This window comes from Carcharhinus amblyrhynchos, chromosome 35 (assembly GCF_965287045.1).
Source record: "Carcharhinus amblyrhynchos chromosome 35, sCarAmb.v2.hapA, whole genome shotgun sequence".
Classification (NCBI taxonomy): domain Eukaryota; kingdom Metazoa; phylum Chordata; class Chondrichthyes; order Carcharhiniformes; family Carcharhinidae; genus Carcharhinus; species Carcharhinus amblyrhynchos.
Window position 1 is genome coordinate 1,489,329 of NC_137358.1, and position 144,179 is coordinate 1,633,507.

General features: G+C 47.2%; 3 protein-coding genes across 3 annotated transcripts; 1 reads left to right on the forward strand and 2 right to left on the reverse strand.

The window, feature by feature from the left end:
- Window positions 1-35,329: 35,329 nt before the first annotated feature.
- Window positions 35,330-103,872, reverse strand: LOC145361506 (uncharacterized). The gene is made up of 14 exons (XM_080217318.1): window positions 103,773-103,872; window positions 103,640-103,683; window positions 103,481-103,546; window positions 103,262-103,328; window positions 98,416-99,326; window positions 91,830-92,010; window positions 83,813-84,061; window positions 83,243-83,317; window positions 81,947-82,186; window positions 68,114-68,887; window positions 40,249-40,477; window positions 38,150-38,394; window positions 36,752-36,931; window positions 35,330-35,703 (listed from the first exon to the last, which is right to left on the reverse strand). Exons 1-14 carry the CDS (start codon window positions 103,839-103,841, stop codon window positions 35,470-35,472), a joined length of 3,564 nt encoding a protein of 1,187 aa, XP_080073444.1. The 5' UTR covers window positions 103,842-103,872; the 3' UTR covers window positions 35,330-35,469.
- tlr21 (toll-like receptor 21) lies at window positions 81,298-84,385 on the forward strand. Its single transcript, XM_080217616.1, has one exon. It carries the CDS (start codon window positions 81,317-81,319, stop codon window positions 84,158-84,160), a length of 2,844 nt encoding a protein of 947 aa, XP_080073742.1. The 5' UTR covers window positions 81,298-81,316; the 3' UTR covers window positions 84,161-84,385.
- Window positions 103,873-116,746: 12,874 nt separating the features above from the next.
- cbx7b (chromobox homolog 7b) lies at window positions 116,747-134,582 on the reverse strand. The gene is made up of 6 exons (XM_080217541.1): window positions 134,472-134,582; window positions 126,771-126,814; window positions 123,447-123,512; window positions 120,796-120,862; window positions 119,003-119,345; window positions 116,747-117,579 (listed from the first exon to the last, which is right to left on the reverse strand). Exons 1-6 carry the CDS (start codon window positions 134,538-134,540, stop codon window positions 117,410-117,412), a joined length of 759 nt encoding a protein of 252 aa, XP_080073667.1. The 5' UTR covers window positions 134,541-134,582; the 3' UTR covers window positions 116,747-117,409.
- Window positions 134,583-144,179: the final 9,597 nt, after the last annotated feature.

Below are 144,179 nucleotides of genomic sequence, written 5' to 3' on the forward strand. Positions count from 1 at the left end.
GATATAGAACCTTCCAGAACCCCAGCCTAACCTACTCACTTGCAGGAAATGTGGTAGCCAATTTGTGCACAGCAAGATCCCATTAACTCCGCCTCCGCCCCCGCCCCCTCCAAAATCGCCTCTTGCAATGATATCCATTGAAGGATATGGGAGGCACAGACAAGTTAGATAGTCAGAGGCCTCTTCCACCCCCAGGGTGGGAAGGTCAACCACACCAGGGAAGTGCCGTGGATGTAGTTTATATGGACTTTAGTGAGGCAGTTGATAAGGTCCCACGATGTGGAGATAGAAACATAGAACATACAATGCAGAAAGGGGCCATTGGACTCATCGAGTCTGCACCGACCACAATCCCACCCACTGCCTACCCCCATATCCCTACATATATACCCGCTAATCCCTCTAACTTATGTATCTCAGGACACTAAGGAGCAATTTTAGCATAGCCAATCAACCTAACTTGCACATCTTTGGATGCCGGCGTTCGAGTAAAGTTTATTTATTAGTCACAAGTAAGGCTTACATTAACACTGTAATGAAGTTACTGTGAAGTTTCCCTGAACTGGGATGGGCACAGTTAGAGGTCTCTCAACACCAGCTTGAAGTCCAACAAGTTTATTTGATGGCATGAGCTTTCGGAGTGCTGTGCCCACAAGGCAGACCAGCTTTGAGAAAGGGTCAACTGGACTTGAAATGTCAGCTCTTTTCTCGCCTTACAGATGCTGCCAGATCTGCTGAGATTTTCCAGCATTTTCTCTCTTTGAGTACAAGAGGACACAGGTTCAAGATAAGAAGGGGAAAAGTTTAAGAACAAAGAAAAGTACATCACAGGATCAGGCCCTTTGACTCTTCAAGCCCGTGTCATTCATGATGCCCAACTAAACTAAAGAAAAGCCTTCTGCCCTTACTTGGTCTGTAACCCTCTATTCCCTCCCTATTCAGGTACCCATACAGATGCCTTTTAAATGTTGTTTATGTGCCTGCTTCCTCTACCTCCTCTGGCAGTGCGTTCCAGGCACCTCTCACTCTGCGTGAAAAACTTCTCCTGCACATCTCCCTGAAACTTTCCCCCTTTCACCTTGAACCTGTGCCCCCTTCTAATTGACATTTCCATCTTTGGAAAAGCCTCTGACAGTCCACCCTCTCCATGCCTCTCGTTTTGTAGACCTCTGTCAAGTCTCCCCACTGTCTTTCCAGTGAAAACAATCCAAGTTTAATCAACCTCTCCTCATAACCAATGCCCCCGAGACCAGGCAACATCCTGTTGAACCTCCTTTGTGCTTTCCAAAGCTTTTACGTCATTCCGGTAGTGTGGTGACCAGAACTGCACGCAATATCCAAATGCAGCCTAACCAAGGTTTTATATAGCTGCAACATGATTTCCCAAATCTTCTACCCAGCTGATGAAGGCAAGCATGCCATATGCCTTCCTAATCTCCTTGGCCATCTGTTGCCACTTTTAAGGACCTGTGAACTTGCACATCCAGATTTCTTTGTCTGTTAATGTTCCTAAGCGTTCTGCCATTTACAGTATAATTCACATCTAAATTTGATCCTCCAAAATGCATCACCTCACATTTGTCCATATTAAACTCCACTGCTGTTCCTCTGCCCAAGTCTCCAATCTATTTATATCCTGTTGTATTGTCTGATATCCCCGGCACTATCAACAACTCCACCAATCTTTGTGTTATCCACAAACTTACTGTTTAGGCTATCCACATTTTTCTCCAGATCATTTATCTATACTACAGACAACAGAGGGCCCAGCACTGATCCATGCAGAACACCATTAGCTACAGATCTCCGTTCTGAAAAATACCCTTCCATCCCTACTCCCTGTCTTCTATAACCAAGATATGGAGATGCGGGCATTGGACTGGGGTAAGCACAGTACCATGCCTAGGAACATCCCTTTCCTGCAGCGTATCAGGTACACAACATTGACTGAGCTGCAAGAGTATGTACCACCAGTTACGGGTACATACTGTTACAACTCAGCCAATGTTGTCTACCTGATACACTGCAGGAAAAGATGTCCCATGGCGTGGTACATTGGGGAGACCATGCAGACAACATGACGATGGATGAGTGAACACTGCTCGACAATCATCAGGCAAGAGTGTTCTCTTCCTGATGGGGAACACTTCAGCAGTCATGGGCATTCAGCCTGTGATCTTCAGGTAAGCGTTCTCCAAGGCAGCCTTCACGACAAAGTAGAATAACTGAGCAGAAACTGATAGCCATGTTCCACGCACATGAGGATGGCTTCAGCCGGGATCTTGGGTTCACGTCACACTATTTGACTTGCTTGGGCTTGCAAAATCTCATTAATTGTCCTTGCTGGAGACAATACCCTTCTCTTTAACCTGTGTTTAACCCTCTCTCCATTCACATTGTCTTTAAAACTTGATTACCTGTAAAGACTCACATTCCAACCATTATTTTGTAAATTGAGCGTGTGTCTTTATGTGCCCTGTTTGTGACTAGAACTCCCACTCACCTGATGAAGGAGCAGCGGTCTGAAAGCTTGTGGCTTCTGCTACCAAATAAACCTGTTGGACTTGAACCTGGTGTTGTGAGACTTCTACTGTTCCATTAGCAAGCCAGTTCTGTATCCATCTAGCCAGCCTAAAACCCATGTAATTTTTGTTTCTGTACCAGTCTGCCTTGTGGGACCTTGTCAATCGCCTTATGGACAGGGTGGATTGTCAGAGGCTTTTCTAAGGGTGGAAATGTCAATTAGAAGGGGGCACAGGTTCAAGGTGGAAGGGGGAATGTTTCAGGGAGATGTGCAGGGGAAGTTTTTCACGCAGGGTGAGAAGTGCCTGGAAATCGCTGCCAGAGGAGATGGTGGAAGCAGGCACATAAACAACATTTAAAAGGCATCCGTATGGGTACCTGAACAGGGAGGGAATAGAGAGATACAGACCAAGTAAGGGCAGAAGGTTTTTCTTTAGTTGGACATCATAAGCGGCACAGGCTTGGAGAGTCAAAGGGCCTGATCCTGTGATGTACTTTGCTTTGTTCTTAAATTTTTCCCCCTCTCATCTTGAGCCTGTGCCCTCTTGTCTCAAAGAGAGAAAATGCTGGAAAATCTCAGCAGATCTGTCCATACAAACTACATCCACAGCCCATCACTTATCAATTATCTTTGTCACCTTTCAAAAAATTCAAATCAAGGTGGTAGACGTGACCTTCCCTGTACAAAACCATACTGTCTGTCAGTAACTAGTCCGTTTTCTTCTAAATGTGCATATATCCTGTCCCCAGTATCTTCACTGATGTCAGATTCACCAGCCGATAACTTCCTGGATTATCCCTGCTTTCTTTCTTGAACAAGGGAACAACACACCTGTGGTCAAAGAAGGGGTGACGTTCAGGGGAATGTTTTCACCTAGAGGATGGTGGGTGCCTGGAACACACAGCCAGGAAGCAGGCACATTAGCAGCATTTAAAGTGTATCTTTAAAGGGAGGTGAACAGAGATAAAACAGCTCATCAGCACAGATTTGGTGGGCCGAAGGGCTTTTTCTGGGCTATATTGTACTTTGTTAAATGTTTTCTCCATAACACTTGGAAAATGCATCCCTACTCTTCAGTCCAGTGTTCATGGAAACCTTTACAATATGTTTAGCGTTTGGCTGAAAAACAGCATTCTCTCAGTACTGACCCTCTGACAGTGCGGCACTCCCTCAGTACTGACCCTCTGACAATGTGGCACTCCCTCAGTACTGACTCTCTGACAGTGCGGCACTCCCTCAGTACTGACTGTCTGACAGTGCAGCACTCCTTGGCAGTGTGAGTGTCAGCCTAGATCCTCTGCTCAAGGGGAGGGAGAAGATGTATCTTGCAATGTCTCAAGGGCACTAAGAACAAACATTTCCAACCTGCAGTGATGTTCAGACAAGGCTCATCAGTGAATGAGAGATGGCAGATTTACTGGGCCTTGTGAGTCAGGTTGCCAAGTTTGAGGAGTGACTTGGGCCCTCTGCGCTATAGTGTGTGCACCCAGTCTAGTAGATGTGAATGCTTTTTAATCAGCCCTGAATTTTCTTCACTAAATAAGAAGATTGCCGGTTATTTCATCGTGTTTAACTGACTGAGCCAAACACAGCATACTTGATCTCTGCCCTCCCAATCTCTCCCAGTCCCATAACCTTATTAGATATCTGCCCATCTCTAACTTTGGGCCTTGTCAATCATAAGTGCTTCACCAGTGGTGGCCTTACCTTCAGATTCCCAGGCCTCACGCTCCCTAAACATCTTCGCCTCACTTTCCTCTTTTAGACCACTCCTTAAAACCTATCACTTTGACCAAGGCTTTTGCTCATCTGATCTGATGTTAGCTATAGAATCCTTACAGTGCAGAAGGAGGCCATGCGGCCCATCTAGTCCTCACTGACAACAGTCCCACCCAGGCCCCATCCCCATAACCCCACATAATCCCCCTGACACTAAGGGGCAATCCCACCCACACCTATTCCCCACAACCCCAAGTATTTACCCTGCTAATCCCCCTAACCTACACATCTTGGGACATTAAGGGTTAATTTAGCATGGCTAATCCACCAAAACTGCCCATCTTTGGACTGTGAGACGAAACCGGAGCACCCAGAGGAAACCCATGCAGACATAGGGAGAATGCGCAGACTCCACACAAACAATCTCAACAACAACCAATGTTTATATTGTGCTCTGAACACAATGAAATTCCCAGAGCACAACACGGGACGGGGACATTGTAAAACAAGAGTCTGACCATAAGGCAATATGTGGTTCAGGGTAGGGCGGCACAATGGCACAAGCCTGGACTTGAACTGGGGTCCCTGGCACTGGGAGGCAGCAATGCTAGCCACTGCGCCATTGTGCCGCCCCACCCTGAACCACATATTGCCTTATGGTCAGACTCTGTTTTATAATGTTCCTGTCCCGTGTTGTGCTCTGGGACATTTCATTGCGTTCAGAGCACAATATAAACATTGGTTGTTGTTGAGGTTGATTCACCCTGACAGGAGCAGAGGCAATTCCCACCGGAAGTTTGAATGTGCGGACAGAGGGCGAAAGAAGGTTTGAGTTTGATTATGATATCCCTGCAGTTGAAAAGCTTGCTGATTGTCAAAAGTTCACAATAAATGACTTTCCAACTGCTTTTGGCAACAAGCAGGGGAGCAACTGGCCCTGTCAAGCCATGCTAAGAGTCAGCACCCTCAGGAGTGGAAAATGGGTGGAAACTGCCAAGAATATTCAGTGGAAAGCTCAGTCAAATCTAGTAGTATATAAAGTCAACCTTTAACCAGAGCTCTGTCAGCAGTGGCTCATCAATAATGTGTGTGTACTCTGCAGCTGTGATGGCCTCAATGCAGGACTAGGGGGTGGAAAACCTCTCTTGCATCAGGAGGAGTCATTAACACAGAAAATAATGTTCCCATCATTAGCCAACAATCTCAGTGGGAGGCAGGGCAGAGGGGCTGGCCATCTCATTGCCTCACCACAGGCAAGGTGGAATAATTGGAGGTGCGTCATCTCAGCCTGTGTTCAGACACTACTTAACAGAATGAGGTGTTAATGATTAAAGGATTTGATCAGTTAGGTACAGAGAAACTGTTCCCTCGCTGAGCCAATCCAGATCAAAGGGGTACAATAATAAAACTTGATCATTCAAGAGTGATGTCAGGAATCACGTCTTCACACAAGGGTGGCGGTATTGATGACGTCCGCCTAATAATGGAGTTATCAATCAACCATAACTGAACAGCAAAAATGGGTTAAAGGGACCAAGTAGCCTATTTGTATTCTAATTTTTTTAGATGGCAAAACTAACCAAGAGAGAGTGCCTTAATAGAACAATTCCCTTTCCCCTTAAATTGGAACTGGGACAGTGCATGGGGAGATCATAGAAAGGGTAGGACAAAAAATAATTAAACTATGTTACGTCACAAGATAGAAATAAATAAAAAAACTTTAATTTCTGCAGCACTTTTCACAATCTCAGGACATCCCAAGGCAGCCTTACAACCAATGAAATATTCCTTATAAGTGTTATCATTATTGTAATGCTGGAAACGCAGCCTGTAATTTACCCCACAAACTTGGCCATATTTTTGAACTTTGGTGTTGGTTGAGGGATAAATGTGGGCCAGTGGACTGTAGGTAAAACTCTCCCAATTGTTTTCAAAATAGGCTGAGATTAAGAAGGTCCTTCAGACTATCTAATTTCATTTTCCCAAAGTACTATTTTTTTGTATTCCATGGGATGTGGGCATTACTGGCTGGTCCAGCTTGAATACCCTTGAACTGAGAGACTTCCGAGGCCATTTCAAAGCCAACCGCACTTCTATGATTGTGGAGACTCAAGTAGGTTAGATTTCCTTCCCTAAAGAGCATTAGTGGGTTGATGGCTTTTTACAACAATACAAGAATCACGGTCATCATGAGACTTTTAATTGCAGATTTTTTTATTGAATTTCACCATCTGCCATGGTCTCCCAGTGTCTGTGTGGGTTTCCTCTGGGTGCTCCGGTTTCCTCCCACAGTCTGAAAGATGTGCTGGTTAGTGCATTGACCCGAACAGGCACCAGAGTGTGGCGACTAGGGGAATTTCACAGTAACTTTATTGCAGTGTTAATGTAAGCCTTACTTGTGACTAATAAATAAACTTTACCTTACTTTGCAGGGTTTCTGGATTACTAGTCCGGTGGCAATACTGCTGCACAACCACTTATTCTCTGCTCACTATTTTTTAAAAAATCTCGATTTAAAGTTCTCGTCCTTGTTTTTAAATCTCTCAATCTCTCCTAGCTCCTCCCCAGCCCTGTGACCTTCAGAAATCTTTGTGCTCCTGCATTCAGATCTCTTGAACATAGCCTATGTTAATTCTTCCACATTAGTAGCTATGCAAACAGCTGCCTAGTCTCTAAGCTCTGAAATTCCCTCCCTAAACCATCACTTCCTTTTCTCTTCCTTCTCCTTCATGATGCTCCTAAAACCTCCCTCCTCAGCTAAGCTTTTGGACATCTGCCCTAATACCTCCTTATTCGTGTCAACGTTTTAATAATATTACTATGAAGCACCATGGGACGTTTCACTATGTTAAAGGTGTTAGATAAATGAAAGCTGTTGTTGCTTTAACAGTGCACTTGGGAGAGGAAATTGAAGTTTAACACCTCACTCAATGTCTGGTCAGAGTATGGCAAACAGACAGAGAGTGCAAGCACAAACCAGCCGCAGTTCCAATTAAGCAAAGCAGCACAGATACTGAAAATCTGAAATGGAAACAGAAAATGCTGGAAACACTCAGCAAATCGGGCAGCATCGGTAAAACAAGAAGGAATTCTGTTTTTCACCCGACAATTAATCAGAATTGCCCTAAACCTGAGTCACAGAAGATCAAACTGATGTTTCTTGAAACAGTTGAGTCAAAAGTATTTTTTTTTGTTTATCTACATTAGCAAGATGGAGGCTTTTTGTCCCTTTGAGCATGTGCCAACTCTCTGTAAGATGGGCGGCACAGTGCTTAGCACTGCTGCTTCACAGCTCCAGAGATCTGGCTTCGATTCCCCGCTTGGGTCACTGTCTGTGTGGAGTTTGTGTCTGCGTGGGTTTCCTCTGGATGCTCCGTTTTCCTCCCACAATCCAAAGATGTGTGGGTTGGGCTGATTGGCCAAGCGAGAAATTGCCCCTTAGAGTCCTGAGATGCATAGGTTAGCGGGATTAGCGGATAAATATGTAGGGATATTGGGGTAGGGCCTGCGTGGGATTGTGGTCTGTGCAGACTCGATGGGCTGAATGTTCTCCTTCTGCACTGTAGGGTTGCTATGATTCTAAGAGCCATTATTGTGCCTTCAGTTAATTTGAAGGTTAGCAAAACATGATGCCTCCATTATGTGAGAGGGTGTGTTGGCTGAAATCTCCGTCACACAGAATTGTTTTGTTGCAGAGTGAGTTAGAAGTGATTTGATGTGATTTTGGTTTGATTTATTATTGTTACATGTATTAGTATACAGCGAAAAGCATTGTTTCTTGCACGCTACAGAGACAAAGCATACTGTTCATAGAGAAGGAAGGGAGGGAGTGCAGAATGTAGTGTTACAGTCATAGCTAGGGTGTAGAAAAAGATCAACTTGATGCAAGGTAGGTTCATTCAAAAGTCTGACAGCAGCAGGGTAGAAGCTGTTTTTGAGTTGGTTGGTACGTGACCTCAGACTTTTGTATTTTTTTCCCGAAGAAAGAAGGTGGAAGAGAGAATGTCCAGGGTGCGTGGGGTTCTTGATTATGCTGGCTGCTTTGCTGAGGCAGTGGGAAGTGTGGACAGAGTCAATGGATGGGAGGCTGGTTTGCGTGATGGATTGGGCTACATTCATGACCTTTTGTAGTTTCTTTCAGTCAAGTGCAGGCACGTTAGGGAAGTGATACGAACCAAGTAATGGAACAATAGTGAGACAATTAGAAGAGCATTAAACAGAGGATGGCAGATTTACCAAGGAGTACCCAGTAGATTCTCTAGTATCTCGGGAAATCTGCACAGTTAGAGGACCACGGCAAAGTGAGAGACCGAAAGGAAACCTACAGCAACAAAGGGAAACCACATGCACTAATATCAGTCCAAAGCATACACACACTACAGGAAAATGTGCATCATCACTCACCAATCAATAACCAAGATAATAAAACACTCACAAACCATCAAAAATGCTTCATCCCACCACTTCACCAACCAGTGCTCAGAAAGGTTAAAGATTACGTACACACACACCACGAACGTGTATTGAGATGGCCAACATGTCTCTTGCTCTTATTTACTGACCATTAATGAACATAAGCGCATCTGGAATCAAGTCTGTTTAGCAACTAATGTGTGACGCAGCACTGAGCTAATGGATTAGCACTTGTGTGTTAAAATAGCGCAGAAGGCAACTTGTTGGCAGCAGTTAGTGTTGGATCATGGTTTAAGTATGACAGCTGCAGGACCAGATGCTGCACTCTGCCAATGACCTGATTGAGAGGGGAGGAGGGGGTTCAGCTTCAGCCCCAGCATCTGCACCAACCTCACAAAGCAATCTGAAAGGAAACAGTTAAAAATCTAGCAGAGTGAGATTAATATTTTACTTTCAGAGATGAGGTTTTTTTTGTTGTAAATCTGCCTGCAGAAGGTAGGATGGAGACATAAATTTTTAATAGTGTGCCATAAAGTCTAATGTGACACGACATGTTTAAGATGCAGGCAGAAAGCAGTGTTTAGGGCTTTCTCCTCTTGCAGAGTGTGAAAAGGCAACTTCCTGAGTGACCTGGTGAAACCAAGAGGGAAAGAAGTCTTAGCTCCATCTGAGTTTTCCTTTTATTCTTTCATGGAATGTGGGTGTTACTGGCAAACCTGCATTTTGCCCTCCCCTAAATGCCCTTGCAATTGAGTGGCTTTCTAGGTCGTTACAGAGGGTAATTGAGAGTCATAGGAACAGAGGAATTCAGAGCAGAAGAAGGCAATTCAGCCCTTCGAGCCTGTTGGTCTCAAATCCACCTCCCCACCTCTTCCCCTTGTCCTTTTAGCCTTTTTTTTATTCAAAATATATCTGTCTCCTTCTTGAAACCATTCAATGATTCATCCTCCCCTGCACTATGGGGCAGCGAGTTCCACAAATTCACTGCCCTCTGTGAGAAGTAGTTCCTCCTCAGCTCAGTTTTAAATCTACCACCTCTCAACCTATGCCTGTGACCTCTTGTTCAAGATTGCCCCATAAGGGGAAATGTTTGGTCTACATTTACTTTATCAATCTCTTTTAGTATTTTATATCCCTCGATCAGATCCCCCCTCATCCTTCTAAACTCCAGCGAGTAAAAGCCCAAACTGCTTAATCTCCCCTCATATGTTAGTCACATTGTTGTGGGTCTGGAGTCACCTTTAGACCAGACCAGGTAAGAACGGCAGATTTCCTTCCCTGGAAGAACCTGGGTTTTTATGAAAATCACTGAGGGTTTCATGGTCATTTTTACTGAGAAAAACTTTCAATTCCAGACTAACTCTGGGTGAGGACTGCAGCATTCTGACCTATGAAGCTCCTTTGGTCCAATAGATCACTGACAGGTGAGGAATCAGACAGTCTGCTGCAGGACAGCCAGTGGAACCATGCACACATTTTCTGGGATTTCCGATGAATGTATCACTTTATATCTCCCAATCCAAAATGTATTGATGATTACAAAATAGTCAGAATTGGGACACAACACAACAAAAGCTTGCCTTTATATAGCATCTAATGCTACAGCATCTCCATAGCAGTTGAGGATAGGACCATAGAACATTACAGCTCAGAAACAGGCCTTTTAGCCCGTCTTGGCTGTGCCAAACCATTTTTCTGCCTAGTCCCACTGACCTGCACCTGGACCGTATCCCTCCACACCCCTCTCATCCATGTACCTGTCCAAGTTTTTCTTAAATGTTAAAAGTGAGCCCGCATTTACCACTTCATCTGGCAGCTCATTCCACACTCCCACCACTCTGTGTGAAGAAGCCCCCCTTAATATTCTCTTTAAACTTTTCCCCCTTCACCCTTAACCCATGTCCTCTAGTTCTTTTCTCCCCTAGCCTCAATGGAAAAAGCCTGCTTGCATTCACTTTATCTATACCCATCATAATTTTATACACCTCTATCAAATCTCCCCTCTTTCTTCTACGCTCCAGGGAATAAAGTCCTAACCTATTCAACCTTTCTCTGTAACTCAGTTTCTCAACATCCTTGTAAACCTTCTCTGCACTCTTTCAACCTTATTAGTATCCTTCCTGTAATTGCGTGACCAAAACAGCACACAATACTCTAAATCTGGCCTCACCAATGTCTTATACAGCCTCTGATCACATTCCAACTCTTATACTCAGTACTTTGATTTATAAAGGCCAATGTACCAAAAGCACTCTTTACGACCCTATCTACCTGTGACACCACTTTTAGGGAATTATATATCTGTATTCCCAGATCCCCCTGTTTTACTGCACTCTTCAGTGTCCTACCATTTACCTTGTATGTTCTACCTTGGTTTGTCTTCCAAAGTGCAATACCTTACACTTGTCTGCATTAAACTCCTTCTGCCATTTTTCTAGCTGGTCCAAATCCCTCTGCAGGCTTTGAAAACTTTCCTCACTTTCCACTACACCTCCAATCTTTGTATCATCAGCAAATTTGCTGATCCAATTTACCACAGTATCATCCAGATCATTGATATAAATGACAAACAACAATGGAACCAGTACTGATCCCTGTGGCACACCATTAGTCACAGGCCTCCGCTCAGAGAAGCAATCCTCTACTACCACTCTCTGGCTTCTTCCATTGAGCCAATGTCTAATCCAATTTACTACCTCTCCATGTATACCTAGTGACTGAACCTTCCTAACTAACCCCCCATGCAGGACCTTATCAAAGGCCTTACTGAAGTCCACGTAGACAACGTCCACTGCCTTCCCTTCATCCACTTTCCTGGTAACCTCTTCAAAAAACTCTAATAGATTGGTTAAACATGACCTACCATGCACAAAGCCATGTTGACTCTCCCTAATAAGTCCCTATCTATCCAAATATTTGTAGATCCTCTCTCTTAGTACTCCTTGCAATAATTTACCTACTACTGATGTCAAACTTACCGGCCTATAATTTACCAGATTACTTTTTGAGCATTTTTTAAACAACGGAATAACATGAGCTATCCTCCAATCATCCAGCACCTCACCCGTGGATATCGATATTTTAAATATATCTGCCAGGGCCCCTGCAATTTCAACTAGTCTCCTTCAAGGTCCAGTGGAATACCTTGTCCAGTCCTGGGATTTATCTACTCTGATTTGCCTCAAGACAGCAAGCACCTCCTCCCCTTTAACCTGTGTAGGTTCCATGACCCCCCTACTTGTTTGCCATATTTCCATAGACTCCATGCCAGTTCCCTTAGTAAATACAGATGCAAAAAACCCATTTAACATCTATCTCCCCCATTTCTTTTGGTTCCATACATAGCCAACCACTCTGATCTTCAAGAGGACCAATTTTATCCCTTACTATCCTTTTGCTCTTAATATACCTGTAGAAGCTCTTAGGATTATCCTTCACCTGGACTGCCAAAGCAACCTCATGTCTTCTTTTAGCCCTGCCTTCTCAACCTTGCCCCTTGCCTGAGGTGTGGTGATCCTCAGGTTAAATCAGCACCAATCAGCTCCCCCGCCCCTCCCCCCCTTCAAAGGGAGAGCAGCCTATGGTCATCTGGGACTATGGCGACTTTATTTACAGCATCCCAGAAAGTTTCACAGGAGCATTATCAAACAAAATTTGACGTCCAGCCACAGAGAATCATAGAAAAGAATCATAGAAATCATAATGAATCATAGAGGTTTACAGCAGGGAAACAGGCCCTTTGGCCCAATTTGTCAATGCTATCCCTGTTTTTAACCACTAAGCTGGTCCCAATTGCTTGCATTTGGCCCATATCCCTCTATCCCCATCTTACCCATATAACTGTCTAAAGTCTTTTTAAAAGACAAAATTGTACCCGTCTCTACTACTGCCTTGGCAGCTCATTCCAGACACTCAACACCCTATGTGTGGAAAAATTGTCTTTCTGGAGCCTTTTGTATCTCTCCCCTCATACCTTAAACCTATGCCCTCTAGTTTCAGACTCCTCTACCTTTGGGAAAAGATGTTGACTATTGAGTTGATCTGTGCCCCTCATTATTTTATAGACCTCTTTAAGATCACCCCACAGCCTCCTACATTCCAGAGAAAAAAGTCTCAGTCTATCAAGCCTCTCCTTATAACTGAAATCATCAACTCCTGGTAGCATCCTAATAGATCTTTTCTGCACTCTTTCTAGTTTAATAATATCCTTTCTATAATAGGGTGATGAGAACTGTACACAGTATTCCAAATGTGGCCTTACCAATGTCTTGTGCAGCTTCAACATAATTTCAACACAATGAGATATTAGGATAGAAACTTAATGAAAGAGGGAAGCTGAAAGTAACATCTTGGAGGACGGAGAGGTGGAAAGGGTTAGGGAGAGGGAATATGTGATCGTTGATTCAAATTGGGAGATGCGCAAAAGACCAGAACACAATGAACCCCTGCCAGAATCACTTAAATGAGCATAGAGCTTGCAGATGCATAAACTAACACAATTTTATACAGCAACATCTATAAAAACACACCTAACACCATTACAAGGTTAACCAGTGAGCACATAAAGTACTTAGATATAAATTATTAATCAGTATCTAATTACCATAGGCACAAATGTTAAATTATTTCAGCATCTCAGCATTAGCTAGGCTTTGCCTTTGTAACAGTGAGCCGGAGACATATTCATTGAGCAAGACTATTGCATCATTTTGCAAGGTTGAGTTTGCAGTTTATCTCGTCAGCTGCCCATACCCTAATTCACATCATGTTCTGTTCATCCAGCGCCCAAAGCCCTCCTTTACCTTGCGGCTTGCTAGCTCTGTATTCTGCAGGTAGCTGATGTCTCTGCATCTGTGCCACCTTTGTCCCACCGTTGGTGGTTGTGCCTTCAGCTGCCTTGACCCTGTGCTGTGGAATTGGCTCCCCAAACTTTCTCCCACTCTCTATAGATAAAGCAAATTACTGCGGATGCAGGAACCTGAAACAATAACAGAAAATGCTGGAAAATCTCAGCGGGTCTGACAGTATCCATGGAGAGAGAATAGAGCTAACTTGAAACTTAGTTGATTGATTCAGTCGTTTGATTCATTCTTGTGTCATTCTATGAGGCAAACACAAGTCAGGGACAGTGGTGATCAGGTTTTAACTGGTTTGATGTTTGATATCAAACTCTCTTTCTCCCAATACCTTTTTCAAAATGAAAAGAATGCCATCATTCTGATATTGAGAGAGTGTTAAAATCTTTGTTCGCTGATGATCTTTGTCTACTCCGCCACCACAGCTCATAAATTAGTTTGGAAGCTGATATTTGGGAATCTGGAACTCACTGCCTGAAAGGATGGTAGAGGCAGGAACCCTCACAACATTTAAGAAGGCATACATGTGTGCCTTGTATCATAGCGCATAAGGCTACAAACCAAGTGCTGGAAAATGGGATTAGAATAGATAGGTGTTTGATGGTCAGCATAGCCAGGCTGAAGGGCCTTTTTCTGTGCTGTAAAACGCTACAGGTGGGATTTTATGGCCTCGCTTGTTCCAAAACTGCCAAAATCCCACCCAAGGTCAACGGACCTTCCCACTGTCCAGCCCTCGCCCCCTCTGCTTCCCATGGCAGGCGGTTCGGTAAAATTCCAGTTTATGCCTCTTTCCTAATGAATGCTTTCTTTGCCTCAGCTTTCCCAGAATTCCTGTACTACTCCACGTTTTCTAGAATTCTGGGTGGGAATGTTGGAATGGGAGGAGGCCATTCTGCCCCTTCAGCCTGATCTCCTGCTCAGACAGACTATGGCTGACCTACGTCTTAAATCACATCTACCAATTTGATTCCATAACCCTCACATCCTTAACCTAATAAAGCCTAGCCATCTCAGTTTTAATCGTGGTGTGATGACCAAGGGCCACTTGTCCAACAGATAATGAATGGATATCCATAAATAGGAATAGACAAGGACCCGTCGGCCCGGTATATCATCCCACCCCCTTTGTATCTCCCACCGTAACACACACACCCCAGTCCTGCTTTCTCCACTTTTCTTTAACCAAGAACTCATCCATTTCCCTGAAGAGTTTCTGGAATTGATTAGGTGGTTGTGTTCATCATGATGAATAATTACTCCAATCTCAGTACTGCCTTTAAATCGATTCCTGTGCATTGGACAAATGAGTGTTAAACCTATGTTCTTTTTAACTGCTGTGCATTACCTCTCCATCAAGAGCAAGGACCATATCGATCGGTGTATCTAGATAATGAAATAACATGAATATGCATGAGGTAGAGAGGGGGCTTTTAATTGCATGAAACCTCAGCTGCAAAGTTCAGTTCCTAGATGAAATTGGATAATATGTCAAGTCAACTACAAATTAAAACCAAATTCGCACTAAGGGAGTCTTGCTAATGAGGAATACTTTCACTGCAACATCTTTACATTTTGTTTCATTGCTTAATTGAATATTTTTAAACCAGGAATAAATTTGTTACTCTTTCCAGCTCAGGTCTCCATATTAGAACAACAGTATTAAGGCACGGAAAAAGGGTCAAGGTTTTATAAGGATGGTGTCAGAACTGACACAATCTAAAGACACAATAAGCTGGGGTTGTTTTTCTAGAAAAGAGAAGACTGAAGCATCGACCTGATAGAAGTCTCTAAACTTATGCGAGGTGGGGTGTGGGCAGTCCCCTGCCCCCAATCCTTTGCATGTCAGTGTGCACTCACCTCTTTCCCCACCCCCCCACATACAAGGGAAACACCCCTCCCCCAATGGATGAGGGTTACCCCCCCCAGTAATGTCCAGTTCATGCATGGTGCCCCCCACCCCTTTAGAGCCGGGGGCAATTCCCAGCCTTGGCCCTCAACCCCTGGGACCTTCTGGCACCCACAGCTTTTCAATGATTTGCGCCAGTGTGACATCACACCAACAAGGTGGGGGGATCCATCGTGGCAGATGCTACAGTGTAAAGCCACTTAATTTGATTTAAGTTAATTAAAATCCATGGAAATCAGGTTTACACACTTTCTGGACCTGAATCTGATCATGTATCTGTTATTGCCCTCTTGCGACATTTTGTGGTCACAACAGGATTTGAATCCGTGGCAAATGGGCCTAGTCAGCCGTGTGGAGAGGCAGCCCCTCAAGCTATGTGCCTCTGGTAACAGACCAGTGACCTGGCCCAGGGAAGACTGGCTATGCAAACAGACAAAAGTCAGCCTTAGTGCACCACTAGATGCGGGAAGAGGAGCTGATTTCATATGGTAGACCCGGAGGCTGGAATCTTAACCACCACTCACCACTGTCCACCAAACTCTCTGACTTGTCTGCAAGTAAGATCAGGCCCGGAAAGATATTTCCCATTTGTGTGGGCAAGACCAGGACTAGTGGCCATCAATATAAGATAGTCTCTAATAAATCCAATAGAGGATTCAGAGGAAACTTCTTTACCCAAAAAATGTGGAACTTGTTACCACATAAAGGTAGAGATGCACTGAAGGGAAAGTAGATAAACTCATGAAGGAGAATGAAGTAGAAGCTATTGATAGGGTGAGAGGAGGAGGAGTGGGAGAAGGCTAAACATTGCATGGACCTGAATGTTTCCCTGTTTTGTACTTGGTGTTATTGGGAATATTGGCTTGAAGAGGTGACTCAGCCATCCGTTTGTGCACGTCACTGACCAAGGCTGTCACTTCAGCTGTGAGAACTCTCAGTTCCTCTCACACTCACAGCTGCACAAATATTAGTCAGTCCTCACGGTTACATCATCAACCATTTGGATTTAACTAAATTGAGAGGCAACAGAAAAAATAAAGCACCTGTCTTGAAACAAAGGAACAGAACACCTCCCTCCCTGGAACAAGAGAAGGTACAGGCCCCGCTCAACACAGCTGACAATGTCTGGGAGAATTGGGAGATGTTAGTGATGAACATTTTTATGCTCAAGATTATGAAGGGTTTTGATAAAGTCAATGAGTAGAATTTGTTTCCACTGATAGCAGAGTCAGTTCCCAGAGGACACAGATTGAAAAGAACTTGCAAAAAAACCAGAGATGAAGAGAAATTGTCTTTTACACAGCGAGTAGCTGGGATCCGGAATGTTCTGCCTGAAGGAGCAGTGGGACCTTTTAAAGGGGAATTGGATAAATAGTTGAAAAGGAAATATTTGAAGGGCTACAGGGAAAGTGCAAGGAGAGCGAGTGGAACCAATCTGATAGTTCTTTCAAAGAACCAGCACAGGCATGATGGACTGAATGGTCTCCTTCTATGCTTCAGGATTTCCTAATTCTAATAAGGAACAGAGCGAAATGGGAGCGGGGGGTGTGGGTGGTGTGGGAATGGGAGGATGGGAAGAGAAGGGGAATGACCACATTGATAAGTAGAGGAAAATGGTGATAGTTTGATGAGGTGGCAAATAGTTACTAGAAGTGATATTAAGAGTGATGGTGCAAGAAGGAGAGGATTGGGCAAGCTGTTTGTTCCTTTGTCAGGATAACAATAATTGTGATGTGTCCAACAGTGTTTAGGTTAGATGGATTGGCCGTGCTAAATTGCCCCTTAGTGTCCAAAGATGTGTAGGTTAGGTGGATTGGCCATGCTAAATGCACCAGGTTATGGGGAGAATGCAGTGGGCTGGCCATGGATAAAATACGCTTTCAGAGAGTCGGTGCAGACTTGATGAGCTAAATGAACATTCTTCTGCACTGTAGTGTTTCTAGGGGATTGAGAAAATAGACCCAAAGCGTCCTGTGTATTGGGTTTTTTTTCAATTAGTATATAAACCCAGATAAAGGGCCAAGATCCACAGAACCAGAACCGAAGCAAGGAGAGAAAACTGGGTCAAAAATAGCTGGAAAAACTCGGCAAGTCAGGCTGTATCTGTGGAGAAAGAGAAGGAGATTACTCTGACATATGTATCTAACAATGACACTTCAGAATGTTTAACAATGTCTTGTATCACTGATTGCAAATGAGAATGATTGTCTTTGAAAGCAAGAGATGAAGTTCTCCAAAAGTTTTTGCTGGGACTAACAAACTGGGTCCCCCATGGCCCTGCTCTCCCCATCACCAATACACCAGTGGGATTTCATATGTGTAACCTTGCTGTGTCAGGATATTTGGCCAACAGTGCTCAATTGGAAATATCCACTGTAGCTTAGTCAGTCAGTAGGATGTTCATCTCAGCTGAGAGTCAGAAAGCAATTGGAGTCCCTATTTGGGAGTCAAGTACATAATCTTATCTGCCAATTTAGTGCAACGACAACTTGTATTCATATTGTACATTTAACATGTTAAGTGTTCCAAGGTGCTTCACAGGAACTAATCATTTGACACTGAACTGCATAAATTGAACCAGTTAACCAAAAGCTTGGTCAAAGAAGTAGGTTTTGAAGAGTGTCTCAAAGGAGGAGACAGAGAGACAGACACTTCAGGGAGGAAATTCCAGAGCTTAGGGCCCAGGCAGCTGCAGTTACATTCACCAATGGGGGAGTGATGGTAATTGTTAGATACAGAAGAGACCAGAACTGAAAGAGCACAGAGATCTCGGAGGGAGAGGAAGGGGTGAGGACGTGAACGGATTTGAAAATAAGGATGTGAATTTTAAGACTGGGGTGATGCTGGAACAGGTGCAATTGTAGGTCAGTGAGCACGGGGATGATAGAGTGGGACTTGGTAAAAGAAATGCTGGATTATCAATTTGAATAAGGAGTACAGATCAGGTCCCTTTGAACTACACTTTAAAGATATATTGTAAAAAGTAGACAGCTGTATCCTGGCCAGCCTTTCTTCTCCGAGCAGCAGCACAAAAAACACATGAACTAATCAGTTATCACATTGCTGTCTGTGGATCTTCCTGTGTGAAAATTAACCATTTTACAATGTTATGTTATGACAATCTTAGCACTACAAAAGCAATCCTTTGTGCAGAGTTGTGCCCGAGAAGAGTTATTTATGTGAGTGCAATTTGCATGTGAACCCTTGTGTCACATGAGTGAATAAAAGTTGGAGTGTTTTTGATATTTTACTCAGATCAGATGTTGAGTAAAATAAATACTAGTCGCTTTCTTTTTTAAAAAAACTTATAAGGAAACCTGTCTCTGCATGTCTTTTATAGCCACAGAATGTAAGCAATCGAACATTTACTGCATTGGAAAGCACATGCACATCCCTTTAAAAAATCCTTTTGTAGTCAACCTAAAAACAGGAAAAGAGAAAAGCTGTTGTGTCCCACCTCACCGGACCATAACAATAAACTGAGAATTTGCACGGAAATGGGAAACACTTCAAGCCGCAATATATTTGTACATGCTGTGTTAAAGTTTCACAATAAATGAACAATTATTTGATGTGAATGAAGGCAGGTGCATCGATCCAGGACTCTTAAACACTAAAGAGGTCAATTGACTCATCACATGATCCCCTCTCACCAACCGACCAGTTACCCGCATATGGTCATAGCTTGTTGATTCCAGGTCCAAAGTTTACATGGTTGGATTGTGACTGGATGGTTTCCTTTCTTAGCAGGAGGAGTTCATTGTCTGAAGTGTTTATGTCCAATGCTTGGTCCTCACATCGGCAATTGTCTGGATGCGTTGTTAATGAGTTAGGAGATGGCTCCAAGATGATTGCTCTGATAGGATTTTTTGGATATATTGAATCCAGTTTAATGGTTTTAGAATTTGTGAGATGCAATCGTGCTAATGTCCTGTCATCTCAGAAGCTATTGTTTTAAATTGCTGGAATGGCGTTTCGGCCTTTTAAAACTCAACCAGTAGTTTTCAGCCCAATAAATTAATTTTCAATATAAAGCAATAACATTATGCTGACCAGAAGTTGACAGGACTCCCCATCTCCAACAAAATATGGCATTAAATATGTTAAGAGATTGAATGGAGTGTGGCAGTGCCTCAGTTATCTTCCCACACCTTGCTGAAAAACATGTCTGTTCCCACAAGTACCCCATGCATAATTCACAGCAAGACCGGCATTTATTAGCCATCCCTAATTGTCCTCAGAATATAGCCATCCTGAATTGCTTTGGTTCAATACAACCCCGTGATTTTAATGGTCACTTCAGAGAGTAGTTCAGAGTCCATGCTACTAGCGTGGGACTGGAGTCATGCACATATAGGAATAGATAAGGTGAGGACAGGAGATTTCATGTTTACAAACCTTTTGGGTTTTTACAACAGTCCAACAGCTTTATGCTAAGTTTTCTGCTCTTAGCTTATTATTTGCAGATTTTAAAATCAATTCAAAATCACAAATTGATGTGGGATAATTTGACCTCACAGTCTCTGGATTTCTAGTCCTGTAACATAACCAGCGCAATGTATGGAATCCACTATCAGGAAAGCTCCATGCTGTACTCCTAAGTACAATCATGGGATCTTTGGCATTGATAAACTCAACAGGCAAATGAGACCTCGGTCATTTAAGGAACTGCATCTCCCGGAATGTTGCCCTCCACTAAGTACCATATTCAGCAACTAGACATTCAGCTCCCACGGTAGAGCTTGATTCACCAACGTAAAGAGCCAGTCACACATCTATGAGCTTTATAACAAGCTGTTTCCCCTTGGTGGCTCATTATTGATGCAATCTAACAGTGACTCACATTTGCAAGTTGTAGATGAGAGACTTGCAACAGTGAATAGCATTTACAAGTGGACTTATTTGGATTCAGTTGCACTGTGACAAGCATGACATTGCTGTCACGTCAGAATTAAAGAGCTTGTCTTTTGTGCTCATGCACATGAGGGATGTAAGTGGTAAAGAATGGAACATGGTGAAACTGTGGCTGAATGTCCCATCAAAAACTCCCCAGGACAGCTACAGCATGGGGTTAGATATAGAGTAAAGCTCCCTCTACACTGTCCCCATCAAACACATGTCTGCACACGTGAGGCCTCAACTGGATCTTGGGTTCATGTCACACTATTTGTAACCCCCATGACTTGTCTAGGCTTGCAAGATCCCACTTATTGTCCTGTCTGGAGACATTACACATCTCTTTAATCTGTGCTTAATGTAATCTCCACTCATATTGTCTGCACCTTTAAGACTTGATTAGCTGCAAAGACTCGCATTCTAATCGGTATTCTGTAAACTGAGTGTGTGCCTTTATATGTCCTATTTGTGATCAGAACTCCCCACTCACCTGACGAAGGAGCAGCGCTCTGAAAGCTAGTGGCGTTTGCTACCAAATAAACCTGTTGGACTTCAACCTGGTGTTGGGAGACTTCATACTGTGTTTACCCCATCAAACACTCCCAGGACAGGAACAGCACAGGGTTAGATACAGAGTAAAGCTCCCTTTACACTGTCCCCATCAAACACTCCCAGGGTAGGTACAGCACAGGTTTAAATACAGAGTAAAGCTCCCTTTACACTGTCCACATCAAACACTCCCAGGACAGGTACAGCACGGGGTTAGATACAGAGTAAATCTCCCTCTACATTGTCCTCAACGAACACTCCCAGGACAGGTACAGCACGGGGTTAGATACAGAGTAAAGCTCCCTCTACATTGTCCCCCATCAAACACTTCCAGGACAAGTACAACATGGGCTTAGATACAGAGTAAAGCTCCATCTACACTGTCCCCCATCAAACACTCCCTGGACAGGTACAGCACGGGGTTAGACACAGAGTAAAGCTCCGTCTACACTGTCTCCATCCAGCACTCCCCAGGGAAGATACGTAGTAAAGCTTTACATTATCCCAACATTGTGTTATGACCCTGGCCTGTAAAGAGTACCCCTTTGCTACACCAGTTTGATATTTCCCACTTACACCAGCTGCCCCATGACCTGTGCGTGAGACTGGGAATTATTACCAAAGGTCCACTGGGACACGGAATCCACACTGCTGTTCTGACACATGGCATTGGGTACAGCAGCTGGGATTCTCGGAGAGTAAGACAGGATAAACATTGGGAGAATGTTTCCACTCATGGGAGAGTGTAAGACTGGAGGAGTCATTGAATAAGGGGTTGCTTATTTAAGACAGGTTTGACGAAGAATTTCTCTCAAGGAGTGATGAATAGTTGGAATTGTTTACCCCAGGAAGCTGGGAGGCTGAGTCCTTAAACATTTCCGAGGCTGAGATCCATAGGTTTTTAATCAGTTGGGGCATTAAGGGTTACAGAGATGTGGCAGGCAAATGGATTTAGTGAGCATTAGATCAGCCATGATCTTATTAAATGACAAAACAGGTTCAAAGGGCTGAATGGTCTACTCCTCTTCCTATTTCTTATGGTCTTGGGAATTTATGGAAGGAACATGCGATGGAGGAATAGAGGGGCTGATGGATAATTTGAAGTTTCCTGCATCGACCATCAGAGGCGGAAATATGAAACATTCTAGTCACTGTGTGGGAGGAACACTAGGAACAGACTGTGTAAATGTCAGCGATCATAGAATCATAGAAACCCTGTAGTAGAGAAAGAGGCCCATCAGGTTTGCACCAACTACAATCCCACCCAGCCCTGTCCCCCATATCCCTACATATTTATCCACTAATCCCTCTAACCTAATCATCTCAGGACACTAAGGGCAATTTTTACCATAGCCAATCAACTTAACCCGCACATCTTTGGACTGTGGGAAAAACCCGGAGGAAGCCCACGCAAACACAAGGAGAATGTGCAGACTCCACGCAGACAGCAATGGGCCAGTGTAATTTCCCACTGTGAGCTGAATATTCGTAGCCAGCATCTGCCTCATGCGTCACTGCCCGTGAAGTCAACTCGCTACCCACCTCAGCAGCTCTATTTGCACAGTGCAAAATCCTCAGTCATCCAGCATTTATTTTCATCCTTCAATCAAATTATTGTAGAATTCAGAACCAGGACACTTTGAATTTCCCGTGCAAGTGGCCTGGTGTCAGACTGCTCAGTTAAAAGTTGTTTGATCATCTCTAATATTGCTCTTCTCTCTACTTTAGCTTTATGGTTGTGCTGCAGATTCTGCACTTTATGTGATTGCCAGTTCTGTGAGATGTGTTCCCAGGGCAGTAGTTACAAAGAGGGGCAGTTAAATTCTTGCAAGAACAAGATTGACGTGGTCCTGTTATTCTGTAAGCTCCATAGCAACCATTGCAGCCTGCTTGTTTTTCGACCAGAGATCCTGATAATCAGTGTGGTGCCTGATGGGATTCTGAATCATACGCACAAGAGATTCCAGGTTTGGCAGGGCAGTACAGTGGTTAACACTGTTGCCTCACAGCGCCAGGAACCTGGGTTTGATTCCTGGCTCACCAGCCCCTTCTCAAGGGCAGTTAGGGATGGGCAATAAATACTGGCTTAGCCAGTGAAGCGCATGTCCCAAGAATGAAAAAAAAAGACAAACTGGCCTGTAGTCCCCTGCTTTCAGCCTCCCTCCTTTCTTGAATAGGGGAGTCACTCTTTTTCCAATCTGATGGGACCTTTCAAAAGACTCCAAAATCTGCTAATCTTAATGTCTTCACCTTATACAATGTCCCCTGATTTTAAATTGATTGAAATATCATAAATGATGTATTTAACAGGAAACTAGTAAGAGGTAGCTAAAAAAAACCCCACAGGAAGCTGACTGTGGATGATTGACCAAAGAACCAGAGGCAACATGAGGAAGTATTTTTTTCGTGTGATCTGAAACATATTGTCTGGAAAAGCAATGGAGGCAAATTCAATAGGAGCTTTAAATATTTCAATGGGAAAGTTTGCAGGGGCATGCGGAAAGAGCAGGGGAGTTAGACTAATTGCAGGCTGGTTGGGCCAAAGACACCCTATTGTTTTGTATCGCTCTCTGATAAGCATTTAAGGAAGAAAGGAGCAGATGGATACATTGATCGGGTCAGATGACCTGGGGTGAAAGGAGGCTGATGTGGAGTATAAGTGGGCCGAATGGACTGCTTCCACAGTGTTGGGCCGAATGGACTGCTTCCACGGTGTTGGGCCGAATGGACTGCTTCCACGGTGTTGGGCCGAATGGACTGCTTCCACGGTGTTGGGCCGAATGGACTGCTTCCACGGTGTTGGGCCGAATGGACTGCTTCCACGGTGTTGGGCCGAATGGACTGCTTCCACGGTGTTGGGCCGAATGGACTGCTTCCACGGTGTTGGGCCGAATGGACTGCTTCCACGGTGTTGGGCCGAATGGACTGCTTCCACGGTGTTGGGCTGATGTAATTCAATGTAATGAAATCAAACAGCTGCTTTACGATCAGACATGAACTTCAGAGAGCCCCGTTCTAGCCTCTGACCTTAGTTCTGTCTCCCATGACAAACCCTTTTCCTTTACCATGTTCTCCTGTGTAGCTACTCCTGGGCATAGTCAGTCGGCATCACCCAGATTCAACAGCGAAGGGCAAGGGCGAATAGGAAGTTCATCAATGCAATTTTACTTGTGGATGTTCAGATCCGACGACACAAAGGGAAGGCACACTGGGTTAGCGTTGCTGCCTCACAGCGCCCGGGACCTGAGTTCGATTCCCAGCTTTTAAAGTTTATTTATTAGTCACAAGTAGGCTGACATTCACACTACAATGAAATTACTGTGAAAATCCCCTTGTAGTGACTGTGTGGAGTTTTCACATTCTCTCTGTGTCTGTGGGTTTCTTGCTATGTGGATTTCTTCCTGTTTCCTCCCACAGTCCAAAAGGTGTGCTGGTTAGGGTGCATCGACCGTGCTAAATTCTCCCTCAGTGTACTTGAACAGGCACTGGAGTGTGGCAACTAGGGGATTTTCACGGTAACTTCATTGCAATGTTAATGTACAAAGAATAAAGAAAAGTACAGCGCAGGAACAGGCTCTTCAGCCCTCCAAGCCTACACCAACCATGCTGCCCAAATGAACTAAAACCCCCTACCCTTCCGGGAACCATATCTTTCTATTCCCATCCTATTCATGTAGGATACTACCGTATCTGCTTCCACTACCTTCCCCAGACACTTCCTCCTCCAGGTGCCCACTACTCTTTGCATAAAAAATCTGCCTCGTACATCTCCTTTAAACCTTGCCCCTCACACCTTAAACCTATGTCCCCTAGTAATTTCCAGCTTGGGAAAAAGCTTCTGACAATCCATGCCTCTCATAATCTTGTAGACTTCTATCAGGTCACCCCTCAACCTCCGTCATTCCAGTGAGAACAAACCAAGCTTCTCCAACCTCTCCTCATAGCTAATGCCCTCCATAACAGGCAGCAAGCTGATAAATCTTTTCTGTACCCTCTCCAAAGCCTCCACATTCTTCTGGTAGTGTGATGACCAGAATTGAACACGATATTCCAAGTGCGGCCTAACTAAGGTCGTATAAAGCTGCAACATGACTTGCCAATTTTTAAACTCAGTGTCCCGGCCAATGACAGCAAGCATGCCATATGCCTTTTTGACTACCTTCTCCACCTGCATTGCCACTTTCAGTGACCTGTGTACCTGTACACCCAGATCCCTTTGCCTATCAGTACTGTTAAGGGTTCTGCCATTTACTGTTATATCTCCTATCTGTATTAGACCTTCCAAAATGCATTAGAACATAAGAACATAATAACATTACCTCACATTTGTAAGACTACTTGTGAAACTAATGAAAAAAGTTTAAACTTAAAACAGAACATTACATCCAGGTCATAGTCAGATGGCCCTATGTATGTTACAGACACTGAGGGTGAGCTGTGTAGATGCATTATGTAATTAGGAAGAGTTTATGGATAGTACTGGAAAGCCAGATGTATTAAATTGGGCACCAGGAATGTGGTGTGATAGTGTGTGTTTCATTGAAAGTAGAATTCAGAGATAGAGAACTGGCCAGAGACCAGTGACAATTCAACCACTTGATGGCATCCAGTGATAACCAATCGTTAGCAATGGAAATGGGTCAGAAAGCATTCCTTCCAATTAATAGATGTATAAAATGACAAACATGCGAAATGGAAATTGCTTAAAAATTACAGAGCAAGAAAATGTGTCCAAAAATATAGGAGGAATTATTAATTACCATCCTGTTCTTACTCAAGCTGCATCATGTGTTGCTACAATAAATGAGGGAAAATTGACACAGTTTTCTCTACAGCAAATGTTAAACATCCCAAAGGAATCCAAATGGAGTCACTAGTCTGAGGATTATGTATTCAAGTTAATAAAATCTGCTGCTAAGTGGCTCTTAGATTATTGAAGTGAGAAATGGAAACTTCTTCACTGCCACGTGTTACTGAGTGTACATGACTTCCTTTGCTCAATAACGTACCCATACATCAGATTATATTTCAACAGTTGTATCATGGCTGTAACTGTCAGTTCATAAACAGCACAAACATCCCACACGCTCCAGACCATGACTGTAGCACCATCACCAGTTGATGAGAGAGGATGTGATTGGGAAGGCGCAGTGCTGGGTGGACGGAATGCTGCTGAGGAACCCTTTCTTTCTGTATGTATCACAGCTTGGTATGGCTCCTGCTCTGCCCAAGACCACAAGAAACTACAAAGGGTCATGAATGAAGCCCACCCATCCCACAATCCAGTCTCATATCCATTGACTGTATCTACACTTTGTGCTGCATTGGAAAAGTAGCCCACATAATTAAGGACCTCGCACACCTTGAACATTCTTCCTTCCACCTTCTTCTGTTGGGAAAAATATATAAAAGACTGAGGTCATGTACTAACCTACTCAAGCACAGCTTCTTCCCTGCTGCCGTCAGACTTTTGAATGGAAGAGAGAATGTCCGAGGTGTGTGGGGTCCTTAATCATGCTGGCTGCTTTGCTGAGGCAGCGGAAAGTGTAGTCTTGGTGTTAGGGCCCTGAACCAGAGTCCAAAGGTACAAAAATCTGAGGTCACGTACCAGCCGACTCAAAAACAGCTTCTTCCCTACTGCTGTCAGACTTTCGAATGGACCTACCTTGCATTAAGTTGATCTTTCTCTACACCCTAGCTATGACTGTAACACTACATTCTGCACTGTCTCCTTCTCTATGAACAGTATGCTTTTTCTGTGTAGCGCACAAGAAACAATACTTTTCTTGCTAAGAGAAAAGTATTAATACATGTACTTTTACCAATGTACATGTAATTACATGCACATTAAAATGCATATAATTGTACTAATACATGTGACAATAATAAATCAAATCAGACGTCAGGAATGACTCCCCTACTCTGCTTCAAAACAATGTGATCTTCTATGTGAGGAGCAGGCAGAGCCTCTGTTTATCAATGCTGAATGTTCAGCACTCACTCAGCAATACAACTGCCTTTAGCTTGGAATCTGAGGTAAAGGGCAGGATTTCCAGACTTCGCTTGCCCTGAAACTGGAAAATCCCACCCAAGGTCGACGGACCTTTCCATGGTCTGCCCCTCGGCCCGCTTCAATTCCCATGGTGGGCAGGATGGGAAAATTCATCCCACAGTCTCTGGAATAGGACTTGAACTTTGAGGTGAACAAACTGCCTCTGAACTTTTGGACTTAATTCTTTCTCTGCCTTATACCAAAGGCAGAGACAGCACTGAAGATGCAGTCTGATCAGGTATTGACTTCCTTTGGGATGTGGTGTAGGAGAAGCCAAGAATCAAGAATACTAAAGAAAAGTGGTTAGCACTTTTGGTGAGGAATTTTGCTGGTTCAGAATGTAGACATGATTGATTTTAATTCCAATTGAGGGAACTGGAAGCTACAAATCCCACAAGTGTACTGCCAATATCACTGTCTGTACGGCAGAGAATTTCAATAAAGGACCATAAAAAATCAGATTAGTGCTTCTTTGACAGCACTCCCAAACCCTTGACCTGCAGCACCTTGCCGGACAAAGGCAACAGGCATATGGGAACACTATCACCTGCAAGTTCCCCTCAACTCATACAACACCCGACTGGAATGAAAGCAAACTACAGTGGATGTTGGAATCTGCAGGGTGGCGCAATGGTTAGCAGTGCTACCTCACAGTGCCAGGAACCCGAGTTTGATTCTGGCCTTGGGTGACTGTGTGGAAGTTGACCTGCTGATCAAAGTCTCCATTGGGTGGGATCAGTGTTGGTTTAGCATAGGAGATGTTTTGTCCTTTCTGGTCTTGGGACTAACAGCCCGTGCTTTAAAAAGGGTCCCTATTCCCAAAACCAGGATATTCCCTGGAGAAAACGTGGATTAAAAATGATGCTCCTTCTGTCGCTGCCGTCGGAGATCTTCTGTCTACCCAGAGGCTAAGACGCTCACACAAATATTTTCTCTTGTTGTCTTCTTGCCATCTGTGAGCACCCCTCCAGCCTAGACTATGTGCCACACCAAATAAAGCTTGCTATCGCTAAAACAGAAAACCTATATACATCCAAATGCGACCATACATTCCACTTGTCACATCATAACTGTGGGAAAAATTTATCTGTCTTGTACACACAGAAAAGAACCTCAAAAAGGGAAACTATTGAAACGTGCAAGTTCTGGGGTTTTATATCGTTTGCAAAAATAACCTACAAGTTCTTGTTTTTACACCATCTGCAAAGCAGCTCCCCCCTCCTGACCCAAAGCCTTAATATTCTGGTTTTCTCTCTGTGAGAGCAATTCATTGGCGATGGAGGATTTCTCGTGTTTCTCGCAGGCATTAAAAAACAAGTAACATCCGACGATAAAATGTACCACCAGCAGAAGGTACCATCCATGTGGGATCTCTACATTCAAACCCAAATCTCACCACAGAGGGAACATTATATCCTTTATTTCTCCCTCAGTTTCCCCGGTGCATTGCTCCAAAGTGTAAAAATATATTTGGGACACCTCCACTTGCTTTAGGAGTTTAGTAAGATGTTCAGGCAAAAGTGCAATCTCGTACCAGAATGTGGTGAGGTAACTCTGTAGGTTATCTACATAGTTATTAATATCCAGGTGAACTGTGACCTCGATAATGTGGACAGTTCTCACCTGTACCATCTGAACCTATTTAAAACAGAAGGACCGCTCGGTTCCTGCAGAGGGGGTGTCGTTGTGAACCCTAAACTGGTCAACACCAGTCGTCCGTCACGCAGTACACCCCACTGCCAGATTATGCTATCTGAGCATTACCTCCATGGTGCAACTCACTGGACTCAGTGTCTCCAGTCTTACACCCACACCCAGGCCCACCTAAGTGCTCAGCCACTGGGATCTACTCACCTAGAAGCCCTTCCGATCACTGCTGATCATGGCGTGCTCCCACTTAACCATGTACAGTGGGAGTGCATGATGACGCATCTAATACCCCACCTCAGATGGCTCCGATGTTCTCCACACAGTCCACTGGCATGGTCTTTTGGACCATGCTCAGTACCAGCATCTGCAGCACTCTTTCCATTTATACACGGTTAGACTGACCATAATCCACTGGGACTGGGTAGGGCTCTCGTTATGCCCATGAAGATCATGGGAGAACATCAATAGGTCTACTTGTGAGCTTCATGGAGCTGCCTTATTGAAAATGCAGAGGGTCACCCAATGGAAAGCGGTCAATGGGGATTTTTTAAGTCTATTGCTTTACCCGGACCAGAGTTGTAAGTTCCAAGGTGAAGATGACCTGACTGTAAGTCACGAGAGTGGCCTTTGCCTTTGGTGCACAATAAAGGGTGTTGGTGAAGGGAAATCAGCATGCGGCCGAATTACTACATTGCAACGAAGAGAAGAATTCTTTCCTTCCTCCATCTTTCCCTCAGGAGACTTCTGAACATCAAGAATTTCTCCTATCAGAAAAAAACCATGATGCCTCTTTTCGGGAAACTTGAGCTGTATGACACCAGTGGGTCCAATACACTGAGTGCATGCGTTACAGCATTGTTAACAGCATGCGGGGTCCTGACTTTCAGAGTGATAAGAGGTCTGACCTATCAAGATGTCCCTGACTCAAAAACATCTAATAAACTGACCTGATTTTAAAAATCCACTATGACCCAAAGCTCTCGGTAATTCTCTAGCGATATTGCTTCAATATCTGGGAGAACTCCTGGGAAACCTGTCACTGAGTTCTGGGCTCGGTTGTGAAAGCTAACTGAACTCTGCAAATTTGGATAGCCATTTGATGAAATGTTGCGGGACAGATTGGTATGTGATGACCTAACCATCCAAAATAAGTTGTTGGTAGAACCCAATTTGGACATAAATTAAACCCATTGAGATAGCCTTGTCACTTGAGAATGCAGAGAAAGGGGCTGCAGAGCTGCATAAGACATAGGAGCAGAATTAGGCCACTCGGCCCATCGAGTCTTCTCCGCCATTCAAACATGGCTGATATTTTTCTCATCCCCATTCTCCTGCCTTTTCCCCATAACCCCTGATCCCCTTGTTAATGAAGAACCTATCTATCTCTGACTTAAAGACACCCAATGACCTGATCTCCACAACCTTCTGCAGCAAAGAGTTCCACAGATTCACCACTCTGTGGCCGAAGAAATTCCTCCTCATCTCTGTTTTAAAGGTGCGTCCCTTTACCCTACGGTTGTGCCGTCTGGTTGTAGTTTTTCCTATTAATGGAAACATCCTCTCCACATCTACTCTATCCAGGCCTTGCAGTATCCTGTAAGTTTCAATAAGATCCCCTCCTCATCCTTCTAAACTCCAACGAGTACAGACCCAGAGTCTTCAACCATTCCTCATATGACAACTCTTCATTTCAGGGATCATTCTTGTGAACCTCATCTGGACCCTTTCCAAGGCCAGCACATCCTTCCTTAGATATGAGACCCAAAACTGCTCACAATACTCCAAATGGGGTCTGACCAGAGCCTTATACATCTCAGAAGTACAGTCCTGGTCTTGTATTCTAACCCTCTCGAGGGGTCAGGTAGCAATGTCTTCTAACTAGGGGGATAGACCTTGTGTAATCAGTCCTCAGTGGAGAATGCTTGTGCCAATCAGGCATTAAAGGTCCCCATTTGATAGAGGAAACTTAATGTCACCATTAGACAGTCAAGGAATGGCAGCACCGACACTAAGAGTATTAAAGAACGTACTCCAGAGAGGTGTAGTTGCTAGTGGATGCATTGCTGCAAACAGTGTCAAAGAAGCACTTAGACTGCCTCAGTGTCAGGGAGTCCCTGCTCAAACCCCTCCTGCCATTGACCATGGAGAAAATGACGGCCAGTGTCAACTCAAAGCTGACTCCACATTGGCCACTGCAGATAGCCTCCTTCTCCTGTATCTTGGCTAAAGCAGTGAGCCTCAAGGCTAAAGCAAAATCTAAGGAATAACCTGCTTAGATAACCCTGTGACTGTCCGAAAAGGTCCCCTATTCAGTTTACACCACCTGACTCAGCCCCGCCTTCAATGGACCTCCACCCGAGTACCAAGTGCCAAAAAGGACACCCTCCCAGCAGGGTGCTGGGAGAGACATGGATCTAAATGGGGAGGGGATGTTATGATTACCATGAAAGCCACAGGGAATCATCAATAGATTTTCCCTATGGATGTTGTGGCGTACGGGTTGCCTTATTGAGCTAGTGGAGGCTTGCCCAGTGGGAAGCAGCCAGCATGGGTTTTCAAGCCTGTAGCTTTATCCGGACTGAAGTTGTAGGTCCCGGGGTCAAGGCATTTTAAAAATTAATTTGTGAGACATGGGTGTCGCTGGCTGGCCAGCATTTATTGCCCATCCCTAGTTGCCCTTGGAGGGCAGTTGAGAGTCAACCACATTGCTGTGGCTCTGGAGTCACATGTAGGCCAGACCGGGTAAGGACAGCAGATTTTCTTCCCTGAAGGGACATTAGTGAACCAGATGGGTTTTTCTGACAGTCGACAGTGGTTTCATGGTCATCAGTAGATTCTTAATTCCAGATTTAATTTTATTGAATTGAAATTCCACCATCTGCCGTGGCGGGAATCGAACCCGGGTCCCCAGAACATTAGCTGAGTTTCTGGATTAAAGTTTATTTATTAGAGTTACAGGCAGGCTGACATTAACACTTCAATGAAGTTACTGTGAAAATCCCCTTAATAGTCTAATTAGTAGTCTAGTGATAATAGTCTAGGCCATCGCCTCCCCACTATTTGACTGTAAGCTGTGAGAATGGCCTCTTCCTCTGGTACACAATGAAGCAAGTTGGTGACAGGGAACTTGCGTTGGTTGCATTATGACAGCAAGAATTCACTTGGAGGATGTTTGTTGAATGCTGTAGAAGAGGGATGTCTGGATTTGCGAATAAACAAGACAAGACGGCCATTGTGTCTTTAGCTTGTTTAATGGTTCAGGATGTCAATATTAAAACACTACAAATGGCCTCTCTGTATTAAAAGATATGAACAAGTTATCATTTAAAAAGGCATTGACAGATCAACAATGTTCAGCATCTGGACACTGAGAAACACGAATAACTGAATCACTCACATTCCAAGCAGGACACAGTGTGCTGGTGTGAGTACCTTCACAATTACCAGCAGATTAACACATGCTGACAAGACACATTCACTGTTACTGTACTCGAGAGAAAATTTCTAGAAACTCACACGTTGTATCATCATTCACAAGCATCAGCCTACAAACTACTGCCAGTGAGATTAGCAAAATACAGCCGCTTCAACCCATCCCATCTCAACGAGTTATCGGGGCCTCTTTAACTGGGGGAAAAGATATCATTCAGGGCTTGCCATCTCTCCAGGATTGCCCCGGAGTCTTCAGGAAGGCAGATTAATCTCTAGGACATGTCGTGGGAGCAACCCTCCTCCGGAGAAAAATCAGAGACAGAGAAAAACGTTAGCAAATAAAAACAGAAAATATTGAGAAAGCATACAGCAGGTCTCGCAGCATTGTGGAGAGAGAAACAGAGTTAACATTTTGAGTCTATTTGATTCTTCTTCAGAGTTGTGGAGAGGGAGAAATATGATGGATAATATACTGCAGAAGAAGGGCTGGAGCATATGCCACTACCAGCACCTAGTTTAGTCTCTCACATTGCCATTAATTCTCTGTTTTGTGCCCTCCGTGCCCTTGTTGCTATCTCTCCAACTCCTACCTATTACTGATCTTCTACCCTGCCCCAGCCCCTCCTATACAATCCATCATATTTCTCCCTCTCCTGGGCTCTGAAGAAGTCATACGGAATGTTAGCTGTTTCTCTGTCCACAGATGGTGCCAGACCTGCTGAGTTTTTCCAGCATTTTCTGTTTTTATTCCAGATTTTCAGCATTCATTTTTAATTAATTTGCAATGTTAACAAGATTGGGAAATGGCTCTTCTGAAAGACTATCGTTGGATTGGTTATTAAACATTCTGAAGATGGAAGAAATGAAAGGCTGTTCGACCAAGTGGGTGGGAGATCATCCAGGGAACCAGCCAATCAGAGTTGGTGGCCTTACTCATTGAGAGCATCAATGTCGGGCTTGTATCTATGATGGTTAGGCTGTTTTTAATGGTCAGGTTTGTTGTATGGCGACATAACAGTTACAGTGCAAAAGGAGGCCATTTGACCATCAGTTTGCAGCGGCTCTCCAAACGAGCATCATGATTTAGTACTTTTCCCCTGTACCCTTGCACACTGTTTCTATTTAAGTAATCACCTAATGCCCCCGTGAATGCCTCAATCGAACCTGCCTCCAGACAGTGCAATCCAGACGTGAAAATTGTTTTCTCATTTCCTTTTATTTTTTGCAAACCTTTCGATCTGTACCCTCTCGTTCTTGGTCTTTTTTATGAGCAGGAACAGTTTCTCTCTATCTACTCTGCCCTGCCCCCCTCAACATTTCTATCAAATCTACTCTTAGTGTTCTCCTCTCCAACAGAACAGTCCCAACCTCTCCAATCTATCCTCATAACTGAAGTTTCTCATCCCTGGAACCATTCTTGTAAACCTTTTCTGCACTCTGTCTAATGTCCTTCCTCTAGTGTGGTGCCCAGAACTGTGCACACTATTCCAGCTGAGGTCTAACTAATGCCTTGTACAAGCTCAGCACAACCTCCTTGCTCTTGTACTCTATGCCTCTATTAATAAAGTCCAGAATACTATATGTTTTATTAACTGCTCTCTCCATCTGTCCTGCCACCTTCAATGATCTATGCATATAAACACCGCTGCTTCTCTGCTCCTGCACTCCTTATATTGTCTCTCCGCGTTCTTCATACAAAAATACATCACCTCACACTTTTTACGCAGTGACAAATTGCAGTGTACAGCATGATTGTACATTAATAGCTCAGTGTGAATGGCGTAGCCTAAAATGTGTGTCTAATGTTAATCGGCTGTCATTAATACTGGCTGGGGTTCTGCTTGCTGATGCCAGTTAACAGGACAGTGTTTAACATAGTCTCCCCAGCTGTGATGTCTCCTCCGCCAGTTAATGCTTCCGATCGTCCTCACTGGGATCGAGCCTCTGGGACACTGGGCAGAGAGAGATAACCTCTGCCAATCCCACGTCAGTTCAAACCAAACACGACAGCAATATTTGCAGCTGTTAAGACTTTGGCGACAATTGTGATATCAGCAAAAAAATAAAGGCCACAAGAAGAGAAGCCAGTGAAAAATTGCAGTGATAACGACCACTCCATCCGGCCCTCTATGTACCTAACTGACTGCAGTCCTCTATCCACAAGAGAAAATGCTGGAAAATTTCAGCAGGTCTGGCAGCATCTGTAAGGAGAGAAAAGAGCTGACGTTTTGAGTCCAGGTCTGGACTTGAAACCTCAGCTCTTTTCTCTCCTTACAGATGCTGCCAGACCTGCTGAAATTTTCCAGCATTTTCTCTTTTGGTTTCAGATTCCAGCATCTGCAGTAATTTGCTTTTATCTATCCGCTGGGATAAATGACTGACTGCAGTCCTCTGTCCACTCTGGGGTGTGTACTGATTGTTCTGGAGAGCTGTCATCTTGCCCTACACACCCAGTTTATTGGCTCCAGTTGGAGTGTTGGGTCGTTAATGTTCCACAGTGTCGGCCATTTAACATCAAAATTTTAAATTTATCTTTTAAAAAGTCACTGAAGTCTCCTGAAACACAGAGAGACAAAGTGAAATGCACACAGATGAGAATTGGTATCTTAGTGATTTATCTTTTTACTTTGGCCCACGGGGGAACTTTTCTGTTCCTGCACTGGTCAGGAATAGGGGTCAGAGAACCTGGGCTCACTCATTGAATTGAGGGTTATTTGGTAAATTGAAGGGGGAAGAAAAGAATCAACAAGATTTCCAGGACCTATCAGACAACCAAGGATCCGATTTGGGAATCCCTACTGAGTGGGAATATCATGGGTGTAAGAACAGAAAGCCTGTGGAATCACAAATCATTCTCTGTTGAAGAAAAAAGTGAGAGATTTCGCCTTGCTCTGTCACTCAATGGCACTGGAAATGAAAGATTTCCTAAATACAAAATAAAAATCAGGAAACTATCAGAGAAGAGTTGGGAGAATGAGACCTTCGCAAGGATAACCAGAGGAGGTCTCACACCTGCCCCAGCCACCCAGCCCATTGATCCACACCAGGACTGGGTGGGCTGCTGTAATTACTGGAATGGTATACGATGTGGTACTGGTGCCTACAGGGGCTCACTCTCTGGTCAAACATTCCAGGCATTCAGCCTCCACTGGGAGCAGCTCTGGGGAAATCTGCAGTGAGGATATTGAGGGCAGGTTTGTCTTTTGGGTTGGGTGAGATTTTCTCTCAGGAAATGGGCCGAATGGGGTTGATTCCTGTTCACAGAACTGGTGTTGGGACTGAGCTGGTGAATGAAGCCACTCAGAGGTCAATTCATTTCCCATCCCCACCCACCCCTCCTCCCTTCCTCCCTCACCAGTTTACTGGGTGTTCTGTTCCCCTGTAGGTACCTGTGCCCCTTTGGAGAAATGTGAAGGTTGCGGAAGCTTTGGTTCATGTCTGGCTCATTGAGGCACAGACCAGGGACCAAAGATTAATTCTCCCCTGAGTCTTTACTTTCGCTGCATCTCTGGAAAGGCCACTTGGTAGCCCCGCCATACAGATCAATGCTGCTGCCCTCCCAGGAGATGACGTTGCCCAAAGTGCTGGAGGAACAGTTGGCGATGCTTTGGATCTCAGCCGCACTCAGAATCCGGTCCCAGATGTTGAATTCTGCCAGCTCCCCGACAAAGGCTTGTGTAGCATCATACCTGCCCCCAGCCACATCCTGCACAATGGACAAAATAGACTCATGTCAATATCTCAGCCAGTTTGATGTAGAACTTAAAAACAGCACTTGGGAAACCCAGAGACCTCTGAAGACAGAGCAAAGGCTGAAAATAGCTTTAACCCTTCAGGGAGACCTCAGTTTGGTCACCTCAGGAGTTGGTTGAAGCCGTGAAACGAATTGTGTCCATCACATTAGGAACCAGCGCAGGCCATTCAGCCCCTTAAGCCAGTTCTATCAATCAACTAAATCAACAGTTCAAAATATTTTACTTTTGTAAGGCATATAGTCTCACAGCAGGGAAAGGATGGAGAAGGGACGGGACAGTTGGGGGAGAGAGAGCGCGAGAGAGAGAGGGAGGGAAGAGGGAGAGGAGAAGGGGGAGATGGAGAGAAGGAGGAAGGGGAGAGGAGAGAAAGGTGAGATGGAGAGAAGGGAAGAGGGGTAGAAGGGGTTAAGGGAGAGAAAGGGTAAGGGAAGGGGGTAGGGAGAGAACAGGATAGGAGAGAAAGAGGGGAAGATGGGGAGAAGGGGGAGATAAAGAAAAGGAGGAGGAGGAGAGAAGGTTAAAATGGAGAGGAGTAAAAAAGAGGGAGTGAAGGAGAGGTATAATTAAATTGGCTGTTATGAAGTAAACTCTTATACAGACGACTGAGTTGAAGCTTTCTATGTAAAATGAAGGTGGTTCTGCATTCAGATGATTAAGATGTCTTTTTCTAATAGTAAATCTTGACTGGGAGCTAATGGTGACTGGAATAAGACACCAATTGATGCTAAACAGACTGGATGGCATTGCACAACTAACTAATATCTCAGTACAAGATATTCACAATTAGAGTTTGTGAGTCTCAGTCCTACCGCAATGGGCTCAGATTTACCTATTTACAATCGAATAGAGGAGGTTAAACTGAGTTAAGTCCTCATTAGAAGGTCAACAACAAGCGATAAGATGGAAAGCTGAGGATCCCACGTCACTTGTCCAAAACAATTACTCTCTGCCATTGAAACACAGTTCACTTCTCAGCACTGGGAGCTTCCTGGTACCCACCTGCTCCTGGCCAAGCACCAGAGTGCCGCCTGGTTTGATTGGGTGCCATGGGGCCAGGTTGTCCCCTGACCCCCGTCGTTTGCCATCCTGATACACCTCCCACACACCATCCCTGGTTGTCCAGGTAATGCAGACATGGTGCCATTCTCCATCTTTAATCTCCAAAGGGAGACGAGTTACCTGCGAACATGACAATTATTGTATCTTCCTCGCTCAGTTACAGAAATCTGCCCTATAAACCTAATAAACAGCCATCATTCCCAATAAACTGCAACCTCCCCATGAAACACCCATTACCAGGGGCAGCACAGTGGTTAGCACTGCTGCCTCACAGCGCCAGGGACCCGGGTTCAATACCAGCCTTGGGTGACTGTCTGCATGAGTTTCCTCCGGGTGCTCTAGTTTCCTCCCACAGTCCAAAAGATGTGCTAGTTAAGTGCATTGGCCATGCTAAATTGCCCCTTAGTGTCAAGAGGATTAGTAGGGTAAATACATGGGGTTATGGGGATGGGCCGTATGTGGGATTGTTGTTGGTGCAGGCTCGATGGGCCAAATGGCCTCCTTCTGCACTGTAGAGTTTCTATGATTCTATCCCTAATGTACATTGAACAGCAATATTCTCAATTAGCAATTTCACCAGAAACAGTCACCATACCCAGCTGATTTCAGGGACAGCGGGACTGATGTATGAAGAGAGATTGACTAGGTTGGGATTGTTTTCTCTAGAATTCAGATGAATGAGGGGGTGATCTCATTGACACTTAGAAAGTTCTAACAGAGTTAGGCAGAGTAGATGCAGGAAGGATGTTCCCTATGGTGGGGGTATCCAGAACCAGAGGTCACAGTCTGAAGATTCAGGGTAGGACGGAGTTGAGGAGACATTTCTTCACCCAAAGAGTGGTGAGCCTGTGGAATTCATTACCACAGGAAGTAGGTGATGCCAAAATATTGAATGTATTCAAGAGGCAGTTGGATATAGCACTTGGGGCAAATGGGATCAAAGTTATGGGGAGAAAACAGGATTAGGCTATTGAGTTGGATGATCAGCCATGATTGTGACGAATGGTGGAGCAGGCTTGAAGGGCCGAATGGCCTCCTCCTGCTCCTACCTTCTTTGTTTCTATGTAATAAACACAGATTTTCCTATTGTATACCAATTGGAATATATGAATCTAAGCTGGATGAAGCAAGATGTATCCGATGGCCTTCCTCAGTGGTAATTACCATGTGATTTTGTGAAAAGATTAATTTCAGATCCAGTAATCAATGGCTGTTTCTTCCTCCCCAGTCAGGGTTCTGAGACCAATGATATCATCTTCCTCCTTGGCCCAGCTGTGATTATCTGGCAATCACAGCTTTTAATTTATGAGCTCTATTGCTAACGAATTTGAAACTTACTTTATCATTGATCAGCAGCTCGATGGGATTCTTCCCCCACTCAAGTAGAACCATTTCATTGGCTTGCCCAGGAACTGCATACGAGAATGGCGTTCCAATCCCCACGGTCCCCTTAGACTTCACCCACAGACAGATGGTCAGTGTGTACAGTTCTGGCAGGCTCCTCTTCATTCGAGCGTACATATAGTCCGTCCTTACTGGGAATGAGATCTTGTAACCTTCCTGCAATTTGTACACTGCAGTCTCTGTCAGAAAGAATGAATCACGGTTGGTTTAGCCTTTACCATCACTCAGAATCATAGAAACCCAACAGTGCAGAACAAAGCCCATCAAGTCTGCACCAACAACAATCCCACCAGGTCCTATCTCCGTAACCCCACATATTTACCCCACTAACCTAAGCATTCCGGGAGACTAAGGGGCAATTTTAGCATGGCCAATGCACCTGACCTGCACATCTTTGGACGGTGGGGGGAAACCAGAGCATCTGGGGGAAATCCACGCAGACATGGGGAGAACGTTCAGACTCGACCCAGACAATGACCCAAGCTGGGAATCGAACCCACGTTCCTGGTGCTGTGAGGCAGCAGTGCTAACCACTGAGCCTCTGTGCTGCCTTCAGAAGGTCCAATGCCCTAGTGCTAAAGCTTGAGAACCAAAATCCAGGCTGACACCACAGATATGGTGGTGAGGAAGTGCTGGATTGTTAGAGGTACTGGCTTTCAAGTGATTTGTTAAACCAAGCCTCCTCCAGCACGCTTGGGTGGAAGTAAAATATCTCAGGGCTATTTCAAGCAGCAGCAGGGGTGTCCTGCTCTATGTCCTGGCCAATATTTAACTTTCAACTAGCATCACTAAGATAAATGATCTGATTGTTGTCACATTACTGTTTGGGGAGATTGCTATTCACATATTCCACCCTCATTGTGTGTCATTGTTACACGATCGTGGCAGCAAGTTTGCCCACTTACAAATCTCCAGTGTGTTGATAGAGGAACTGAGAGCCTTAATATAAATGCTAAAGGGAAGAGTTTTTCCCATTTGGTTCCAGATCAAGCTGCAGATTACGGCCTCACTCCCCCTCAACCCCACCTCTGTGACCTCACAGCACTCAGAGATCTTTGCAACCTCCTCCGATTCTGGCCTGTCACACATCCTCCATCATTCGTGGCCATATCTTCAACTGCATGATGTCCCCAAGCTCTGGAATTCTCTCCCAAAACCATGGGCTGAAGGAAGCAGAGGTCCACAAGGAAGATCAGAGTTGGAGGGACGCAGGATTCTCAGAGGGTTGTGGGTCTGGAGCAGGTTTTAGAGGGGATTTGTGTGTTATTTTCTAAAAGTGGGGCAGGTGAGGAGGGATCAGGACCCAGGAGAAGAAGGATTTGTTGGAGGGATACTTGTACCTTGCTCACTCTTAAAGCCTGCATTGCTGTGAGCTTTCACTCCATCCTTAAATACCTTCAATTCCACTCTTCCCCTTGTTGATTTGGTCATCTCTCCATGTCCCCCTGCAGTTCAATGTCAGCTTTTCCTCAAGTCAGTCAGCAAACACAACATAAGCACCAGCTGCTGACACTAGCCACACAGTAAGCTGTAGTGTGTTAGACTGCTTCTTGGACTCAAACTGGTTTGTACTCACTGCAGTATAATTTCAGCTGAAGGACACTGCATGATGGCACAGTGGTTAGCACTGCTGCCTCACAGCACCAGGGACCCGGGTTCAATTCCAGCCTCGGCTTACTGTGTGGAGTTTGTACATTCTCCCTGCGTCTGCATGAGTTTCCTCCAGGTGCTCTGGTTTCTTCTCAGACTCCAAAGATGTGCAGGTTAGGTGGATTGACCATGGGAAATGTTTGGGATTAAGGGGATAGAGCAAGGCAGAGGGCCTGGGTAAGATACTCTATCAGAGAGTCAGTGCAGGCTCGATGGGCCAAATGGCCTCTTCTACACTGTAGAGATTCTATAATCTTCAATCCCATCCACTATGTGAGAGGAGTGGCAAGCCCGCCTTTTCTCAATGTGTGCTCCCCAGAACCAGCTCTATATCTCCCACATGACTGGTCTCACTATGAACCTTTAACCAGTGCTGACCTTACCTTTCTCTAGCTTGTCAATGCGCTGGTGCAGTGCCTCCAGCTGTTCCTCTAGGTGGTGTCTCTGTCGGTCACTCTTGTTCTGCAGAGATGATCGCTCTTTCTCCAGTTCAGAGAGTTTGGACAGTAACTGAGCTTCCAGTTCCTGGATCTTCAAATAGATGTGACCCCGGGGTTGGCCAGAGAGTGCAAACGTCGAGGAAACGTTGCCCCGAGTCAGCAGCTCCCCCTGCTCCCCGGGACAGAGAGTCAAGGATAGCAATCAGCATCAGTGTAGTGACAGGCAAGAGAAAGCAATTGTTATCAGCCAGGTGGACAACCCAGATAACTGGCCGCACACCAGCATCCTCCTGCCCACAGATAACTGCCGGATCACAGGCCTCCTCCTGTCCACAGAAAGCTGTGATGTGGAATTGCCGGAGTTGGACTGGGGTAAACACAGTAAGAAGTTGCACAACACCAGGTTAAAGTCCAACAAGTTTTTTTGATAGTTTACCCCGAAAGCTCGTGGGTTTACTATCAAATAAACTTGTTGGACTTTAACCTGGTGTTGTGAGACTTCTTACACAGATAGCTGCCCAGACACAGGTCTCCTCCTGTTCAATTTACATCAGGTATGTGGGAGGGTGGGGTGTAAGAGGGTATGGGGTAAGTGTATGGGAGGGTGGGGTGTGTGTGGAAAGGTGGGGTGTGTGTTTTAAGTCGGTCCGCCTCGTGTCCAACGAGGGGCATACATGCGATGGGTCATACTGGGGCTGCTCTTGGTTGTTCAAGATTGGCCTAGTGCTTCATGTCGTTAGTGTGTGCCTAAACTGGACCAGATACTGGGCAAGACGACAGCTCAGTGACTATCGCTGATTGCTGTGCAGACACATGGATTTGGGCCAGTGTCTGTGGGAGTTTGCGCATTCTCCCCGTGCTTGTGTGGGTTTTCTCCGGGTGCTCCGGTTACCTCCCACACCCCAAAGATGTGCTGTTAGACTGATTGGCAGGAATAAATTGTCCCTAAATCAGATTCCCTCAATCTGGATGGCCATAAAACATTAGACAGGGGTCATGGGTGGAGAGGGGGACTGATGGTGTTGAAATGGCGGCACGGGCTCATTGGGCCGAAGGGCCTGTTTCCCAGGCTGATTTTGTTCTTTGTTGTTTGTGTGAGAGGGTGGGGTATCAGACGGTTGAGTGTGTGTTTCATTTTGAATATAAAAGTAGGGAGGTCTTGCTGCAGCTGTATAGGGCACTGGTGAGGCCACAGCTGGAGTACTGTGTGCAGTTTTGGTCGCCGCACTTACACAAGGATACTTTGGCCTTGGAGGGAGTGCAGAGGAGGTTTACTAGGCTGATTCCGGAGTTGAGGGGGTTGAACTATGAGGAGAGGCTGAATAAACTAGGCTTGTACTTGTTAGAGTTTAGAAGAATGAGGGGAGATCTCATTGAGACATGTAAGATGTTGAATGGGATGGATAGGATAGAGGTGGAGAGACTCTTCCCGCTCAGGAAGGACAGCCTCAAGATAAAGGGGGGGAGGTTTAGAACGGAGTTGAGGAGGAACTTCTTTACTCAAAGGGTGGTGAATCTCTGGAATTCTCTGCCTGATGAAGTGGTGGAGGCTGCCTCGCTCAATATTTTTAAGACGTGGGTTGATAGGTTTTTGATAGGCAAGGGGATTAAGGGTTATGGGGAGAGGGCGGGAATGTGGAACTGAGCCACGACAGATCAGCCATGATCTTATTGAATGGCGGGGCAGGCTCGAGGGGCTAGATGGCCTACTCCTGTTCCTAGTTCTTATGTTCTTATGTTCTCTGCCTCATTCTAAACAGCAGAGTTTGGTTTGAGTGTGTTAAATGTTAACACGAACCACACCAACTGGGAACCATCTCCTCAGTTAACTAGGCTACACAGAGTGGCAGCGGGAATGTTTCCTGCATCAACTCGACCCAGGAGCACAACAGATGGACTTTGTGGAGCTCTCAACTGCAAAACTACGTTCAGAGCTGGGGAGAGGCCATCTGCTTTCAGTTTCAGGCCAACATCACTGCAGCCTGTCACTGCTCGGATTTAGAGATTAGCTTCATAACCTCAGTGTCCCAAAGCACTTTATACCATATTCTGGAATGCTGTCACTGTTGTAGGAAGCATATCAGCTAAAGCCTGAAATCAGGGTAACAGTACAGAGGCTTGAGGCAAAACTATTCATTTTAATATTCCTGCCCAAAAAGTTCTCACAAACAAAAATGCAGTGAAGAATCGAGTGACGACTTAATAGAGGTTTATAAGATGATGAGAGGGATTGATAGAGTGGACGGGCAGAGACTATTTCCTCAGGTGGATGTAGCTGTTACTAGAGGGCATAACGAAAAGGTTCATGGTGGGAGATATAGGAGGGATGTTCGAGGTAGATTCTTTACCCAGAGAGTGGTTGAGGTGTGGAATACACTGCCTGCTGTGATAGTGGAGTCAGACACTTTAGGAACTTTCAAGCGGTTATTGGACAGGCACATGGAGCACACCAGAATTATAGGGAGGGGATAGCTTGATCTTGGGATTGGACATAGCTCAGCACAACATTGAGGGCCGAAGGGCCTGTAGTGTACTGTAATGTTCTATGTTTCTATGGTCCAAGGGCTAAATATCAGCAGGACCTGAGGAAAAACTCCCCTGATCATCTTCAGAAATGCCATTGCACCTACCTGAGACAACAGATGAGATCTTGCTTCAGGCATTAAGATTATAAAACATAGGAGCAGAAGGAGGCCATTCAGCCCATCAAGTCTGCTCTGCCATTCAATGAGGTTATCACCAATCTGATATGATGGGTGAGATTTTCTGGGTGTTCCAGCCCATGGGATTTTCCAGCCCCGTCAATGGCAACCCTCACCTTGGCAACCCTCACCATGGGTTCCCCAGCAGCGGAGAGTGTAAACAGCGGGAAATCCCATTGACAGCGCAGGGCCAGAAGATCCCACCACCTTCCAATGGCTGGCCACCTTTGCAAAACGGACAATGTGGAAAATCCCACCCGATAATCCTCAACTCCACCTTCACGCCTTATCCCCATTATCATCGATTTCCTTACTGACGGGAAACCTATCTGTCTCAGCCTTGGACATACTGAACGACCCAGCCACTTCAGCTCTCTGTGGGAAAGAATTCCACAGATCCATTCCCCTCTGAGGGAAGAAATTCCTCCTCATCTCTGTCCTAAAAGGGCAGCCCCCTTACTCTGTGATTATGTCGTCTGGTCCTAGACTCTCCCAACAAGGGAAAAGCTGTACCTGTCACACTGTGTACCCGTCACACTGTGTACCCGTCACACTGTGTACCCGGGACACTGTGTATCCGTCACACTGTATATCTGTCACACTGTGTACCCGTCACACTGTATATCTGTCGCACTGTGTACCTGTCACACTGTGTAACCATCATACTGTGTACCTGTCACACTGTGTACCTGCCATACTGCATACCCAAATCTCTATACCTGTCACACTGTGTACCTGTCACTATCTCTAGCTGTGAATGTGTACCTGTCACACTGTGGGCCTGTCACTATCTCTACCTTTGAATGTGTACCTGTCATACTGCGTACCCGACTCTGTCTCTACCTATGAATGTGTACCTGTCACACTGTGTACCTGCACTGTCAGTGTCATCTCTTACCAGAGTGTAACTGTTACAGTGTTGTTTATGTTAGTGTGTACATGTTAGAGTCTCTACCCCATGTCAAAGTGCTGTCTGTATCAATGTGTACCTGTCAGAGTGTGAATTAATGTGTACCAGAAGATGTGTGCATGGTCAACCACTGGATCTGGTGTTTGTTTTTTTCTTTTGGATTGCGTGCGAGATTTGCTGTACTTAAATATTCCCCAGAGTGCTGACATCATCTGTTATGCAATCTTTCACAGGAAAGCCATTCAAACAGAGAGATGGAGGGAGAGGAAAAGAACAGGAGCTAGAGAGAGAAAGCAGACGAGAGATAGAGAAGGAGACAGAAGGAGTGGGACACAGAGAGAACGTGCAAAGAAAGAGAAAGAGAAAGGAGAGGAGGGTGCTGTTATGTCTCTCTTGGTCCCAGTGCTCTTGCCTCTACTAACACACAACTGGGACCTAACAGAGTAAAATCGAAAGTAGCAATTTGAAAGAGAAGAAAAAACAGTGAAAGGAGATTTAAAAAAGAGTTGGAATCAAAGAGAAAACTGAGAGAAAAGGAGAAAGAAATGGAGAAAGCAAAGGTCGAGAGACAAGAGGGTGAACAGAGAGATCCAGATTGTGAAAGAGAGAGAGAGAGAGAGAGAGAGAAATGGTGAAGGGAGAGAGGGGGATGATAGAAATAAAGGAGAGAGAGAGAGAGCTTAAAGTTTATTTATTAGTGTCACAAGCAGGCTTACATTAACACTGCAATGAAGTTACTGTGAAAATCCCCTAGCCGCCACATTCCGGCATCTGTTTGTGTATACTAAGGAAGAATTTAGCATGGCCAATGCACCCTAAACAACACGTCTTTCAGACTGAGGGAGGAAACCCATGCAGACACAGGGAGAATGTGCAGGCTCCACACAGACGGTGAACCAAGCCGGGAATGGAACTTGGGTCCCTGGCACTGTGAGGCAGCAGTGCTAACCACTGTGCCACCATGCCTCCCGTGCTTAGAGACTGTAGAAGTGGGGACAGTGCCAGTCTCACAGCATCAAGTAGATCGATTGTCTCTCCACCTCTTTCACTTCACTCAGACCAAGTCCAGATGTTGCACCGGGATTCAGACCCTGGACTCACAATGCCACCCTCACTCCTCCCAAGCCCTGCTCTTGTTAGCACTGTGCTGACAACTCCCCTCAGCATCTGTTAATTAATTATAAAATGATATGACTGCAGGAACAACCCTTGGAGAATTATTTAATGGAAATTTGGGATTTTTTTTATTAGTTTGATATGATTAATGTATTGCATGAGTTTTGCCTGCACTTTATGGAGTAAAATCTAATCAGTTTGTTCCTGCAGGAAATGTTTAAAATAGCATTTAGCTGGTGTGCTGGAGCTATTCAATATGTAATGGCAACCTGTCTGTATTGATCAGTGGGCTAGTCTGAACAGTGTTCAGAAGTTTAGTGCTTATGTTACCAGACTAATAATTCACCAGTTCCGATCCCACCAGGGTCATTTGTGAATTTGAACTGAATTTTTTAACCAGAACAATTTGTAAATAAGAAGCTGGCCTGAATAGAAATGATCTTAAATTTTTGCCTTTGTAAACCATATTTGTCATTGAAAGGCTTGTATTTACATTGTGCCTTTCATGGCTTCTTTTTTTATTCATTCCTGGGACATGGGTGTTGCTGGCTGGCCAGTATTTATTGCCCATCCCTTGTTGCTGAGGGCAGTTGAGAGTCACCCACATTGCTGTGGCTCTGGAGTCACATGTAGGCCAGACCAGGTAAGGACAGCAGATTTCCTTCCCTAAAGAACGCTAGTGAACCAGATGGGTTTTTCTGACAATGGACAATGGTTGCATGGTCATCAGTACATTCTTAATTCCAGATATTTTTTATTGAATTCAAATTCCACCATCTGCCGTGGTGGGATTCGAACCCGGGTCCCCAGAACATTAGCTGAATTTCTGGATTAATAGTCTAGCAAAAAGACCACTAGGCTGTTGCCTCACCTCAAGGTGGTTCAAGCCACATCACAGCCAATGAAATTGCAGATGGTGCTGTCATGTAGGAAACACAGCAACCAACCTGTGAAGAGCAAGATCCCACAAGCTGTGAGGGATAAGTATTGCCACCTCCCTGACAACACCATGGATAATGACAATGCTCTTCTACAAATGGTGACAAAGACATCTCTTATATTTACCTGAGTCCTGGGTTTACCATCTTGTATTCACTGGGCGTGTAGGTTGAGATTTCTGTACTCATGTCCTTAGTTACTCATTTCCGTTAAGGACAGGAACCTGTCATCCTTCCACTTGTATATGACTCCAGTCCCACAGCAATGAAGTTGACTCTTGAAGTGGTTTAAGAACATTCCTCATCACCCATTATCTCAGGGCACAGAGAAATGGATAACAAAGCAGGGAAGGCGTGTTGGGAGTTCTGTAGAACTTTGGTGAGGCCACAGCTAGAGTGCTGTGTGCAGTTCTGGTTGTTACATTATAGGAAGGATATGTTTGCACTGGAGGGGGTGCAGAGGAGATTTATCAGGATGCTGCCTAGGATGGAACATTTAAGTTATGAAGAGAGGTTGGATAGGTTTGGGTTGTTTTAGTTGGAGCAGAGAAGACTAAGAGGTGACCTGATCGAGGTGTACAAGATAATGAGAGACATGGACAGAGTGGATAAGGAGCAGCTGTTCCCCTTAGTTAAAGAGTCAGTCACAAGGGGACACAGGTTCAAGGTGAAGGGCAGGAGGTTTAGGGGGGATGTGAGGAAAATCTTTTTAACCAGACGGTCTGGAATGTGCTGCCTGGGAGGGTGGTAGAGACAGGATGTCTCACATCCTTTAAAAAGTGTCTGGATGAGCACTTGGTATATGGTAACATTCAGGGCTCTGGGCCAAGTGCTGGCAGATGGGATTAAGTGGGAGGTCAGTGTTTCACCACATGTCGGCACTGACTCAATGGGCCGAAGGCCCTCTTCTGCGTGGTATGATTCAATGATTCTATGATTCAAAGCTAGCCTTGCCAATGACACCCACATGCAGAGAATGAATAATACATTTGTTTTTATTCCTTCCAATTTAAAAGCTAGTGACTTTGTGACAGAGTGAGTGTGTGGAGTGGGGAAGAGGGAGAGAGACTGTACGACATCTCAGTCGATAACTGACAGCCGAGTTACAACTAGAGGTCTGAAAAAACTGGCTGCAGCCACCCACTGCTGGGTAAATTGTTGATGATAACTCAGCCAATATCATCTGAAAACTAAGCATTAGTTGCTGCATTTTCACTGACTGCTCACAGCCTCACCTCACCTCCACCTCTTTCAACCCTTCCACTGCCCTTAGGTTGTCAGACTCCCTGTCCAACATCTAGGAATAATACTTCAACTAAGTATTTGGAGCCAAAGCCACTGCTTTAAGTGCCCATCACTGATCCCATCCCTCTCCCTTACAATTGGTTGCAAATAAACTCCTCATTAACTTGGTGTCATATCTGAATCTGAGTTGAGTTTCCAATCGCATGTCTGCACCATCATGAAGACTGCCTATTTCTTCTTCTGTAATGTCACCCCATTCTGTCCCTGTCTCAGCATCTTCCAGAATTTTAGCCTTGACCATGAGACACTGGCTGGAACTTTCCGTACACTCAGGAAAGGCAAGATCTTCCAGTCCTGCCAATAGTGCATACCCGTTGTGGGTTTCACAGCAACAAGGGATGCATTCTTGGGGGACCACTGTTGACAACGGTGAGACCAGAAGACCCTGCCAACGGCCACCACTCGCTGTTATGAAACACAGGCAGCTGGGGTGGTAAATCCCGTCATTATTGGCCAGTTTCCCATCTTTAACCCTCCATTAAATTCAGAAAATCCAAAACTGCTTCATTTATCCTCATCTGTCCCTCTATCCTTCTGTCCATCCATCCATCCACCATTCCGTCCGTCCGTTCTTCCATCCATCCATCCATCAATCCATCCATAAATCCATCCCTCCCTCCATCCCTCTCTCCCTCCTATGCTCACTGACCTACATCAGTTCCTGGTGAAATAAGGCCTCAATTTTAAAATTCCTGTTCTTATTTCCAAATCACTCCATGGCACCATCCCTCCCTATCTCTTTAACCTCCTCCAGCTCCTGAACCTTTCGAGATATCTGGTATCCTCCAACTCTGCCCATTTGAACAATCCAACTTCTATTGGCTCTGTCACTGGCAGCCTTGCCCTCAGCTGCCCAGGCTCTAAGCTCACAAATTCCCTCCCTAAACCTCTCCACCGCTCTCTTCCTTTATGGCAATCTTTAAAACTTACCTCCCTGACCAAACGTTTAATCATCTGCCTTCACATGTGGCTTGAAGTCCATTTTTATTTGACAATTCGTCCTGTGAAGAATCTGGGGATATTTTTCATTCAATCATTCTTTGGGATGTGGATGTCACTGGCTACGCCAGTATTTATTGGCCATCACAATTACCCTTGAGAAGGTAGAGATCTCGAACTGCTGCAGTTCAAGAGGTGATGACCTAGTGGTATTATCGCTAGACTATTAATCCAGAAACTCAGCTAATTTTCTGGGGACCCGGGTTCGAATCCCGCCACAGCAAGTGGTAGAATTTGAAATCAATAAAAAAGAATCTGGAATTAAGAATCTGCTAACGACCATGAAACCATCTTTGGAAGACGCTATCTGATTCACTAACGCTCTTTAGGGAAGGAAATCTGCCGTCCTTACTCGGTCTGGCCTACATGTGAGTCCAGAGCCACAGCAATGTGGTTAATTCTGAAATGGCCGAATGAGACACTCAGTTCAAGGGCAACTAGGGATGGGTAATAAATGCTGGCCAGCCAGCGATACCCACATTCCACGAATGAATAAAAAACGTCCCTATGGTGTTATGTTTTATTACATCAAAGGCGCTATATAAATACAAGTTGTTCTATTTTTAATAATGATTGTGTTTGGATTAGGAGTTACACAACTCACACATTGTAAAGATTTAGTTTGCAGAGTGCTGCAGGAAGCAGTTTGAACACCCACAGCTGTACACTGTAAACTAAAAGATCAGGAATACCTAATGAATTAACACGACCCACAAAACTCATTAGAACTGAATATTCCCTGAAGGAGACATCTGACAAGGTATTAGTAGCATATCCACTGAATGCTGGTTACTGGCAGCACGGTGTACCTAAGCCACAGATTGATATGTAAACCTACCACTCAGAACATGAATCCTCCTCAGTATGCCTGCATGGTAAATGAGTTTATTGTGTTTTGACGTAAATCAGACTGAATGGAAAGTGCTTGTTGGAAACCAAGGGGCTGGAACTGCTCCTGGAACAGTCTGTGTCTATGAGAGCTTGTGCTGCACAAGTTAACTGCGATGTCGCTGACATTACAACATTGACCATAAACAGAAAATCAGAGAATTCCAGCAGTGCCATTCGGCCCATCGAATCTGCACTGATTTTGACATTATCTTACCCAGGCCCTCTCCTCCTGCCTATCCCTGTAACCCCACACATTTACCATGGCCAATCCATCTAACCTACACATCTTTGACTAAGGAGCAATTTAGCATGGCTAATCCACCTAACCTGCACATCTTTGGACATTAAGGGGCAATTTAGCATGACCAATTCACTAACCTGCATATCTTAGGACACTAAGAGGCAACTTAGCGTGGCCAATACACCAAATCTGCACATCTTTGGACATTAAGGGGCAATTTAGCATGGTCAATCCACTAATCTCCACATCTTAGGACACTAAGAGACAATTTAGCATGGCCAAGCCACCCTAACCTGGACATTTTGGGACACAAAGGGGCAATTTAGCATGGCCAAACCAGCTAATCTGCACACCTTTGGACTGTAGGAGGAAACCGGAGGAAACCCACACAGACACAGGGAGAATTGCATCAGAAATTGGCTAACTGTAAGAAGACGGAGGGTGGTGGTTGATGGGAAATGTTCATCCTGGAGTTCAGTTACTAGGGTGTACTGCAAGGATCTGTTCTGGAGCCACTGCTGTTTGTCGTTTTTATAAATGACCTGGATGAGGGCGTAGAAGGATGGGTTAGTAAATTTGCGGATGACACTAAAGTCCGTGGGATTGTGGACAGTGCAGAAGGATGTTGCAGGTTACACAGGGACATAGATAAGCTGCAGAGCGGGGCTGAGAGGTGGCAAATGGAGTTTAATGCGGAAAAGTGTGAAGTGATTCACTTTGGAAGGAGTACCAGGAATACAGAGTACTGGGTTAAGTAAGTTACTTGGTAGTGTGGATGAGCAGAGAGATCTCAGTGTCCATGTGCATAGATCCCTGAAAGTTGGCATGCAGGTTGATAGGGTTGTTAAGAAGGCATACGGTGTGTTAACTTTTATTGGTAGAAGGATTGAGTTTCAGAGCCATGAGGTCATGTTGCAGCTGTACAAAACTCTGGTGCGGCCACACTTGGAGTATTGTGTACAGTTCTGGTTTCCGCATTATAGGAAGGATGTGGAAGCATTGGAAAGGGTGCAGAGGAGATTTACCAGAATGTTGCCTGGTATGGTGGGAAGGTCTTATGAGGAAAGGGCTGAGGGACTTGAGGCTGTTTTTGTTAGAGAGAAGAAGCGTAAGAGATGACTTAATAGAGGCATACAAGATGATCAGAGGATTAGATAGGGTGGACAGTGAGAGCCTTTTTCCTCGGATGGAGATGGCTAGTATGAGGGGACATAGCTTTAAATTGAGGGGTGATAGATATAGGACAGATGTCAGAGGTAGGTTCTTTAATCAGAGAGTAGTAAGGGCGTGGAATGCCCTGCCAGCAACAGTAGTGGACTCGCCAACATTAAGGGCATTTAAATGGTCATTGGATAAACTTATGGATGATATTGGAATAGTGTAGGTTGGTTGGGCTTTAGATTGGTTTCACAGGTCGGTGCAACATCAAGGGCCAAAGGGCCTGTACTGCACTGTAATGTTCAACGTTCTAATGTGCAAACTTCCACAGACAGCCACCCAAGACTGGAATCGAACTCAGGTCCCCGGAGCGGTGAGGCAGCAGTGCTAACCATTGTGCCACTGTGCCGCCCAGCACTTTGGGATGTCCTATGGTTACAAAAAGTGCTATAGAAATACAACTTTTTTCTTTTCTTTGCATTTAGGAGTGAATCATCGATCCAATTCCATCTGGCGTGAACGGGCGGATCTGCTACACTGGAATGAATTTCCTTGATGTCAGCTGTGTGAGTTTGACAGGGCTCTTCAATTATTTATTCACATATTTGATTAAACCAATTTCTGTGTCTCTAGCAATTGGTCTTAGCCCTTTGCATTCAGAGGCAGAGTTCCTGCCGAGAGTCAGTGCCTTTTAAAGATTTCACACCCGGCAGAGATTTTTTAATTAACCTGGAAAACCCAAGGATATAAATTTATCATGTTTCATATTTATAAACTCATCAGTGTAAGATTGGAAAGCATTAGACGAACTGCTGTTATGGGGGAAGAATGGTTAGACCAGCAGTGCTTAGATCACCACAGAACTGAGGAGGCTAAGGGATGACCTAATCGAGATGCATAAAATTCTGTGGGGTCTAGAGTGGGTAGATTTGTTGCCCCTAGCTGAGGGGGCAATTACCAGAAGGCACATATTTAAGGTGATTGGTAGGGTTAGAGAGGACATGAAGAAAAACCTTTTTGCCCAGAGTTTGGTGGGCACCTGGAATTCACAGCCTACCTTGGCGCTTCAGGCTGAAATGTCCAACTCAAAAAGTCCCTGGATCTACATCACAAGCACTGGAACCTGCAAGGCAATGGGTGCTGCAAACTGGGATTAAAATCATAGAATCGTAGAATCCCGACAGTGCTAAACAAGGCCATTCAGTCCGTCGAGTGTGCACTGACTCTCCAAAGGAGCATATTACTCAGGCCCACCCCCTGCCTTATCCATGTAACCCCACACATTTACCTGCTAGTGCCCCTAATCAACACACCTTTGTACACTAAGGAGCAATTTAGCATAGCTAATCTATTTAACCTATATATCTTTGGACACTAATGGGCAATTTAGCATCGCTAGTCCACCTAACCTACACATCTTTGGACACTAAGGGACAATTTAACGTGGCCAATCCACCTAACCTACGCATCTTTGGACTGTGGGAGGAAACCAGAGCACCCAGAGGAAACCCATGCAGACAGAGCGAAAATGTGCAAATTCCACACAAATAGTGACCCAAGGTTGGAATTGAACCCGAGTCTCTGGTGCTGCGAGGCAGTAGTGCTAACCGCTGTGCCACCCATAATGAGTGGTTAGTTTCTTTTTTTCCTCTTCTTTTGGCAGGCGTGATGGGCTGAATGGCCTCTTTCTACGCCATCATTTATCTATGGTTCTAGAAGTATGACACTCATTCTTTCAAGCTGCGGCTATGCTTCTTCCTGTGATTTTGTTCTCACTTGCTGGCACCTGTGCCAGATACCTATTGATGAGGGCGTATTGACAAGCTATTCAACCATAAGGGTATCACAGCTTAGCCCGGACCTGACCTCAGCCGACACTCCACACAAGCGTTCCATCAGGATTCACGAGCCCTCGATCTGGAGCAGCAATCCTGGTCCATTCTCTCTGCTTTGGGATCCTTGGTGCAGACTGAGATCCAGGCTCTCAAATAGGTTGAGAACACTACTAAGTCAGTATGGTCTCGCTATTAGCTGGTCTGGGCCACCAGTGAAGGGTAACAGCACACAAAGAATTCCAATGCAACAGTAAAAGCCAGAGGATTGTTACTCCCCAGGAAAATGAGCACACAGTGGCAGCACGGTGGGACAGTGATAGTGCTGCTGCATCACAGCGCTAGGGACCCAGGTTCAGTACTGGCTTCAGGTGACTGTCTGTGTGGAGTTTGCAAGTTCTCCCTATGTCTGTGTGGCTTTCCTCCAGGAGCTCCGGTTTCCTCCCACAGTCCAAAGATGTGCTGGTTAAGTGATTGGCTGTGCTAAATTGCCCCTTAGTGTCCAAAGATGTGTAGGTTCTGTGTGGATTTCCTCCGGGTGCTCCGGTTTCCTCCCACAGTACAAAGATGTGCGGGTTAGGTAGATTGGCTGTGCTAAATTGTCCCTTGGTGTCAGGGGAACTAGCAGGGCAAATATGAGGAGGTTATGGGGATAGGGCCTGGGTGAGATTGTTGTTGGTGCTGGCTCGATGGGCTGAATGGCTTCCTTCTGCACTGATTCTATGAAAAATAACAGAATGAAATGACCATTTGACCCATTGGTGCAGCCCATTGTCTCATGACGCCTGAAGCATTTTCACTAGTGATATTCACCCCAACAACCAACCTATTCCTCAACACAAGTCCCACAGCCCTGCTGCACCCCAATCTGCACCCCCTCCCTCCCTCCCCCCACCATTTACAATCCACCATCCCATCACACCCACCCCAGATACAAACTAGCCCACAGCGCTCTCAGAACTGGATCAGGAGATTGACCAGACACCACATTCACTAAACCAGTTCTTTGGCATGCATGGTTAAGGTATGAATGAGCTATCTCTTCCAGGTTTCAGTATCACTGAGAGGGATCTCTCCACAGGAAAGCAGTTTCAAATGCTGCCGTGTGCTTATATTTTTTTCACTGACGAAGCAAATGATCAATTTTATGCATTTGGTGGGGGGCCAATTCTATCAGCCGTTTGGATACCCAGAGGCAGACACAGCTCTGTGAGGCAGCATGTTCCAGCACTTTTACAAGCAATCTGTCAGTAATACTGAGGTACATCCTCTCCATTAGCTGCCTCACTGAATGAGTTTCATGTCTTGCTATGTGCTGACAGTCTCTCTACCTATTGTCTATTATACAGTCATAGAGGTTTACAGCACAGAAACAGGCCCTTTAGCCCAACTTGTCCATGCCGCCCCTTTTCTAGTCCCAGTAGCCAGCGTTTGGCCCTTATCCCTCTATACCCATCTTAACCATGTAACTGTCTAAATGCTTTTTAAAAGACAAAATTGTATCTGACTGTAATATTACAGGGGGCACGGTAGCACAATAGTTAGCACTGCTGCTTCACAGCACCAGGGACACAGGTTCGATTCCCAGCATGGGTCACTCTCCGTGTGGAGTTTGCATGATGTCTGCACGGGTTTCCTCCCACATTTTGAAAGACGTGCTGGTTAGGTGCATTGACCTGAACAGGGATCGAACTGTGGTGACTAGGGGAATTTCGCAGTAACTTCATTGCAGTGTTAATGTTGTTGTGACTAATAAATAAATTTTAAACATTAAATACTACCTCTGGCAGCTTGTTCCAGACACTCACCAACCTCTGTGTGTAAAATTAACCCTCTGCACCTTTCTGTATCTCTCCCCCCTCACCTTAAATCTGTGCCCTCTAATTTTAGACTCCCCTGCCTTTGGGAAATGATATTGACTATCTAGCTGATCTGTGCCCCTCATTATTTTATAGACCTCTATAAGATCACCCGTAAGTCTCCTATGGCTCCAAGGAAAAACGTCCCAGTCCATCCAGCCTCTCCTTATAACTCAAACCATTAACCCCAATGGCATCCTAGTAAATCTTTTCTGCACTCTTCCTAGTTTAATGATATCCTTTCTATAATTGGGTGACCCGAACTGTACACAGTATTCCAAGTGTGGCCTTACCAATGTCTTTTACAACTTCAGCAAGACATCCCCACTCCTGTATTCAATGTTCTGACCAATGAAACCAAGCATCCCTGAATGCCTTCTTTATCACTCTGTCTACCTGGAGCCATGATCCTATACACCTACATCTTTGTTCTATAACTCTCCCCAGTGCTCTACTATTAACTGAGCAAGTCCTGTCCTCGTTCAGTCTACCAAAATGCATCACTTAATTTATTTAAATTAAACTCCATCTGCTATTTGTCAACCCACTGGCCCAATTGACCAAGATCCCGTTGCAATCCGAGATAACGTTCTTCACTGTCCATTATGCCACCAATCTTGATGTCATCTGCAAACTTACTAACCATGCCTCCAATACTCTCATTCAAATCATTCATATAAATGACAAATAACAGTAGAACCAGCACTGATCTCTGAGGCTCACCACTAGTCATGATGTAGAGATGCCAGCGTTGGACTGGGGTAAACACCTTCCACACACCTGACGAAGGAACACCGTTTCCGAAAGCTCGTGAGATTACTATCAAATAAACTGGTTGGACTCTAACCTGCTGTTGTGAGACTTCTTGCTGTGCACACCACTAGTCACAGGCCTCTAGTTTGAAAAATTCTCTACAACCACCTTCTGTCTTCTGTCATCAAGCCAATTTTGTATCCATTCGGCTACCTCACCCTGAATCCTGTGAGATTTAACTTTACGCAAAAACTTACCATGCATAAGTAATGCCAAAGACCTTGCTAAAGCCCATGTTGACAACATCAACTGCACTGCCCTCATCTGCCTTCTTGGTTACCCCTTCAAAAAACTCAATCAAATTTGTAAGACATGATTTTCCACTCACAAAGCCATCCTGAACTGTCCCTAATCAGTCCTTGCCTCTCTAAATGCCTGTAGGCCCTGTCTCTCAGAATGCCTTCTCACAACTTACCCACTACAGATGTGAGGGTCACCAGTCTGTAGTTCCCAGGCTTTCCTCTGCAGCTCTTTTTAAACAAAGGCACAACATTTGTCATCCTCCAATCTTTAGCACCTCACCTGTCAATGATTCAAATATCTCTACCAGGGGATCCGCAATTTCCTCCCTAGCTTCCCACAACACGTTGGGATACACTTCATCAGGTCCCGGAGATTTACCTACCTTGATGCACTTTAAGACTTCCAGCACCTCCTTCTCTGTAATATGTACACTCCTCAAGACATCACTATTTATTTCCCCAAGTTCCCTAACATCCATGCCTGTCTCAACAGTAAGTACTGATATATTCATTTAGGATCTCACCCATCTCTTGTGGATCTGCACATAGATGACCTTGTTGATCCTTAAGAAGGCCCACTCTCTCCCTTGTCACTCTTCTGCCCTTTATGCATTTCTAGAAACTCTTTGCTTTGACAGATAAGGCAAAGGACAATCCAAACTTGTGTCCCCTTTTTGCTCTCCTGATTTCTCTCTTAACTCTACTACACCCTCTATACTTTTCAAGGGATCCACTTGATCCCAGCTGCCTATGCATGTCATTTGCCTCCTCCTTCTTCTTGACCAGGCCTCAATATCCTGAGTCATTCAGGGTTCCCTACTTCTACCAGCCTTGCCCATCACTCTAAAAGGAATGTGCTTACCCTGAATCCAGGTTAACACACTTTTGAAAGCCTCGCACTTACCAGACGTCCTTTGCCTTCCCACAGAGTCCACCAATTAACTTTTGCAAGTTTCTGTCTGATACCTTCAAAATTGGCCTTGCCCCAATTTAGAATTTTAACTTTTGGGCCAAACCTATCGTTCTCCTTCACTATTTTAAAACTAATGGAATCATGGTCATTGGTCCCAAAGTGATCCTTCACTAACACTTGTGCTGTCTTTACCAGAGACCCATAGAAAAGTTATGGGCCATTCAGACCATTCAGCCCATCATGTCTGCAATGGTTACTCATTCTAATCCCATTTTCAGCAACTGGTCCATATCCTTGTAGCTTCTAACGCCTCAGGTGTAGATCCAGATACCTTTTAGATGAGTTTTGAATTTCTGCTTCAATCACCAATCCAGGCAGCAAATTCCAGATGCCACCCTTTGGGTGAAAAAAGTTTTCCTAAAATCCTCTCTAATCTTTCTACCCATCACCTTAAATCTATATCCCCTTGTAGTTAACCTCTCCAGAGGAGAAACAAGTTTTCCCTATCTGCTCTATCTAGGCTCCTCATAATCTTGTACACCTCACTCAAGCCACTCCTCAGCCCCCTCTGTTCTAAGGAAAATAGCCCTCGCTAACCTAATCTTTCCTCACAGCTGTAATTTTCCAGCCCTGGCAACATTCTTGAAAATCTCTTCTGCACTCTCTCCAGCTGCCTTTCCTGTAATGTTGTGACCAAAACTGAATGCAAAATCCCAGGTGTGGCCAGTGTTTTATACAGTTCCAGCATCACATCCCCGCTTTTGTATTCTATACTTTGAGAAGTAAAGGAAAGCATATGCCTTCTTTACCACCTTATCTGCCTGTCCTGCCACCTTCAGGGTCCTATGGATATGTGCGCCAAGTCTCTCATTTGCTCCACCTCTCTCAATATCTTTGCATTTCTTGAGTAATTTGTTTGCCCGCCCCAAATGCAATACCAAACACTTTGTCAGACTGAATTCCATTTACCACTTTTCTGCTCTTTGCCCAAACCATCGCTATCATTCTGGAGTCCACAGCTTTCCTCTACAGAATGAACTACACACCAGCTTTTGTGTCATTTGTAAATTTCCCAATTATGCCTCACATATTTAGGTCCAAATCATTGACATCTGAACAGACAGCAAGACTCCAACACTGAGGAGAAGTTTAAAGTTTATCTATTAGTATCACAAGTAAGCTTACATTAACACTGCAATGAAGTTACTGTGAAATTCCCCCAGTTGCCACAGTTCAGGTACACTGAGGGAGAATTTAGCATAGCCAATGCACCTAATCAGCACGTCTTTCGGACTATGGGAGGAAACCGGAGCACCTGGAGGAAACACACGCAGGCATGTGGAGAACGTGCAGACTCCGCACAGGTAGTGACCCAAGCCGGGAATCGAACCCGGGTCTCTGGCATTGTGAGGCAGCAGTGCTAACCACTGTGCCACAAAAATCTCCCCACAGTGCTGATATCATATTGCAGGCAAGAGGAATTAATTGGATAAATGAGAGTTTGTGGGAATGATAGCAAACCTGGGTCTCCAATAGAAGCAGACAGGTTCGAAGCCAACTCAGTTCAATAAGCTTGGCACCAACTTTAAGATGCTTCTGTTATTAATCTATCTTAAAGGAGAAATTATCCCTCTGGGCTAGCTATTGATCCACTGGCCAATTATAAAAGGCTTGTCACACACTACATGACACAACAGGAGAACAAAGGTCAGTAATTTGCCTAGATATTCTGAGCGTTAGCACTCTCTCTCTCTTTCTCTCTGAGTGCAGGAATTGGCAAGATAGAGAAATGCTGGCTGGCTGTAACAGAGAAGCTTAGAAGTACCAATCGCTCTTCCAAATGTTTGGATGGAAACTGTCACATCCGGTCCTGAACCAACTGCAAAGTCTTCATCCCAGTCTGCCCTGGGAATAAACTTCATGTGTGCAGAAACTGGAAATAATGCCCAAGATACTGAGAAGGAAACACGGCTGTTGAGGTGAGACCATCGAACACCTATCTCCAAAAGAATTAAAATAAGATTCAGAAATTCACTGCAAATGACTTACAGAATTAGGGAAGAGGGCCGTGAATTAGGGTTGGCCTCTCTCATCACAACTGTTGTCCATAACAGAGTTATAGATCAAAGAGATCGAGGGGTACTAGGGTCATAGCACCTTAAAAGTGAAACCACAGGTGGACAGGTTGGTGAAGGAGGCAGTCAGCATGCTTAGTTTCATTGGTCAGAACACTGAATACAGGAGTTGGGATGTCTTGAAGTTGTACAAGACGTAAGCAAGGCCACACTTGGAAAACAGTGTACAGTTCTGGTCACCCTATTATAGAAAGGATATCATTAAACTAGAAAGAGTGCAGAAAGGATTTACTAGGATGCTACCAGGACTTGATGATTTGAGTCATAAGGAGAGGTTGATAGATTGGGACTTTTTTTCCCTGGAGTGTTGGAGGCTTAGGGGTGATCTTACAGAGGTCTATAAAATAATGAGGGACTTAGATAAGATAGATAGTCAACATCTTTTCCCAAAGGTAGGGGAGTCTAAAGCTAGTGGACATTTATTTAAGATGAGAGGGGAGAGATACAAAAGTATCCAGAGAAGCAATTTTTCACTCAGACAGTAGTGAGTGTCTGGAACAAGCTGCCAGAGGCAGTAGTAGAGGTGGGTACAATGTTGTCTTTTTAAAAAGCATTTAAACAATTACATGGGCAAGATGGGTATAGAGGGATATGGGCCAAATATGGGCAATGGGACTAGCTTAGTGGTAAAAACTGGGTGGCATGGACAAGTTGGGCCAAAGGGTCTGTTTCCATGCTGTGAACCTCTATGACCCAATGTCAAGGAGCACAATTCAGTAATCAGTCCCTTTCAGAGAATGGTAAACTTGCAGTGCATTTGCAGCACTTCCTGTTTGTTTATTTATTTGTTCCTGGGGCATGGGTATTTCTGGCTAGGCCAGCATTTATTACCCATTCCTAATTGCCCCTTGAGAAGGTGATGGTAAGCCGCCTTCTTGAACTGCTGCAATCATGTAGGTACACCCACAGTGCTGTTAGGGAGGGTGTTCCAGGATTTTGACCCAGCGACAGTGAAAGAACGGCCGATATATTTCCAAGTTAGGATGGTGTGTGACTTGGAGGGGAATTTATAGCTGGTGGTGGTCCCATGTGCCTGCTGTCCTTGTCCTTCTATTCGGTAGAGTTTGTGTGTTTGGAAGGCACTGGGGCGAATTTTCCCATTCCATCCATCACAGGAATCAAAACGGGCGAGAAGCAGACTATGGAAAGGTCTATTGAGCTAGGTCGGGATTTTCCGGTTTCAGGGCAAGTGCAGCCAGAAAAACCCACCCATTGCCTAGTTGACAAACATAAGAACATAACATAAGAACATAAGAAATAGGAGCAGGAGTAGGCCATCTAGCCCCTCGAGCCTGCCCCGCCATTCAATAGGATCATGGCTGATCTGTCGTGGCTCAGTTCCACATTCCCGCCCTCTCCCCATAATCCTTAATCCCCTTGCCTGTCAAAAACCTATCAACCCACGTCTTAAAAATATTGAGCGAGGCAGCCTCCACCACTTTAACGGGCAGAGAATTCCAGAGATTCACCACCCTTTGAGTGAAGAAGTTCCTCCTCAACTCCATTCTAAACCGCCCCCCCTTTATCCTGAGGCTGTGCCCTCTAGTCCTACTGTCCTTTCTGAGCGGGAAGAGTCTCTCCACCTCTATCCTATCCATCCCATTCAACATCTTATATGTCTCAATGAGATCTCCCCTCATTCTTCTAAACTCTAACGAGTACAAACCTAGTTTATTCAGCCTCTCCTCATAGTTCAACCCCCTCAACTCCAGAATCAGCCTAGTAAGCCTCCTCTGCACTCCCTCCAAGGCCAAAATATCCTTGCGTAAGTGCGGCGACCAAAACTGCACACAGTACTCCAGCTGCGGCCTCACCAGCACCCTATACAGCTGCAGCAAGACCTCCCTACTTTTATGTTCAATCCCCCTCGCTATGAAGGCCAGCATCCCATTGGCCTTCCTGACCACCTGCTGCACCTGCAGGCTGTGTTTTTGCGACGCATCACAAGGACCCCGAGGTCCCTCTGCACCGTCGCATGCTGCATAGGTGTCTTTGTTATCTAGGGAAAAAAAGGTGGCACAGTGGCACAGTGATTAGCACTGCTGCCTCACAGTGCCAGGGACCTGGGTTCAGTTCCAGGTTTGTTGATTGTCTATGCGGTGTCTGCATGTTCTCCCCATGTCTGTGTGGGTTTCCTCTGGGTGCTCCAGTTTCCTCCCACAGTCCAAAGATGTGCAGGTTAGGTGTGTTGGCCATGCTAAATTGCTCTTTAGTGTCAGGACGACTAACAGGCTAAATACGTGAGGTTACAGGGATAGGGCCTGGCTGGGATTGTTGTTGGTGCCAAACGGCCTCCTTCTGCACTGTATGGATTCAATGATTCAATGAAGTTGCTGTAATGCATCTTATAGATGGTGTACATGGCTATCACTGTGCGTCAGTGGTGGTATTGGAACACACAGACGCATAAAAACTTACGTGCACACACAGGGATGCATACACATGCTCACTCACGAATATACACAAACATATGTGCACACTGCGCAAATTGCAAAAAGCACATACGTTTTAAACAAGTTTCTTTATCCATAACCTTCTCCCTCAAATTGTGAAAAGAGGATCAGAATTAAAGGGCTCCTTCCTTGGCTTTGTCAAAATCTGCCCAAATGGGAAAGGATAAATAAAATCAATGCTCTTAATGTGGGCCTCACATCCAGTAGAGGAAAAAGACGTATCACCCAGGATCTTCATCAGCAATTGGCAGGGCGTCAGAGTTTCAAAATGCATTTTGCTCTCTGACGTTCTCAGTCAGTGTGTTGTGAGTTCATAATCAGATTGTATGTCAGTTCTCATTTTTCTCCAACTCCACAAGAAAATCACATCTTCTCTCCACCTTTGCAATTCAGTTTCATTTGTATTCGCTCCAAGACCCTACGTTCAGAGTCTTCATAATTTTCAAAGGCGGAAACCCAATGAGAGGTTACTTTTTGAAGTGGTTAGTCTGAATCCAGCAATGTTACAGCAACAGAATATATATATGTGTATATAATATATTTGATAGAAAGTTTCAGAAAAGAGGGAGACTGGGTGAGACAATTGAATTATTAACCTTTAATCCAACTTCAAACCCAAGCCTTGGCTCTGCAGTGAGAACCTGGTTACAGGCATCCACTTGAGATGTGTCTAAAGAGTTCCCTGCAGTTCCAAAAGGCCTGGAACAAAATGAATGCCTCCACAGCACTGCCCCAACCCCGCCATCCACACCCACATTTCCAGTGATAAACAGGAATTTGATGCAGAGTTTTACACGGAGCTGATTCAGTGAAATGACAATCACTCAACAATGGTGTAACAAGCATTCCACAATAAACATTGACCACAACCTCAATTCATTAGTTAACTTTCTCCACTGTGGGGAGACTAACATGACTTTAGAAGGGCATTAGAAGAGATGTTATTGTGAGCAATGTTTCAGAGAAGTAACTCATAATTTGATGAAACAGGGAAGCCTTTTCAATGCATTGTTCTTTGAAAAGGAACCTCATGAATCTGACTAGGTATGTGTGAGGAACAAGCAATGCAATAAACTGGGACTCTTGTGTCTTTTTTAAATTCATTTGTGGGACATGGGCGTTGCTGGCATCGCATTTATTGCCCATCCCTAGTTGCCCTTGGACTGAGTGTCTCACTCAGCCTTTTCAGGGGGCAGTTAAGAGTCAACCACATTGCTGTGACTCTGGAGTCACATGTAGGCCAAACCAGGTAAGGATGTCAGATTTCCTTCCCTAAAGGACAATGGTGAACTAGATGAGTTTTTCCGACAATCAACAATGGTTTCATGGTCATCAGAAGATTGTTAATTCCAGATATTTTTTATTGAATTCAAATTCCACCATCTGCTGTGACGGGGTTCAAACCTGGATCCCCAGAACGTTAGCTGAGTTTCTGGATTAATAGTCTAGCGATAATATTACTAGCCATCATCTAGTGCTCAGAAAGAGATGACAATTGGTGTCTTACGGAGGTGTATATGATACAAAGTGAGATAGGGAGAGTAATCCCAGAGCAGTTACTCTACTACACCCCAACGCAAGATCGAAAGCAGATGTTTGGAAGTGTAGCTTTCACAGTCCTGCGGCAGTGGTGTTGAGATAAAATGCTGGAATTGTGTCAGCAAGAAAGTCCATTGCAGTCAGTACACTGGAGTCCGTTAAGACTCATGTGGTCAGTTTGCTCATTGCTGTTTGTGGAATCTTGCTGAGTGCAAACTGCCTGCTGCATTTCCAACATTTCCAGCACTTCCAATATTGGGGCAGCACGATGACACAGTGGTTAGCTCTGCCGTCTCACAGCGCCAGGGACCCGGGTTCGATTCCCGGCTTTGGATGACAATCTGTGTGGAGTTTGCACATTCTCCCCATGTCTGTGTGGGTTTCCACCCACAATCCAAAGATGTGCGGGTTAGGTTGATTAGCCATGCTAAATTGCCCCTTAGTGTCTTAGGATGTGTAGGTCAGATGGATTGGCCATGCTAAATGTATGGAGTTACAGGGATAGGGTGAGTGGGGGGGCCCTTGGTAAGATTCTCTGTTGCAGAGTCAATGCAGACTTGGTGAGCCAAATGGCCTTTGACAAGGTCAAACTCTAAGGAGACTGTTAAATAAGTTAAGAGCCCATGGTGTTAATGGTAAGATCCTGTCATGGATAGAGGATTGGCTGACTGGCAGAAGGTAGAGAGTGGGGATAAAGAGGTCTTTTTCAGGAAGGCAGCCAGTGACAAGTGGTGTGCCTCAGGGGTCGGTGCTGGGACCACAACTTTTCACAATACATTAACAATTTGGAAGAAAGAACTGAAGGCACTGTTGCTCAGTTTGCAGATGATACAAAGATGATACAAAGTTTGCAAATGATACAGATAGTATGGAGGAAGCAGAGGGTCTGCAGAAGGAGTTGGACAAGCTAGGAGCGTGGCAAAGAAGTGGCAGATGGATTATAATATGGAAAAGTGTGAGGTTATGCACTTTGGAAGAAGGAATGGAGGCATAGACTATTTTCAAAATGGGGAAATGCTTAGGAAATCAGAAGCACAAAGTGTCTTGGGAGTCCTTGTTCAAAATTCTCTTAAGGTTAATGTGCACATTCAGTTGGCAGTTCGAAAGGCAAATGCAATTATAGCATTCATGTTGAGAGAGCGATAATACAAGAGCAGGAGTGTATTTCTGAGGCTGTATAAAGCCCTGATCAGACTCCATTTGGAGTACTGTGAGCAGTTTTGGGCCCCATTTCTAAGGAAGGACATGCTGGCCTTGGAAAGGATCCAGAGGAGGTTCACAAGAATGATCCCTGGAATGAAGAACTTGTCATATGAGGAACAGTTGAGGACTATGGGTCTGTACTTTTTGGAGTTTAGAAGGATGAGAGGGGGATCTTATTGAAACTTACAGGATACTGCGAGGCCTGGATAGAGTGGATGTGGAGAGGATGTTTCCACTAGTAGGAAAAACTAGAATCAGAAGGCACAACCTCAGGGTAAAGGGACGATCTTTTAAAACAGAGATGAGGAGGAATTTCTTCAACCAGAGTGATTAATCTGTGGAACTCTTTGCCGCAGAAGGCTGTGGAGGCCAGGTCATTGAGTATCTTTAAGACAGAGATAGATAGGATTTTGATTAATAAGAGGATCAGAGGTTATGGGGAAAAGGCAGGAGAATGGGGATGAGAAAAATATCAGCCATGATTAAATGGTGGAGCAAATTCAATGGGCCGAGTGGCCTAATTCTGCTCCTATGTTTTATGGTCTTATGGCCTCTTCTGCACTGTAGGGATTCTATGATTACATCAGTGACTACATTTCAAAAGTGATTCATTGGTTGCAATGCACTTTGAGATATTTTGAGGTTCTGAAAAATGATATAAACATGCAGGTCCTTTTTATAAAAAATACGTATAGTTTGATAAAACAAGGAAGCCTTTTCAATGCATTGTTCTTTGAAATGGAATGTCATGAAACTGATTAGGTGTCAGAAGGAAGTGTGAGGAGCAAGTGGGTCAATAACTATTGACTTATGAATCAAATCAGACGGAAAAGCTAGAAGAACATAGGGAAACTATCTGAGTGTAGAACATATATAACATGGTTTCACTCTCATAACAAGTATTTATTACACATATCCCCCAGTGGATTATAAATCCTCTGTTAACTATGGTCAATCACCAATCAGCCTGTCAACGATGTGCCCACATCACTCTGCCTTGAGTTTAAATTTGAAAGTAAAGCTGCAATATCAAAACGCCATTCAGTAACCAGGTGAACTGCGGGTGGTTAATGGGGTCTGCCTGGTCAACAGTAATTACATTTTATATGAACATTTCAGATTCTGTCTAAACGCTAAAGTAGTTTTTTCATTGCCAACAGTGAACATGACAATTTGTGTGGGTGAGGTAGTGTGTTATAAATCAATAATATTCTAATCCATCCACAAATCTCGATTTGTAATTTTATAAAGTAAACACAGATATTTCTCTGTGCTGTTTCTCCATGAATAATTACTGATTTACATTCCACTCCGGTTTCTTACTGGATAAATCCTCATGGTTTGAAATATTCCCCAAATATAGCTCTGACTTCCATACGCAACAACTATTCTCATTGCCTATCTCCACCCTGCCTCAACCCATCTGCTGCTGAACCCCCGGAGCCATGCAACAGAAAGAGAAAATGCTGGAAAATCTCAGCAAGTCTGACAGTGTCTGTGGAGAGAGAACCAGAGCCAATGCTTTGAGTCTGGATGACCCTGCATCAGAGCCTCAACTCCAACCATGCTCTTGTCATGGCGGCTCAGTGGCACAGCAGTTAGCCCTGGGCCTCACAGTGCCAGGGACCTGGGTTTGATTCCTGGCTTGGGTCAGTGTCTGTGCGGAGGTCTGCATGTTCTCCTCGTGTCTGTGTGGGTTTCCTCCAGGTGCTCCAGTTTCCTTCCACAATCCAAAAGACATGCTGGTTAGGTACATTGGCCTTGCGAAGTTCTCCCTCAGTGTACCCGAACAGGCACCGGAGTGTGTCGATTATGGGATTTTCACAGTAATTTCATTGCAGTGCCTACTTGTGACACTAATAAATAGACTTAAATTGTTAACTCCAGACTCAACTATTCAAATACTTTTCTGATTTACCATTCAATTCCCATCCTCTATAAACTTGAGTTTCACTCGAAACTCCTGTGTTTGCTGATCTATAGTAAGTAGTCTCACAACACGAGGTTTTGGTAGCACGAGCTTTCAGAGTGCTGCCCCTTCATCAGGTGACTCACCTGAAGAAGGAGTGACACTCTAAAAGCTTGTGCTACCAAATAAACCTGCTGGACTTCAACCTGGTGTTGTGAGACTTCCTACTGTGCTTACCCTAGTCCAACGCCGGCATCTCCATATCCTTGCTGATCTATAGCAGCTCCCAGTATACAGATTCCTGAATTTTGAAGACTATTACCCTGGCATTCAAATTGCTCCGTCTTTCTCACCTCTCCCAATGCCTGTAATCTTCAAAATCTCTGTGTACCTCCATCTTATGCACATTCCTTTCAACCCTTCATTCGTGGCTCTGTTTTCAGCCAGCCAGACCCTAAGCTCTAGAATTCTCTCCCTAAATCCATTCTACCTCTCTACTGCTCCTGCCTGCTTAAGACCCACATCTTTTGACCAAATATCCAAATATCTCTCCTTTGACTCAGTATCATCTTTTTAATCGGAAGCATTTTGGGATGTACTACTACAGTATTTTTTTAAATTCATTTGTGGGACATGGACTTCACTGGCTGGCCAGCATTTATTGCCCATCCCTAGTTGCCCAAAGGCAGTTGAGAGTCAACCACATTGCTGTGGCTCTGGAGTCACATGTAGACCAGACCGGGTAAGGACGGCAGATTTCTTTCCCTAAAGGACATTAGTGAACCAGCTGGGTTGTTCTGACGATTGACAATGGTTTCATGGTCATCAGTAGATTCTTAATTGCAGATTTTTTTTATTGAATTCAACTTTCACCATCTGTTGCAGCAGATTCGAACACAGGTCCCCAGAACATTAGCTGACTTTCTTGATTGATAATAGTCTAGTAATAATACCACCATGCCATCACCTCCCCAACTGGTAATGGTGCTATAGAAATGAAAATAGTTTTTGTACGAATAACATGGAACCTGAGGGATCCTGGCACCAAAAGAGTTTGTTTTCATTCACAGCTGAAAGATTATTCCCCAGCATCAGTGAGACAAACAAAATGTTCAGTCTATTACTTTGAGATATCATTTCATTTGTACCGAGCTTTCCAGTGTGCAATAAATTGCTTCACAAGTTGGACTGTCGCAACTGGAAATGTAAAACATATTTCACACAATGCAGCGATTCTGTTTAGCATGCTGACTGTGTTTCCAAGGATTAAGAAATATCGCTGCAGTTTCTTATTTAGAAGCAATCCTCCCTTCTTGTCCAGAAAGCAACAACCAAATCTGGGAGTTCAGAAACATGACTATTGATAGTTGTCATGGAACAGCTATTACTGCAAATGATTGTCGAAGATCATTGCACCAGAGAGGGAGAGGAACATTCTAGCCATAGAATCATAGAATCCCTACAATGCAGAAGGAGGCCATTCAGCTCATCAAATCTGCACCAACTCTCTAACAGAGTATCTTACCCAGGCCCTCTCCTCTGCCCTAGCCCCATAACCCTGTACATTTCCATGGCCGAGACAATTTAGCATGGCTAATTCATCTAACCTACACCATCTAGGGACACTAAGGGGTCTTGGACACTACAGGGCAATTTACCATGGCCAGTCCACCAAACCTACACATCTTTGGAAGGAAACACACGCAGACTCGGGGAGGACATGCAAACTCCAGACAGTCACCCAAGGCCAGAATTGAACCCAGGTCCCTGGCACTGTGAGGCAGCAGTGCTAACCGCTGTGCCACCATGCTGCCTCCCATCCTCACACAAATATATCAAGTGGAGGCCACAGGATAATGGCAGTGTGAAAAAGTATGGGGCAATGGGTCTACATAGCTGTCTGACAGAGCTAGAACAGGTATGCTGGGCCAAGTGGTTATTGGTGTGCTGTCAAGCTCTAAGATTGGCAGCACAGCCATTCCTAGATTTCCATTCCTAGATCTGGATGTTAGGGACAATGTCAAGGCGTGAATGCAGCCAGACAAAGCCCTGAGATCAAGCCCCAGGTCTCGGTGTGTGATTTTATTACGTCTTTGTTAAGCTGAAAAGCAGATAACCATTGAAATCAGGAGCATTCAGCAACCAGGGGCTCTGTCTGGAGCGGGGAGGGAGTGTTGAGGGGGAGTCAGAATGGAACAGATGCCGCGGGGAACAGACAGTATGAAGGGGGTCACACAGACTAGCAAAGGCGCAGGTGTCAACGTGAAATACCCAGTGGATTTCAGTGCTGTTCTTTGGCTCCTTCCCTCTTATTCTTTCAAACCACTAAAGTGCTAGTGACGGTTTTATCTTTGTCACAAAGCTGAAGAATTAACCGGGAAAATAGGGCCCCTAGCGCCTTGGTAGCCCCGGCCCAGGTCCGATCCAACAGGTCCCCTCATCCATTTCCACAACTTGGAGGGCAGGGCTGCTGCGAGAATAATCTAGAATCTAAAATCCAGAGCCTTGAACTTGTCACATCTCTGCAATAAATCACCCTGCGCTTTGTGAAAATACTGCTTGTTAGGACATTGACAAATGGAATGCAACCTGCGAGCCCAGTGACAAACTGTTGCTAGGACGGGAGGTTCAGGAGAAGACATTAATTTACCTCCAGATTCTCAATGCTGTTCTTCAAGGAGTGGATAGTGTTCTCCAGCTGTAGCACCGTCTGCTCAGATTCTTCACTCCCCTCTTCCAGACTGTTTCTCCCAACGTCCCAGGCATATTCCTCGGGGTTGTTTTGGAAGGAGCCCAGCTCTTGCCCGTTCTCACAGCGGCTGAGTTTGCCGGTGAGTTCCCTGATGGTCTCCTGGTCGCTGAGGATCTGCTGCTCCTGTTCCATGACCATCTGGCGGAGGTGCTCTGCCGTGCTCCGGAGCAGCAGGAGGTCTTCTCGGATGGACGGGGACGGGCAGTCTTGCGCTAAGGGCAGGCAGAGGAAGCGACTGGTGGTGCCAATGTCTGAGTCCGAGCCCAGGACGGACCCTTGGCCAAGCTGGGAGCCCACCGAGGCTTTGCCAGCCTCAGGCTGGAAGGCGATGGCCGCAGTTGGGCGAGTGCTGTGGCTCTCCGCTCCTTCAGCACCGTGGACAGCTCCAGCGCCGCCCTCAGCACCATACAACGCGCCCTCTGCATCTTCAGCACCTGGGACAGCTCCCGGGGAACCCGGGCCGATGCTTGCAATGATGCAAATGATTGCACCCAGGAAGGCAAGCATCCCTGCCCCCAGCAAGATGGTTAGATACTTCAGGGTGACGGAGTTTCTCAAACACAGCCAGAGAAAGAAGCAATCACTGAAACAAGGCAAAAAAGCCGCAGCTGCAGGGAAGCTCTGAGGCACAGATGAAATACTGACAGAAAGAAGGGAATAGACTGGCAATCCCTGGGAATCTGGTGTCAATCACAGCCCACGTAGACGTCATTGATTCCCAGAAGAGCGTCCCACATTCTTAAAAGGGAATTTTAAAAATGTCTTAAAAGGGCATCACTCTTCATCTGATTATGTGAAGAATGTGCGATAGAGTTTCAGCCATTGGGTTTGAATTGCAATTTTTAACAATCACACTAATCATTAAATCATAGACTCCCTGCAGTACAGAAGGAGGCCATTCGGCACCAACAACAATCCCACTCAGGCCCTATCCCCATAACCCCACGTGTTTACCCTGCTAATCCTCCTGACAAGCAGGGGCAATTTAGCACAGCCAATCCACCTAACCTGCACATCTTTGGACTGTTGGAGGAAACTGGAGCACCCAGAAGAAACCCATGCAGACATGGGGAGAATGCGCAAACTCAACATAGTTACTCAAGGCCTGAATTGAACCTGGGTCCCTATCACTGTGAGGGAGCAGTGCTAACCACTGTGCCACCATGATGCCCTGATCTCCAAGAACATTTGAAGTGTCTTAAATACATCAGAGAGAAAGGAATAAAATGGCTTATTGATTGGGTAAGATGAGGAGCAAAAGCCTAATGGGCTGAATGGCCTGTTTGTGTACTGTAAATTCTATGTAATTCTATGATGGTAACTACTGTTTCTCTCATTTACTGAATAACAGAGGGGTGATGGCCTAGTGGTATTATCGCTCAACTATTAATCCAGAAACTCAACTAATGTTCTGGGGACCTGGGTTCAAATTTGAATTCAACATTAGAAAAAATCTCGAATTAAGAATCTACTGATGAGCATGAAACCATTTTTGATTTTTGGAAGAACACCTCTGATTCACCAATATCCTTTAGGGAAGGAAATCTGTCTTCCTTACTCGGTCTGGCCTATATGTGACTCCAGAGCCACAGCAATGAGGTTGACTCTCAACTGCCCTCGGGCAACTAGGGTTGGGCAATAAATGCTGGCCAGCCAGCGACACCCATGCCCCACAAATGAATACATAAACTCCAAAGACTCCATACAGCAGAGAAGGAATTGGCTTTATCTGCTTTTAAAAACACCATTTATGATTAGGAAAAAGTCAATTGGATTCACCCCCAGTCCCACCATCTGGTGGGGGGGGGGGGGGGGGGGGGGGGGGTGGTGGTCATGAAGAATAATGTTTTTCTAAACTGCAAGAAGCACAGATTCTAATTTTGTTTATTGCTACTTTAATATTTATGAGTGGGCACAGCCTCTTATTCATCATTCAAAGAGGAAGATTAAAAAATGGACGCCAAAAAGAACTCCCAATAAATAACACAGGGAGAGACTATTATTAAAGTACACTCAGCTCAGTTTGTTATTTGAGATCTGTGACGTGTAAAGTTGCAGGAAGGGAGGGGATTGCTGGGAATGGTGCAGGGGGGGTGACAGAGGAGGTACGGGTGAAGTCGTACCCCTGCCATAATTTGCAGCAACCCCCCCCCCCACCCTCTCCCTCCAGCCATTTGGGGGGGAGGTATTCTGTGACCACACCCTAAGCCCATCCTCTCAATCACCAACTGGCACCAAGCACAATGAAAAGCAGCAATTAAGAAATATATAATGAGTGGGTGGGGGTGGCTGCTGTAGGATCTCTGGGAGTATTTTGAGGTCAGGAAGGAAGACAAGTTTGTACTGTAATCTTCGCAGTGGATCATCCCTCCAATCAGAATGCCCAAATCTGTGTGTCAGCAACTTGGGATAACTACATTCACTCAAGGAAAAGTTGGGTCATTACAATTTGCCTCAGTGTCTGCCAAGATTGCAAGAAGGAAAAAACATGTTTATGATACAGTGTCCATTAATGGAAGATATATGTGTGTGGATATCTGTATGCATGTGTATATGGGTGTGTATGTAGACACATGTGAATATATGGGTGTGTATATGGGTGCGGGAGTATATGGGTGCATGTGGTGTGTATGTGGGTGTGTGTCTGTATATGGGTGTGTTTTATCAGTGTGTAAATGGGTGTGTGTGTGTAGGTAGGTGTGCGTGTGGGTGCAGGTGTGTTTGTATTTGAGTGTATGCATGCGGCTGTGTATGTGGGGCTGTATATGTGTGTGTGTGTGTGTGTGTGTGTTTGTGCGTATGTGGGTGAGTGTATATCCATGCAAATTTTCAAGCAAGTGTATGTGATCACAAATGTGCATGCATGTATGTGTGGTCTCTGTGTATGTGTTTGTGTGTGAATGTGTAAGAGAATGGATGACTGTGTATGTATGTTTGTGAGTGCATGATTGTGGATATATGTACATACATGTCCACGTTCATATGTATGCACTTGTCTGCGTTTACACGTATGGCATGTGGGGAAATTTTGGGTGAGGATAGAAATAGGCTTACATGTAATGCCTTCCAGAGTTGAATACTCTGCTGAAAAAATCTTTCACATGAAAGTTTGGGTGAGAAGTACACTGTGGAACTGCCTGTGTTCAGGAGATGAGTGGATAAAGGGAGGGGAAATGGCAAATTATGTCTTTGTTAGGAACGAGGATTCCATTCTTCGAAGCTCTCACCCATCAACGCCCATCATCTTTATAATAACCTACACAATAGGTCAGCGACTACAGGAAGAGTGACCTTTCTCAGGCTGCAGTGTCACGATGGAGGGTTCAGATCACTCCTTTAATGTCACTCAGCAACCTTTCTATATATTTGTACATGACAGCACAGCCATATAAATTCATTAAGTCTGATTGTACTCCACAGTACAAGCCCTCTCACATAACCAGTGCTGGGCAGCTTCTTCTCTGAGCAATGAAAGCCGATCACTCAGGAAAACAAGTAAACAGGTCGATGCATTTTGCTGAACTGCATCACTCAAATCACTCAACAGATACATCAGAATGCCACAGTTAATCACCTTGCTGGCATTAGCAACAGATCAGGACTCTTCCAACGTACCTTTTCAGAGTTCTCCCAACATTCCTTCCTCAACCCATTCCACTCAAACAGATCAATTGGAATTGCATTTCAAGGATTTTGCTATGAACAACACCATATTCTAACGCCTCTACTTTCTCAGAAGACTAAGGAAATTTGGCATGTTAGCTACGACTCTCACCACCTTTTACAGATGCACCATAGAAAGCATTCTTTCTGATTATATCACAGCTTGGTATGGCTCCTGCCCTGTCCAAGATGCAAAGGAATTACAAAAGTCATGAATGTAACCCAATCCATCGGGCAAACCAACCTCCCATCCATTGACTCTGTCAACACTTCCCACTGCCTCGGCAAAGCAGCCAGCATAATTAAGGACCCCATGCACCCCAGACATTCTCTCTTCCACCTTCTTCCATCAGGGAAAAGGTACAAAAGTCTGAGGTCACATACCAACCAACTCAAGAACTACTTCTCCCTGCTGCTGTCAGATTTTTGAATGGACCTACCTTGCAGTAAGTTGATCTTTTTCTACACCCTAGCTACACCTGTAACTACATTCTGCACCCTCTCCTTTCCTTCTCTATGAACGGTATGTTTTGTCTGTATAGCGCACAAAAAATAATACTTTCCACTATATTTAATACATGTGACAATAGTAAATCAAATCAAATCAAATTCCTTTGTCCATTAGTATCTAGAAATCTATGGACCCCTGCTTTGAACATACCCAATAACTCATCCTCCACAGTCCTCTTGAGATAGAGAATTCCAAAGAATTACCACCTTCTGACTGAAGAAATTCCTTCTTAATACCTCAATCCTACATGGCCTATCTCTTATTCCACATCCCCCCCACCCCCAAACCAGGAGAAGGAAGCAACGTTCCTGCATTTTTGCTTCATTTATCCTTTAAGTTGGATTGGATGTCGCTGGCAAGAACAGAATTTGTTGTCCATCTCTAATTGCCCTTGAACTGAGTGGCTTGCTAAGCTATTTCAGAGGGCAATTAAGCATCAACCACATTACCTGATCTGGAGTAGACCAGTTTTATATTCCTGATTTATTCATTGAATTCAAATTCCACCAGCTGCCGTGGTGGGATTTGAACTGGGGCCCCCAGAGCATTAGCTGGATTATTGCACTGGGGGAGAATGCACTGTGGGAGGAAACTGGAGCAGCTGGAGGAACCCCACACAGACATGGGGAGAACATGCAAACTCCACATAGGCAGTGACCCAAGGCCGGAATTGAACCTGGGTCCCTGACGCTGTGAGGCAGCAGTGCTAACCACTGTGCCATCCTGGCCTTGTGCACCTGCTGCCCTTGCTGTTCTGGGGGAGAAGTATCCCATACCAGTGGTGCTAACCATTGTGCTACCATGCCACCCAAATACTCCCCGTGTCATCATAATGTGAGGTGGAGTATCTCCATGATGATTATCTACTTGGCAGATCACACAGGGTAAAGAGGCTGATTACTACATCAAGACTGGGACAAAAGCATTAATCTGTGCGATCCACCATGTAATAATGAGCTGTGATGTGGGCTATGTGTTGTATTTAAGGTGATTTTGCGGTAATATAACATCTCCTGAGAAAACAAAAATCATTCCCCATTGATGGGAACATTTTTAAACTAGCAACAAAAAAAAAGTCATCAGGGTGAAATGTTAAAGCTTATTTCCCTTCTACAGAAGGTGCCAAATCTGCTGGCTATTTTCAGCATTTCCTATTTCTCTACTTACAAAAAGATTTGTGTTTTCTTTCTATTTTAAGCTGGAAAACATTGCTAATAATTACCCAGTGATGACAACACCCTTTGTAGATCTTCTCACATTGATTAAATAATTCTCATTTCAGTTTATTTATCTGGGAGTGTCAATGTTGACCTCATTCGAGTTCTGATATTTAGTGTATCAGCCTTTCATTTACAACTCAGGCAGGTGGAGCCCATGGAAGTCCACTTCAGGGCGCCACAGTGGCATAGTGGTTTGCACTGCTGCCTCGCAGCACCAGGGACCTTGGTTCGATTCCCGGCTTGGGTCACTTCTGTGTAGAGTTTGCACGTTCTCCCCGTGTTTGTGTGGATTTCCTCTGGGTGCTCTGGTTTCCCCCCACAGTCCAACAATGTGCGGGTTAGATGCATTGGCATTGCTAAATTGCCCATTACTGTCCCGGGATGCATAGTTAGAGGAATTAACAGGGTAAATATGTGGGGTTACAGGGATAGGGGCTGGCTGGGATTGCGGTCGGTGCAGACTCGATAGGCTGAATGGTGTCCTTCTGCTCTATAAGAATATTCTATGAATCTGTGAAGTGACTGATAACCAACAGTCTCAGACACTGATCTGTTTCTCCATCTGAGATCTATCCAAATATGACTGCACCCTTCACTTCGAGTCACAATCCTTTGTGCACTCAGGTGACCCAATTCCCAAGTAATTTATCTTCCAGCAACATCTCAGACACAACCTTAATCATCCAGCCAAGATTAGCTTAAATAATCAACTCTCAACAAATAGTGTCACCTGTCCACATATGTAGAAAAGAAACGAAGGGAAACTTGAAGAAGAAAAGGTTTGCAGGGCTCTGGGGACAAGAGCAAGGGGAGTATTTAATTGGATGATATGGCTTCCTGATCTGATGTCAGATTCTACGATTCCATACCTTTAAGCCTCATTCCAGAAAATTGAGCAAATAACCGAAGATGACACTCCCAGTTGCTGCACTGTCAGAGGGTCAGCGCTGAGACAGTGCCGCACTGTCAGAAGGTCAATCCTGAGGGAGTGCTGCACTGTCAGAGGGTCAGTGCTGAGGGAGTGCCGCACTGTCAGAGGATCAATGCTGAGGGAGTGCCGCACTGTCAGAGGGTCAGGACTGAGAGAGTGCCGCACTGTCAGAGGGTCAGTACTGAGGGAGTACCGCACTGTCAGAAGGTCAGTCCTGAGGGAGTGCCGCACTGTCAGAGGGTCAGTGCTGAGGGAGTGCCGCACTGTCAGAAGGTCAATACTGAGGGAGTGCCGCACTGTCAGACAGTCAGTGCTGAGGGAGTGCCGCACTGTCAGAGGGTCAATGCTGAGGGAGTGCCGCACTGTCAGAGGGTCAGCGCTGAGGGAGTGCCGCACTGAGGGTCAATGCTGAGGGAGTGCCGCACTGTCAGAGGGTCAGTACTGAGCGAGTGCTGCACTATCAGAGGGTCAGCGCTGAGGGAGTGCCACTCTGTCAGAGGGTCAGCGCTGAGGGAGTGCCGCACTGTCAGAGGGTCAGTACTGAGCGAGTGCCGCACTATCAGAGGGTCAGTACTGTGCGAGTGCCGCACTGTCAGAGGGTCAGTACTGAGGGAGTGCCGCACTGTCAGAGGGTCAGTACTGAGGGAGTGCCGCACTGTCAGAGGGTCAGTGCTGAGAGAGGGCCACACTGTCAGAGGGTCAGTACTGAGGGAGTGCCGCACTGTCAGAGGGTCAGTACTGAGGGAGTGCTGCACTGTCAGAGGGTCAGTACTGAGGGAGTGCCGCACTGTCAGAGGGTCAGTGCTGAGGGAGTGCCGCACTGTTAGAGATACTGGGCGGGATTTTCCGACCTCGCTCGCCCCGAAACCAGAAAATCCCAACCAAGGTCAATGAACCTTTCTGTGGTCCACGTCTCACCTGCTCCAATTTCTGTGGTGAGCTCAGCAATAAAATTCTGCTGTGGAGATGCCGGTGTTGGACTGGGGTAAACACAGTAAGAAGTCTCACAACACCAGGTTAAGGTCCAACAGGTTTATTTGATAGTAAACCCACAAGCTTTCAGAAACACTGCTCCTTCGTCAGGTGAGTGGAAGGTGTTGGACTTTAACCTGATGTTGTGAGACTTCGTATACAATAAAATTCCGGCCATTGTCTTTCCAGTGAGATACTGAACCCAGATCCTGTCTGGCTTTTCATGTGGATGTAAAAGCTTCAGTGTCCACTATTTGTCCCCAGTGTTCTGGACAATATTTACGCCTCAAACTGCTGCATTAGAGTTGCTTGTGGGATCGTGCTGTGTGCAAATTGGCTGCCAAATCTCTTACATTGTGGAAGGACACAGGTGAATTTGTTTCCTTCCTGCTAGACAGTGCAGTTTATAGCAGTTCATTAACATAAAAGACGTGGTTCTAAGATAGTAATGGATGATTGATTGTGTAATCCTATCAGTGCAATATGTAACATAAAGCAGATTAAAAACTACTGTAACATTTGAGGACAGAGATACATGGAAACATGCTCAGCCCTGTCGGACAAATTATTAGCGTATGAGAAAGGAGTTTATACTGCAACTGAACTCAGGAAACTCTGCAATGTACAAGATAGCAACCCTTTCTTACTGAGGCTACAGTGCATGAGTGAGAATACTTTCAGGTTTTCATTATAATTGACAAGTGAGGACTGATTCAAGCAGAAGACATCAAATGTCTCAAAGTCCCTATGTCAGATTTAAAACTGATTTGCATTTCTCTGGTGCCTTTCATGACTTGGGGACATCCCAAATCACCTCACAGCACACTGGGTATCTTTTGAAAGAGTTGCCGTTGTCATAATGTTGGAAACGCAAAATCCAAACTATGCACAGAAATCTCCCAGCCGCAGCACTGAGACGATTTGATTTGATTTGATTTATTATTGTCACATGTCTTAGTATACAGTGAAAAGTATTGTTCCTTGCCACTATACAGAGAAAGCATACTCTTCATAGAGATACAAGAGGGTGCAGAATGTAGTGTTACAGTCATAACTAGGGTGTAAAGATCAACTTAATGCAAGGTAGGTCCATTCAAAAGTCTGATGGCAGCAGAGAAAAAGCTGTTCTTGAGTCGATTGGTACGTGACCTCAGACTTTTGCATCTTTTTCCCGACAGAAGAAGGTGGAAGAGACAGTGTCCGGGATGCGGGGGGCCCTTAATTATGGTGACTGCTTTGCCGAGGCAGCAGGAAGTGTAGGCAGAGTCAGTGGATGGGAGGCTGGATTGGGCTACATTCACGACCCTTTTTTGTAGTTCCTTGCAGTCTTGGGCAGAGCAGGAGCCCATACCAAGCTGTGATACAACCAGAAAGAATGCTTTCCATGATGCATCTGTAAAAGTTGGTGACAGTCGTAGCTGTCATGACAAATTTTCTTAGTCTTCTGAGGAAGTAGGTGGGCTTGATGACAAAATGATGACAAAATGACATTAATTAATAGTATTGGAGGGATAGGTTTTGGCCAGGACACCAGGGTTAAGTCCCTTGGTCATCCATGAACAAGTGCCATGAGATATTTAACAGCAGCAGTTAGCACTACTGCCTCCCAGCATCAGGGGCATGGGTTCAATTCTGGTCTCGGGTCACTGTCTGTGTGGAGTTTGCACGTTCTCCCTTTGTCTGCGGGGGTTTCCTCCCACAGTCCAAAGATGTGCAGGTTAGATGAATTGGCCGTGCTAAATTGCCCCTTAGTGTCCAGAGATGTGTAGGTTAGATGGATTGGCCATGCTAAATTGCCCCTTAGTGTCCAAAGATGTGTAGGTTAGATGGATTGGCCATGCTAAATCCCCTTCGTGTCCAGAGATGTGTAGGTTAAATAAATTGGCCATGCTAAATTGCCCCTTAGTGTCAGGGAGATTAGCAGTATTACATTGGGCTACATTGGGTTATGGGGATAGGGCCTGGATGGGATTATTGTCGGTGGGCCAAATAGCCTCTTTCTGCACTGTACTGATTCTATATCTTGCTTCTTTTCTCTGAACTGCAGACTTCAGATACTTTGGAATAGCCCTGCACAACTGCAGCCAGACAAAAGACTGAAAGCAATGGGGTTTGCACTGGCACTGTAATCCATCTCTGATCTGTGCTGTCTGATTGCTACCATCTGTTTCAACATGAGAGACGTGCAGAGGTGACTGGCTCTGCTCCGGGTCAGAAAGCACCCATTTGTAGAATAGAATCTCTGGCTGCTGACCTGATGTCTCATTAATAAGACAGTCAGCACTGGCAGCCTGCCAGATCCAAACACACGGAGCGAGAGAGCAGGAGAGCATTCACTATCTGCAGGTACTTCATTACACACCTTTATCTGTCGGTCATGTCTGGGTGGGGAACACTTTGGTGCCTGAGTCAGGAACTTGTGGATTCAAGTCCCACTCAAGATTTGAGCCCACAATATTGGCTGACACTCCAGAGTAGCCGTGAGGCAGTGCTGCACAGTCAGAGGTGATGTATTTTAGAGATGTTTAACCGAGCCCTCATCTGTAATCCAAGTGAATCATCACAGAATCTTACAGTGCAGAAGCAGGCCATTCAGCCCATCAAGTCTGCGCCCACTCTCTGAGAGAGCATTCCATCCAGACCCTAGCCCCAACACTAATGGGCAATTTAGCATGGCCAATCCACCTAACCTGCATATCTTTTGACTGTGGGAGGAAACCCACACAGACACAAGGAGAACGTGCAACCTCCACACAGACAGTGACCCAAGGCTGGAATTGAACCTGGGACCCTGGCATTGTGAGGCAGCAGTGCTAACTACTGTGCCACCGTATAGACCTCTGTCAGGTCCCTCCTTCTTTTTGAAAAGGGAAGAGCCCCAGACATCCAGTCTTTTTGGATAACTGTAGCTTCTCAGTTCTGCAATCATTGTAGTCTTTCTTTGCACCTTCTCCAATGATTCAACACCTGTTTTTCAGATATGAAGACCAGAACTGTTCCATCCCCCAAGTGTGGAGTCCTGTTCTGCCCTCCCCCACACCCCCTGCCGCCCCCATTGAATCACCCCATCCCAGCCCCAAAAAGACCTCAGCATCCAACCACATAAAGGTACCTGACTCTAATAACCTTCTCTATCAAATTAGACTTTAACATTCACTTCCTCTGCCACCATCACACACTGGCGACATTGTGTACCATCTCTAGCAACTCACCAAGTCTCCTTCAGCAACAACCTCCACTGCCTAGAAAGGACAAGGGCAGCAGGCACATGAGACCATCACCTCCTCCAAGGTCCCTGAGTCTGAGCTATACAGCATCCAATTTGGAAATATATCGGCCATTCCTTCACTGTCGCTGGGTCCAAATCCTGAAACTCCCTCCCTCACAGCAAGGTGGGTATAGCTACACCACACAGCATGCAACATTTCAAGAAGGCAGCTTACCCCGTCTCAAAGGGCAATAAATTAGGGATGGTCAATAAATGCTGACCATGGACACTACCAAGGTCTTCCATGCTCGTTGGGCATCGCAGGGGCTGGAGTGCATTATTAACCTCTTTAATCACAGTTAGATTATGTAGTTTAAGTTTAATTTGTGCTTTATCTTTGTTGCGGGCGGTCCCCTCTATAAGGGATTGCCCTTCTGGCTTTGTCCCCTCAGTTCGTTTAACTGAATTTAAGTTGTATTGCACACGTTGGGGCAGTAGTTGGGGTTTAGTGGGAGTTCTCAAATTCAGGTGAAGGAGAATTCAAAATGGAAGGAAGGACATTTGAAAATAATTTGTTTGTAAGAGATTAACAAACTTTTACAGATGCACCATAGAAAGCATTCTTTCTGGTTATGTCACAGCTTGGTACGGGCTCCTGCTCTGCCCAAGACTGCAAGAAATTACAAAGGGTAGTGAATGTAGCCCAAACCATCATGCAAACCAGTCTCCCATTCAATGGTACTGGCTTCACTTCCCACTGCCTCGGCAAAGCAGCCAGCATAATCAAGGACGCCGCACATTCTGGACATCCTCTCTTCCACCTTCTTCTGTCGGGAAAAAGGTACAGAAGTCTGAGGTCACATTCCAACCGACTGAAGAACAGCTTCTTCCCCGCTGCTGTCAGACTTTTGAATGGACCTACCTTGTATTACGTTGATCTTTCTCTACACCCTAGCTATGACTGTAACGCTACATTCTGCACTCTCTCCTTCTCTATGAACAGTGTGCTTTGTCTGTGTAGCATGCAAGAACCAATACTTCTCACTGTATGTTAATACATGTGATAATAATAAATCAAATCAAATCAAAAACTGCATTCTGTTGAAACATTCCTAATTGTGGGCCATGCTTTATGTGTTTGTTAGCAGTTCTGGGCACTTAGCGTTTGAAAAGAATTGAAAGAAGAAGCTACATTCTGCTGACATCACAGTGTCTCCAAATGAGGAAGTGTACCCCATAAATCAGTGGTTGTGTTCTGAAGCAGAAACTAAAAGCTGTGCTGAATGATACATTATTGGTGTCAGCAGATTGTCACTTTTATCAACACAGTTTGAGGTTTGGAATGTGACCATGAACAGCGAGGCTGACATTTACTGCCCAGCTCTAATCACCCCCGGTGACAGTGGTGATGAGACAGCCACTGTGCGTGTGGAGAAAGTATTACCACATGTGCTGTTAGGGAGGGAGCTCCCAGAAGTTTGACCTGGCCAGAGTGATAAATGTCCGAGTCTGGACAATGTGCACAATCCCAGGCCAGCTCTGAGGGAGTGTTGTCTTCAAGTCCGATCTGCCCTCCTGGTGAAAGACATCCTATAACCACCGTGGGCAGGTTAGGTGGATTGGCCATCCTAATTGCCCTTTAGTGTCCAAAGATGTACAGGTTAGGTGGATTGGCCATGCTAAATTGCCCCTCAGTGTCTAAAGATATGCAGGTTAGGTGGATTGGCCATACTAAATAGTCCCTTAGTTTCCAAGGATGTGTAAGTTAGGTAGATTGGCCATGCTAAATTGCCCTTTAGTGTCCAAAGATGTGTAGATTAGGTAGATTGGCCATGCTAAATTGTCCCATAGTGTCCAAAGATGTGCAAGTTAGGTGGATTGACCATGCTGAATTACCCCTTAGTGTCCCAAGGTATATAGGTTAGGGGGATCAGTGGGGTTAACACGTGGGGTTACAGGGTAAGCCTGGGAATGAGTCGGCACAGAGCCGATGGGCTTCTTTTAGCATTGTACGGATTCTATGTTTCTATGATGAGTTTGGGGTGGAGGGTGGTTATCGGGGGTAACCTGGATTGTGGCCAAAGATCCTCCCTCAAGCAGCCACACCAAAATTGCGAAACTAGCAATTATTCTTGTGGGATCTTGCTGTGCATAAAAGGACTGCGGCAAAAGTCTTGTGTCAGCAGAGTGAGTACTTTTGAAAAGGTATTCATGGTCCTCCGAGATGTCCTCAGGATAAAATTATACCCCATGCAAATTTATTTTCATGACCTTACTCAGCCCCTCTCTCTAAAAAAGAACTTCTCCAAAACAATCAGAACAAAACTACACGGAGCTGTTTCCACAACTTCCACATTGAGCACTGCAGTGTGAATAAACAAACTCACTGGGGCCAGTATCGCTTCGAGATCTCAGTGATGCAAAGCAAGAGAACTCAGGGCACCAGTTTCTGAAGCAGAGCAAGGATTAAAACCTTCCAATTCAGGACTGGTTTTCACTGGAAAAAGGATTGCAGAGCATTGTGTGGAGTAGAGGATTGGACTGAAGAATCCAGGGGGATCTGGAGCAATCGGAGACTCTGGAAGCACTGGTCAGTATGCTGCTGTGTGCAGGGAGGGGGCTGGCCGGGGTCCCTCTGCTCTTGCTGGTCTTTGGGGAGTTGTGGATGGCCTATTGCATGGTTTTCAGACACTGTGTGGGTGACCTGAGAAAGGCATCTTTCTCCTGTACAAACAATAACATCTCCCAGCTGAGAGAGGCAGTCTCCGACCTTCCCCCGAACGTCCGGATCCTCAATGTCTCCTTCAACGTGATCAAGGTTTTAGCTTCGCAGGAATTGTGCAATCTGACACAGTTGGAATGTCTGAGGCTGGACCATAATCACCTGCGTACCATTCATCCCCGGGCTTTCTGGAATGTCAGCAAACTCCAGACCCTTAACCTGTCCTCCAACCAGCTGGAGACACTCAGCCAGGGAATCTTCAAATTCCTCACCAACCTGACCAACTTAATCCTCAATCACAACAAGTTGACTGGTATCTCTGGGGAACTTGCCTTCCCATTGAAGAAACTCAGTGCTCTGGATATTTCCTTGAACAAGATAGACAATGTTTCATCTCTTTTTGCTTCCCTCACTCATTGTTCCAGTCTCAGGACTCTATATGCTCGGCGTACTAATCTCAGCTCTTTAGAAATCTCCTCCAAATTCCCTCCAAATTTGACCCACCTCTTTCTCGCTGAAAACCACATCTCCAAACTGCGTGCACCCCCCGCCTTCCTGGCCAACATCATCCACTTGGACTTGGCGCACAATAACCTGTCCAGGCCCGAGGAGCTGACCTCGCTCGACTTCATCAGCCTTCGCTTCCTCGACATCCAAGGCAACCCTTTGGACGTGAAGGGAGTTCTCCGCACTGTCGAGCATGTGAGAGCCCCCCTGAGGAACATCACGCTGTCCCACCTGCGTCTGAAGGACCGGGCGACGTTGAAGAGCCTGTGCGACGTCATTCGCCGGAAGGACATTCAGGACTTACAGCTAGTGAGTAACAGGCTCCAGGTGGTAACGGAAGCTTTCAACAACTGTTCCAGTGTTGTGTCTTTGGATTTGTCCCACAACCGAATCAAAAAGCCGGATATTTTTGGCAGTTCTGATGTCCCCAGAAATCTGCGGATATTAAACCTTGACAATAACGTGATTCGAGATGTCACGTTGTGTGGCCGGGGGCAAAATGTAAAAGGCAGCAGACCTGTGCCATGTCTAGAGAAACTGGAACATTTGTCTTTCAAATCCAACCACATTTCTGCCATTCAGTCGCATGCATTCCATCCTCTCAAAAACCTGAAATATCTGTCTCTGGCTTTGAATGAAATTAACTTCATAAACAGCACTGCATTTGTGGGTTTGGTTAACTTGAAGCTGCTGTCACTCACTAACAATGCAATATCAGAGATTTTTCATAACGCTCTCACTCACCTCACCAGCCTACAGGTCCTGAAGCTCAGAAACAACAGGATCCCGGTTGTCTACAACATCACATATTCCAGCCTCTCAAATCTAACCATCCTGGATTTGGGAGGGAACCACATTGAGAAAATTGAAAAGGGAAGTTTCAAAGGACTCAAATCTTTGAAAAAGCTTTATTTGGACAGAAACTGGTTGTCACAAATTCATCCAGAGATGTTTGAAGATCTGGAATTGTTGCAAGTCTTGGACCTTGCAAATAACAAGTTATCTTTCAAAGTCACCTACTTAGAATTCCCCCCATTCATTAATCTTGGCAATCTCCGGATGTTGAAGTTAAAATCCCAGGAACGATTTGGCCTTAAAATGTTACCTCATAACCTCTTTGATGGGCTTCAGAAGCTGAAGGCACTTGATATCTCTAACAACAAGTTTATCAATCTCAATACTCTGCCCTTTCACCAACTCACTAGTCTGGAACAGCTAAGCATGAATGATATTTGCAATGGGTTCCAGACAATGCACAACTTGACTTTCGCCAACCTCGCCAACCTCCAGTACCTGTCCCTGGAGAACGTCGGGCTGGAATCCATCAACAAGGTCCTCTTTCAGAACCTGAGCAACCTCACTACACTGCTACTACAGAGCAACATGATCCGTGTCATCAAAGAGCAGGACATCCCCCCACTGCCCAACCTGAACTTCCTGAACTTGATGTTCAACCCCCTCTTTTGTGTTTGTGACAATTTTTGGTTTCAGCAATGGTCAATTAGCTCCAGGGTCCAGGTGGCTTTCTTCTACCGTTATCTATGTGCGGACCACGGGGTTGAGAAAACAAAGTTATTTGTGGAGTTTGACGGTTCAGTCTGCAACAGTGGTTTCCTGGTTTTTTGTGGGACTGCACCAGTTATCTTTGCTGTTATGATAACTGTTCTGATCTACCAGAAAGGGAAGTGGAACATGTACTATGGTTACTATTTGCTCCGGGCTTGGATTCATGAAAGCAAACTACAGAGAAGTCGTACCAAAGGTTACAAATACGACGCCTTTGTATCCTACAACTCAAAGGACGAGGCTTGGGTGTTTGACCAACTAATGCACAACTTGGAGAACAAGGGGCCTCCATTTCACCATCTCTGCTTCCATCACAGGGATTTTGAAGTGGGCAAACCCATTGTAGAAAACATTGTTGATGCTATCTACAAGAGCAGGAAGACAATCTGCATCATCTCCAGGAGTTATCTTCAGAGTGAATGGTGTTCCATGGAGATGCAGGTGGCCTTGTACAGGCTCTTTGATGAACACAGTGATGTCCTCATCTTGGTTTTCTTGGATGAAATTCCTGGCCACATGCTCTCTTCCTACCATCAACTCCGTAAGCTGGTAAAGAAGAAGACCTACATTAACTGGCCCACTGATGAGAACGGGCAGAAGCTCTTTTGGACCAAGTTAAGAGATGCTCTCAAGAAACCACGTTGAGATTCTGAAGAAAAAAATTCATCAACTTACCGAGCACACGGTCTAATTCCAGGAAACAATGGAGGAACTCTGTGGCGCTGGCCCGAAGATTTAATCACTAAACTTTCCCTGATAGGATCTGGGTTCAGGAACAAGAGGAGGCCATTCAGCCCCTCCAACTGTCTCCTCCATTCAGCTGATCTGTACCCTCGCTCCATTTAATTGCATTTGCTCTTAAGTCCTCAATATTTTTACCAACAGATTCCCATTATGCTTAGCTATGATCATAGGGCAGCACAGTGGCACAGTGGTTAGCACTGCTGCCTCACAGCATCAGGGACCTGAATTCAATTCCTGGCTTGGGTCACTATGTGGAGTTTGTACGTTCTCCCTGTGTCTGTATGGGTTTCGTCCAGGTGCTCTGATTTCCTCACAGACTCTGAAAGACAAGCCGGTTAGGTGCATTGACCTGAACACCAGAATGTGGCGACTAGGGGATTTTTACAGTAATTTCATTGCAGTGTTAACATAAGCCTTAATTGTGACTAATAAATAAACTTTTTCCATTGATCCCAGTGTCCACATTTACCTGGGGAGAGAGTTACACTCCAGGTGCTCCAGTTTCCTCCCACAGTCCGAAACACGTGCTGGTTAGGTGTGTTGGCTGTGCTAAATTCTCCCTCAGTGTACTTGAACAGGTGCCGGAGTGTGTCAACTGGGGGATTTTCACAGTAACTTCATTGCAACATTAATGTAAGCCTAAGCTTTGTGACACTAACAAATACATTTTAAACTTAAACCATCCGTGGCAAAGCAGCCCACCTGATTGGCACCATCCACAAACATTCACTCTTCCATCACCAACACACATCTACAAGATGCATTGCAGAAACTCACCAAGACTCCTCAGATAAACCCACAATTACCACCAAGAAGGACAAGGGCAGCAGACACTAGAAACACACGTAAGTTCCTCTCCAAGTTACACACCATCCTGACCTGGAAATATATCACCGTTCCTTCACTGTGGCTGGATCAAAATTCTGGAGATCCCTCCCTAACAGCACTGTGGGTGTACCTACACCTCAGGGACTGCAACGGGTTCAAGAAGGCAGTTCACCACCACCTGCTCAAGGGGCAATTAGGGATGGGCAATAAATGCTGGCCCAGCCAGTAACACCCACATCCTGAAGATGAGTTTTTCAAATACAGCCAATGTTTGCTTGTCATGAGCTGGGAGTTCTATATTGTCCTGTTTTGGCTGGCTTATTTTTTTTAATTTTAAGAGGAGGCGTTGGCCTGGTGGTTTTATCGACCAATAATCCAGAAACTCTGCTGATGTTCTGGGGACCCGGGTTCGAATCCAGCCATGGCAGATGGTGGAATTTGAATTGAATTTAAAAAAATCTGGAATTAAAAGCGTCATCGTAGAAACCCTACAGTGCAGAAGGAGGCCATTCAGCCCATTGACCACAATCCCACCCAGGCCCTATCCCCAGAACCCCACACTTACCCTAGCTAATCCCCCTGACAGTAAGAGGCAATTTAGCACGAACAATCCACCTAACCCACACATCTTTGGAATCTGGGATGAAACCAAAGCACCCGGAGGAAACCCATGCAGACTTGGGGAGAATGTGAAAGGTCCACACACACATTGACCCGAGCCGGGAATCAAACCCAGGTCCCTGGAGCTGTGAAGCAGCAGTGCTAACCACTGTGCCACCGTGTTGCCTCAAATGACAACCATGGGCAGTGCGGCAGCAGAGGCAGCACGGTAGCACAGTGGGTTAGCACTGCTGCTTCACAGCTCCAGGGACCTCAGTTTGATTCCCGGCTCAGGTCACTGTGTGTGTGAAGTTTGCACATTCTCCTCGTGTCTGCGAGGGTTTCCTCCAGGTGCTCCGGTTTCCTCCCACAGTCGAAAGATGTACGGGTTAGGTTGATTGGCTATGCTAAAAAATTGCCTCTTAGAGTCCTGAGATGTGTAGATTAGAGGGATTAGTGGGTAAAATATGTAGGGATAGGGGGGTACGGCCTGGTTGGGATTGTGGTCAGTGCAGACTCGATGGGCCAAATGGCCTCTTTCTGCACTGTAGAGTTCTATGATTCTATGGAACCATTGTCGATTGTCAGAAAAACCCATCTGGTTCACTAATGTCCTTTAGGGAGGGAAATCTGCCGTCCTTCCCCAATCTGGCCTACACGTGGCTCCAGAGCCACAGCAATGTGGTTGACTCTCAATTGCCCTCTGAAATGGCAGAGCAAGACACTCAGTTTCAAGGGCAACTAGAGATAGGTTATAAATGCTGGCCCAGCCAGCAACACCCAAGTCCCATGAATGAATAAAAAGCATTAGGTACTAAATATTCCTCACTGCAACACTGCCATCAGCTGGCAGTCACAGTCACTGCAGCTTCCAGCCCTCCCAATAAAACCAACTTGATGTGGTACCAGGAGTAATTTTATTCCTGAATCCTGGTCCATTTCACCCCAACTTCAGTCTCCCGACTGCAGCAGAAGGCAAGGAAATCCAAACTAAACTCTTATACAGCTGATAGTTTCCAAATCAGTCACCACAAAACAAATATAATCAGAAGCCGGTTGCAATTGATCAAAGTTTCAGACTACTTATATATTTATTTTTTTAATGGGGTTGTTTTGAACCTAGAATCACAGTGCTGAAAGAGGCCATTCGGCCCATCAAGCCTGCACTGACAATAACCCCATCCCGGCGCTATCCCCATAACCTCATATGTTTACCCCGCTAATTGCCCTGACACTAAGGGGCAATTTAGCCTTGCCAATCCACCTAACCTGCACATCTTTGGACTGTGGGAGGAAACCGGAGCACTCAGAGGAAACCCACGCAGACACAGGGAGAACGTGCAGACTCCACACAGATGGTGACCCAACCCAGGAATCGAACCCGGGTCCCTGTGAAGCAGTAGTGGCAACCACTGTTCCACCACACCGCCTGTAACAATGTAAAATGGAGACTCATATTTAATCTCCATCAAACACAAGGAGTTCAGGGTATGACTTTTGGGGAGTTGTGACTGGGATTAGAATGAGGTTGGGGGGGTGGAGGAAGAGGGTAGGGGGGGTGGAGGGGGGTGTGGGTGAGGGGATAGGAGGGGTTGTGGCAGGGGGGGGTGTGGTTGAAGCTTCAAAGCTATTCCCTCTAGCCCAAGAACAAAGAAGGACAATCTTAAAATTAGAGCGAGAGCCACCTGTGAGTGAAATCACTTTACACTGGGTAATGGAAATCTGGAATTCTCTCGCTCAGAATGCTCTGGGTGTGGCCATGAATTGGAGCTTTCAGGACTGAGATTGTTGTGGAGAAATGATATGGACGCATCAGAGAGCAGAGTTTACAGATCAGCCATGGCTGACCAAGTGGCAGAACAGGCTCGAGGGACCGAATGGCCTCCTGTTAAATTCGAGGTTTCCATCCTTCTACAAGGGGCGGCACACTGACACAGTGGTTAGTGCTGCTGCCTCACAGCACCAGGGACCCGGGTTCAAATCAGGCCTCAGGTTGCTGTCTATGTGGAGTCTGTGCATTCTCCCCGTGTCTGTGTGGGTTTCCTCTGAGTTCTCCCGTTTCCTCCAACACTCCAAAGATGTGCAAGTAAGGTGGATTGGCTATGCTAAATTGCCCCTTAGTGTCCAAAGATGTGTAGTTTGGGGTTTCTGCATTAGGGTCTGGGTGAGATGCTCCATTGAAGAGGCCGTGCAGACTCAATGGGCCGAATGGCCTACTTCTACACTGTACAGTTTCTGTGATTCTATGACACAAGTGCTATTCCTCAGTGGCATCAGATCCAGTTGGAATCTGTTTATCCATTTAATCATTAATAAACCAAGTGTTTGACTCCATGCTTGAAGCAGACACAAAGTAGCAGCCCAACCCTGTCACAAAACGGACATTTTAACAGCATTACACTGGGATCTCCCTCTGCAATTAGCCTCCTTTCCTTGTGCGAATCCTCTCATACATTTGGTCTATTAGTATTGCTATTTTAAATGTTTCCCATAGTGGCCTGCGATATTATCTCATCAATTAAGCGTTTGTTGGCATCATCTTCCCAGATTGGCTGCCAATGATCTCCAGCCCTGCCTATCCTGTCCTTACACATTCCATAATCGGTCAATTGTACCAACATCAGCCCACTGTGTGCTGTCCATTCTATCCATCATCCTCATAGATTCACAGAGTCATAGAGGTTTACAGCATGGAAACAGGCCCTTCGGCCCAACTTGTCCATGCCACCTTTTTTTTAAACCTCGAAGCTAGTCCCAATTGCCCGCATTTGGCCCATATCCCTCTATACCCATCTTACCCATGTAACTGTCTAAATGCTTTTTAAAAGACAAAATTGTACCCGCCTCTACCACTACCCTCTGGCAGCTTGTTCGACACACTCACCACCCTCTGTGTGAAAAAATTGCCCATCTGGACTCTCTTGTATCTCTCCCCCTCACCTTAAACTTATGCCCTCTAGTTTTAGACTCCCCTATCTTTGGGAAAAGATATTGACTATCTAGCTGATCTCTGCCCCTCATTATTTTATAGACCTCTATAAGATCACCCCTAAGCTTCCAACGCTCCAAAGAAAAAATTCCTAGTCTATCCAGCCTCTCCTTATAACTCAATCCCTCAAGTCCCAGTAGCATCCTAGTAAATCTTTCCTGTACTCTTTCTGGTTTAATAAAAACTACACATCTCCTGTTCCCCTGTAGAAACACTTTCTCCTGTTTCTCTATATTTTCCAATCTTCCTTTCAGTAATTGTCTCCATCTAAATATGTGAACAAAGTATCCCATCTTCTCTCTTTGACGTTATGCTCCAATATTTTTTCTCCAGCCACTTCCCTTACTTCCTCATTAAATTATTTGTATCAAATATGGGTAACACAGCGGTTACATAGAACATAGAACAGTACAGCACAGTACAGGCCCTTCAGCCCTCGATGTTGCACGGAGCTTTGTCCAAAACCAAGATCAAGTTATCCCACTCCCTATCATTCTGGAGTGCTCCATGTGCCTATCCAATAACCGCTTGAAAGTTCCTAAAGTGTCCGACTCCACTATCACAGCAGGCAGTGCATTCCACACCCCAACCACTCTCTGGAGTAAAGAACCTACCTCAGATATCCCTCCTATATCTCCCACCATGAATCTTTTAGTTATGTCCCCTAGTAACAGCTATGTCCACCCAAGGAAATAGTCTGTGCACGTCCACTCTATCTATCCCCCTCATCATCTTATAAACCTCTATTAAGTCGCCTCTCATCCTCCTCCGCTCTAAAGAGAAAAGCCAGTGCAAACCCAATGGGCCAAACAGCCTCATTTTGCACTGTAGGGATGCAGTGATTCTGGAACATCAGTTATGTCCGCATTTCAAATACATCCCACTGATCAAAAGAATCTTTGCTTGTTGAAACTCAAGTACAGGACCAAAGATGTCTTACTGCAGCTGTACCAGGCCTTGGTGAGGCCACACATGGAGTACTTTGTACAGCTTTGGTCTCTTTATTAAAGAAAGGATAATTGCCATAGAGGGAGTGCAGCAAAGTTTCACCAGGCTTGATTCCTGGGATAGCAGGAGTGTTGTACGAGGAGAGATTGGGTCAACTGGGCCTGTACTCACTGAAGTTTAGAATGAGAGGGGATCTGAGTGAAATATATAAAGTTTGACAACTAGACAGATGGACACAGCGATGTTGTTTCCTCTGTCTGAAAAGGTTTAGAACAAGGGTTCACTGTCTCAGGATACGGGGGAGGCCATATCGGACTGAGATGAGGACAAATGTCTTCACTCGGAGGGTGGTGAACCCATGGAATTTTCTACCACAAGGCAGTGGAGGTCAAGGTACAGGAATATATTTGGCAAGGAAAACGATATCAAAGATTGTGGCATTGAGATAGAGAATCAGCCATGATTATATTGAATGACAGTGCAGGTTCAAAGGGCTGAATGGCCTATTCTTGCATCTAATTTCTACGTAAGCAGTTTATGGATTATTTAACTTGTTGTGCCCTGCGACATCTCTCTGAATCTAAGCAGCTTAGAAATAGCATTTTGGTCTTTTGAGCCTACTCCACTGTTTGAAACAATTCTGACTGATGTGACAGTACCCTGCCTTTAAGAAACATATTCATACAGTGTCTCTTGTGAGGGGTATGTTTAAAACTTAGCTCTCATTTACACAGTGCCCATTTGTCTACAATCTAGGGAGCTCCGTGCTGAGAATGCAGGCGAATAATTGGTTTTAGCTAACGGGATGTTCACTTCACTCTGAGGTAATGGATTTTTATTCATTTGCTTTTTTCCCCCTGGCATTTCAATTGAGCTGACTGACAGTCACATACTAAGCCTACAGGGTATACTGTTTTTAAAATCAAGAGCAGATTCTTCCTGGTTCTGAACGAAGCAAGTCTCTTTCTGGAGGCTGCTGTTTGGGGCTCTCAGAAAACAGGTATCGCTCTCTTTAAAGGTGTTCAAAAAGCACTAGGACTGTTAACAAGTACAAGGACATAAGCCTGTGTGTTGTCAATTGACTTCAGGGGTTTTAAGTATGTTAGAGGAATAGTAATTAATAGAATTAGGTAATCATTTAAGAGCTGTATCATGTCATGTTTAAGAATTTCTACTGGTGAAGATTAAGCTAATTCATTTGTTATTGCTAAACTGTATTGTTAAGTAAAGTTTGTTTTGATAAAAGCTTCCTAGTGTGTCAATAAAATCACACCTGGAGTTAGCACTGCAGCAGCACAGACCCAGGTTTGATTCCAGCCTTGGGTCACTGTCAGTGTGGAGTCTGCATGTTCTCCCTGTGTCTGCCTGGGTTTTCTCCAGGTGCTCCGGTTTCCTCCCACATTCCAAAGATGTGCAGGTTAGGTTGATTGGCCAAGGTAAATTGCCCCTCAGCATCAGGGGGATGAGCAGGATAAATACACAGGGTTACAGGATTGGGTGGGATTGTTGTTGGTCCTCCTACACTGTAGGGATTCTGTGATTCTGATCAGGATCCTTCCTCCATTTTTTGTTCACTTCCAACTTCCATTTGAAATACTGAAGTCTCAATATGCTCACTTCACACAAACAAGAGGGGCTTGCATTAGGAATATGAACATTTATTTTATTCAAATTCACAAAGCGTGATAGAAGTGCCAGGTGCCTGCATACAATAATGCAAATTCATCAAACCTTCGCAAGAACAGCAACAAATCTCCAACATACAATTTCCAAACACTAATTATCTTTACAAAAAAGTTACAAAGAAATCAGGGAGTGGGGGGGTGCAGGGATGGAAATCACAAAGTTCATTCGGAATTCATTAGATGCACTGGATTCAAATATCAGTTTATACTTTCAGAGACCATTTGAACAGTTCAGTTGTTCCATTTCTCTCTCACCTGTTAAGGACTCATTGTTGGTAGCAAGTGACCCCCAACCCTCCTCCTCCTCCCGCCTGCCCCCCCCCGCAGGTCCCCCGACCTCAAGACATCTTTCTGATACGGCCTGAGCCTCAGAGGTAACAGGAATACAATCATCATAACCAACTAATCCCGCTCACCTGGCATCCACACAGATCACCAAATCGCAACAAGGAGCTGGGACCCTGGTTGATTTTCAGATTCCACATCCCCCAACCCCCCCACCCCATCCCTATCAGCCAACGTTTTGAGTGCAGTCCACACTGAGGTGGGCCAATTCGGCAGAAGACCCTAGAATCTTCCTGATATCTCCATCTACAACATAGAGTTTCACATCACTGGCACCCCCAGCCCCGTTCTCCCCCTCCGCCCACCCATCTCCCACAGTGGCGTCCAAAGCAGAGTGCACTTTTGACACCATCACCCTTGGGCAAAACACAAATGGATCACTTTCCTTCTATGGATGAATAATTGTCTCAATAAGACACCGAGCCTTAAACATGTCCCAAGGGGGCCCATCGAAGGAAAAGTCTTAATTCTAGGCCTTTCACAGAGGTTTATCCTTTTCCCATCAGTCCTTTAGGGTCCTTCCTCTCTAACAACTTGCCCATCCAAAACCATTTCACCACTGCTGAAACATTTGATGTATTCAAGAGGCAGCTGGATATAGCACTTGGGGCGAATGGGATCAAAGGTTATGAGGAGAAAGCAGGATTAGGCTATTGAGTTGGTTGATCAGCCGAGTGTGATGAATGGCAGAGGAGGTTCAAAGGGCTGAACGGCCTCCTCCTGCTCCTATCTTCTATGTTTCCATGGCTGCATCAGTTTGATTATATTTTTTAAATAACCTCCTATGAAGTCTGAGCCATCTGAAGATGCCCACTTGGGACAGATCGAAGATGCAGCTCCTTCACGGTCTCTCGGACTTTTGGGGAGACCCAGCCAGCTTGGTCAGGGCTGCCCTGCCAGCAGATCATTGGGACGTTGACTCTCCCCAACACTCGCCACCATCAATCCTCACTCTTCTTGTGCCCAGCCCATCATTACAACTAGAATGCATCAAATCCCAAAACCGTCAGCTCCCACCCTTCACTATTTGGGGTGAGTGGGGGGGGAGGTGGTGGAAGCAAAAGAGCCAGATGAGGAGATGTGCAGAGTAACGAGCACAACTGCCAACTGATGGGAAATTTATTTCAAAGGGCAGGTTTTTATGGGATTAAAAAGTCACAGAATGTGGAAGGTCGAATATTTCACCACGTTGGTCTCAGTCCGCCATCCACCCAAATCCACATCTCCATGTTCACTACACAACTCGAGGTAGTCAAACAGGAGGAGGGTATTTGTTGACAGAGAGGCCCCCCCCCCCCCCCCCCCCAAACCCCAAACATTTCCTTCCTGCTCGATATCTGAAAATATTTAACCTGGAGTTAAGCCCGGGGATTGGTCAGTTCCATCATCACGCAGTAAAGAAAATGACATTGCCAATAAACTTGCCAGCGACTGCAGCATCTCTCCCTAAGGACAGCCACTCTCCCTTCCCCCTCCCAAACTGCACAGCCCCCAACCGCACAGCGCAAACCCCCTCACTCCCCCTCGCCATGCAAGCATCAATCCCCTCACTCCCCCAAATGCGCAGCACAAACCCCCCTCACTCCTGCCAACCGTGCAGCCCAATATCAAGGAATCAGTTCAAGGTGGTGGATTCTGAAATCCCAAAACTATGGGATGAAATGAAAACAAGTCCGCTTGCAACTGGGGAGACCAAATGTGACCCCGGCCTATTATAATAAGAGCCCTGGGGAGAGAACAGAACATCTTCTTCATCCCAAAACATGAGCAAGTGTCACAACTCGATTGTCAATTTAACCAAGAGACACACTAGCGAACGAATACCGCTACTCGGCAGTCAGCTAAAGGGATGCATGCTCTAACTACACAATGGACACAGCTTAACACACAGGAACACACAAACAAGACACCCCTCCCCCAGGCCAACGGACACACACACATCCCCGCCCTTTCCATCAGATAAAACCTTCAGTAGCTTCACAAATAAACCAAACCTATTTATAAAACCCAGGCTAAACCCACATCGTTCAAACCTGGTCCACCATTAAAAAGACCCGAATTTCTACAGCACCTTCCGTGAACTCAGGACATCCCAAAGTGCTTTACAACCAAGGAAGTGCTTCTGAGGTACAGTCACTGCTGTAACGTGGGGAAATGCAGCTGCCACATGGCGCACAGCATGATCCCACAAACATCAACATGATAATAACCAGACAGTCTGTGTCAAGAAGTTCATTGAAAGACAAATACTGTCCAGGGGAGAAGCTAATATTGCCTTCCTTTTCAAAATAGTGAGGCAAGTCTTTAATGTCCACCCAAGGGAACCGACAGGGGCTGGGGTTTAATATCAGATCCCGCAGCACTGACCCTCCGACAGCGCGGCGATCCCGCAGCACTGACCCTCCGACAGCGCGGCGATCCCGCAGCACTGACCCTCCGACAGCGCGGCGATCCCGCAGCACTGACCCTCCGACAGCGCGGCGATCCCGCAGCACTGACCCTCCGACAGCGCGGCGATCCCGCAGCACTGACCCTCCGACAGCGCGGCGATCCCGCAGCACTGACCCTCCGACAGCGCGGCGATCCCGCAGCACTGACCCTCCGACAGCGCGGCGATCCCGCAGCACTGACCCTCCGACAGCGCGGCGATCCCGCAGCACTGACCCTCCGACAGCGCGGCGATCCCGCAGCACTGACCCTCCGACAGCGCGGCGATCCCGCAGCACTGACCCTCCGACAGCGCGGCGATCCCGCAGCACTGACCCTCCGACAGCGCGGCGATCCCGCAGCACTGACCCTCCGACAGCGCGGCGATCCCGCAGCACTGACCCTCCGACAGCGCGGCACTGAATTAGGTAAAATTGAGCTTGAATCTACAACGAGATGATTCCCCTAAATAACAACATCGCAAATTGAAAACACGGGAATATCTACACTATGTTCTTCTCAACCCCGCGCAGTCACTTACGGAGCATTTTCGGGGGGGGGGGGGGGGGGGGGGTACAATGACAGGAATTTTTCAGATTTTGGAATTTCAGCTTGTACATTAAGACTGAACATTAGCCAGCGGTGCTCTCACTGAGGGAGGGTACCATTCCAGGATTTCTATTCCCTTTCTACTCGGTTACAAGCCTGTACCAACCAGAAGCTGCACTGCAAAGCCACGGAAACGGGGCCAAAGGGAGAAAATGTGTCTCCAAACTCAGCCCCAGCCTCCCACACAGCCCAAGTGCAAGAAGATGACAAAGAAGTCAAATATTTTTCAGCTAAACCAGAACATGCACTCGTTATCAAATGGCCCTTGCGACACAAACCAGAAACAATTAAAACACATCGGCCCTATCCAACATATCACTATTTATATATGTATATATATAATTTTTGTTGCAAAAAAATCAACTATTAACATCAACGCACTGGGCAGAATGCCCCCCCTTACCCAAGTGCAGCTCTACACAGTTCACATCCAAAGAACATTCTACCACCTGCCTTCGTAACCATTCAACAAACTGTCACTGACATAACACATCAACACATTTCCGGAGGGGGGGCGGGGTGGGTGGAACTTGGCGACATTCCCATTCGACTGGGGCAGGGAAACACTGTTGGATAAGATCTCCCATCAATCAGAGCAACTGGGAGGTGGGGAATATTCCCATCCCACCCACCAGGAGAATTGGGGGTGGACAGACTGTTGACTTCTGGTGGGTTTTCCTGGTTTTGGGGTAAGCGCAATCAGAAAATCCCACCCTAGGTATCTGTGATTTCGCACACCACCAATTAGTCGGAATATCGCATCACCGACTGTGCAACAGCTCCCATTTCCCAAAAGGAGAATTTTTCCATCTTTGGAAAGGCAGAGTCACAAATACCCAGCAACAAATCTACCCCACTTTGGGTGCAGGAGGTGGATACAGCACCTATCGCCCTTCCCCAGTGCAGCATTCAATACTTCCCCATTCTCACCAAACCAGGATCTCCTGATGGCACCTAGGGGACAGGTTCCGTCCCACTGGAACTGAGACTGAGACAGGGCTGGTCTCTCTTGCTCTCAACATGGAATGTTTGAGGAAGCCTTGGATCAGCAGCTGAGAATCTCGATCATTTAAAACAATCGGCAATTTAAGATGGCAAGATACAGATCAATATAATCTCTGCCACTCTGATAAATGGATCTGGAGTGGGCAGAACTGTCACCTGCTCAGACAAAACAGACTCAATCATCTGATGCTGGTGACAGGGGAGTCGGGAATGTCTCATCTTGATGCCAAGTAATCAGTTGCTGGACTGTTTCCCATTTCCCGATTGAAGCTCAGCAATTAAGATTTCACTTCCAAAGTCACCCTTTCCAATTCTCCCTCCCTGTGAGCAGCCTGCAGACATTGAGTTCTCTGCACACCCCACACTCCCGTTCAAACCCGGCTCTCCAATTAACTCTGATCACAAACAGGACATTCACAGATCAAAACACTGCAGGAGGCTATTCAGCCCATCGCCTGTGTGCTGGCCAATATCATATAGCCTCCAACTCAGCTGGAATATTGGATCAGAGCTGAGGAGCATCCTCCGTCCAGCGCTCCTGGATGTCCCAAAGATTGGAGGTTAAGCAGCCTCGAGGCCAGGTGTCCCTTGATTCTGAGGCTAACCCTGCAGAGTGAGTGTGGCCAGGCTCCTGTCGCTATCTTAATAAAACTCTTGCCAGTTTCTCTCTCCAGCTCCTCCATGCCCCCATCAGCAACCTGCCCTCAAACACTACAATCGCACGTTTGTGGGAGCCAGAGAATTGTACAACAGCTGGCTGCTCAGGACTCCACCCAAGGTATTAGGTGCTTGAAGATTAATTTATTCTGCTTCGCGGTATCAGGCCCCAGAGGCACAAGTCAAGCAGTTTCTTTAAACCTGGCTCCCAAAATAAGCCTGGGGCACAGAATCCAAAACAGAAGGTGAAATAAAACGTTTCCAGAGAAATCCCCCAATGCGGGGCCTCAAGAGGCAGGGAGGAGAGAGCAATAAATCAAGACCACAGCCACTCGCAATCAACTAGAACACCCCATCTCAACTCTTACTGGAGAAAATACACAAGGTGCCCACAGTCTGTCATATACACGGGGAACCGTTTCTCCATTCTTCCTCACTCCTTTCCTACGGCAGCCAGGTCGACCTGCTTTCTGGCCACCCCCAGCTCTGTGCGATCCGGTCCCAAACAGCCAGCAGGCTACCTGACAATCCAGCGCACACCAGTCTTACCAAGCACCCAGGCTCTGCATAAAGGACCAGCTTTAGAAGCACTTCTTACACCCAAAAGTTGAATCAGCAGAAAAGGGGATAACAATCAGGTCTGCTCCTGAACCTGCGCACAGATTGTCACCACCAAACTGTGAACCATTCCACAACCACCCCCCACCCTCCCCCCCCCCTCCAACCCACCTCCTATAAGCTTTACATTGTGCAATAAGACAAACTTTAAACGTCAGCCTGGTCTGTTCAGCGACAAGCCTCTCCTATATCAGATCATCATGTCACATAGCGTTACGCATGGAAAACCCCAGCTGAGGAGATGAAATAGAATCAGGAAGGGGGGTGGTGGAACAAGACAAGACTCTCCCACCCTGTAACCCAAGCGCCAGAGACAGGGAATCAATCTCCGACAACTTCCCCAGCAGTCAAGGGATCCTAATTTCACACTTAGTGAGACAGACACGTCCCACTGGGTGCCCCCTCCCCGCTGACAGCCCTGACACCCCACCCTCCCCTCCCCGCTGACAGCTCCGACCTTCCCCCACCCCCCCTAGCTCCCCCGCCAAAGGTAACACATACAAACAATCCTTTCCGAATCTGTAATTCCCAAGCCAGACTAGGTCTAACCACAACTATCCCTCTGCACTAAAACAGAATCCTAACTAAGAAGTGCGTTCAGCTTTTTTTCTTTCCTCATAAAATAAAAAGTTAATTTGTATTAAAAATTTATTGCGACCTTTGTTTTTATAAAAAGAAAGGTCGCCGGGAAGATTTTGGCCAGCTGAGGTGAGCTGATCTGCAGAGATACTCAGCGGGTTCACCTCATCGCCAGAAAGTGGCTGTTGTCTGCTTCAAATAAAAAAGGTGTCAAAAATAAAACCGGACAAAGCTGAATAACCAGATGAACAGAAAGACCCAAAATCCTAGCTCTGCATTGCCAATTCTGTTTCCGATTCACAGCAGTCGCAGTTTCACTCTGTCTCAAAAGCTTTTTTTTTGTGTCTAAATGATAACTAGTGTCATGAAAGCTCCCAGCCGATACACACGAGAGCTAGAAATAGATAAACTTGCCAACATTCCTGCCTCCATATTCACTCTGGGAAATAACCGCGTAGGGCGGGCAAAGGGCAGAAAGAGGGAGGTAGGAGAGAGGGGGCATGAGAAAGGGGGGGGGGGGGGGGAAGACAGCTGAGAGAAGGCACGAGAGAGGGGGAAACAGGTGAGAGAGGGGGACACGTGAGAGAGGGCACAAGACCGGGGGGGGGGGGGGGGGGGGGGAGAGACAGGTGAGAGAGGGCACGAGAGAGGGGGTAGGTGAGGAAATGTGGAGAGTGAGAGAAAAATGAAAGGAAAAGGAAACTTTGAGAGAAATGACACAAGCTTTAAGCCTGTGTCCAGGAGGATGGCCCTGGAGAATGGCTGTGTTAAAGCTACTGGGGCAGAGCTCCCACCCTATTAAAGGAATGAGCACTGGAGGCAGGAGTGCTGGACTGACCAAGGTCCAACGGGGCCCTCGGACTTACTTATTCACAGTGGCAGATTTCACAAAGTTGTCAGCATTGCAGAACTCTTTGATGGTGACGGTGAGGAGGTTAGTCGTCACGTCGGTCACCACCACATTGGAGCAGGGGGACATCTCTGGCCGCCAGTCTGACACGTCGTGTTCCGTGTCCGCCTCCGAGCCGGGGCCACCAGGAGGTGACCGCCTGCCAGCCGCGGACTCGGGAGGAAGCGAGAGATCGAGAGCCTCGGCCTCTCGCCAGTCGGGCACCGTGGGGCTGGGAGAATCGCCGGGGAGCTTGGCCCCACCATCGCGCGCGCCCCCCGACTGCTGCCAATCGCTGCTGGGGGGAAGTGGGTCGCCGGCGTAACGGGGGGCACAGGGAGGGGCGGGCAGGGGTTCGGGGTGTATTACAGGGCCACGGATGTTGGGCTCAGAGCGTGAGGTGCCAGCGTCGCTCTCCATCCTCCTCTCGTCTCCAATTGCCGTCCGGAAGGATTTATCGTAGACGGAAAAGTTATTGAATTTCATGTGTCGAATCTGACTGCGGAGGATACTGTCGCTGAACTTCTTACTCTTGCCGATTACCCGGTTACGGGAAGGGATTTTGGCTTTACCCAGTGTCTTGCTGCTCTTGTCAATCACCTTCAGGTTGAGGATGATGCGATTCCGCTTGTGTTTCCGAGGCTCCACCTTGCGGTTGATGATCCGGACGGTCTCGGGAAGGGGGAGCTGTGTCCGGCTCTGGCCGCTCAGACCCGGCTGGGGGTCCGCACGCGTCAGGTTCCGCTTGGACGTGCGATAGCAATGACGGATGTTCTTCTTCAGCTTGTAGGCAGCAAGGCTGCTGGGAATCTTGGCTGGTGATCCAGATCCAGGCTTCATGGAGAAGTGCATCTCTCCAATCCGGAGAGCCTCAGCCTGGGCACGGGCCTGGGGTACAGAGAGAGAGACAGACAGACAGACAGCAGTTACAACACAGTACACAGCAGTTAGTGAGGTCGTAACGCAATGGATTACTGTCCCTGCCTCTGAGCCAGAAGCTCCAGTTCAAGTCCCAGCCCAGGACCTGATGTCCAAGGAAGGTGCATTCACAACGCGATCCAGAGGTTGGCTGTCAACCCACAAATCTTTCCAAACACGCCACTGGCTGGCAGTAAGAACAGGAGAGACTCCTGGTCAACTTGATGTGGAGTGGCACCCCCTCAAACTATAACAGACTAGTTCTGGGAATTGCTAGCTATGGAAACAGATGAAAGGTTGCCTTAGTCAACAACTGGACTTGGGCAGAGCAGTTACAAGGTAAGGGATAAAGGAACCCAACAGCCAATTCCTCTCGATCTGAAAATCTATCATTGATTCAAATCCCAATTGGCAAACTCCCTCAAATTTATATTTCTGGTGTGAAATGGCAGGTATTAGTGATGTGAAATATGCAGTACACCAGAAACATGGAAGAGTTCATGTGTCTGATTATTCAATGATGTATCCAATCACTGTTCCTCTAATTTAGTCAGTAATAACATCCGGTCTCAAAATCTCAACCTCAAACCGAGGGGGCGAAACTCCAGAGTGATACAACTCAACAATTCTAACTTTCCCATCTTGGCTTGCCCCTGAAGGTTATCTGTGGCTCGAGTCTGAGTGTGGTTCAGTGCCAGCTGGTGGGAACACAATAGCTAAAAGCAGCATTGTGTGTGCACTGCATTAACCAACAAGGAATCACGATCAGGGAGTCAAAATTCTGGAACTCTCTCCTTACCAGCACCAGGAGTGTATTTACAAAAACTTCATAGAATCCCTATGAAGTTCTGCACCTTCCCAGTGCAGAAGGATGCTATTCGGCCTATCAAGTCTGTACCAACTCAGAGCATCTTACCCAGGTCCTCTCCCCCTGCCTTATCCCCGTTACCCCACACATTTACCACTGCTAATCCATCTAACCTGCACACCTTTGGACTGTGGGAGGAAACCCATGCAGACACAAGGGGAACGTGTAGACTCCACACGGACAAAGTAAAGTTTGTTTTAAATTTATTTATTAATGTCACAAGTAGGGTTACACACTACAATGAAGTTACCATGAAAATCCCCTAGTTGCCACACTGAAGAATTTAACATGGCCAATGCACCATAACCAGCATGTCTTTGGACTGTGGGAGGAAACACATGCAGACACAGGGAGAATGTGCAAACTCCACACAGACAGTGACCCAAACCAAGAATGGAACCTGGGTCCCTGGCGCTGAGGCAGCAGTGCTAACTACTGTGCCACCTAACTGCAGTGATTCAAGGCGGCAGCTCATCACCACCTTCTCAAGGGGCAATTAGGGATGGGCAATAAATGCTGGCCCAGCCAGCGACATCCCAAGAAAGATTAAAAAAAGAACATTTCTCCCAGAACAGGCTGGGGGAAAGCTGCCTCTCACTATGGGGGTGCAGTGAAGGGGACAACAAACAGAAAAAACACTTTCAAAATCTGATTCGAGACTGCAAGTGCGACAAGAAACCAGGATCACAACTATACTAAAACCATCCGCAACAAATCAACATTTCATCCTGATCACATGATGCTAACTCTCTACTTTAACAATGATATCTCAGTTATAAGTTCTAAACTGGGCTGCGCTCTGTGGTTGCTGATAGTCCACTGAATTCTTTATATCAAGTTTGGTGGGCTACAGGGATTTGGATCAGAATCCACCCCCAGCTTTGAGCTTACAGTCTGAGGTACCTGTTGTGACAGGGGTTCGGTTGGGGTTCCCTCCCTCACCTCTCATTCAGGGGGTTGTTTAGATTTCACTCCGGGACTCAAGGGCAGAATCCATATAGGTTGGACAGCAAGGACCCGTGACATTATTTTAAAGAGCGGGGCGGCCGGTGGGGGGAGTTTCTCTCCACCACCCCAATTTCCTCCTGATCCATACCTTATCCCTCAAACACCCAACAGCACAGAGCCTGTGGGAGCTTGCTGCATTCCCACACACACAAAAAAAAACCCTGCATTTCCAGAGCTTCTTCCTCAGCCACAGGATGTCCCAATGGGCTTTACAACCAACTGAAGCACTTTGTAAAGTGTACTCACTCACTGTTCAGATGTAGGAAACGCAGCAGCCAATTTGTGCACAGTAAGATCCCAAAAACAGCAATGTGACAATGACCAGCTAAGCTGCTTTGGTGACACCAGTTTTGGGGTAAATATTGGAGAGGACAGACACCCAGTTCCTGCTCTTTTCTGCCTTATTAAAAAAAATACAAATAACATCTCTACTGTAATAAAATACCCCGAGGTGCTTTATAGCATCATTATAAAGCAAAATTTGATTTTAAGCCACATATTGAGAGATTAGGGCAGGAAGTCAAATAATTCAATTACAAACTGATTTTTATCAAGAGCATCTTAAAAGGGGGAGACGCAAGAACAATAGAGGGAGGGAATTCCAGAGCTTAAGACCCAAACAACTGCAGGAGTTGGGCGACAGTGGTTAGCACTGCTGCCTCACAGCACCAGGGACTTGGGTTTGATTCCTGTCTTGGGTCACTGTGTGGAGTTTGCCCATTCTCCTTGTGTCTGCGTGGGTTTCCTCCTGGTGCTCCAGTTTCCTCCCACAGAACAATGATGTACAAGTTAGGTGGATTGGCCATGTTAAATTGTCCATCAGCATCAGGGGATTAGCAGCGTAAATATATGGGGTTGCGGGGGATAGGGCCTGGGTGTGTGCAGGCTTGATGGGCTGAACGGCCTCTGCCCTGTAGGGATTCTATGAGTGAACTCCAACAATGGGGCAACTAAAAGCGAGGATGTGCTAAAGCTGGAATTCCTTGGGTAAACATGAAAGACCCCAGGGTTTTGAATAAGCTGGGCATTCTCCCCAGTGTCCTGAATAAGTTAGATCACCTCCCATCAGCCTCACAGAAACACTTTTATATTTGCTAGTGAGACATGGCTGTCGCTGGCTGCAGCCTTCCTCAACTGCCCCTCGAGAAGGTGGTGGTGAGCTGCCTTCTTGAACTCAATGCAGTCCCTGTGGTGTAGGTACACCCACAGCACTTTAGGGAGGGAGTTCCAGGATTTTGACTCAGCAACAGTGAAAGAACAGCCGATGTATTTCCCCAGTCAGAAGTCTCACAACACCAGGTTAAAGTCCACCAGGTTTATTTGCTGTCACGAGCTTTCAGAGCGCTGCCCCTTCATCCAGTGAGTCCTGATGAAGGAGGAGCACTCCGAAAGCTCATGATTCCCAAAAAAACCAGGTGTTGTGAGATTTTTTATCGTGTCCACCCCAATCCAACACCGGCATCTCATCTTCATGGATGTATTTTTAAGTCAGAATGGTGTGGGACTTGGAAGGGGAAAGTGTAGATGGTGGCATATGGACTGTCCTTCTTGATGGTAGCGACCATGGGTTTGGAAGGTGAATACTGGGTCATTAGCAGAATGATGTTTCTGGGAGTTTGCTGAGGGCAAACTAGGTGCTGTTTTCAACATTACAACAATGACTAGACTTCACAAAAAGCACCGCAGTGGCTGTAAAGAATCCGGTGATCCTTAAGACTTGGGACATGAATGCACATTTATTTTAAAATTGCAAGTGAGAGACATAAAAATATCACCTCCCACATTTTGGGCAATTTACAAGACGAAGCCATGCTGCAAAATGGCAAGGAGTCTTTTTGGTAAACAATAGGCAAAGCAAGGCAGAATCAACAGGAATTATGAATGTGTGATGTATAGGAATCTGCAAAATGCAAACAGAACGGTTACAAAAAAAATCCTACAAACTGGGCCATGAGAACACAGTTTGCTTTCTTACGTCATTTTGCAAGCACACACAAAACATTGTTTTTTTTAAATAGCAAAGACTCACTTTCAGCAGGAAGGTTTTGGGTTTGGGGCCTCGCTTCTTCGGGCCGTAAAGCTCCCGTTCCCTCTCTCTGCAAGAAATGCAAAAGGAAAAAAAAGAGGAATGCACAATTTGCTTTATGCATAGCAGAGGCAAGATGTTCTTTACAATATAAAAAAATAAATAAATCCAAAATGGGGGCAGCAAGTGAGCAAAAAAAATATATAATTCCTCCGCCTGTACCTCTGTTCGAAAGCTGCGATTAAACGGGCATCCAAGATGTTCTCCTCTGGTTCCCAAGTACTGTACCTAAAGAAAGAAAGGATTTCATTATTGCATCTTTGCAAATCCTGCATATTTCATTTTATTCTGTATTTCTCCCCTCCTTGGCCCAGCACTTACTTGATAGCCCATCCTTTCCACTTCACCAGATACTCGATGCGGCCCTGTCAGAAATGCAAAAGGGAAAGATTAGAGGAGCCGGCGACTGCATGCACCCGACAGCATTTCCTGCATTGCTCTCGGTATATCCTACCTTGCGGACCCGCCGCTTGATAATCGACTCGGCCGCGAACACCCGCTCTCCCACCGCCGAAAGCTCCATCTTGGCTCCAGCCGCCGCTCCGCACCCAGCCAGCGCGCAGCCGCCGACTACCCCGGCGCACGTGACCCCCCTTGCACCGTTGCCAGGGACCCAGACCCGCCCCGGCGGCGGTTGCCAGGGACCCAGACCCGCCCCGGCGGCGGTTGCTAGGGACCCGCCGTCCCCCGGCGGCGGTTGCTGGGGACAGGGACTTCGGTCCCGGGACTGCAAATGGATTTGCAAAGGTCCCGGCTTGCAGGCTGGATGCAACCTCGGATTGCAGTGACTGAGGCCGGGGGAGAGAGCGGGCTGGCGGCGGAGGGTTCAGCAGCTCCCCCCACACTCGGTGCAGTATTCCCCTGCTGTCTGTTCTGCCATTCGAGTTCAAAGTCCGGTCTGCAGGGAGATAAGGCAGTTCATTCATTCATTTAGCCCAACCTAACTCACTCCCAAACTTAGAGGAATGTGCAATAGCCCAATCACACACAATCATTGCATCAATTCAGCAAAATGCCAAATTAATCATTGCAGCACACAATGAGATTAGTTTTGCAATTTAAATATTTATTAGCATCACAAGTAAGGCTTACATTAACACTGCAATGAAGTTACTGTAATCACCACACTCAGGTGTGGTAATCACTGTTCAGGTCAATGCACCCTTGAGAGGAAACGGGAGCACCCGGATAAAACCCACGCAGACGCAGGGAGAAACTCCGCAGAGAATCATAGAATCCCTACAGTGCAGAAAGAGGCCATTTGGCCCATCAAGTCTGCACCGACCACAATCCCACTCACACCCTACCCCTATATCCCTACATATTTTACCCACTAATCCCTCTAACTTACACATCTCAGGCTACTAAGGGGCAATTTTTAACATAGCCAATCAACCTAACCCGCACGTCTTTGGACTGAGGGAGGAAACAGGAGCACCCGGAAGAAACCCACGCAGACATGGGGAGAACATGTCACAAACAGTGTCACAGACAGTGACCCAGGTCGGGAATCGAACCCGGGTCCCTGGCACTGTGAGGCAGCAGTGCTAACCATTGTGCCACCCCCAAATACGACAGGGTAATGGGATGATTAACTTAGAACATAAGAGCTAGGAGCAGGAGTCGGCCATCTGGCCCCTCGAGCCTGCTCCGCCATTCAATAAGATCACGGCTGATCTTTTCATGGGCTCAGCTCCACTTACCCGCCCGTTCACCATAACCCTTAATCCCTTTACTGTTCAAAAATTTATCTATCCTTGCCTTAAAAACATTCAATGAGGGAGCCTCAACTGCTTCACTGGGCAGGGAATTCCACAGATTCACAACCCTTTGTGTGAAGAAGTTCCTCCTCAACTCAGTCCTAAATCTGTTCCCCCTTATTTTGAGGCCATGCCCCCTAGTTCTAGTTTCGCCCGCCAGTGGAAGCAACTTCCCTGCTTCTATCTTATCCATTCCCTTCATAATCTTATATGTTTCTACAAGATCTCCCCTCATTCTTCTGAATTCCAATGAGTATAGCCCCAGTTACTCAGTTGGGTTGATTTGGTCCCCTGAGGACTGCGGTGTTGGGATTAGCTTTAATAATTTGCATTCATGCAGCACCTTGTCATAATCTCAATATTCCAAAGCACTGAACCTCTCTCATATGCACACTCTTCATGCTCTCTTCACAGGTGTCTTTCCGAGCTTTTTGTATCCCTAGCAAATGGGACAATTATTTATTCAGTTCCTTCATCCAAATCATTGAAATAATTTGTAAATAGTTGAAGGCCAGCACTGATCCATGTGGCACTCCACAGTTTACCACCAGCAAACCTCAAAAAGATCCATGTATCCCTACTCTACCTCCTGTTGATTAACCCAACACTCCATCCATGCTAATGTGTTACCCCCTTCACCATGGCCTCTTACTTTGTGAAATAAACTTTGATGTGGGACCTTACCCAATGCCTTTTCGAAATCCTGATACGCATCATCTACAGGCTCCCCTTTATCCACCTTGTTACTTCACAAAATAGCTTCTAATTATTAGTCAGACACAATTGCCCTTTCACGAAACCATGTCAACTCTGCCTGATTGTGTTCCGGTTTCATAAACGTCCTGCTACTCCTTCTTTAATAATGGACTCAAGTATTTTCCCAACGAGAGATGTAAGGCTAACTGGCCTCTCTTTTCCTGGTTTCTGCTTATCTTCTGTCTTGGATAGAGGTGTTGCATCTGTGATTTTCCAATCTGCTGGGATCTTTGGAATATTGCAACCAACACACCAGCCATACCTGTAGCCATTTCATTTAAAACCTACAGATGCAAACCATCAGATCCAGAGATTTGCTTTTTAAGATTTTACGAATATCTCTTTCCAGAAATTATGATTGTTTTAAGTTCCTCCCTCCCTCTTACCTCTTTTCAGATATTCTTGGGATATTTTTGTATCTTCTAACATGAAGACAGATGCAAAATATCTGCTCCACATTTCCAAGGAAACCATTACGAATTCTGTAGATTCATTCCCTAAGTGATCAAAACTCACTTTAGCTACTCTTTTCCTTTTTAAAATATTGATAGAAACTCTGGCTCTTTTTATATTCCTAACTAGCTTTTCTTCACACTCTAATAATCTTTATGTTTAAGTCATCCTTAGATAGTTTCTAAAATCTGTCTAACCTTCTGACCAACCATTAATCTTCGGCAAATCGTACACTGGTTCTTTCAGTTTGATACTATCTTTAATTCCTTTAGTTGTTGGCGCAGCCTTCTCTTGTAGCCTTTCATTCTCACTGGATTATGTATGAAATATGTCATTAAATGTCCTCTACCAATCCATCCCTTAAGTTAATTTCCCAGTTCTCTTTTGCCAACTCCATCTTCAAACATTACTATTATGTTTATTGAGGTTTCTGACACTAGTCCTAGACCCACACATCTCACCCTCAAATTGAATGTGAAATTCTATCATGTTATGATCACAATTGCTTCTCTCACTATTCATAAACTAATCTCTCACTACTAATGTCATCCTTAATTGAAGAGGTAACTTCCTGTCCTTCCAAAATACCCTTGAATATTTAGGTCCCAGCCTTGGTCACCTTGCAATCATATCTCTGAAATTATCAAGTCTTACACACTTGTTTCTACTTGTGCTATCAATTCAGGGAGGCAATGGCCCAGTGGAATTATCGCTAGACTATTAATCCAGAAATATTCTGGGGACCCGGGTTCCAATCCTGCCATGGCAGATGGTGGAATTTGAATTCAATAAACATATCTAGAATTAAGAATCTACTGATGACCCATTGTCAATTATTGGAAAAACCCATTTGGATCACTAATGTCTCTTTAGGGAAGGAAATCTACCGTCCTTACCCAGTCTGGCCTACAGGGGATTTTCACAGTAACTTCATTGCAGTGTTAATGTAAGCCTCCTTGTGACACTAATAAATAAACTTAAAACTTACATGTGACTCCAGAGCCATAGCAATGTTGTTGTCTCTTAATTGCCCTCTGAATTGGCCCAGCAAGCCACTCAGTTCAAGGGCGATACGGGATGGGCAATAAATGCTGGACAGCCAGCGACACCAATGTCCCACAAACAAATAAAAAAATTCACCCAGATTGTTAGGAATGCTGTGCATATTGGTCATGCTAAATTGTTGCTTAGTGTCCAACGATGTATACATAGGAATGCAGGAATTAGGAAGGCAAATTCAGCCCTTCATTCAATCAGATCATGGCTGATCTCTCCCTGGCCTCAAATCCACCTCCCCAATGGTTCCCATATCTTCTCATCCCTTTTTTATTAGATTGGCCATGGTAAATGCACAGGGTTACAGGGATAGGGTGAGAGGTGGATCTGGGTAAGATACTCTTTCGGAGAGACAGTGCCAACCCAATGGGCTGAATGGCCTCCTTCTGCACTGTAGGGATTCCATGGATATTCAGATAGAGCCTCTAATCCTGTCTTTTTATAATTCTTGAGAATTTTGCCCTTATCTTCTAGTGCATTTGGTCTATTTCGCCTGGGTCCTTCCTGTCACACTCTGGTTACCATTACCAATGTCTCTATTACCTTGTCCTTTCTCTTTACCACATCTCCCTCTTGTGATTTCCCCCTTTCCCCCCCCCATTTAGTTTAAAGCTCTCTCCACCCCTCCAGTTATACAACCCACTAGAGCGTTGGTCCCAGCATGGGTCAGGGGATGGCCATTCCAACGTTACAATGCCCACTTTCTCCAGTACTAGTGCCAACGTCCCACAAACCAAAACCCATCCCTCTTGTGCCATTCTTTCAGCCAACTCTCAGACCTTATTTACCCAATGACATGTGAGAGATAAATGTTTTACAGAAGGGGCAGTAAGTGCCTGGAAAGTGCTGCCTGGGAGGGTGGTAGAAGGAGATTGCCTCACATTCTTTAAAAAGTACCTGGATGAGCATTTGACGTGTTGTGGGTGGCATGGTGGCTAGCACTGCTGCCTCACAGTGCCAGGGACCTGGGTTCGATTCCAGCCTCAGGTGACCGTCTGTGTGGAGCTTGCATGTTCTCCCCGTGTCTGCGAGGGTTTCCTCCAGGTGCTCCGGTTTCCTCCCACAGTGTTAATGTAAGCCGTACTTTAGTCATAGCATTCAGGGTTCTGGCCCAAGTGTTGGTAAATGGGGTTAGCTAGGAGCTCAGGGGTTTTTGTGTGGCAGTGCAGACGTGATGGGCCAAAGGGCCTCTTTAGTGCTGTGATTCTATGCTAATTCTCTCTTTAATAATCCAGAGACCGCTATCTTTGTGACCATTTTCTAATTTATGGTTTTCTTTTCTGCTTTTGTTCTTCAAACTGGTGCCTCTGACAGTGCGGCGCCCCCTCTGCGCTGACCCTCTGACAGTGCGGACACTCTTTGTGGGAGAGGGAAGAAATCTGGATGTGTGTGTGTGTCTGTGTGTGAGTACGTGAGTGTGTGTGTCTGTGCATGTGTGCGCGAGGGTCTATGTGTGGGTCTGTGAGTGTATGTGTGTGAGTCTGTGTGTGGGGGTGGGTGTTTGAATAGGTGGGTCTGTGGGTGTCTGTGTGTGTGGGGGGAATGGGTGCGTGAGTGCGTTTGTGTATCTGCATGTATGTGAGTGGGTCTGTGTGTGGGTGTGTGCGGGGGAGGGGTGTGGGTGTGTGTGGAGGGGAGGGGTCTGGGTCTGTGTGTGGGTGTGTGTGTGGGGGGGGAGGGGAGTGTGTGTGTGCGTGGGGGGGAGGAGGGGAGTGTGAGTGGGTGTTTGTGTGGGGGGAGGGGAGTATGTGTGGGTCTGTGTGTGGGTGTGTGTGTGGGGGGGGAGTGTGTGTGGGTCTGTGTGTGGGTGTGTGTGTGGGTGGGGGGGGAGTGTGTGTGGGTCTGTGTGTGGGTGGGTGGGGGGGAGTGTGTGTGGGTCTGTGTGTGGGTGTGTGGGTGGGGGGGGAGTGTGTGTGGGTCTGTGTGTGGGTGTGTGTGTGTGGGTGGGGGGGGAGTGTGTGTGGGTGGGGGGGAGTGTGTGTGGGTGTGTGTGTGTGTGTGGGTGGGGGGAGTGTGTGTGGGTCTGTGTGTGGGTGTGTGTGTGTGGGTGGGGGGGGAGTGTGTGTGGGTCTGTGTGTGGGTGTGTGTGTGGGTGGGGGGGGAGTGTGTGTGGGTCTGTGTGTGGGTGGGTGGGGGGGAGTGTGTGTGGGTCTGTGTGTGGGTGTGTGTGTGTGGGTGGGGGGGGAGTGTGTGTGGGTCTGTGTGTGGGTGTGTGTGTGTGGGTGGGGGGGGGAGTGTGTGTGGGTCTGTGTGTGGGTGTGTGTGTGGGTGTGGGGGAGTGTGTGTGGGGGGGGAGTGTGTGTGGGTCTGTGTGTGTGGGTGGGGGGGAGTGTGTGTGGGTCTGTGTGTGTGGGGGTGGGGGGGAGTGTGTGTGGGTCTGTGTGTGTGGGGGTGGGGGGGAGTGTGTGTGGGTCTGTGTGTGGGTGTGGGGGAGTGTGTGTGGGGGGGGAGTGTGTGTGGGTCTGTGTGTGGGTGGGGGGGAGTGTGTGTGGGTCTGTGTGTGTGGGGGTGGGGGGGAGTGTGTGTGGGTCTGTGTGTGTGGGGGGAGGTAGTGTGTGTGGGTCTGTGTGTGTGTGTGTGTGTGTGGGGGGGTAGTGTGTGTGGGTCTGTGTGTGTGGGTGGGGGGGAGTGTGTGTGGGTCTGTGTGTGGGGGTGTGTGTGTGGGTGGGGGGGTGTGTGTGTGGGTCTGTGTGTGGGTGGGGGGGGAGTGTGTGTGGGTCTGTGTGTGTGTGTGTGGGGGGGGTGTGTGGGTCTGTGTGTGTGTGTGGGGGGGTGTGTGTGTGGGTCTGTGTGTGTGTGTGGGGGGGGAGTGTGTGTGGGTCTGTGTCTGTGTGTGGGGGGGAGTGTGTGTGGGTGTGTGTGTGGGGGTGTGTGTGTGGGTCTGTGTGTGGGTCTGTGTGTGGGGGGGGTAGTGTGTGTGGGTCTGTGTGTGTGTGTGGGGGGGTAGTGTGTGTGGGTCTGTGTGTGTGGTTGGGGGGGAGTGTGTGTGGGTCTGTGTGTGGGGGTGTGTGTGTGGGTGGGGGGGGAGTGTGTGTGGGTCTGTGTGTGTGGGGGGGGTGTGTGTGTGGGTCTGTGTGTGTGTGGGTGGGGGGGTGTGTGTGGGTCTGTGTGTGTGTGGGGGGGGGTGTGTGTGTGGGTCTGTGTGTGTGTGGGGGGGGGAGTGTGTGTGGGTCTGTGTGTGTGTGGGGGGGGGAGTGTGTGTGGGTCTGTGTGTGTGTGGGGGGGGTGTGTGTGTGGGTCTGTGTGTGTGTGGGGGGGGGAGTGTGTGTGGGTCTGTGTGTGTGCGGGTGTGTGGGGGGGAGTGTGTGTGGGTCTGTGTGTGTGTGGGGGGGGAGTGTGTGTGGGTCTGTGTGTGTGTGGGGGGGGGAGTGTGTGTGGGTCTGTGTGTGTGGGGGGGGGAGCGTGTGTGGGTCTGTGTGTGTGTGGGTGGGGGGGAGTGTGTGTGGGTCTGTGTGTGTGTGGGGGGGGGGAGTGTGTGTGGGTCTGTGTGTGTGTGGGGGGGGGAGTGTGTGTGGGTCTGTGTGTGTGTGGGGGGGGGAGTGTGTGTGGGTCTGTGTGTGTGGGGGGGGGAGTGTGTGTGGGTCTGTGTGTGTGTGGGTGGGGGGGAGTGTGTGTGGGTCTGTGTGTGTGTGGGGGGGGGAGTGTGTGTGGGTCTGTGTGTGTGTGGGTGGGGGGGAGTGTGTGTGGGTCTGTGTGTGTGTGGGGGGGGAGTGTGTGTGGGTGTGTGTGTGGGTGTGGGGGGGGTGTGTGTGTGGGTGGGGGGGAGTGTGTGTGGGTCTGTGTGTGTGGGTGGGGGGGAGTGTGTGTGGGTCTGTGTGTGTGTGTGGGGGGGGGAGTGTGTGTGGGTCTGTGTGTGTGTGTGGGTGGGGGGGAGTGTGTGTGGGTCTGTGTGTGGGTGTGTGTGTGTGAAAAGCAGAGAGTATCTCAGCCTCACATTAGGAAGAAATACAAGTCAGGCAACAAAGACAAAGTTTATTTTATTTGGCTACATTTGTAACAGGCAAGGTTTCAGATTCAGCAGCATCTTGATGTTGGACACACAAGGGAACAGCCCCTGATCCTACACAACTGTGCAAAAACTTTGTGTTAACACTTGGCTCCGACTGAGGGCAGTTTCAGTGGCCCAGTGGCGAGAGCTGGTAGCCTAAACAGGAGAGCCTTGCCAGAGTTCAGCGTTCCTTTTCTTTGGTCTCTGCTCAAACTCTGCCCGAGTAGCAACAGTCACTGCGTGTGTGTGGGTTCAGACTCAAAATTAACGCACCCCCACCACCCCAGCCGGTCTTACCATCAATTATCTCCGGCTCATTGCGGTTCTGGGACATCACCACCGTCCACTGGGGTAGGGAGCGAGTGAGAAAACTAACCCTCACCCCCTTCCAGCCCACCCATCCTTCCCAAAAACCCCCCCAGACTTGGGTCACTGTCTGTGTGGAGTCTGCACGTTATCCCCGTGTCCGCGTGGGTTTCCTCCGGATACTCCGGTTTCCTCCCACAGTCCAAAAGACGTGCTGGTTAGGGCGCATTGGCCATGCTAAATTCACCCTCAGTGTACCCGAACAGGCACCGGAGTGTGGCGACTAGGGGATTTTCACAGTAACTTCATTGCAGTGTTAATGTAAGTCTTACTTGGGACTAATAAACAAACTTTAATTTAAGACATTCCCTCCAATTTCCCCTAACAGCCTCCCCGCTCCCCCATAAGTGAAGCTTTAAATGTAAATGTTTAGTTATTAGTTAATCTCAAAGATTCACTTTGTGCCGACGGCGAACTGTCAGGACCTCGATAAATCTCTGAAGATCACAAGTTAAAAACCAGGGAGGTTTGTAAAAAGGCAACGGGATACTTGACTTTATTAACCTGCGGGAGGGTAAAGTACAGGAGCCAGGGAAGATTTTGCTGATATTTAAAAATCACTGGTCAGGACTCAGCTGAGGCCCCTCAATCCAATTCCAGACCCCACTCCAGGAGGGATGTTGTGGTCTTAGAATTATTATAGAATCCCTACAGTGTAGAAGGCCATTCGGCCCTTTGAGTCTGTGCACTGACTCTTACCTAGGCTTCCCACGTATTAACCCAGCTAATCCCCCCAACCTGATTTACACATCTGCGGATACTAAGGGGTAATTTAGCACAGCCAATCCACCTACACATCTTTGGACATTAAGGGGCAATTTACCACGGCTAATCCACCTAACCTGCACATCTTTGGACATTAAGGAGATATTTAGCACGGCCAATCCATTTAACCAGCACATCTTTTGGACTGTGGGTGGAAACTGGAGCACCCGAAGGAAACACACGCAGATAAGATGGAAACTCCACACAGACAGTGACCTGAGGCTGGGAAATCGAACCTGGGTCCCTGGTGCTGTGAGGCGGCAGTGCCTAACCACTGTGCTATCGTGCTTAGGAGAGGCCACAGAGGAGATTTATATCAGGGAGCAGGCATGAGAGGCTTCAGTCAATGTGGAGAGACTGGAGAAGCTGGGATTGTTCTCCCCGGAGCAGGAGCAGGTCAAGGATAAATTGCACAGAAATGGTCAAAATTATGGAGGGTTTTTATAGAGTGAATGAGAAGATAGCACCTCCAGTGGCTGGACAGTTGGTAATGAGAGGCACAGAGATCAAAGATAATTGGGAAATAAATCAGAACAGCAATAAGCAGTGACTTTACACAAGGGCAGCAGAAGCAGATTCAATAATAACTTTCAAAAGAGAACTGGAAAAATAACTTGAAATGGAGAAACTTTTTTTATTCATTCATGGGACACGGGTGTCTCTGGCTGGGCCAGCATTTATTACCCATCCCTAATTGCCCTTGGAGGGCAGTTGAGAGTCAACCACATTGCTGTGGCTCTAAAGTCACATGTAGGCCAGACCGGGTAAGGACGGCAGATTTCCTTCCCTAAAGGACATTAGTGACCCAGATGGGTTTTTCTGGCAATGGTTTCATGGTCATCAGTAGGTTCTTAATTCCAGATTTTCTTTTTATTGAATTCAGATTCCACCATCTGCCGTGGCGGGATTCGAACCCGGATCCCGGGCGGGGAGGTGGAGGGGGGGGAGGCAGATCTGGGGCTGGTTGAGGGAGGTGGGACTGGGGTGGGGGAGGGTGGCACTCTAGGGGGTTCTGTGAACAAAGGCCCAGGTTAAGCAATGGGGAGGAGGGAACCAGGTGGTGGGGACAGGGTGGTTGGGGGGGGGGGGGGTAACAGGCCAGTCGGAGGTATCCCCGGTAGGAGGGGTGAGGAAGTTGGGGAAATTCCAGGAGGGGCAGAGAGCAGTTTCGGAGGGCAGTTTACGAGGAAATGGGTTTGGGGTTTAGATTGCCTGACACACACGCACAATCCCCGGGGAGGGTCACTGCCTCTCCCAGCCAAAGGCCTTTAAGAGCAGTTTGTGATGGGTGACATCTCCTGTTTAGGCTAACACACCCACACACCAGTGCAACCATTCACTTATTTACAATATATTTACAGCATACTCACCGGAGCTGGACACAAATACACTGCCCATGGCCCAAAGAGCCAAAGCACACTCACATCATCAGAATTTTCAGATCAGTCTGTACATACAATCCAACAATCTCCAGTGCAAATATTCTTCAAGACAGTCAACATCAGAAAGCAGCTACACAGAGAGGGGGAGGGGGGGAGAGTGTGGTGGGGGGGGGGGGGGGGGGGGGAGAGAGAGGGGGGGGGGGGGGGGAGAGAGTGGGGGGGGAGAGAGTGGGGGGGGGAGAGAGTGGGGGAGGAGAGAGTGGGGGGGGAGAGAGTGGGGGGGGAGAGAGTGGGGGGGAGAGGAGTGGGGGGGGGAGAGAGCGCGAGGGGGGGAGAGAGCGCGAGGGGGGAGAGAGGCGAGGGGGGGAGAGAGCGCGAGGGGGGAGAGAGCGCGAGGGGGGGAGAGAGCGCGAGGGGGGGAGAGAGCGCGAGGGGGGGAGAGAGCGTGGGGGGGGAGAGAGCGCGAGGGGGGAGAGAGCGTGGGGGGAGAGAGCGCGAGGGGAGGAGAGAGCACGAGGGGGGAGAGTGGGGGGGGGAAGAGAGTGAGGGAGGGGAGAGAGTGAGAGGGGAGAGAGTGGGGGGGGAGAGTGGAGGAGAGAGAAATCAGGACATGCGTATGTGTGTGGGTGTGTGTGTTTGTGAGTGTGTGTGTGGGTGTGTGTGGGTGAGAGAAAGGGTCGAGGAACGAGAGAGAGATTGAGAGCAGCAAGTGAGGGGTGGGTGCAAGTGAGAGAGAGGGGTGGGTGGGAAGGACGCGGGAGTGAGTGGGTGAGTGAGCGACAGACTCGGGTAGATGGCAAATCTGAGAACAGGAAGGTTTGAAATGTGAGATGGAGGAAGAGACACATTGGGGCGAAATTCTCCCGCCTGCCACAGGGACGGTTGTGCCCACGACATGGACCAGACCTAAGATCCATTGGCCTCAGATGGGATTTTCCAGTCTGGGGGGGGGCGGGGGGGGGGGAGGCGTGGTGAGTGCGGCTGGAAACTCCCACCCAGACACGGGAGTGAAAAAGAGGAGGAAGGAGAGAGAGAGAATGAGTGAGTGGGAGATAAAGACAGGGACGGTGAGAGAAATTGACAGACCGGTGTTTGTATCGGGAGTGTGATGTCTCAGAGTGAGTGGGGACCTCAGTTTAATGTTCAGTCTGAGGGTGACACAGCCGCGCTCAAACTGCTCCAAGCCACAGGGTGGTGGTACGAGCAGTGACTGTGTGGCTGTGATAACCACCACAGCACAAGGCTGTAAACATCAGCCTCACTGATATAAACTGGCTGTGTGGCCCCAGAGGTGTCCCACTGCCACTCGCGCACAGCCTGGACTCAGTCCCCAGCAATCCACTCCTGCCCCTGAACCAGGAGGTCAGGAACAGTGAGCGTGCTGCACTGTGAGTTTGTTACTCAGTGACAGAGCGCAGGCGCGGAGAGAACTCCGCTGGACCCCACACACTGGGACCAGATTCCATTCCATCACCCTGGAATTCCTGGTCTGTCTGTGTAACATCCCGGACAGACCCATATCAATCAGTGTCACCACAGGGCACACACTTCCCAGATTAAACTCTTCATGGCAAAAAGACAATAACACTGGAATATTTAAACTCTTAGACTGAGGTAGGATCCCACTCACCATCAGGAGGAAATCTCATTTATCTTTATCCTATTGTATTCCCTGTAACCCACCTCCCCATGTCTCCCCCAACTCTTTCCCCTGCTCCCCTCAAAACTCTCCCCCACTCCCCTCCCCTGTTGCCCCACAAACACTCTCCCCCCCACCCTCTCACTCGTCACTGTCCTACTCTCTCCTCCTTCTACCCATCTCCCCTCCCCACTTGGTGCCCCCTCCCCCCACCCACTGAATCTCTACCCCACACGTTCTTCTCCCCAACCACCTCCCCACCATCACCCCCCCCCCCCCCCCCGCCCCCCCGCAAGGCCCAACACCCTCCCCGACCATCACGGATGGACAATCGCAGACAGAGATCCAACCACAAATGCTGCTACAGAGCTGACGCAAAACTGCGAGCGGCCAATGCCTCCAACCCCAAACCTCCCCCATAAACCCCAGCGACCCCCCCATAAACCCCAGCGACCCCCCCCATAAACCCAGTGACCCCCCCATAAACCCAGTGACCTCCGCCATAAACCCCAGTGACCCCCCCATAAACCCAGTGACCTCCCCCATAAACCCCAGCGACCTCCCCCATAAACCCCAGTGACCTCCGCCATAAACCCCAGTGACCCCCCCATAAACCCAGTGACCCCCCCATAAACCCAGTGACCTCCCCCATAAACCCCAGTGACCTCCCCCATAAACCCCAGTGACCTCCCCCATAAACCCCAGCGACCTCCCCCATAAACCCCAGTGACCTCCGCCATAAACCCCAGTGACCCCCCCATAAACCCAGTGACCCCCCCATAAACCCAGTGACCTCCCCCATAAACCCAGTGACCTCCCCCATAAACCCCAGCGACCTCCCCCATAAACCCCAGCGACCCCCCCATAAACCCCAGTGACCTCCCCATAAACCCCAGTGACCCCCCCATAAACCCCAGTGACCCCCCCATAAACCCCAGTGACCCCCCCCATAAACCCCAGTGACCCCCCCATAAACCCAGTGACCTCCCCATAAACCCCAGCGACCCCCCCATAAACCCCAGTGACCTCCCCCATAAACCTGTGACCTCCCCCATAAACCCCAGTGACCCCCCCATAAACCCCAGTGACCCCCCCATAAACCCCAGTGACCCCCCCATAAACCCAGTGACCTCCCCCATAAACCCCAGCGACCCCCCCATAAACCCCAGTGACCTCCCCCATAAACCCCAGCGACCCCCCCATAAACCTGTGACCCCCCCCATAAACCCCAGTGACCCCCCATAAACCCCAGCGATTCCCGCATAAACCCAGACGGAACCAACAAGCGAACCGTTGACCAGCCTGGAATGGGAAGGAGAGTCCGCACCCAGGTGACTCCCTCCCCCCCAGTTCCCTCTTCAGGCTCCCTTCCTGGGGATTTGGAGGGGGAACAGCGGAGTACAGAAGGGGGAATCGGGGGAGGGGGGGGAAATATGAAACCACCGCCACTCCCCACCCTGAGGGGAAAAACAACCGGCTTTCTAGAAAGATAACAGAGTTGGTTAGAAAATTGAACGGGAAGCCGAGATCCACCTTGGGAACGATACAAGGACAATCAGCTCGGTCTAAAGGTTACAGAATCCATCGAAGGTTGGAGTGCCAGCCGCAGGTTACTGACCTACACTTTGTGCAAATATAAAACGTGCCTCGTTTTCCGGCGCAAGCAGCCATCTCGTCGCACTCTGGCCACCGCCTGCCAACCGCGGGAACGCAGCCATCCAATGAGGTTTGAGGGACGTTTCCGGTGACGGGAACACTTATCGCTAAGCTATCCTAATGGGAAATCCTGGAGGAGCTAACCGTTCCTATGGCGACACACACAATCACTGGGGTTATAAATAAGGAACCGTGGTTTTCCCTTTTGAGGAAAACGAACAAAAACTCTTCGGTGGACGGACGGGAATCTCCACTCGCCGCTTTCCCGGATTAACAACTCAAACTGCGATCCCTGAAAAACCCCTCGGCTGCCAAGGCTTCCCGGAAAGTCACCGTCAGCGAGTTTGCTGTCACGTCAGTCACTGTGACACTGCCGAGGGGGACGGCGGGATGCCAGCCAACCGGGATCGAGCCGGCTGTCCCGACTGGAGAGGTCGCGCCTGCGGACAAGACGGAAAAGACAGGCGGAGTTTGAAATTCCTTCCATCCGACCCTCTCCCACAATCCACATCCCAGTTAGCGCCGAGTCTCCAGCAACCCCCCATAAAACCCAAAGACCCCCCCCCAATAAACCTCAGCGACCCTCTCCTTCCCCCCATAAACCCCAGTGACCCCGCTCCATCCTCCATAAACCCCGGCGACCCCTTCCCTCCCCCATAAACCCCAGCGAACCCCTCCATAAGCCCCAGCGACCCCCCTCCCCCATAAACCCCAGTGATCGCCCCCCTCTTCCCTCCCCCATAAACCCCAGCGAACCCCTCCATAAACCCCGGCGACCCCCCTCCCCCATAAACCCCAGTGATCGCCCTCCCCCTTCCCTCCCCCATAAACCCCAGCGAATCCCCTCCATCCTCCATAAACCCCGGCAACCCCCCATAAACCCAGCGACCCCCCCACCCATAAACCCCAGTGATCCCCCCTCCCTCCCCCATAAACCCCAGGGAACCCCCTCTCTTGCCCAAGGCAATTTTCACAGTAACTCCATTGCAGTATTAATGTAGACCTACTCGTGATACTAGTAAGTAAACTTTAAAAGGAGAGGGCTGGGGTGGGACGGGGGCTGGGGCAGGCACGGGAGAGGGGTGGGGGGTGGGGCAACAGGGGGAGGGTAAGGGAAGCAGTGGGGGTAAGGGGGCGGGCGTGAGAGAGAGAGAGCGCAAGAAGTGGGGGGGTGCGGGTGTGAGAGAGAGAATGGAGGAGGGAGAGAGAAGGATGGAGAAGAGGGAGTTGAGGAGAGGGCGAGACGGCGGGGGGGGGGGGGGGGGGGGGGGGGGGGGGGGGGGGCGGTGCGCGGGTGGTGTGGGGAGATTGCGGAGCACCAGTTTAACAAAAGGCAGCGATACTGAGGATGGGATAGAGAGCGGGACATATCCAGCAGGGGTCAGGAGGTGTGGGGCTCGGGGCAGTTACTCGTTCCAATCGGTTATGGTGAGGTGTCCGGGAGGAGTGAGCCAGGATAGGTCGGTGAGGATGGGAGTGAGGGCAAAGCAGGGGGGGGACACCCATGAGGAGGAATGGGGAGGGGAAAGAGTGCGGGATTGTTCTGACCAGGGGTGTCACTTCCAAAGGGGGTGGGAGAGGGGGAGCAGGGCTCGGAACACAAGAGGGGGTTTCCTGAGGGTTAATGATCATTAATATGGGACTGAGGAGGAGGCCATTCGGCCCTTCGAGCCTGCTCAGCAATTCAATAATCGTGGCTAATCCGTCTGCAGCCACAATGCCATGTTCCTGTCCTCACTGACTGGCATCTCAGCCTCACCACAAAGCCAACAGGAAGAGAAAGCCTGCATTTATATAGCATCCAACAAGAGACTAGCAGCGAGCGGTGATGCACGTATTGGAGATCACCTGTCCCTCACTCACCCTCCGTCGCATCCGGAAAGCTCTCACTTTGCAACTCCTCGTCCTCAGACTCGGAATCTGGGAATTTCCCGCCCAGATCCCGTCCGGTGTCCTCTTCCGAACACTCGCTGGCCCCGTGAACCTCAGCAATGCTGGGAGCTCGGGCAGAGCCGGGCTTGGTGGCCAGCTTAAAAAACTTGTGCTTCCGGCTGAGGGAAAACTGGATCCTTTTCCCATTCTCCCCGCCATCCCGCGGAGCGAGCCCGGACACCGAGGTCCCGTCAAACCGCCTGGACAGAGACAGCCGCAACTTTCCCTTCTCCTTCAGCTTGTCCGCGCTCCGGAGGTCCATCCCATAAATCCGCTGGTAAGAAGAAAACATAATGCAAATCAAACTAAATCTTTCAGCCCTTCAAAGACCTTTCTTTTCTTGTTATTCACCCCAATACTTATCGCTCATTCCTTCATCGTTCCATAAGAACATAAGAAATAGGGGTGAAGCCAGGATCTAAACCCACCAGAAAGAAAAACTTGCATTGATATAGCACCTTTCACAACCTCAGACCAACCCAAAGCACTCACAGCCAATGAAATGTAGCTCCCATTCCAATTCAGCAGACGCGACAGGAAACTTGTGCGCAGCAAGATCCCACCAATATCAATGTGATAATGACCAGATGATCTGATTATCTTTGGTAGTCTGATACAACTGAACACAGGATCAAGAGGAGGCCCCTATAATTCCCAGTCTTCTCTTTACCCTCCTTGTTAAATAGTGGGATGACATTAGCTACCCTCCAATCTGTAGGAACTGTTCCAGAGTCTATAGAAGCTTGGAAGATGACCACTAGTGCATCCAATATTTCTAGGACTATTTCCTTAAGTACTAAATGAAGAATATCAGGCCCTGGGGATTTATCCACCTTCAATCTGATCAGTTTCTCTAACACCATTTCTCTATTCATAATGATCTCTGTCAGTTCCTCCCTCTCACTAAACCTTGTGCCACAACATTTCTGGTGTATTATTTGTGTTTTCCTTTGTGAGGACAGAATGAAAGTATGTATTTAGTTGATTTGCCATTTCTTTATTTCCCATTATAAATTCTTCCATTTCTGACTGTAAGGGACCTACACTTGCCTTCACCAATCTTTTTCTCCTCACACACCTAAAGGTTTCTATATTGCCCACAATCTTACTCCCATACTCTAGTTTCCAATTCTTAAATCAATTCCTTGGTTCCCCTTTGCTGAATTCTAAACTGCTCCCAATCTCCAGGGCTGTTGTTTTTGCTGTATGCTCCTTGCTTGGATCCAATGCCATCTCGAATTTCCCTTGTAAGCCATGATTTGGCCACCATCCCAGGGCCAGACAGGAACAAACAACTGTTGGAATTCACCCTTGCGCTCCCTGAATGTTTGCCATTGCCTATCCACTATCATTTCCCAATCCATCATAGCCAACTCGCACCTCGTACAATCATAGTTTCCTTTATTAAGATTCAGGACCCTAGTCTCAGAATCATTTGGAGCTTCTCGACAATGTGACAGCGCCATGGTCTCTTCCAACGATCCCAGCTGTTTGTTGGTGCAGGCCCCATGAGCCGAATGGCCTCCTTCTGCACTGTGGGGATTCTATGGGACCTTCTCCCCGGTCTGGCCCATGGGCCTCTATGCAAAGTGGGCGTTGCCAATGAGTAAAGAGTTGGGAGAGGGGCAGGGTGGCTATTTGGTTATTGGCCCATGGGGGGAGATAAATGGGACGATTGTTAATTTCCTGGTTAACCCTCTCACCGTCAGGACATCAAACCTTACCTGCAGTAGGTATCTTTTTGGTTTGGGGCCTCGCTTCCTGTATCCTAGTGCACGGTCTCGCTGCTCCCTGGGTAGGGGAAAAAAAACGTGAAAAGAGGGTCAAATTCAACAGAGGAAACAAGAAAAATATCATTGCTAACTATAGTAACGGGCCTACAGGTTCACAGGGAATCTGAGGCCTGTAACCACAGTAATGGGCCTACAGGCTCGCAGGGAATCTGAGGCCTGTAACCATAGTAACAGGCCTACAGGCTCACAGGGAATCTGAGGCCTGTAACCATAGTAACAGGCTACAAGGTTCACAGGGAATCTGAGGCCTGTAACCATCGTATTGGGCCTACAGACTCTCAGGGGATCTGAGGCCTGTAACCATAGCAATGGGCTTACAGGCTCACAGGGAATCTGAGGCCTGTAACCATAGTAACTGGCTACAGGCTCACAGGGAATCTGAGGCCTGTAACCATAATATTGGGCCTACAGGCTCACAGAGAATCTGAGGCCTGTAACCATAGTAATGGGCCTACAGGCTCACAAGGAATCTGAGGCCTGTAACCGTAATATTGGGCCTACAGGCTCACAGGGAATCTGAGGTCTGTAACCACAGTAACGGCCTACAGGCTCAGAGGGAATCTGAGGCCTGTGGTTTCAACCCCAAGCCTGTTGTGAGGAAGCAAACTGAAGAGTCAAGCAATTAATTCCTGAATCTAACAAATTATTTGAGAGTTTCAGCGTGCCTTTTATTGGAAAAAGGAAATTGTTCTCAGGATGTGCTCTGACAGGGTGAAGATTTCTAGTTCCTATGTTCTGAGTTGCCCTGAGGAGCTAAGTGGCCAACATAATTCCCATGCCTCCCAGGCAATGAAGATCTTGTTGCTTGATTTTATCTTTGGATTTTTGGTACTGAGGATGGCAAGAACAGCATCAATGCTGCGTGGGACTGGAATCACTTATAGTCCAGAACAGGTAAGGCTGACAGCTTAGAATCATAGAGGTTTACAGCATGGAAACAGGCCCTTCAGCCCAACTTGTCCATGCCGCCCTTATTTTTTTAAAACACCTAGCTAATCCCAATTGCCCGCAATTGGCCCATATCCCTCTATACCATCGTATCTATATAACTATCTAAATGTTTTTTAAAAGATAAAATTGTACCCTACTATTACCTCTGGCAGCTTGTTCCAGACACTCATCACCCTCTGTGTGAAAAAATTGCCTCTCTGGACACTTTTGTATCTCTTCCCTCTCACCTTAAACCTATGCCCTCTGATTTTAGACTCCCCTACCTTTGGGAAAAGATATTGGCTATCTACTTCTCTACGCCTCTCATTATTTTATAGACCTCCATAAGGTCACCACTCAGTCTCCTACACTCCAGAGAAAAAAGTGCCAGTCTATCCAGCCTCTCCATATAACTCAAGCCATCAAGTCACAGTAGCATCCTTGTAAATCTTTTCTGCACTCTTTCTAGTTTAATAATATCCTTCCTATAATAGGGTGACCAGAATTGCACACAGTATTCCAAGTGTGGCCTTACCAATGTCTTGTACAACTTCAACAAGACGACCCAACTCCTGTATTCAATGTTCTGACCGATGAATCCAAGCATGCCGAATGCCTTCTTCACCACTCTGTCCACCTGTGACTCCACTTTCAAGGAGCTATGAACCTGTACCCCTAGATCTCTTTGTTCTGTAACTTCCCCCAATGCCCTACCATTAACTGAGTTAACTTCTCTCCCCGAACAGATATTGATGAACCAGTTGGTTTTTGGGACGATCTGAAAGTTTCTCGGGCACTGTTCCAGATCCCAGCATTTTATTTCCCGATTTTTAAAACTGAATTAGGATTCCCAGACTATCCACAGTGGGGATTTGAACTCACACTCCTGGAGTGACTGGTTCAGTATTAGGCCTCTGCTCCGATATCACCTACAGCCCCATTGACCAGTGAGAGTTGGGAGCAGAGTCAGCTGGACAGCAGGCTGTGATCAGAGGCAGCTTCGGGAAGTTAACACAAACCCAGCTGCTTTCCTGAGTTACTCGAGTCAGTGTTGGCCAGATTTTAAAAATTCCAGTTCAACAATTTGGTGTGGTTGTATTAGGATTCGAGGTGACCAAATTTAATTGTAATAAAGTATCCCCCAACATACACCCACACACACACACCCACACATCCCCCAACACACACACCCACACACATCCCCCAACACACACAGATATACACACACACACATACACACATGCACAGATTATACGTACATTCGTACACACATGCACACACACACAGATAGACACACACATGCAGATATGTGCATGCACACATGCATGCGCACACATAGATACACACATGCACATACTCAGACACATGTATATGCACGCACAGACACACACGTACATATATGCACACACACACATGCAGAGATACACACGCACAGATACGCACTCATACATGCATACACAGAGGCATATGGACATTCACATATACTCACATATAGAGATATCCACACACACACGCATGGATGCACATCCACACACACACACACCGCCCCCCACACAGATACACACATACACACACCCAGACAGATACACATACAGCTCCAGCAGTCAATGGGTTAAACAACAAGGTTAAAGTGCAGCCCTGGTGCTTCTTACTTTTCCTCATAAGCCATGACGAGTCGTGGATCCAGGATATGATCCTCGGGTTCCCACGTACTGTATCTGGAACAGAAACAAAGGCAGGGCTCAGACTGTCAGCCCTAACAACCCACTGGCAGCTTAAACACAGCAACTTCACATTTCCCCAGCATCTAATTCCGGACATTCAGAAACACTTTACAGCCAATCAGCTGCTTCCTGCAGAGTGGTTGTACCGAGAGATAGAATCCCTACACTGCAGGAGGCCATTCGGCCCATCGAGTCTGCATCGACCACAACCCCACCCAGGCCCTATCCCCATAACCCTAGCTAGTCCCTCTGACACTATGGGGCAATTTAGCACGGCCAGTCCACCTAACCCACACGTCTTCGGAATGTGGGAGGAAACCGGAGGAAACCCACGCAGACACGGGGAGAACGTGCAAACTCTGCACAGTCACCCAAACCAGGAATTGAACCCGGGTCCCTGGCGCTGTGCTAACCACTGTGCCATTGTAACAAGGAAAAACAGCAGGTAGAGAGTGCACAACAAGATCCCATAAACAGCAATGTGATGTTGAAGGATAAGTAAGGGCCCTAGGACAGATGGGGTGGGGAGAGATTGACGAAGGTGGTCTCCATCCCTGCTTCTCAAGGTACATTTGGATCTTTATAGCCACTCAAGAGAGATGTGTTTGGGGTTCGCTGCTCCTCTGGAGTCTCCAGGCTGGGTAACTGAATGTGCAGTCGACAGTTCTCACTGTGACTGACAACCTGACTTGGGAGCTCAGGCTCACACCGAACATTCCTGTCCCCCCCACCACGGGAATCCTAGTGGGAGGGACAGGGACCATGCAAAGGTCCACTGATCTGGGGTGGGATTTTAGGAGTGAGGGCAGCCGGAAAATCCCACCCTGAGAGTCTGGAGGTCAGCGAAGGAATGCACAGATATCAACAACTGTTCCAGAGGAGGTTTAATTGTAGCAGAGTGCAGACACTGAGAGAGAGAGAGAGAGAGAGAGACACTGACAGGCCGTTTTCTAACTAACCCTCCACAACTGACCCAAAATCTAAAATATCATCGCTTGTGCAGACTGTATTCCAGATTGTCCAAACCATCTCCAAATGAGAGAGAATCAAACTGGTCAGTTTCACAGTGAGGGGGGAGTGTTATAGTAAAAACTCAGATACTCAAATGTGTTCAGGGAATCAAAGCTCGCTCACTCGTTCACTCGCCCCATCGTTCCCCCTGTCCCCCACGACCACTACCTCTGGACTGCATGAATACTGCAGAGTGTAAACTGAGAAAAAAACATCACGTGACAAGCTCCAACCAGCAGCACAGCAGTTCCTGCACATCTACACACACACAACAGAAACAGAACGGGCGCTCACACACACAACACACACACACACAGAAGAGACACTCACACACACTCACACAGAACAGACACACACACACACTTGCACAGAATAGAGACACACAGACACACACACTCGCATAGAACAGAGACACACACACTCACACAGAACAGACACACACACACACACACACACTTGCACAGAACAGAGACACACACACACACAGAAACAGAACAGAGACACACACACACACAGAAACAGAACAGAGACACACACACACAGAAACAGAAGAGACACTTACACACACAACACAGACACACACACACTGACAACAAAGACACATATACACACACACAGACAACAGAGACACACACAAACAGACACACACACACAAAACAGAGACGCACACACATACACACACATACAACAGAGACACACACACAACACACATACATGGAACAGAGAGACACATAAACACACACACAGAACAGAGACAGGCGCACACACACATAACGGAGAAACGCAAGACGGAGGCGCATGCACGCAGGATGGAGACACGTACACAGTGTGTAGAGACATATTCTCACAAAACACACAGAAAAAAAGAAATGAAGAAATACACCCAGACGAGAACAGCAAGTGTGAGCTCACACACAATTAAGTGGCTGCCAGATTCTCTAAATTTACAACAGTGACTGCGCTTCAGGGTGTAAACTAACCAGCTGCACTGGGCTTTGCGATGTCCTGAGGATGTGTGAGGTGCTATAAAAATCCAACTACTTTCTTTCATTCTCCTAACTCACTGAATCACCCACTGCCTTCAACCACTTCACACTCATCACCCTCCCTGCCCTACTGGCAGCCGTCATAACACTGGGGTGACACGGCTTTGAGCACCCGCTCCGTCTCGCACTCACTCCACGTTCACACCGCGCTCTCTCCGTCTCCATGCCTGCTCCACCTCAGCACCAAGCAGTCACCTCCAATGTGCTCAAGTGTCAATCCTTGTTCCATTCAGCCCTTCCTAATACAGATGTTTGATATTCAACTACAGAATGAGACCATCGCTGGCTAGGCCAGCATTTACTGCCCAAACCTAATTGCCCCTTGAGAAGGAGGTGGGGAGGTGCCTTCCTGAACCGCTGCAGTCCATGTGGTGTAGGTACACCCACAGTGCTGTTAGGGAGGGAGTTCTAGGATTGTAACCCAGTGACAGTGAAGGAACGGCCGATATATTTCCAAGTCAGGACGGTGAGTGCCTTGGAGGGGAACTTGCAGGTGGTGGTGTTCCCCATGTATCTGCTGCCCTTGTCCTTCGAGATGGAAGTGGATTTGGAAGGTGCTGCCGAAGGTGTTCTAAAGTAAATATAAACTGTTGGAAATCATCGGCCCTCACCAAGCTACAAGGACACTCGTGTGGGACTGTACATCATGCAGTGCAGCTTTAATCAGACAGCAAGTTTATTAATCTTCAGCCTTATTACTGCTTGTCTGAGCAACAATCACATTTAGAGTGAGGATGGGGTGAGACAGTGGGTCAGCACCGCTGTCTCACAGCGCCAGGGACCCAGGTTCGATTCCCGGCTTGGGTCCCTGTCTGCGTGGAGTCTGCACGTTCTCCTCGTGTCTGTGTGGGTTTCCTCCAGGTGCTCTGGTTTCCTCCCACAGTCCAAAAGACGTGCTGGTTAGGGTGCATTGGCCATGCTAAATTCTCCCTCAGTGTGCCCGAACAGGCACTGGAGTGTGGCGATTAGGGGATTTTCACAGTAACTTCATTGCAGTGTTAATGTAAGCCGTATTATCAATAAGCGAATAAAATAAGCTGAATCTAGACTTGCAAAAGGCATCATGCGAAATTAAATGGAAAGCCCAATAGGAATAAGGTTATGGGAAGGCGGAGGAGACAGAGACACAGACAGAGAGACAGGGAGGGGTGAGTGGGTGGGAATGATGGAACTGATGATGAGACTGGTTACTTACTTGGGGGGCCATCCTTTCCACTTCACAAGGTATTCCACTCGACCCTTCAAAACAAAGACGGAACAGGTTGTCGTAAGACCAGAAGATGTAGGAGCAGGAGTAGGCCATTCAGCCCGTCGAATCTGCTGAGCCATTCTGTGAGATGCTGACTGATCTGACAGATTTTGGTCATAGAACCTAGTACAGTTCCCACGCGGATGCCAGACCGTGACAGTGTCAGTCACAGTGTACACGTGACACTGCATACTGTACACTCACAGTGTACATGCGACACATGCAACGTACACTCACAGTGTACACGTGCACCCTGCACCCTTATTCCCAACACGGGTCTGGTCAATGATGAGAGGCCAATTCCTGTGCTGTACCAGTCCTGGGAGTGTTTGATGGGGGACAGTGTAGAGGGAGCTTTACTCTGTATCTAACCCTGTGCTGTACCTGTCCTGGGAGTGTTTGATGAGGACAGTGTAGAGGGAGATTTACTCTGTATCTAACCCCGTGCTGTACCTGTCCTGGGAGTGTTTGATGAGGACAGTGTAGAGGGAGCTTTACTCTGTATCTAACCCCGTGCTGTACCTGTCCTGGGAGTGTTTGATGAGGACAGTGTAGAGGGAGCTTTACTCTGTATCTAACCCCGTGCTGTACCTGTCCTGGGAGTGTTTGATGGGGACAGTGTAGAGGGAGCTTTACTCTGTATCTAACCCCGTGCTGTACCTGTCCTGGGAGTGTTTGATGGGGACAGTGTAGAGGGAGCTTTACTCTGTATCTAACCCCGTGCTGTACCTGTCCTGGGAGTGTTTGATGAGGACAGTGTAGAGGGAGCTTTACTCTGTATCTAACCCCGTGCTGTACCTGTCCTGGGAGTGTTTGATGGGGACAGTGTAGAGGGAGCTTTACTCTGTATCTAACCCTGTGCTGTACCTGTCCTGGGAGTGTTTGATGGGGGGACGGTGTAGAGGGAGCTTTACTCTGTATCTAACCCCGTGCTGTACCTGTCCTGGGAGTGTTTGATGGGGGACAGTGTAGAGGGAGCTTTACTCTGTATCTAACCCCATGCTGTCCCTGTCCTGGGAGTGTTTGATGGGGACAGTGTAGAGGGAGCTTTACTCTGTATCTAACCCTGTGCTGTCCCTGTCCTGGGAGTGTTTGATGGGGACAGTGTAGAGGGAGCTTTACTCTGTATCTAACCCCGTACTGTACCTGTCCTGGGAGTGTTTGATGGGGACAGTGTAGAGGGAGCTTTACTCTGTATCTAACCCCGTACTGTACCTGTCCTGGGAGTGTTTGATGGGGACAGTGTAGAGGGAGCTTTACTCTGTATCTAACCCCGTGAGTGTTTGATGGGACAAGTAATCTCTGTAATATATAGTTCATTTGGACAGTTACTCCAGTCTGAAGTGCCACCCAGACTGGCCAGGACACACATTTAGCATCTGAATCAATTGAGGACATTGTGGGAATTTTCACATCCTGCCCACCATGGGGGGCGGAGTAGGGCAGGGGGCGGTGGGTGGATTTCCAGCCACATTCCCCAAAATCCGGGAATTCCCACCCATCAGGTCCGAAGCAGTATTTTTTATTCATTCCTGGGACATGGGCGTCTCTGGCTGGGCCAACGCTTATTGCCCATCTCTAGCTGCCCTTGGAGGGCAGTTGAGAGTCAACCACATTGCTGTGGCTCTGAAGTCACATGTAGGCAAGACCGGGGTAAGGACGGCAGATTTCCTTCCCTAAAGGAACCAGATGGGTTTTTTCAACAGTCGACAATGGTTTCATGGTCATCAGTAGATTCTTAATTCCAGATATTTTTTAATTTAATACAAATTCCACCATCTGCCACGGTGGGATTCGAACCCGGATCCCCAGAACATTAGCTGAGTTTCTGGATTAATAGTCCAGCAATAATACCACTAGGACATTGCCTCTCCCGTACAACAGTTGGTGAAGGGAAGTTAGTCCTTGCTCTTTAATCCTGTCAATCCAGTCCACACAGTCTTGTGTGTGCATTGCTGATCCCACCCATCTTTTGGCTTTGTCTTGGTTAAATTTGTAAATAAAATCTTGAGGTTTGGAAAGGAAGTTGCTTTTGATTTGGATAAGTTTGAAATCAGAACAGGCACACTGCCACTTGGGCTAGCAGCAAGTGAATGGGAGAATGTCCTCAGCCCTCGCAGACTTTCCTTGCAGAGCTGGAGGTGCCAATCAGCTGGGGAGAACGTACTGGGTCCTAGCCGGGGTCCAGCACAGAACCCCGTTCCCAGCGAACCAACCTCAGCCCCGGAATGGGGAGCGAGTGCCTGTGAATCCCCTGAGAATGCAGCCTGTAACACTGACTGTCTGTGTTAGTTACAACGGTGTCACACAGCAGACCCCAAGTTTAAACAATCTAACCCTGATCCAGACAGGAAAACTCAGAAATACTGTCCTAGGAACATTCTTGTTATTTACGAAACAGGAACTGTTACAAATTTGTGAAATACAACATCCAGTTTGTACTCAGTTTGATCACACAAACAGAAACGTCATCACCACACACACTGTTTCTCTGAGATTTTTACTACAGGATAAATACTGGCACAGCATGCTGGGAAAAGTCCCCATCTATTTCAAAACAACATGATTCTTCACAGCAAATACAGCCTCAGTTAGATCACACGTGAAAGACAGCACCTCTGGCAGCGCGGCGCTCCCTCAGCGCTGACCCTCTGACAGCGCGGCACTCCCTCAGCACTGCGCTCCCTCAGCGCTGACCCTCTGGCAGCGCGGCACTCCCTCAGCACTGCGCTCCCTCAGTGCTGACCCTCTGGCAGCGCGGCGCTCCTTCAGTGCTGACCCTCTGGCAGCGCGGCACTCCCTCAGCACTGCGCTCCCTCAGTGCTGACCCTCTGGCAGTGCGGCGCTCCCTCAGTGCTGACCCTCTGGCAGCGCGGCACTCCCTCAGCACTGCGCTCCCTCAGTGCTGACCCTCTGGCAGCGCAGCGCTCCTTCAGTGCTGACCCTCTGGCAGCACGGCACTCCCTCAGCACTGCGCTCCCTCAGTGCTGACCCTCTGGCAGCGCGGCGCTCCTTCAGTGCTGACCCTCTGGTAGCGCGGCACTCCCTCAGCACTGCGCTCCCTCAGTGCTGACCCTCTGGCAGTGCGGCGCTCCCTCAGTGCTGACCCTCTGGCAGCGCGGCACTCCCTCAGCACTGCGCTCCCTCAGTGCTGACCCTCTGGCAGCGCGGTGCTCCCTCAGTGCTGACCCTCTGGCAGCGCGGCACTGCCTCAGCACTGCGCTCCCTCAGTGCTGACCCTCTGGCAGCGTGGCACTCCCTCATGAACCCAGGACCTTTCGAGCCCAGCTGACACTTCAGCTGTAACCATACGTGCGATGACAGCACACTAACAGTCTAGATTGATACACCGAGAACAACCATGTGGGTGGGTGTCGCCAGCAGACAACCCCCCCCAAGGGGCAGAGAAATAAACATACGGCCTTGCTCATCAATATCCTGTGAAAGGGGAACTCCCTCCTGTTTCAAACCAACAACCACAACAGAAGGGAGGCAAACACATAGTTTGAGGGAGACAGCATCGTCACTCACATGATGAAGGAGCAGCTCTCTGAAAGCTAGTGGCTTGTGCTGCCAAATAAACCTGTTGGACATTAACCTGGTGTCGTGAGACTTCTTTCTGTGTTTACCCCAGTCCAACGGCGGCATCTCCACATCATTACCAAAAACAACAGCTGAGAGACCTGGCAAAGGGTCTGCTCACCGAACACTGCTCACACTTGCCCCAGACCCACACCCGCTCCAGACCCACGCTCACCCCAGATTCACGCCCATCCCAAACCCACATTTGCCCCAGACCCAATCACCAATCTGTACATTGCACTCTGAGATTGTCCACCTGTAATCTCAGCTTTCCACCCTTGCTGCCCACTGCCCACCAATACTGCACATTCTGGTCACTGGCCAATACAGGTACAGCACGGGGTTAGATACAGAATAAAGCTCCCTCTACACTGTCCCCCATCAAACACTCCCAGGACAGGTACAGCATGGGGTTAGATACAGAGTAAAGCTCCCTCTACACTGTCCCCCATCAAACACTCCCAGGACAGGTACAGCATGGGGTTAGATACAGAGTAAAGCTCTCTCCATTGAGCTGTCAAGTATTTGGTTTGACACTCTGTGTACAGGACTGTGAAGTCGGGTGCAATGCACTGCTGCTTATTTTGTTGTCGGCAGGTAAATAACTTGTCAGGTGATGCAGTGAAGGTGATAACCACTGGGACTGTGTCAGGGAAAATGAAACAAACACCTCGGCCAGGGGAGGAGGGAGGTTCAGAGTGGGATAATATCAGGAAGGATTACCGACTTCCTCCCTGTGTGAGAGCCATGGAGTCATAGAGTTTTACAGCACAGGAGGCCCTTCAGCCCATCGTGTCAGTGCTGGCCATCAAGCACCTATCAATACAAATCCCATTTTCCAGCACTTGGTCTGTAGCTGTGTACACGATGTGGTTTCAAGTGTGAGGAAACCAGTTGAACCCCATTCAGAACACAATCCCACTCTGAGCTAGCTGCTCCCCACACACTCCCAAACTCCAGGATGGTGAGTGACCCTGGCTACGTGTCACTGTGACTGGGGGCTGGCATTGTGATCCCAGGCTGGCTATTTGACTATTGGGGCTGCACAGGAAGAACGACTAGGTGATTCACTAATAGGAGAACCTTGAGGCCTGGTCTGAGCTCTTTATATTTTAATTAACCATCATTCCAACATCTCCCCAAATCTTACAGTGCATGGTGCCATATCCCCCCTTCAAATCCTTTGACAGTGCGGCACTCCCTCAGCACTGACCCTCTGACAGTGCGGCACTCCCTCAGCACTGACCCTCTGACAGTGCGGCACTCCCTCAGCACTGACCCTCTGACAGTGCGGCACTCCCTCAGCACTGACCCTCTGACAGTGCGGCACTCCCTCAGCACTGACCCTCTGACAGTGCGGCACTCCCTCAGCACTGACCCTCTGACAGTGCGGCACTCCCTCAGCACTGACCCTCTGACAGTGCGGCACTCCCTCAGCACTGACCCTCTGACAGTGCGGCACTCCCTCAGCACTGACCCTCTGACAGCGCGGCACTCCCTCAGCACTGACCCTCTGACAGTGCGGCACTCCCTCAGCACTGACCCTCTGACAGCGCGGCACTCCCTCAGCACTGACCCTCTGACAGTGCGGCACTCCCTCAGTACTGACCCTCTGACAGTGCGGCACTCCCTCAGTACTGACCCTCTGACAGTGCGGCACTCCCTCAGTACTGACCCTCTGACAGTGCGGCACTCCCTCAGTACTGACCCTCTGACAGTGCGGCACTCCCTCAGCACTGACCCTCTGACAGTGCGGCACTCCCTCAGCACTGACCCTCTGACAGTGCGGCACTCCCTCAGCACTGACCCTCTGACAGTGCGGCACTCCCTCAGTACTGACCCTCTGACAGCGCGGCACTCCCTCAGTACTGACCCTCTGACAGTTAAAACAAATCTGAACACAGGACATTCAACCTAGGCAAGAAGCACAAATCCATATCCAGCAACATGTGTACACAACATGCTGGAAAATCTCAGCAGATCTGATAGCATCTGTGGAGAGAGAACAGAGCCAGTGGTTTGAGTCTGAGTAGCACCTTGGAGCAGGAATCACTGCCTCTTTTTGATACACCCCAAACTTGGGCTTCTCTGCCTGCCTAACACTTCTCTTTAAACTGAGATGTACAGCAATAATTAAAGACAGGGGAACGAGAGTATAGTTCAGAGCAGGTTCAGATAGAAACCTGGGCTGCAGACCATCCTACTGATGCAGGCTGAAGTGAATAATTATCCTGAAGATTCTGGATAACTGGGATAAACAATCCCGCAGTTTGCTAATAGTGTGTAATCATGATCTCATCCTGCCCTGTGTTTGCATTGCTCTCTCTCTCTCTCTCTCTCTCTGTGTACCCCACATGTGCTGCCGTTATTAACTATCCAACAATTGACCAGTCCCTGATTAGAGTTGGGATCCAGCGCTGCTTCCTGTTCGCTGGATATTGCCTTGCTCCCTCCCATAGGTGCCTTTTAACAAGAGACAATTAATTGACTCATCAATCTTCTCACAATTGATTTAATTTCCAGTACTCCCCCCTCCCAAAACAAACAAATTCACAGGCAAAGTTCCAATCCCAAACTCAGTAAGAAGTCTCACAACACCAGGTTAAAGTCCAACAGGTTTATTTGGTAGCAAAAGCCACTAGCTTTCAGAGAGCTGCCCCTTCGTCAGTTAAGTTAACCTGGTGTTGTGAAACTTCTTACTGTGTTTACCCCAGTCCAATGCCAGCATCTCCCCATCAATCCCAAACTCCCAACACTGTGATCGGAACATCCCACTCCCCCCCCCAACCCTTTACAGTAACTGTCCAATCCCAAACTCCCAACACTGTGATCATAACCCCTCCATTCAGCCCCACTCCATCCTTCATACGGAGAATTACTATGACCATTTCCACTGTAACCCTCTCTCCCTCCTTCCTTCCTTCCCTGCTCTCTCACTCTCTCTCACTCCCTCCATTCCTCTGTAGCTGGCTGTGAGCTGGTTTGAGGGGGTTTTTGCACTGTCTATCCCTCTATCTTTGTGAATAACAGTTACCTGGTTTAATAAGTGGAGAGTGTGACTCCAGCAGATTTCCCTTTTGCCTGCTCACATCTGGAGGTGCTGACACATCTGGCAGCTACTGGTCACTTTCTGGTGCAGATGTGTGTGTGTGTGTGTGTGTGTGTGCGGGGGGGGGGAGCTGAGGGTTTTCTCACTAGTTGCTGGGCTCTACTGGGCTGAGCTGGACTCTGGGGCTGCCTCTGCTGGACTGGGTTGAGCTGCCGGGCTCTGGGGCTGGTTCTGCCTCTACTGGGCTGTGCTGGCCATTGCTATCTACCTGTTGGCTGGGCTGTGCTGGACTCTGGGGCTGCCTCTGCTGGACTGGACTGGGTTGAGCTGCTGGGCTCTGGGGCTGGAGCTGCCTCTGCTGGGCTGGGCTGTGCTGGGTTCTGGGCTGGGCTGGGTTCTGGGCTGTGCTGTTCTGGGCTGTGCTGGGTTCTGGGCTGTGCTGGGTTCTGGGCTGTGCTGGGCTGGGCTGTGCTGGGTTCTGGGCTGGGCTGTGCTGGGTTCTGGGCTGTGTTGGGTTCTGGACTGTGCTGGGCTGAGCTGGGCTGTGCTGGGTTCTGGGCTGTGCTGGGTTCTGGGCTGGGCTGTGCTGGGTTCTGGGCTGTGCTGGGCTGGGCTGTGCTGGGTGCTGGGTTCTGGGCTGTGCTGGGCTGGGCTGTGCTGGGTGCTGGGTTCTGGGCTGTGCTGGGCTGGGCTGTGCTGGGTGCTGGGTTCTGGGCTGGGTTGTGCTGTGCTGGGTTCTGGGCTGTGCTGGGTGCTGGGTTCTGGGCTGTGCTGGGTTCTGGGCTGTGCTGGGTGCTGGGTTCCGTGCTGGGCTGTGCTGGCCGTGCCTATCTACCTGTTGGCTGGGCTGTGCTGGGACCTATTGGGCTCTGGATCTGCCTCTGCTGGGCTGGGCTCTGGGTTGAGCTGGATTCTGGGGCTGGAGCTGCCTCTGCTGGGCTGGGGCTGAGGGCTGTCTGTCTGCAGTCTGTCTGTGTGTCTGTCTGCAGTCTGTCTGTGTGTCTGTCTGCACTCACCTTGCGGATGCGTTTCTTACTGATGTTCTCCACCGCGAACACTTGCTCCCCGATCGCTGACAGCTCCATACAGACAGCAGCCTCCCCGCTTCCTTCCTGCGCAACATTTTCACCCGCGCGTCCCCGACACCCTCTCTCCCTCTCCCACCGGGCACGCGCACCCGCTCCCGGGCACGCGCACCAGCCAAAGTTGCCCCAAGTCTCTCTCTGTGTATCAATCTGTAAACTTCACCCTTCCCCCGACCCCCAGCCCCATCCCCCATCCTCCAGCGCAGCCCCCCCTTCCCCATTCTCAACCCCAGCCCAGCCCCCACCACCCAGCCCCCATCCCCAGACCCCAACCCCTAACCCCATCCCCAGACCCCAACCCCTAACCCCATCCCCAGACCCCAACCCCTAACCCCATCCCCAGCCCCTAACCCCATCCCCAGCCCAGCCCCCCCTTCCCCATTCTCAACCCCAGCCCAGCCCCCACCACCCAGCCCCCATCCCCAGACCCCAACCCCTAACCCCATCCCCAGCCCAGCCCCCCCTTCCCCATTCTCAACCCCAGCCCAGCCCCCACCACCCAGCCCCCATCCCCAGACCCCAACCTCTAACCCCATCCCCAGCCCCTAACCCCATCCCCAGACCCCAGCCCCCAGCCCCATCCTGCAGCCCAGCTCCCCCCTTCCCCATTCTCAACCCCAGCCTCCATCCCCCAGTTCCCACCACCCAGCCCCCATCCCCCATCCCCAGCCCTAGCCCCAACCTCCAGCCCCATTCCCAGTCCCCGCCCCATTTCCCAGCTCCATCCTCCAGCCCCCATCCCCATCACCTTTCCTCCAGCCCCCATCCCCATGCAGATACCCCACAATAAAACACTGCAGTTGCTGGAAATATGAAATAAAAACAGAAAATGCTGGGAAGTTTAGGAGGTCTGGCAGAATCTTTTGTTTTTATTCATTTGTGGTACATGAGCGTCAGTGGCTGGCTGGCATTTATTACCCATCTCAAGATGCCCTTGAGAAGGTGGTGGTGACAACTAAGCGTCTCGCTCAGCCATTTCAGAGTCAACCACATTGCTGTGGCTCTGGAGTCACATATAGGCCAGACTGGGTAAGGACGGCAGATTTCCTCCCCTAAAGGGAACCGGATGGGTTTTTCCGACAATGGTTTCATGGTCATTAGTAGATTCTTAATTCCAGATATTTTTTATTGAATTCAAATTCCACCATCTGCTGTGGCAGGATTCGAACCCGCGTCCCCAGAACATTAGCTGAGTTTCTGGATTAATAGTCCAGCAATAATACCACTAGGCCGTCACCTCCCCTTTGTGGAGAGAGAAAAACAAGAACTAATGTTTTGAGTCCATGTGATTCTGCATTTACTTCCTTCACCAGATTAATCCTTGTGATGGCAGGATTGTCTTGTGAGGAAATTAGGTTGATATGTCCTAGAGTTCCAAAGAATAAGAGGCATTCTCATTGAGGCTTACAAAGTTCTTACAGGGTGGATTCAGATGTTAGCCCTGGTGCTGAGTCTGGTAAGAAGTCTCACGACACCAGATTAAAGTCCAACAGGTCTATTTGGTAACAAAAGCTACTGGCTTTCGGAGCGCTGCTCCTTCGTCAGGTAAGTTCTGTTCCCAAACAGTGAACTGTGTTACCAAATAAACCTGTTAGACTTTAACCTGGTGTTGTGAGACTTCTTATTGTGTTATCCCAGTCCAATGCCGGCATCTCCACATGCTGAGTCTAGAACCAGGAGGCACTGTATAAGGGGCAGGTTATTTAACACTGAGATGAGAAGGAATTTCTTCACTCAGTGTGTGTTGAATCTTTGGAATTCTCTACCCCTGAGAAAAGCCCAATCACTGAGCCTATTGAAGATAGAAATCTACAGATTTCTGGAGACTAATGACATCAAAGTTAAAAAGTTTATTTATTTATTCGTCACAAGTAGGCTTACATTAACACTGCAGTGAAAATCCCCGAGTCGCCACACTCCGGCACCTGTGCAGGTGCACTGAGGGAGAATTTAGCACAGCCAATGCACTTAACCTGCGCATCTTTGGAGTGTGGGAGGAAACCGGAGCACCCGGAGGAAACCCACACAGGCACGGGGAGAACGTGCAAACTCCACACAGACAGTGACCCAAGCCATGAATCGAACCCGGGTCCCTGGCACTGTGAGGCAGCAGCGCTAACCACTGTGTTGGGAAAAATGAATAGATTTAGGAAAGGTCACCCTTACTTAGGGTAAGAGCACATTTGCTGGAGAAATGTTTATACACCAGGGAACCTTACACACCGGAAGGAGCTGAATCAACCCAACTCCCCAGCAAACCCTTGGTTGTTCACTGTTGGAAGGGCAGCTGAAGTACAGCCTCTGGGAATCTCAGAATCCCTACAGTGCCCAAGGAGGTCATTCAGCCCATCAAGTTTGCACCGACCACAATCCCACCCAGGCGTTATCCTCAAAACTCCACACATTTACCCTAACTAATCCCCCTGACACTAAGGGGCAATTTAGCATGGCCAATCAACCTAAATCAAGCTTCAGGTGAAAGGCTTAATCTAAACCGATATGGAAACAAGTCTGGCATTGAAACAATGTTCTGTGTATGTAACTAACTGTATAAGTATAGTGGAAATTTGTGACTTGGCAGAGTGCTGTATTCAAGGACGGTTTCACAGGCCTCTCTAAGATAATGGAGCAGACTTAATGGGCCGAATGGCCTACATCTGCTCCTATGGTGAGCCTGTGGAATTCACTATCACAGGAAGTAGTTCATGCCAAAACACTGAATGTATTCAAGAGGCGGCTGGATACAGCACTTGGGGGTGAATGGGATCAAAGGTTATGGGGAGAAAGCAGGATTAGGCTATTGAGTTGGATGATCAGCCATGATCGTGATGAATCGTGGAGTAGGCTCGAAGGGCCGAATGGCCTCCTCCTGCTTCTATCTTCTATGTTTCTAACAGTTCTTTTTCAATTGTGTTGGCATCAGACTTACATTTGTATTCAACCAGCATTGTGAAAATTGGATATACATCATAGAACCTTACAGTGCAGAAAGAGGCCCTTCGGCCCATCAAGTCTGCACCAAACACAATCCCATCCAGGCCCTACCCCCATATCTCTACAGATTATACCCACTAATCCCTCTAACCTACATAGCCCTGGACAAAAAAGGGGCAATTTCTTAGCATGGCCAATTAACCTAACCCACACATCTTTGGACTGTGGGAGAAAACTGGAGCACCTGGAGGAAACCCACGCAGACACAATGAGAATGTGCAAACTCCACACAGACAGTGACCCAAGCCAGGAATCAAACCCAGGACCCTGGAGCTGTGAAGCAGCAGTGCTAACCACTGTGCTACCATGCCACCCATGTGATAATAACCAGATAGTTGGTGATTTCTTATGTTGACTGAGGAATAAATATTAGCCCCAGGACTCTGGGAAGGTCTCCCTGGATCCTTGAAATCATGCCATGAGATCTTTTGCGTCCACCTGAACAGGGTGAAGGGAAGTCTAATCTGACAAACAGCATCTCCAACAGTGCAGCACATCTTTATTGCTCCACTGGAAGATCAGCCTTGATTCTTGTGCTGAGGCCCTGGATTTTGATTTGACATATTACTGTCACACTTATGAGTATACAGTGAAAAGTATTCTTTCTTGTACGCCATGCAGACAAAGCAGACTGTTCATAGAGAAGAAAAGGAGAGAGTGCAGAATGTAGTGTTAGAATGTAGGGTGTGGAGAAAGATCAACTTAATGCAAGGTAGGTCCATTCAAAAGTCTGACAGCAGCTGGGAAGAAGCTGTTCTTGAGTTGACTGGTACATGATCTCAGACTTTTGTATCTTTTTCCCAATGGAAGAAGGTGGAAGAGAGAATGTCTGGGGTGCATGAGGTCCTTAATTGTGCTGGCTGCTTTTCCGAGGCAGTTGGAAGTGTAGACAGAGTCAATGGATGGGGGGCTGGTTTGCATAATAGATTGGGCTACATTCACGATCTTGGGTTCATGAGATTGGGTCTTGAACCCAGAACCTTGTATTTCGGAGGCAAGAGTGCCTGAAATCGAGTCGCAGGTCCAGGAGCAGTTGGGAGATGGTCAAAGGGGGAAGGAAAGCTTTGAGAATAACTGAAAGTGGAAAGAGAGGTGCGAGGCATTAAGATTTAGGGAACAGCTTACACCGTGGCTGGGTGTTCTGAATCCACTCATGGAGTATAACAGCAGTCTGGAAGAAGGACATACTCTGGCAGATTGCCGAGAGGCTAAGCGGTGAGGACTTGTTTAATATGTAAACCAGGAGTGCCATTTTCGTTTAACAAAATCATGTATTTTGGTGCATACATTCTGACAGGAGAAAGCAATTATTCTTTGATCAATGGCCAGTGTGTTTTGAATGATTAACACAAGGTCACAGAGTCCTGTTATAGAAACCTTGATCACCCACAGGGATTGGGTCTCTACCATTGCCTGTCTTTGGGGTTATACCTTGGATAAGTCGTACTTTCTGTAACTGTTGAATCTTCAGCCTTTGCAAATACCACAGAGCCAGGGACCGAGGTCAACATTCCCTCCTTCCTTTCAGCTCTTCCTTTTGGAGAAAACTCAGCATTTGTTGGATCCATCTGAAGCTGGATCAGGAGCTGGATTCCAACCGGGCACGGAGCTTTGCTGTTGTCTGATTGGTAAAGCCAGGGTCGCTTCTCACGATTAAAACTCTCAATGGTTGCTTCAGGTTTTTGGATCTGAAATGAAAAATGTGTTATTTTCTCTCTGGTTAAAAAGCACGAGGTGCTCCCAGCATCTACTGACTGACAGGGATAGACAGTTTAACAGATTGTACTGTCCGGGTCTCCTGCACCACACATAAACCGGTTCAACATCAACTTCTTAAGGCAAATCCAGGAATGGGCAATAAATTCTCGCTAACCATCCTGGGAATGAGTTTTTAAAAGTTTGATTTATGGTGTCAGAGAAACCATTCCCATTGTTTGGAATAATTGCATTCAAGTTTTAACATTAAGGCAGCATGCCTTAGTGACTCCCATCTGGTGGCTCTGACACCCATCAATATGAGGTGCTTCGAAAGATTAGTCATGGCATGAATCAATTCCTTCCTCCCTGGATCCACTACAGTTCACCTCCTGCTGCAGCAGGTCCACTCCATCTCCCTGGCCCTGCACTCAACCCTGGAACACCTGGATAACGAGGGCACCTATGTCAGAATCCTATTTATCGACTACAGCTCAGCCTTCAACACCATTATTCCCACGAAACTCATCTCCAAACTCCATGGCCTGGGCCTCGGCTCCTCCCTCTGTGACTGGATCCTGAACTTCCTAACTCATAGACCACAATCAGTAAGGATAGGCAACAACACCTCCTCCATGATCATCCTCAACACAAGACTGTGTTCTCAGCCCCCTACTATACTCCTTATACACCCATGTCTGTGTGGCCAAATTCCCCTCCAATTCAATTTTCTAGTTTGCCAATGACACTACTGTAGTGGGCCGGATCTCAAACAATGATGAGACAGAGTACAGGAATGAGATAGAGAATCTGGTGAACTGGTGCAACGACAATAATCTCTCCCTCAATGTCAACAAAACGAAGGAGATTGTCATCGACTTCAGGAAGGGTAAAGGAGAACATGCCCCTGTCTACATCAACGGGGACAAAGTAGAAATGGTCGAGAGCTTCAGGTTTTTAGGTATCCGGATTGCCAACGACTTTTGGTCCCTCCATACAGATGCAATTGTTAGGAAAGCCCACCAATGCCTCTACTTACTCAGAAGACTAAGGGAATTTGGCACATGCACCACGACTCTCACCAACTTTTACAGATGCACCACAGAAAGCATTCTTTCTGATTGGATTACAGCTTGGTATGGATCCTGCTCTACCCAAGACCGCAAGGAACTACAAAAGAGTTGAACTACAAAGAGAACGAAGCTTAGCCCGTCACGCAAACCATCCTCCTACTCATTGATTCTGTCCGCACTTCCTGCTGCCTGGGCAAAGCAGTCAGCATAATTAAGGACCCCACGCACCCCGGACATTCTCTCTTCCACCTTTTTCTGTCAGGAAAAAATATAAAAATCTGATGTCACGAACCAACTAACTCAAGAACAGCTTCTTCCCTGCTGCCATCAGACTTTTAAATGGACTTACCCTACATTAAGTTGATCTTTCTCCGCACGCTCGCTATGACTGTAACACTACATTCTGCACTCTGTCGTTTCCTTCTCCAAGAATGATATGATCTCTCTGTATAGCACACAAGAAACAATACTTTTCAGTGCATCACAATACATGACAATAATAAATCAAGTCAAATCATTTAAATAGCACCTTCCATCTTTTTGCGAAGCCCTGAATTATTTCACAGTTAATGAATTATTCATATAATATCACCCACACCAGGGAATCGAACCCGGGTCCCTGGCGCTGTGAAGCAGCAGTACTAACCACTGTGCCACCACAGCATTTATTATTGTCACGTATTGGGATACAGTGAAAGGTATTGTTTATGGCACGCTATGCATACCGTTCATAGAGTATATAGGAGGAAAGGAAAGCACTAAGAACAGTACAGCACAGCAAAGGCCCCTTCAAACCTCCAAACCTGTGCTAATCATGATTGCACTAACTAAACTATTATCCCTCACTTGGTCCGTATCCCTCTATTCACTCTCTATTCATGTACCCATCCAGCTGCCACTTAAATGTTGCTTCCACCATCTCCTCTGGCAGCACATTGCAGGCACCACACCAAAGGAAAGGGTACAGAATGTAGTAGTAATATGCCTACAGTGCAGAAAGAGACCATTCAGCCCATCGGGCCTGCACCAACAACAATCCCACCCAGGCCCTATCCCCATAACCCCACGTATTTACCCTGCTAGTCCCCTGGACATCAAGGGACAATTTAGCTTGGCCAATCCCCCTAACCAGCACGTCTTTCAGGAGGAAACCAGAGCACCCGGACGAAACCCACGCAGACACGGGGAGAATGTGCAAACTCCATACAGACAGTGAGTGACCCAAGGCCAGGTAGCGAACTCGGGTCCCTGGTGCTGCAAGGCAGCAGTGCTAACCCATTGTGCCACCGTGCCACCCAATGGAGTACTTTTGAAGTATAATTCTGAGACATTTGGAAGGCAATTTGTACAGAGCAAGATCCCATTAAGAGCAAGATGATAGTGACCAGGAAATCTTGGAGTCTCGTGCAAAGTGTGAAATCAAAAGATGAGGCTCTGTTGTTTGAGTTTCATTTGCAATGCGTAGGAGGTCAGTAACAGATAGTTCAGGGTGGGAGTGGTGTGGAGAATTAAAAAGCCATTGGAATAACTGGCATAATCTCAGAGAAAGAGGTTGTCCATGTAAGACAGAGATGAGCAGGAGTTGCCTCTCTCTCTCTGTTGTTCAATGTGTGAACAAAGTCACCAAGCGGAGAGAGATGGTGGAGGGGCATTGATTGGGTTTCTGGAAGAAGTGGAGAGTCCACACACCATCCCGATGGATAATGGAGGTGTGGAGAGATCAGTGAGAAGACAATGGTGTGGGGAACTGGAAAACATCATAGAGTCATGGAGTTGTGCAAAAGGCCCTTTGACCCATCGAATCTGCACCAATAATAACTACCACTGGAGGTGCACTCATCCCATTTTCCTGCACTTGTCCCATATCCTTCAAAATTTAGATATTTCAAGAGATTGTCCAAATATTTTTTATAGGTTGTAAGGTTTCCGGCCTCTATACCTTCCCAGGCACGCATTCCCGACTCCCACCACCCTCTGAGTGAAAAAATGTTTTCTCAAATCCCCCCTGAATCCCTCACCCTAAAACTATTCACCCTCATGACTGACCACTCAACCAAGGGGAATGGCTGCTCCCCTGTCCATACCCCTCAGAATCTTATACACCTCAACGTATAAGAGGTAAAAGTGGTGGGAGTTATCGGAATAATGACAGATATGGGTGGGTAGGCAGCAGGTAAGAGGAGAGAGGGTAGGGCTGGGATTGGGAGAACTCAGAGCCTGGGGCAGGAACTGACTGAAATGAAACATCTGTCAGGGCTGACCTGTTTGTGAATCTTGGAAGGGGATGCTGCCTGGGATGGAACATTGAATTAATGAAGAGAGGTTGAATGGGCTGGAGTTATTTTCTCTGGAGCAGAGAAGACTGAGGGGCGACCTGATCGAGGTGTTCAGGATTATGAGGGGCACGGACAGAGTGGATAAGGAGCAGCTGTTCTCCATAGTTGAAGGGCCGGTGATGAGGGGACATTGGTTCAAAGTGAGAGGTAGGAGGTTTAGGGAGGATGTGGGAAAAATCTTTTTTACCCAGAGGGTGGTGAGGGTCTGGAATGCGCTGCCTGGGAGGGTGGTGGAGGCGGGATGCCCCACATCCTTTAAAAAGTAAAGATTTTAAAGTTTATTTATTAGTGCCACAAGAAGGTTTACATTAACACTGCAATGAAGTTACTGTGAAAACCTCCGAGTCGCCACACTCCAGCGCCTGGTCGCCTGGTTACTGAGGGAGAATTTAGCACGGCCAATGCACCCTAACCAGTACATTTTTCAGACTGTGGGAGGAAATTGGAGCACCCGGAGGAAACCCATGCAGACACAGGGAGAACATATGGATTCCGCATAGACAGTGATGGGAGGCTGGAATCAAACCCAATTCCCCTGGAGCTGTGCGGCAGCAATGCTAACCACTGTGTCACCCCTGGGTCTGGATGAGCACTTGGCCCATCACAATATTCAAGGCTCTGGACCAAGTGATGGTCAATGGGATTAGGTGGGAGTTCAGTGTTTCTAGTGTGTTGGTACTGAATGGATGGACAAAAGGGCCTCTCCTGAATTTGATTTATTATTGTCGCATGTATTAGTATTCAGTGAAAAGTATTGTTTCTTGTGCACCATACAGACAAAACATACCATTCATAGAGAAGGGAACAAGAGAGCGCAGAATGTAGTGTTACAGTCACAGCGAGGGTGTAGCGAAAGATCACCTTAATGCGAGGTAGGTCCATTCAAAAGTCTGACAGCAGCAGGGAAGAAGCTGTTCTTGAATCAGTTGGTACATGACCTCAGACTTTTGTATTTTTGTCCTGATGGAAGAAGGTGGAAGAGAGAATGTCCGGGGTGTGTGGGGTCCTAATTATGCTGGCTGCTTTTCCGAGGTAGCAGGAAGTGTGGACAGAGTCAATGGATGGAAGGCTGGTTTGCGTGATGGACTGGGCTACATTCATGACCTTTTGTAGTTTCTTGTGGTCTTGAGCAAAGCAGGAGCCCATACCAACTATATGATTCCATATGAACTGTATTATTTTATGAGTAGAAGCAAGCGGCGAGGGATTGTGGGTGGTGGGGGGGGTTGATGTGTTTGGAAACTGTGGAAGGAGGATTTCCAGATGGGCTGAGGTCAGTGATAATCAGGTGAGTGATGGCTTGTTGTGTAACGGTCCAGGAAGACTTAGGAGCAATTCAGTGTCCACGGTAATGAATCCAGTTACTCAAACACTAACAATATCACCATTGTCAGCGACCAACAGCAACGATAGGGCTGAAGCTGGACTTGTTCTGCTTCGAGCAGAGAAGGTTAAAGTGGAATTAAATAGGGGCGCTCAGAATCACTGAGTTTTCACCGACAGTAAGAAGTTTTACAACACCAGGTTAAAGTCCAACCAAT

Coding starts and splice junctions, on each gene's coding strand:
- tlr21 (XM_080217616.1), top strand. CDS start 81,317: ATGCTGCTGTGTGCAGGGAGGGGGCTGGCCGGGGTCCCTCTGCTCTTG.
- LOC145361506 (XM_080217318.1), bottom strand. CDS start 103,841: ATGGAGCTTTCGGCGGTGGGAGAGCGGGTGTTCGCGGCCGAGTCGATT. Junction 38,395..40,248: donor CATTGACAAGCTAGAGAAAG/GTAAGGTCAGCA, acceptor TCTTTCTGACAG/AGACTGCAGTGTACAAATTG. Junction 36,932..38,149: donor AGCTGCTGATCAATGATAAA/GTAAGTTTCAAA, acceptor TCATGTTCGCAG/GTAACTCGTCTCCCTTTGGA.
- cbx7b (XM_080217541.1), bottom strand. CDS start 134,540: ATGGAGCTGTCAGCGATCGGGGAGCAAGTGTTCGCGGTGGAGAACATC. Junction 123,513..126,770: donor TGGAAAGGATGGCCCCCCAA/GTAAGTAACCAG, acceptor TTTCTGTTCCAG/ATACAGTACGTGGGAACCCG. Junction 117,580..119,002: donor CTTTCCGGATGCGACGGAGG/GTGAGTGAGGGA, acceptor TCTTGTCCGCAG/GCGCGACCTCTCCAGTCGGG.